We start from the raw sequence: 124,511 nt of genomic DNA on the forward strand, positions 1-124,511 counted from the left end.
GTGTAAATCTATATAAAAATTGAAAAGCAAGAAGATTTTGGAGGAATCTTGAAACCAAAGAGTGGAAAGTACAAACACCTGGTGTACACAATGATGTATGTTTGCATCACTTTTTGGTTTAATTTGTTTTTTTTTTAGATTAGATCCTATGTGTTCCAAAGTGATTCCCATATTAAAAAAATAGAACCAAGCAAAATAACCTCTTTCATTAGGGGTGGGATGATCTACAGCTACATCTCAAAACGTTAAAATATCCTTGGAAAGATTCATTGCACACACAGAGATACGTTTCTGTTAAATGATGTGATTATGGCTTACAGTAAATGAAAACCCTAAAATTCAGTACGCCAAACAAGTAAAACCTGGATTCTTACTACAGAAAAGTTATATTTTTGCCTGCACATTTATGTGCAAGACTTGTGTCTCAAAAGTCATCCAGCACACAGTGATTAACACAAAAGGTTGTTGTTAAAGAAGCTGGCTGTTCACAAAGTAATGTATCTACAAGGATATAAATGGAAAAATGAGTGAAAGGAAAATGTCTGGCAGAACAATATGCACAGGCAACAGGGATAATTGTAGTCTTGCGAGGATCATGAACCGAAGGTCATTCAGGGGTTTTGGGGAGATTCACAAGGCATGAATGACAGCTGGAGTCAGTGCTTCAAGAGCCACCACACACACACAGACGTATGCAGGACATGAACTGCCAGGACAAAACGACAAGCGTTACATTTCTTCTGGTAAGCCACTCTCGAACCAGAGACGGTGCCATAAGCAATGGGGAAGACGGACTGAACTGATCTAAAATCTTCTTTCCCATTGAAAGTAAATTTTGCATTTCATTTGGATCAAGGTGGAGTTGCTTGAGGTACAGGGTATAGTCTCTACAATCAGTGTTGATTTGGGGTTCCATGGTATCTGCTGTTGTTGGTCTATATATACATTGTAGAAGAACATGAGAAGATGAGAGACATCAGACCCAACAATGCAGACCAGGTGCAACCTGGGCTTTTGGGGACATGTCCATGGCTGAGCACCTCTATACCACACTCACACACAATTAAATGCATATACTGTACAGTACATGGGCGTATTTTCCAAGAAGCCCATTTTCCAAGAAGCCCAGACTTCTGTGTTTTTATTGGGAACATGTAATCTTCAAATTCTTAAAAAAAAATTATTCGGGGTTTTTGATGGGTGTAAGCCAAAACCATCAAAATTAACAGAAATTAACCTTTAAAATACATCACTGTGTGTGTAATAATCCATCCATCCATTGTTTGTAACTGCTTGTCCTTGCAGGATCAGGGTGGGGAATGAGGATGGGGGCTGGTGCCTGTCTACAGCAGACACAAGGCAAGATGCATGGTACACCCTAGATTGGTCTATGCTTCATCTCAGTGTGTGTAATCTGTGTGAGTTTTATCTTTTTAATTGAATTATTGAAATTAATTTTTCGATTATACTCCGATTTTTTAGAAAGCATCTGTATTCTATCCTTTTTGTTTTGCATGGATTTCAGTTGTATATAATCATCAGGATGAACTCTATCTGGTTAGGTGGAGGTAAGGGAGAGAAAGCAGGGAAAAAATACAACATCTGTACTTGGTTATCTTTGTTAGTCCTCTGTCTTTTTTGTGCTGTTTAAAATATTTGTATAAAATATGTGTATTTATGTGTGTTTCAGATTTCATAATTGTATCTTCAATCTTTGCGTGTAACTGTTTGCACATTTCTTTGTTTCAGGTGTGAGCGTGGGTTTGTGTCCGTGTTTTGGTTTATTTTAGCTCATGTGAATTTCCTCCTCGTGCTTTCTAAGCTTTTAAACAAAGACATAACAAAGGACGCTGAATCATAAAAGAGGTATTATTTGGTTTCTGCTTCTGAACTCAGTGTCAACATTTTCTCCCTCATCCCTTACCAACCGATCAATCAATCAATCACAACCAAGTGTCTTTGTGATGGTAGAGACAATCAATTTCAAATAGAACAGAGACAAAAAAAAAGATGGGAGAGAGAGAAAGAGAGTGATGGAGGATGGTGGATAAACCTGACTGGACAGGATAGGAGGATAGGTAGGAGAACGGCTCTCAGATTGTATGTGTGTGTGTGTGTGTATGTGAGTGTGGGATCACCTTTAACCTCTGCAGAGTGACCTTTACAGTGGGGGCCGGGGCATTCAGGGCTGTCCCTTTGCTATGAGGCCGATAGGGGTGGGGATCTGACTTGTTAAGTGGACATCTAATCGAAGATGTTGATCAAATGCCTGCAAACATATGGACACGCATTATAATACTTACAGCCATGATGCAGAGAGCCTTTCTTCTGCTGGTTACCTTAGCGATGCAGTCTGTCGATCATGTTGCTCAGTCTTCAGTCAGTGATGAAATGACCGAGTTGTGACTTGGACAAATGATGCAGCGGGTGAAAACCAGTGTGGATAAAAATTGTGTGTTTTCATCAAAATAAATAAAATAAATAAACAATTGGCCAAATGGCATTGCATTTTCTTTTCATGATTTCTTACAGCTGGACTTTGCCGCCACCTAGTGGTTTGGACACATAACGATTAGCTTACATGTTTACCTTTTTAGCATTACATGTTGCTCCCACGGATGCATCTCCTACCATATTAAAATAAATTTTTAAATGAAGAGCACTGTGAAGGTAACAAATTGTCATTAGGTCATTTATGGCAAAAGTTAAGGCAATGTTTAATAATGTAAAGATGTGGCAGGAAATGGCACAAATGGACATTTGCAATAAATAACTTTGAGCTGGAGTTAAAAGAAAAACAAAAACAATGACTACCTCCTAAGATGTGCGATTAAACATTGGACAATACAGCCAACTAAAAAAACAAAATAGCTTTCCCTATTCAGTGGAGTATTATGTGAAATTAAAGCTGAGATTAGATGCAGATTTTTTGGGATGGTAATTTTACTCTGTGTCGTATAAGATATTATTAAACTCAAGGAGGCTTCAAAAATATGGCGAGGTTTGTTAGTTTGCAATGACTTCTGATCCCTATATCAAAGGTCTGGGTCATTGTTTTTTTTTATTTTATATTCTTTAAATGGTATTTGTGACATAATGAATCGGATGTCAATAAAAGATTTAGAAACTATTTTCTATATAATCATTTTTAAATCCAAACTTCTGTCTTTGGGAAGGTCGTACAAAGAATAACTGCAGTTTGATATAAAAAAAGAATTATGGCTACACAGGTAACCAATTAAAAAGGTTGAGACTTAATGAAAGACTGAATGAAAATAATTCAGCCAGATAAAAACAAAGGTTTGCATTTATTTTTATTTGCCGTTTTCAAAAGAGGAATCTTAAACCAAATAAAGAAGAATCCCTGTTGAAATTTAAGCACAGCCTCTTTTATAGACTTTTCGACAGCATATATACAGTACCATGTTTGGCATTCTACAACATAGGGCTTTAAATTTGAGCACAGTTTTGTTTCTACAAGCACACACTTCCCATATTTGGCATCCCTTAGCCTGTGGCTTCAACTGTCTTTAAGTACATTCAAGCGTTTTTGTTGTAACTCTCAGCCTTGACTCTGGCTTAGAAATGTGCTCCAAGCCCAACATGAGGCCTCGAGATCTAATGTGTTATCAGAGACTACATAACATACTAGGTATATGCATGTACTGTATAAAAAGACAATTTTTTTCCCCCCTTTTATTTGACAAAAAACACCTAACATTTAGTAATTGTATTACATCATTGTTTTGGCCCATTTCTACTGACAGAATTGGTGAATCTGGGAATCTGTAAGGTCCATCTGTGCCTGTGTTTTAAATTGCTGGTTGATGTTTTGAGATGTTGCTTGTATATTTCCACAAATAGTTTTTACATCATGACACCAGCAATTTTGTGAAGTGGACCAGTCGCTCATGCAGCAGCACATCCCCACAACATGCTGCCAACTTTGTACTTCACCGTTGGAATGGTGTTCTCAGTCTTGTAAGCTTCCAGCTTTTTCCTTTAAAATGTAACAAAAGGTCATGAAGGCCAAACACATTTTATTTTAATAAGACCAAAGGACACAATCCAAAAAATAGAATCTTTATCCAAATACAACCTCTAATCTGTCTTTTGTGTGTGTTGAGTAAAAAGTTTTTCCTCACAGAGCAGCCTTTCAGTTCATGTCAGTACTGGACTTGTTTCATTGTGGATAACGAGACTCTCTCCCTAGCTTCAGCAGCATCTTCAAAAGGTCTGTTGCTTTAATTCTGGGGTTCAAACATTTTGCACCAAAACATCTGAGACACAGAATTGTCTCCCTCCAAATGGTGTGAAGGTTGGGCATTCTCATGGTGTTTAAACTTGCATATTGAATTTATGTGCCACGATTTTACGACTGTGAAACTGTACCAGTCCAGCCTATGGTATAATTGGCCCTTCATGCTGCTTTGGACCAAACACAAAAAGTAGTATTATTTTAGATCTATTTTCTTTGTCATTAGGTTGTAAACTGTGTGCTTTTTTAAACCAAATCTTTTACAAATACCAACATCCCATAGAAAAAAAAAAAAAAAAAAAGTATCCATCCCCTTTTTGCAAAACTTTGATTTTTGTTTTTGTTATAGTTTCACAGACAGATTTGACCCACATGCAGTAAGCATTCAGGAGACAGATAAGGTTTTAACTAAGATTTTATTTACAGGGAACGTGGTGGTATGGGAGGAACCGGAACCAAGAAACCAACTGCAAGGTAAGTAGAGCTGGTAAGTAAAAGTGAATCTTCGAGTATCTTTTACTAAATAACAAGTCTGTCTTACTAAGTATGAGGAGTGATCCGCCAGGAGGGGCACTGAGGTTCTGGTGGTGGTTCTGCAGTGATGGAGGGTGGACAGGGTTCGCTTGAGGAGGTCCGTGGTTGATCCAGACAGGAAGCTACCAGCCAGTTGTTGGTAGGCGAAGTCAGGTTCAGGTATACAGCCTATGAAGGAGCACATACAAAGTTACATAGAGCAAAGAACAAAGCAAGAATTACTTGTGACTTGAGCTTATACCACTGAGGGCAACACTCGGGCAATGAATTGCTGGCAGCCTCCGTCTTAAATACCCTCCAAGGATGATTAAGGAAATAGGGAACACCTGTCACCTCTCCTCACGGTCTCCAGCGCCACCTAGAGGCTAAGCACAGTGAACAGCAACAGAAAACAGACAGCACTCATGTCCTGACATTTTTCTTTATTTTAAAAACTAAAAATAGAAATTAAATGTTTTTTTTTTTCAAAATTATAACACATTTCTTATAATAGAAAATTATCAAAACTTCTAAGTTGTTTTTTTTTAAAAGGTATTGTACCACATGTACCATTTATGGATTTAAATTATTTTTATCTATCTAGACTGAGGGTGAAAATCAATTCAAAATTTTAGTGATGTCAGATATTTTTGTCTGTACCCTTATCCATTATAGAATAAATGTGAAAATTAAATATAGAAAAATTAAATTGTTCAAAATGAGTGCTTTATCCAAACTGCTGTTGAGTAAATGACCAATATGAGAGGATTGACTGTCAAGCAAAAATGCCTTACAGTCAGTTTAATTCATTGTTGGGTCACTAATAAAATGGAAAACAAGTTGTGTGAAAGGCAGAATACAAAATGATTAAGCATGAACCACATGAAATAGCCCCCAGAAATATTGCTTACGGCCTTCTCTAAACTTTACGGGGAGGATGAAGCACTATAATGTGAGTGTTGGTCTGAAAACAATATCTCAGTGTGATACATTTAGTTTAAATCTGGTGACAATGACAACTTCATCATATGTTCCAACCATTTTCACTTCCAGTGTTCTCTAAATGAGGACATTATCACCCTAGAAATTAACTCGCCCATCAGGGTAGCCCTAACTGGACAAATTCAAATTATTTCATTGTCTACAAGGGAAAGTAGACGCACTCACAGTCTAAGCATTTCTTGTGCGAAAACTTTTAAGTTTATTAAATACATTTTTGAAGGTTGTATATTTAAATGGATTTGACATTTAAAAAAAATCAAATGGCTTTCCAGTGGACTTGTAATTTACTCTTGCACCTTGTTTGTCAGGTTTGGCTCAACCTATTAAGGCAGTATTAATTTTAGATTGAAACAAAATTACTAAAACAACAAAAAACACACCGCATGCTCATATAAACAGCATTTTTCTCTGGTCAGCATTCTAAGCTACACTTTTTATTCTGTTGCTGATTGGACAATAGTACCAGTCCTCTGAACCAATTAGACCTGCCTTGTGCTGACCTGGCTCATCCTACACTGCTCCATTAATCTTCAAATCAGTTGGCACAGCTGGCCCCAAAGGGTGGATTCATGCTGGTGCCTTGGTTCCCACCCCCTCCTCCCTCACATATGTAACAATACACAGAGGTCACGCCACATCATCTTAAGTCCAGATTTGACTAGGCCACTCCAAAAACTTTATTCATTTACTTTTTGTTTTGTTTGAATTATTCAGAGTGTTTCAGGAGAAGATTTGCTGGTGTGCTTTGGGTCATTGTCATGATGCATAACTTAAGCGCTCTTAGAAATACAAACTGAGCTATCAGTTTGTATTACTACAAACTGATAGAAATACAAAGAAGAAGATTCTTCTTCAAGGTTGTCTCGTGGACCCATCATCATCAATTATGATGAGTCTTTCCGGTCCTTTAGCAGCAAATCGGCACTACAGCATCATACTACCTCCACCATGTCTGATTGCATGTATGATGTTCTTTTTCTTAAATGTTGTATTAGTTTTGTATCAGATGTAATGAAACACACACCTTATGGGAAGTTCCACTTTTGTAAACTCAATCCATAGAACGTTTACGCAAAAGTCTTAAGGATCATCAAGAGGTTTTTTCGGATATACAAACAATATGAGACAGGTTTCTATATTCTTTTTGGTCAGCAGTACTTTTCAGTTTTGGAACTCCCACAGACGCCATTTTGGCATATAGCAACCTGATCAGGATGAAATAAGAAGCTTTAAGATGGTAAAATGAGGTTGCTCTGCTGTATAATGATGTTAATGTCAGTTGGTTTCCCTAAAGACTTTAATTCACGCAAGAGAACGACTTTCATCGCTTCAGATAGCAATGACCTTTTAGTTGCTAAGTAGTTAGCACAAGCTAATGTTAGTTCAAGCTAGTTCGTAAAAACTATCCAGTCTTTCCGTTTTCTTTGTTCTTACAGATATGTTTCAGGACTTTTGTTTGGCATAATGCTGGGTTAAACTCAGAACCCAACCCTATTAAATCAATTTTGGCCCAGGACTGGGTTAGCAAAATAACAGGTACCATATTTTTTTAAATAAACTTTAGTGTGTATTTTGACTTTGAATCACAAAAAAATAAGACTAGGGATTCAGTTAGTCACATCATGCTTTTATGACGAAAGAGGAGTTCATTTACAAGACAAACAGTATATAAAACATACACTGAAATAAAAAACAAATCATATCTTCTTTGTAGACATAGTACATTATCATCTTTCCCTTTGAGACCAAAGAGCAGTGGGACTGAACAAAACCTGGGTGATCCCTGGAGGAAAGAAGCGGTAGTTAAATCCTATGTTATTATAACTACACTATTTACAGTTCAACAGTCATTTTCCTCTGTTAGACATGGCAAGGAAGTCTACAGATTTGATGACATGATATGGCTAATTGATCTAATATGTACACGTTCTGTTCCTGTCATCCAAGGATCAAGATATTCTGGCATAAAATGTGCCTTTAAAAAAGTACAGTCAGATGGTGATGTAGCTAAAGAATCTAAATTTGATACTTTATGTATAACAGTCTGTTTAATTTGCCACTCATATCTAATTATGAGTTATTATCAAACATAATTTAATTAGACAATTCAAACTATTCCCTTTTAAGCAGCTCAGCATTTATAGTACCTTGATCTTTTGTAATATTTGTCATTTTACATCCACAAACTTCAACGGATTTTACTAGGATTTTATGTGACTGATCAACACAAAGTAATCCATAAGTGTGAAGGAGAAGGAAAAATATACATTGATTTCAAAATTTCTTACAAATATAAATCAGACAATTGTGAGTGCATTTGCCCTCCTTACGTTGATACATAAAATCTTGGAAACAAAAACTGTTACAGTCTGCAAAAGACTACAGAATGAGTGAAGTTCCACCTTCCTGCAGGACAATGACTATCAACATAAAGCCAGAGCTAACACTCAGTGGTTTTGATCATTATATATTTGTATGTTAGAATGGCCCAGACAAAGTACAGACTAAAATTCAAGCAATAATCTGTAGCAAGATGAAAAAACTGCTGTTTACAAATGCTATCCATCCAATGACTGAGCTTGAGTTATTTTGAAGAAGGAGAATAGGCAACAATGTCACAGACAAACCTCAAAAGACCTGCAGCTGTAATGGCATCAAAAGGTGGTTCTACAAAGTATTGACTGAGGGGCATTCCAAATGTCACACTTTCCAGATTTGTCTTTGTAAAAACATCTGAAAATGTTTGTATTATTTTTTTTTTATTATGCACCACTTTATGTTGGTCTATCACATGAGATTTGTGGTTGTAATAAAACAAAAAATGGTATGAATAGGGTAAAGGGGTATGAATACCTTCGCATTCGCTGTAATTAAAGTCCTGGGCCCTCATTCCTAGGTTTATGAGTTAGGAATGACTGAGAGAAATAAGCATTGCTACAATTACCTAAAAAAGAGAAATCAATGAATGCATGCTTAAAGAGGTTGGCGCTATAAAGAGAATATGGCAGAAAGTCAGAAAACAAAAGGATAGAATGTAAGAAATGTGCTTTCAGGTTGTAGCTATTATGTGCAGTAGAGATCTGGTACAAATATGGCACTAAACCTGTAAAAGGTTCCTCTAAAATGTGGGGAAAATAGATGATTATAAAACATTGGCTCAGGCATAGTATAAAGCAAGTAGAAATCTGGTGCCTTCTTGGACATCAAAAAGAAAATTCTTTCTCAAAGTGCAAACCTGGGAACGAGTGCCAGCCACATCTACATGAGCTTTCCAGGCCTTGTACGAACTCCATAGATCTTTAGGAGACTGACAATATTGAAATAAAATGAATAAAAGTATCCGATGAATAATCTTTTCCCCATACAGCATTGATCAGTCCCACCCACCTGCCTGGAATATCAATTGCTCTATCTACAGTTTGTACGTCAGGGCAGATCATTTGTTTGTGACTAGATATGTGTAAAAGTACAATCAACCCAAGTAAACACTTGTTTCTCCTTTAAGACGCACCTTGCTTTTAAATATCTGTAAATGCATAATTAATCTCCCCTTGCTTCAGTTGGATTGCGCGCATTTTCTCTGTTTATGAGCAGCAACAATGGCACCTCTTGCCGTCGGTCCAGGTGTAGGTTTGAGTTTGGTACTACCAACCACTTTATACAAAAGGCATGCATAGATTCAGCCTGTTGAGACCACAAGCTAGAACACTGCTTGCTCTTCAGGGAATCAATCATTCGCTGATCCGAGACAGAAAAGAGCTGTGAGATTCTTGGGGTCTCTGTCATGGATGTAATATACCGACTGATTTCCCCTGCCTGACCTGCAGCTTGTAATCAAATTAAGCTCACTCCTCATAACTTAAAAAAATAAAATAAAATCAGACCCCACACACCCATTGCTATTGCTAAAATCTAACAGTCAGTTTGGTCTCTTTATGTTTTCAACCTTTCTGTTTATTTTGTCTCCACAAAAAATACTGGTGCATCACCTTAATGTTGCTGTTGCCGATTTTGACCACTTGGTGACAGTGTAATCATATAAAAGGCCGAGATTTCTTACAGCGCCTAGAGTGGCCTACAGGTTAGAAGGAAGCAAATATCTGTCCAAGGTGCTTCGGCAAAGCTCTTTCCAGATAATTCTGAATATCTGCAAGCAGTGACAGTTTGCCTCCAGTAAACCAGGACAGTAGATACAATTTCCATCTGATTCTATGATCTTTTGTTCCAGCTTTTCAGTAACACAGTCTTCTTAGAGGAAATGAAATAAGGCAAATAATCACCCAATCAGATGAACTCACTTCTCTGTCATCCCATTACTGCTCGTCTTAGCTCTAATAAATTCAGCTCCATTCTAATCCAATCAAAACAGCAGCTGTAGGAGTGAGAGATGGTTTTAATCCGAGCTAAAGCAGAATCTGAAATAAAAGAGGTGGGGAGAAATGCTGTAGAAATTAGTGCTTTAAAAGGTAAGACTAAATATCAAAATAATAGCAGCACTGCTTAACATAATCTGGAGCTGCATGGAAACAGTGGAACAAAGCAAAATTGAAATAATTCAGGCTTTGTACCTAATAATTGTGTAATTATAGTGTCTGGCGTTTACTTTGTTTGTGTTAATAAGGAGTTCCCAAAGGGAAAGTGTCTTGTTGTAGGATTTCTGCTCTGCTGCTGTAGAAGATTTGTGCACTGCCTTAGTTCACATAAAATAGCAATAAAATCCAGGTTTTTGCTCTCATGGTGGTAACATATGAAAAAGTTCAAGGTGAATGAATACTTTTGCAGGGAATGCATATAGGAAACAGTTCACTGAGCTGTGGCAAGGATAAACCAAAGGAGGCAACACAGTATTATTTTAGCCTTGTTATAAAACAACCATAGCAGCAGAGATAAATAAATCTGGTCTCAACCAGAGCAAAACAAAACACATCAGACACTGTCAGCCAGAGTAAGGTGAAGGCTTTGCTGTGAAATGTTATGCAAATGTGCCTTTTAAAGAGAAGTATTAAAATAATGACATGCCAGGAATTTTCAATTAAAGTGTTTTACAAATCACTAAAATCTGTAATTATCTCAAGGACATTTCAAGTCAAAAGTACACAATAGATTTTTTTTAATCACATGTTAAAGTGGTTTCTGTAGTCTTCAAGGGCTTTATGAGGATTGAACAGAGAAAATTGCTTCTTTCCAACCCAAACCACTCTCAGAAATGTCACTGTAATAAATGGACCGCCTATATGAGCAGGCAGACAATGAATGTAGGTTTTCACAAAAAACAAATGAACAAAAACTCCTTTCTACATTTGTAAAATAGTGTATGATAACCTATCATCAAGAGAACATACATACAGTACAGTCCGTGGATTCTCATAGCCAAAATACATCCCAGAGTGGCAAGGTGCAGTCTGGTAAAGTTCAAGATGAGGTTTTAAAGAAATGGTCGGGTGTGACATGGGAACCAGTTTTTGTTGTTGTTGTTTTCAGGGAACTTGGGTCACCCCTTTCATCCTAGTCTTCGCTGATTCAATCACTGCTCTGTGTTTGGTGGCATCACGAGTAGCGACGAATCATTACACTACAACACCGACCATACAGAACATGTGTCTACTACCACACAACCATACTCCAGCCTAATACTGTGAACAGGGACGACGGAGGTCGGAAATGCTAAGAAGACGGCAGAAAGAAAAGAGGAAGACGACAGGGGAAAAAGGGGAATAGGTAAGATAGGGAAATTAAATGAAACACTCTCATTACACTTACATTTCTGCATGATGTTTACACAATAATAGTCAACAATCACTACAGACATTCTTACTGTCTTCTAAACCTAATTTTCACTGAGACATACCAGGACATGGAAACATCAGAGGGCTGGTTTGGGGAGGAGTGACATCCCATGGTGGCAACATCCTGTTCTCAAAACCATGGCAGCCAACATGGCTGCAGTTAAGGGGCAGTGTTCAAAATTAGGCCAGTTTTGTCATCAATTCTCATTTGGTCTCATGAATCTTTAAATAGCTGTTTAGTTATTCATCTTGACAAAGAGTGTGTGGTTTCATCATCCCTGACATGGGATAAAAATGGATTTTGCATAAATCATCTTAAAGGAATAAGAGAGTTTCTCCCCCCTCCAGCAAATTATCCCCAAACCATGAATGTGTTCTAAAAAAGTAGGTCTGTCTTTTGATCAGAGTTCTCCAACTTTTTCACTGCATGGCCTCCTTAAATCAGAAACATATGTAACCAATTTACTTTTTGCACGTACAGATGGTTCAAAACCCTTTCATGTCCTTATGTCATTAGAACACAATTTGCAACTCTCAATATAATTTTCTTTTTGCCATATTTATAACCATAGAAAAAACTTGGATTTTTCAAATTTTTTTTGGTAATTTGCATGTAATGTATTAACCAGCTAATCTTAGCAATGCTTCTTAAATCGATTGCATCTGTTATTTAATTACACTGACCAAAATAGATAGAATTTGCCAAAAAAAAGTCACAAAAGTAACATAAAGAGCGGTGAGGCAGGCTCTGATTCTATTTTAAAAACTGCTCTTAGTAGATAGCCACCCTATAAGAAGTGAAAAATATCCTTCCATGTGACGCGTATTTATTACTGCTAACTGGTGATAGGAGTGACGATAAATGCATGTGACTCTTGAGTCGGGGATGTTACTGCTTTTGATTTGTACTTAGAAGTTTCCAGTTGAAAAAGTCAAACAGAATCTCCACCCCAAGTCCTAATTGTGTCTCATTGTGTTGGAGGTCCCTGGCCAACCACTTGTACAATCCTTACATAGCTACCATGTGTAAAAGGGAAAGGGCTCGAATAAAAGCTCTTTGCTACAGTGTTTTATCGTAGAACATATTGAAAGATACCTTGTTTTTGGCTTGTATTGCTAACAGCATTTAGCCAGTTTACCAAAAAGTACAGGAAATTCCACTGGTTTTCCAACTTGCAGCTAGAACATAATTAGGTTGGGTGTGGTGCCATTGTGAGATTTTAATTTTGGTATCTGAGGCTAATCAAACCAGCATTAGCAAATCCTAATGGCTTCCAGACCTGCACTGAGAATGTGCTCAACTCGGGTGTAATATATTCTCGTGCCCTCGTTCTAATTTTCGATGCTATCGCATAGAGCATTAATGCTGACTGTGTGCTTTACACCTGAAGAATAAAGATGCCTATTCATATTGGTATTTTGTCCTGTGTGAAAAAAAAGCTCAGTGGGCACTACCTACCTGAGAATTTTGCTTGTTTGATATTTTGACAATAAGTAAAATGAACGAATATAAAATTTATGGTTTAATTAATAGGTGGTGAACTCGGGTCTTTGAGTGCCAGTGTTCTGCAACTTTAAGATGTTTCCCTGGTCTAACACACCTGAATTAAATGGCTGAATTACATTCTCAGCATGCAGTCAAGTTATACAATGTTCTACTAATGAGATAATTAATGGATTCAGGTCTGCTAAAGCAGAGAGACATCTGACACTTGCAGGCCACAGGCCCTCAAGGACTTAACGCCCCTGGTTTAGTTTTTCTAAGCTATTTTTTATCATCAACATTAACCATTGGTTTATATTGACTGGGGTTTCTGGACATATTTTTTAGCCTTGGTTCAGTAAACAGACTAATGCTCACAGGCTTCATTTAGTTTACTTTACAAGGTGTTGAGAACAGAATAGTCATCCATGGAGGGCGGGGTACTTTAAAACAGTGAACATTCAGTAGATCACAGACAACAACAACTGAACTGAATAAAAATAAGGGACAAACAAATATGCAACGTCACACTTAAAAAAACCTTTTTTGTTATTTTTTGCCATTAAGACCACAGTACTACTCTCCACTATACAATGCACATGGTGTGGGTAGGGTGAACACAACTTCATTTACATTTAAATCCTCGGTCTCCAGCCAGGGACCCTCCCAAAGGAGGACCCAGTGGGGGTGTATGGGGGAGGGGGTGATGGGGGGGATGCACTGGGCAAGGGGGCAGAGACATTTGTGCGGCAGCTGTCTCAGAGACAGAAAGAGAAGTCAGCATCACAATTATAGACATGCGTTGTGCTTGTGTATGCTATGTATGACTGTTGTTCCTACGTGTTTGTGTAATTCTGTACTACAAACCCAGTGACACCAGATGGTCTTGTGAACACCGGGACAGCTTGTAAGATGGCAGTAGTGATAATTACATAACTAAATGCTCAGTCTATAAAAAATTCAACCTACACAAACTATGGCTTTGTTTCTTCACTCACAAATTTCCATTGCCTCTTGGAGACTGAGTGTTGGCTATATGGCTATACATACAGTATTGCGGGAATGTTACATTTAACAAATAAATGTGTTAAACAAAATCTTATTCTGTTGGCTTGTTACGTCACTCTACCTGAGAAAAACTGCTATATGTGATCTACTTCGTGTCATCCCCAGTTTGGAGAAGTGTTTGTCTTGTGAAACTACGTGTCCTGTCTCTGCCTCTGAGTTTAACCAAACTCTCCAGGCTGCTCCCCCCGGGCAGCACCAGGAAGGTTAGGTGGCCATCAATGCAGCAGAGAACCGGTATACAGTGGTTTGTGCAGTGGACCGTAAACACAGGTCAAAAGGCTTATGTATTCTTGCTACTACTACTCAGAATACACCCCTGTGCACATCAACCTGGACCATTTGCTCTCTCTTGCATTGGTGTCTTTGTTTGCTGTGGTAGCCTGTGTCTGGTGTTCCTGATTTTTAATCATCTGACTCACAGGCAGCCACAGCAGCTCTTGGCCGTCGCACTCGTCCCAAACTCACACAGCTCATATTTGGGTGGAATCTCATAAAGAAGTAAACACCAAATGAATATTTATATTGATGGTCTCCATGACGTTCTTTACCTATCTCAGATTTTTTTTTTTCACTGGTAAAGTTACCAAAAAATGCTGTTCATGTTGCACATTTCAGTAATCATTGATGGCTATTTCTTGCTACACCATTATCATCGAGCATGACTGACTGCAAGATGGAGACATTAAACCCATTTCATTTTCATACATAGGCCAAATTAAATCACAACTCTAGTTTTGAAGTGGGCACTCAATTTGGAACAGAGCTATAGACATGAGCTATATGGTGCTTTCAAACTTCTATGTGAGTTAACGGCTGTGTGTGTTTGCGTGTGTCAAACACGTTTTTGGGACGTGCTCATGCCTCCCCTGAGGGACCCCTGGCTGCGTTGTTTCATATCATTTTCATGTTAAACTTCCTGGTCCCTCCTGTAGAGCTCCCTGTGGTTGGTTCAGATTTCCGGAACGAGTACTCCACTGTAAAGTTGTTCCTGCGTTGGCCACGTCCCCGGCTCCACACGAACAACAGCAGGAAGCAGAAGAGAACAACTCCCAGAAAGGTGATGCAACCCATGGCCGTTGAAACCAAAATGGTGGTCAGGTCCAAGGTAAACTTCAGGAAAACCCGTGTGCTATTTAGATTTGTGTCGTTGAAGTACTCCCCGCTGTACAGAGAGCGGTTAATAAAGAAGGCGGAGGCAGAGTCTAGTGACTGACCTCGCACTGTAAGAGTGGCGAAGTAAGTGTCATTGCCACCAGCATTTGTAGCAATGCAGATGTACGTTCCGCTGTCAGTAAGCTGAGCGTAGCGAATCTCCAGAGTACCACTAGGGTGAACAGTGATACGACCTGAACTCTTTGCTGTGATTCGTCTACGCTGTGGTGAGATCCAGATAATAGCAGGTGTAGGATCTCCATCAGCTCGACATACAAAACTCACTGGCTGGCCTTCCCGAGCAACCACCTAGGAGAGTTGGTAGATCACACGATTGAATATACATAGAATATTCTGTATATACAGTAGGAAACATTAACATTTAGAAATTTTAGAGAACATTTGAGCTATTTAAAAAAAACATAAATTGAACTATCCTCATTACCTGCTGCATCTTACGGTTGCGTATCTTAGGTTTCTGGCATGTAAAGTGGTCAAAGAGAGCAGAATCAGTGAAGGCGCTGAGGCTGACCCCTTGCACCTCCACCGGGCCTGCACATACTGGCACCCTGCCGTCAAAGTTGAGGGTCTTGCGTCTTTGCAGGATCCACAACAGACGGCAGTCACACAACAAGGGATTCCCGTCCACTCTGAGGGTCTCCAGACTGTTAACAGAGTGGAAGGACCCCTCTTCCAGAGTCTGCAGGTCGTTGGAGGAGAAGTTGAGTACTCGAATCTGTCTGAGGCCTCCAAGGGCATGAGGCTCTACCGTCAGCAACCCAGTGCTTACCATGATGAGCTCCTTTAACCTCAGCAAGTCCTTAAAGGCCCAAGGTTCTAGTGTGGAGATCGGATTGTAAGACAGATTAAGGTGGGTGAGGTGCACCAGGTTCTTGAAGGAGCCAGAAGGGACAGAGGTGATGTTGGTGTTGGTGATGAAGAGCCAGTGAAGGTCAAGGCCCTGAAAACTAAGTGTTGAGATATACTCAAGGTATGGCCAGTGATCAATATCCAGACCCCGCAAGTTAGTCAATTTACGAAAGTTCTGATCCTCAAGGGCAGTGATGCTAAGGTGTCGAAGGTGAAGAGTGACCAGGCTGTGGAGGTAGGACAATGTCTGGCCAGAGATTGATGTGAGGTTGCAGCGCTCTATTGTGAGATCCTCCAATCCCAGAAGTCCTGAGAATGCCTGGGGTGAGAAACACAGGGTTGGGAGTCATTCTATAACATCCACAAAGGCAAGCATTGTTCTTTTTTATATTTTGGATGGTAAGAGTGTCCAAATACAGAAAGGAGGCACACAAAATGCTACTTTTGTTGTACTGACAGCTGAACTTACCTTGTGGGATATATAAACCAGATCATTGTCTCCAACTTCTAGCTGTTTCAGATTCCTCATATCCTGGAAGGTGTAGTCCAATAAAATCACCATCTTGTTTTCACTTAAATCCAGGCTGGTGAGATTGCCCAGCTTGGCAAATGCCCCCATAGGGACTAACTTCAGCTGGTTTCCCCTTAACTTCAGGACTTTAAGATTCAGAAGTGCGGCAAAGGCATTGGGCTCTAATGTGGCTATGAGGTTTTCACTAAGATCCACTTCCTCCAGCCGAGGGTAGGGTGCCAGATCACCTGCCTGCACCCAACGGAGCCGGTTCTTGCTGAGGTCCAAGATCCGTGTCTCAGTTGGAATGCCTTCTGGGATGTTTGTGAGGCGCCGCCGCTGACATGACACAGACCTCAGCTGAGCTGAACACTCACATCGTGGAGGACAGGCCTGGCTGCTCTCTGGCAAAGTCAAAGCTATGACAGAGACCAGCAAGAAAGCCAGAATCCATTTCCATAACCTTGGCCATGGCACTAAGGCACGACCACCAGGGCCAGGGGAGTCAGTCATGGCGCTGGTCATCTGACTCCTCGCCTGATACAGGCAGGGTCAGTGCACCAGACACCTGCAACACAGAAGAGAGACAGAAAAGTAGGGAAGATTAATGAGAGGAATCCATCAAGGGTAATTGTAAAAGAAGGCCAAAGTAACCTACCACTGTGCCTTGTAAAAGTGCTCAACACCCCTTCAACATTTTTATATTTTGTCATAGTGCAACTACAAACATCCATGTATTTTATAGGAACATTATGGGGCATATAAACACAAAGTAGTGCCTAATTGTAGAGTGAAAGGAAAATATACATGGTTTTCAAAACTTTTGGTTCTAAATTTCTGAAAAATGTAGTGTTCTTATTCATGCATTCAGAAGGCCTTATGCATTCAGACCCTCTGAGTCAATACTTTGTGAAACAACCTTTTGCTTTTATTACAGCTACATGTCTTTTCTGGTATTTCTCTATGGGCTTTGCACATTTAGAGACTACATTTTTTATCCATTCTTCCTTATAAAATAGCTCAAGCTCAATAAAACTGGATGGAGAGCGCATGTGAACATTTTCTAGTCTTGCCTTACATTGTCATTTGGATATATTGTAAGTCTGGACTTTGACTGGGCCATTATAATGCTATGTTTTGATAAAAACTACTCTATTGGAATTCTGGCCACATGTTAAAGGTTGTAGTTAAAGTGGTAAGTGAGGCTCCACCAGAGTCTCAAATCTGTACCAGCACCACAAACAGGTTTACTTCCAGATTTTGCCCTGTATTTAGCATCCATCCATCTTTTTATTAACTCAGATCAGCTTCTCTGTCCTTACAGAAGAAGGCAACCTCTAATGCATAATTCTGCCATGAAAAAGCTTCATAGTAGTAATGGTGTGTTTGAGGGAGAGTTTTAAATTGGTCTCATCTGACAAGAGCACCTTCATCAATGTTTTCTGTGCCCCATACATTGCTTGTGGCAAACCTTGAATGGGCTTTGTACAATTACATAAAGGCCACATTTGTAAAGTGCATGTCCAATAATGGTCATATTTACAGATTGTCCCACGCGAGCTGTGGATATCTGCAGATGTAGCAGCTCCAGGGGTATGGCTTCATCACTTCAGTAACATTTTTCTTCCAGTTTAGGTGGATGGTCATGTCTTGGTAAGTCAACAGTGGTGCAATACTTCTTTTATTTTTGGATTGAACAGCGCTCTTGTGAGATGTTCGCAATTTTGGATGCTGTTTTGTAAGCTAACCCTTATTGGGACCTCTCCACAATTTTATACATGACCTGTCTGCTGTGTTCCCTAGTCTTTATGATGTTGTTTGTTCACTAATTTTCCCTAACAAATCTCTGAGGCTTGCAAAAAGCAACTGTGGACTAATTAGATGACATCTGGAGCAAATGGTTGTGCTAAGTTTTTATTTAGGGGTATCAGTGTAAAGGAACCTTAATACAAATATATGCTACATTTTAGATTTTTTGGCTGTAAAAAGTTTTGAAAACTCATATTTTTCACACATGCTCATTTTCCTTCTATATTATTTTGTGGCTGTAATGTGACAAAATATGAAAAGATTCATCAATACTAGTATCAATACTTTTGCAGGGCACTGTATCTCCCAGAGGAAAGGGTGTAAATAATCTACTTTGTATCAAACATTGTAGAGATGTGAGCTATATAACGACCCACCATTACACCACATCTAGTGAGATCCATCATGGTTACACTTTGAGCTCAAAGATATTTAAGATCATTTGTCTTTTCAGTAATTTATCTGAGGCTTCTGCTGGGAAACTGGGACGTTGAGAGGCAGATTGTTGCTCCAGCTGAAATCCTGCATCTTGCATCTATTCTGTCTTCCTTACAGCACTGAGACCGTCTGCCCCATTTTTCACAAACACAATTAATTTATTATCAACTCACATATGCACATGATGGGTCTCTCGACATACAAGTTGCACCTTCTAGCTCTGTGTGCCAGTGCTTTAATATGAGGGGAGAAAGACATCACTGTAAAATCATGTGTTTGACAAGGTTGATAGATAGTTGCGTAGGTTTGGCAGTTTGCTGGCTAAGAATTAAATCGTTTCAGTCCTCCTAGCACAAAGATAAGATGAATCACTTGTCCTTTAACACTCTTAGGCAACCGTTGATTACTCCCACTTACTGTGCTGTTTCCAACATGAAACTGTCAACGAGCACCAGGCACTGGATCTTTAATATATCTTAGTTAGTAGTCATACTGCTTTCAATTAATAAGTACAGGGTAAAGAAAAAAAATTTGTTTTCCTTCCAAACAAAAACTGCTCCGCTGCAGGCCTACACATTTAACTCCCAACTATTAGCTTGTTAATTTATTTTAAAGAGAGGAAATGAGAGAGAATATTTCATCATAACAAGGGAGGATCATGTTAAAATGCTCTCTGATGCTGGCATTTGAGGGAGGAAGAGCCAAGAAGATGAATAATACATGGGTTAGTTTGTGCTGAATGGGCAGTGCCCAGGAGATAAGTCAGGCAGTTAAAAGAGGCAAAAGTTGCCAGTTACTCCGGATGCTGCAGACTTTGCACCCCTATATTAATTTTCAGAAAACAGCTTCTTGAAACCCCAATTCTATCAATCTGTTTCATTGTGGAGGTATTAATGGCATCAAAGCAGACAAAACAAGATCCAAACTAAATTTAAACAATGGCAGATAAATTGTGTGCACACATCACTCTCATATTTTACAGATTTGGTCTCTGTGTGAGGGGGATGAGACCCTCAGTTTTTTCACAGGCCACTAAAAGAATAACTTTCTGATAGATAACTAGCACAAGCTTTTCTGTCCTTTTGAGACAAAACTCCGACACAGAGAGGCTTCTGTGCAGACTGTTGCACAAACTGACCCACTTCTAATCTGTAACTCAACTTGCGCTGTCAGTCGGCTGCAACTCACCATGACCACAACAACTGAGCAGCAAACCTCATTGTCTCAGAGGAACAGAGCCCAGGAGACAACCATACAGATGTGAAAACTAACAACTGTGTGCAAAAAACCAAACCAAAACAAAACAAAACACAAAAGAATTAGGGCAAGTGGTGTACAAAAAGTCAAGGTATACCAGAGTTTTACAAGTTTTAGCTTAAAAATAAAATATTTTTGTTTGATTGTTCCTACAGTTTAAAATCCTTTTGATGAGATGTCAGTGAATGTGTTGGGGTAACCAGAGATTTCTTAGGTTATATTGGGCACAGAGTAACAGCCTCATCCACCTTCTACATGTTGCTGTCCACTACCGGCCAGTTTGCTGAAAGAAGGCTTATACACATTTGGCTTTTTGAAGTATTTTTCCAAAAAGCAGACAAGCATTAGTTTGTCAACAAATGTTGCACTCAAATAAAGCTAACTTTGGTTTAAGACCACAGCTGGCAAGCTACGAGTGTGTGAAACTGGGCGATCTCCCAGAGCTGAGAGTTTGACTAGTTAACCAGCTAATATAAACTCGGTATAGTCCGAGCCTTGCTCTGTTACGAGTAAAAAGGCAAAATGTGTAAACTGTGCAATAAGTACTTGAAAACTACTACTGAATTGAATGGGTGTTTATTCCTTATTTTGGTTTAGTTTATTTATTTAAATCAAAGTAACAATACAACTATATTTTTATTGTTACTAAATATTACATGTACTAAGTACTAAGCCATGTGTCATGTGTTTTGTGTCATTTAGATTTCTATTTTCCAAGCCTATGTTAACTTTTGTATTCATGTTTTGTATTTTGGTTTGGTTATCTTGAATACTGTTTAATGGTTTCTGTTCTGGCTCAGTCACTTATTGTTTCTGCCTGGTACTAGATTCCTATCGATCAGTAGGTGCACCTGTCCTGTATTTATCATTATCCGGCCTAAACATATAAAGTTGTTGGTTCAGAATTGGTGCTTTGTTGCTTCTCATAGAGTTTAAGTCGTCAGGGTGCATTTCTAGTCTCTTTCTGACTAGTTTGTCCAAATACCACAAGGGTCCTGGATTGACACCCATCTTGCCATTTATCCATCTATTGGCCTGAATTTGCATCTATTTCCTCCCATCCATAATGATGCCTTCATTGTTTTATCAACATAAACAATTGGAGATCTGTGGTTTTGGCTAATCGTGTACTGTAAGTGGAAAAAGCACCAGTAAGTTTAAATACATCAAAATAAAGCAACTTTAAAATATCTGGGGTTTGTAAAGGACTCAAACCTCGATTACTTTGCTTGAAAGGTGTGCATGCTGCTGCATCCATCCAACCTCTTCTAACAAAACTGTTTCTGAACACACATATTTTATTAGATTGTTCTGTGTTTGTTAACATATTTTGTTGTGAGACTGAGTAGCCTGGAAACAAACATGGTAGGTAGAGAATTATATTGTAAATAAAATAAAATGCATTTACTCTCATTGGCTTAGAGGAAATTCCACGATTTAAAAGACTAATTTTAACTCATTCAACAAGAGCAACCAGAGTCTTTCCAGCAGTCACTGGGAGCAAGATGGTATACACCCTGGGCAGTCCGTCACTCAATCACAGGTCTTAAACACTTAAGAAACATGGGAAAACCCCATACCATTTCACTCTTATGGTCAGCTTACAAACATTTTGTTTTTCTATCAACATAACATCCATACCTTTGGACTGTGAACTTAAAGTATGGCATTGAGGACCTGGAAAAAAACCCTGCACATAAAGGAAAATATGTAATGTATAGAAAGGTCTACACTGTTGAAATTAGGTCTTGTCCATGCTTAACGCTTATTATTTGCAAAACAGAACACTTTTGCTGCTTTTGTACCTCTAATCTACATGCAAACAGATTGTGTTCATGGACTGGATATCCCAGTTATTTCTAAACAATAAAGCAGAGACCATCTTTGTGCTTTTTTTTCCTGCACTTTGTCCTGACTCTGTTTCCATCAGGGTTAAATGTCAGTTCAAAGAATTAATAACTTAAAAGAAAGACATTCAAAAACAAAAAAAAGCATCTATTTTATCAGGTTATTTGCTGTAAGGTAAAAGTGTACATGATTACACCATTAAGAACAGAAAAACAATGGCGGTTGCATCAACCTTAGATTTAAATTAAATTGCATTTGTGTTTTTTTAGAAGATAATGTTCCACATGTTTATATGATTTTAAATGTTGTGTCAGAACAATGGGCTTTTTTAAATTTCCCATCACCTCTCTAAAATGAAAAAAAAACACGAAAGAACAACATAGGTCTCTAATCCAGATGTAGTGCTAAAAACATGCTGAATCTAAACACCCACAGATGTTTAGATTCAGGTGTTAACTGATGCACAAATGTTCTATATTGAGCCGCATTTACCACTAAATACATCTTGCATTCATAAATGCACTTTTCGGTAACAAAATTTTTGGGTTAGGGGTTAGGTTTTGGATTAAGGTGTGAATTGAGTTTAGGTTAGGGTTAGGGCTAGGTACGTACTGGTAATGGTTAGGTTTGTGAAGGGTCGGGTTAGGGTTAGGCCATAGAAATATGAGTCCTTGTGCATTCTTACAATGTAAGTATAGTTTATTTGCCTGAAGTTATGTTTGGTTCAGTCATTGACCCGAGTGGTGTTGTTCTCATATGTATATGCTACAGCAGAGCCTGAGACAGCCCTGAACATGCGCTCCAAACTAGCCATTCAATATTTAAGTTATACTTTCAGTCAAATATATGTTATGAATGTAAATGTGATGTGACATTGCTGTTCATTTGACCGTTTCTGGCATTCTGTCATGCAGACGTCCATTGCATTTAATTGATAATTAATGTGTGATGTTAGAGTGCCCCATATGGGATTTTCCATGGTACTTTAGGCCAGCTTCCATTTTGTATCCATGTGCAGTTGTAGTTCCCCTACATGGTTATTAATATACATTCTATCATTGTTTCTGTTCTAGATAACCACACAAATACACACCCATGCCTAGCCACAAACTGCTGCATCTGCATCGGTTTCCTTATCATGTCCCATGTACCTGCTGCTATTTCATTCTGAATAAATACTCTAAACTGCATCTTTGGAGTTGACCTATTCCCTCTGACCGAGGAAAACTCAGCTGACGAGTAATCTGCAATCAGTGCCTGATAGACGCACAGTCTTTTACACCGTTAGAGATTCACGATATATCAGCATAAACATCGGTATCGGTCAATGTTGATCAATATTTAGTATATTGGTATTGGTCAGATAAGTAAAACTGGGTTTATATTAATAATTGATGTTTCTTTCCATCTTGTTGCTGTTTGTGTTTCAGGAGGGAGAGAGGAGGGGGTTAGCCATATGGCGTTTGTTTGGGCATGTGTTTGGGGTGTTTAACTGAAGCAGAGAAGTTATGTTAGAGGTTTGGTTGGTTTTTTCATGGTGTCGAAAGGGTAGGAAAATATATATTTAAAATCAGTAAATAATGTTTTTTGGCCATAACAGCAATATTAATATCGTATATTGATATCGGCTCAATTTGCCATATTGTAGGAATTCTAATAACATTTTTATGTCTGTCTTCAAATCTAAAGATCACAACGTTAACCTTACATCTATTTCCTGCACCTGAGTCACCACATCTGTATTACAAACTGCAAATTACCATGTGCCAGATGTCAAAGCTACATCAGGGGCAAATCTAACAGCCATCCAGACAGAGATGAAGGCACAGACTGCCATGAGCCAGCTGTACGGAGGAGAAGAGGGAGGCATGAGAAATGTAAGGGGAATCATCCCAAAAGCTAAAAATAGCTCCATTTTAGTTAGCTGACCTAATGAGCTGATGTGTGCAGCAAGATTCCTGTCGAATCATGTATACATCAGCAGTCTGCACAGGTTAAAACACTGAGAAGCAGAGCCAGATGTTTTGCACAACAGCTGTTTCACCTGCTACCTTATCTGAATAAAAACATTTAACTCCGAGAAGACACAATGCAAAAAAACAACTATTAGTGGGAACAAATGATATTAATGAATGCGACGTCTTTGCTGAATGTACTGTATATTGGTCATGTATTTCTTTTTTTTTCCCAGCCCTAGTGGCCTTTATGTAGGTTGATATGTAAGGGGTGAAGAGAGGGGGAAGACATACAGCAAATGTGCCTGGACCACGAGTTGAACCAGGTCACAGGTTGCGTTTAAGGACTGAAGCCTCTGTAAACGGGTCGCATGTTCTTAAACCCTGTGCCACTGCTGCACCCATTGGTCATGTAATTAAACTGGTGAACATTACTTCTGCCCAGTAGCACCTCTTCCTCTGTTTTATCTGTGTGTCTTTGATGGTCTCATACCAATACACACATAACCTCAATGAAAACCTCTCATGAAATAGGCTGTTGGTGCAGCGAATAGTCAGCAGGTTATCACAGAAAGCTTCTCATTGTTGCTAATACTCCAGAGAGCAAACTTGACAAGTTTTTTACATTTCACAGAAAAGCTGACAGTCTGTGCTTTCATTGCTAAGTAGCTGTAAGTCATATACCAAATCTGTGCTTAGACACTGCATTTGAGTCCAAGTCAAGTGTAGAATATGGTTTAGCAGCACTGTGTGGGTGGGGATGCAGTGGGGGTGAGGGGCAAGTGAGGACAGAGAATGGGTTCAGAAATGGACACTTTTTTTTTAAAAACAGATGTAATTTTAAAACTAGATATCAGGTTGGCTGATCGGAGTGCACCCCACAATGCAGACGGACAGGCAGTGTAAAAGTAAAAAGGCTTTATTTTAAGAAAAAAACAAAATTCACTGTCAGGAGGAGGCAGGAACAAACAAACAGGCAAAACCGGAACAGATGACAGGAGACAAGTGGTAATGTTTCCGCGATGAGTAAACAGAATGATAGAGTATATATGGAGCATGGTGGAGGTGAAACGAGAAGACTGATTGCACGATGCTGATTGCAGGTTGACAGATGCAGGGAGAACAAAACGTGACTAGGCAAAACAGAAATCCAAAATACAAACTAATCAGGAAGACATACCATACAGAACAATGAACTAGAAAACAATAATAAGAAACTAAAGCACAGCCAAGAAAATAATAAAACAGAAACAAGATCCAACATGCAAAATGGAAATAAGAATAACTAAAACCCAAACAAAACCCCAAAACACCCTCAAATTATGACAAATACACTGTATAAAGTCCCAAGACCTTTTATCTCCCTGTCAGACTCTAAATCAGACTAAAGCCCTATTGTTTCAGGTGAGTTACGATTGCTAAAATTATTTACTAAATGCTAGAATGGTGTGAGAATTTTCATTATTTTCTTCAAATTCAGACATTTACATAGCACGATTATTGCTATGCCTTTAAACAAGTTGGGAAAGCCTAAATGATAATGGCATGGCTTTGTAAACTTCTGATAGGTTAGTTGAAGGCATCTGAATTAAATGGAGGCACATATAAATCCCACGGGAACGTCCAGCTATCAAACAGGTTCTCAGAGATGAATATGTTTTGTTGCAAAACTTGTGAATCAAAGCCCAGAACAGAAGCAAAAGACCTTGTAAAGTTTTGGCTGAAGCTTGTAAGAGAGTGTCATTATTATCCACAGTAAGTACTGACATGGGCTGAAAGGCTGCACAGTAAATAAGAGGCCATTACTCCAAAAGCAAAAGAAAAACCCAGATCAGAGTTTGCAAATATACACATGGATGAAGACTTTACGTCTTGGGGACATGTGCTATTGTTTCATGAAACTAATTGAAGTGTTTAGCCACAATGAACACCATTACATCCTCAAATTTGCCAACTATGAAATATGAAGTTGGCTCCATCGTATTGTTTGGGTGATTTATCGTGGGGCCCTCATAAAAATAGATAGAATTATAAGATTATAAGGAAAGAACATTGTTTGTAAAATTGAAGCAACATCTCAACACATCAGCCAGGATGTTAAAGATCAAAAGTATTGGTTTCTCATATAGACAATGACCCTAGTCACCACATATTTGTTACAAAGTGGCTCAAAGCACAACAAAGCCAATGTCTTGGAGTGGCCATCACAAAGCTCTACTCCTAATCCTATTGAAATTTGTTAGTGTAACTAAGAAGGAGTATGTGAGCAAGCTGGTCTATAAACCTGATTTAGTTACACCAGGACTGTCAGGAGGAATGGGCCAAAACTTGTGGAAGATATTGGACCCAAGATATACGGTTTGAAAGGCAGTTCTACTACCTGATAAGGACATTTATGTAAACCTCTGAAATTGAAGAAAGTTTAAAAAAAACAAAAAACGGTCATTCTTCTGACATTTAGCAAATGTAGCTAATACTTGTAATCCTAAAGGACCTAAAACAGGGAAGGTTTAATCTGATTCAAAGTTGAAAACTGAGAACTGCTTATTTGTCTTTCTATAGAGTTTTATAAAACATCTAGTTTCAACTGTAGATGTAGAGGTTATATAGTGATCTACTAGCCAACAGAAGTAATGTTCTCTTAAGATTGTGAACATTTGATCACTGCCAACCAAAATTGTGCAATCCAAACTTAAACTCTAAATCACAGAAAAAGGAAAGCTGCCACTAGAGAATGAAAAACAATGGAGGCGGCCCCAAAGGAAATCACTGGGGCTGGATCCTTACAGCAACAAAAAAAAAAAAAAAAAATTCCTGAAGGGGTTGACAGCTAATATTCAATTATTACAACTGGGAAAAAAACTAAAGAAAAATTACTAAAAACAAACACACATGTTCCACCTTGCAGCAAGTTCTCGACTACACTGATCTGATCCGTATTTCTGTGGGTCGCAGTTAGCAATATGGGGAACAAAGCTGCTGATTTACATTTCACAGAGAAATGGTGCTCAAGACGAAATTCCACTGTAGCAGCACCCTCTTCCTATTTAATCTGAGTCACTGATGCAGCGAGAGCAGAGTGATTAAGACCGACATACTGCTTTGTTTGACCTTCAGCTGATTAGAACAAAAAAAAAACCCTACAAACATTTTACTTGACTTTAACTGTGAAGTTCTACTGACTGCAAACTGCCAAATGTAACGTCAAGCTATGACTTCTGGAGGGAACAGCTTGTTTGCGTTCACGAATTTGAATAGGGCCCATAGAAAAAAAAGAAAAAGTAGTGTCTTTAGCCCCCCATCCCCATGAATCAGTACTTTGTTGAACCTAATATTATGGCAGTTAAAGCTATCTTTTGTCTATGTGGATCCAGACACTTACATTTTTGCTCATTCTTCTTTGCAAAAAGGTTAACTTGTCATTATCTGTCACTTTGTGTTTTGTATTTGTTTACTTTTTGTCAGTCAGGTGTTTTTTCTGATCCTCCAGTTTCTCAGATTGCTTCAGTTAGTTGTTACTTTCTAGATTCTTGTGTTCATGTGTTTGTTCATATTTATATATATATATATCTGTTTTCCCTTGGTTTTGTTATTTAGTCTAGTTTTTTGCTCAGTTCCTCATGTCCCTGTTTTCCTCCTGCTCATTAGTTTAACAAGACACATTCCCCCAGCCTCCCTGCAGCCTGGTTCACACCTGTTACATGTTTCCCCTGATTACCTGCCTCCCTGTCTCATTGGTCCACACTCCACTTCCCTCAGTTTATAAGCTTGCTGGTTCTGATTGTTCCCATCTAGTTCCTCCTGTAAACTGTTTGGCTAAACCTCCGTTATCTTTCACGAGTTTCCCAGAGTATTCTACCAGTTATCAGTTTCCTGCTTTGCCTTATGGAGCTGGTCTCTGGAGATTGTTTTGTTCTCAGTACTCTGTGAGCCTGTCTGTAAGTCTTGTTCATCTTCTTCATTAAAATTCCTAACAACTCGCTATACTGCTTCCTCATCATAATCTGCACTTTGGTCCTGCCTCAAGTAACCAAACTCTGATATAAGCTCTGTATGGCATTCTTTTTTAAGAGTTGCCACAGATTCTCAATTAGGTTAAAGTGTTGACTTGAACGGGGCCAACTAACACTATACTTCCATTTTAACCAATCCATTGTACCTCTGGCTGTATCATTAGAGTTGTTGAACTGCTGGAAGGTGAACTTGTACCCCATGTCTTTTCCAGCCTCTTAGGTTTTTCCAGTATTTAGTTCCATCTATCTTCCCATCAACTCTGACCAACTTCCTTGTTTCTGCTGAAGAAAAGCATTCACACAGAACGATGCTGCCATTGTCATGTTTCACCATAGGGAATATGCGTTCAGGGTCTCCGTTTTCCACTACACATAGCATTTTATATGTAGGCTCAAAAGTTCAATTTTGGTCTCGTCTTACCAGAGCACATTCTTCTACATATTTGCTGTATTGATGTCATGGCTTGTGGCAAAAAAACATTTACAACAATGGTTTTCTTCTTCTCATTGTTCCAGAAATACCATGCAGTATTTCCAGAGTGAACAACTAATAGCTGTCCTGCCAACAGATTCTCTCGCCCTAACAGTTGAACAAGATAGCCGGTCCTTTTAAACACCCTACAACCAATAATGAACACATTAATAAAGCCTAGTCGGTCATATTAAGAGTTTTGGCATGTACTGTGCACTGCCGCCTGCCCTGGAGGCTATGTGATCCTGTCTTTCAGATCTAGTGACGTCCCTGCTCCCACTCATGATCATACGCTTTAACTCTCACAGCTTGCATGCGCACTTAGTAGACAGGCTGTTGAGCTGAGGATGCAAGCTACCAAATGAACTCTGTCAGTTTCTAAGTTCACATGCAGTGTCAACAAAATGAAACTGCAGTACAGTGAGAGATGAGCAACACACAGTCACACACTTTACTGAACACCTCTTACAGTTTGGTTGAGAGTTACCCCTCTGCTGATCACTTTCACCTCTCCTTGCAAAGGAGAGGATGTCTCACTAAACAGAAGAGGCTTTCTGACTCATAAAGCAACCCACTGTTCTGGTTGCTTTCTAACCAGGTGATCCACAAAATGTCTCGGGTTTCAAGGATTTATCAGTTTGTTCTGATATATGTGTTTGGTATATGTGCATTTTCTGAGTTTATTAGCAAAAACTCCCACAAACTGCAAAGGCCAAAATCTGGCCTCAGCTTATAACTGGATCAAAGTCAGCCAAAATCCAGCTGAAACCAATTATACACAATGCACTAAACACAGTTCTTGAAAGCCACAGTGGAAGAGCAATGCAACACAGCTGAAACAACATGCCATCAAAAAACGGAGGAGACAATAACATAAATAAGAATATATGTGCAGCTTGTTTACCAAATATACTCCTCCAATCCTCATAGAACGTTTTAAACAAACTCTGCACCCCAAAAACCATGAAACCATTTACTGGCACAAAGCTATAAATAATTTAAACCTTGAAAGAGGTTCACACTGTTGTGCCCACACTAAAAATGTCCCTGAATTCAGACAGGAGCTGTCTGGGTCAGTGTGTAGGCAGTAAGCAGGTTAGATGGGGAGATTTGTCCAAAAGGTCGTTTCTTTCCTGTGTGGGTGTGGGAGTCCATAGATATGTGTCAGGTTTTCACTTTGAACTTCGCTGACACTAAAACCTCAGCAAGGGGCTTCAGGCACAGCAGGGAGTCAGATTGGATAATCCTGCGACACTGATAGCTTTAATCTATATCTGTTTCAACTAGTGCAGCAGAAGGTGCTCTCACAGCTAATCCATAAAATATTTTAACTTTAGAGCAATGAATAACCACACCGCAGCATGTGCTACATATTCCACATGTCCAAAAAAGCTTAATGTCAAAGTAAACACTTGGAAGAGCCAAAGTACTTCAAGAGACAAGTTCAGGATCAAAACAAATAAAAGCACAGGGACTGAAAACAGGAAACAAAACATAAGGCAACAAGGCATGAGGTAAATGGAGGATCTGATACCCAATTATGGAGGTGATTAGTGATTGGAAACATATGAGCTGATTGAAAAAATATGGCAGGTGATGAAATGTGGAGCACAAAATGAGGTAACTAAGGAAATCTGTCACAGTGAAATGCTATGAAAAAATATTTGGCTCCATACAGATGTATTCTGTTCATATTCACACAGACTGTATAAAGAGACACATAGTTTTCTTTGCATCTGATGATAAATAAAAATACGCGTTTCCTGTAAGATAGAATTACCTAATTCTTTTCTTTTCTCCAAATGCCAGAAGGTTAAGAGAAATGTTAAGAGAGATTTTCCAGATAATTTACTTAGTTCTTTAAACTCCAGAGTTTAAATACATGTATTACGTTCTTTTGGCCAGACATAAAACACAGATTACAGTTTGCAAATGCACACAGGAACAAAGATCCTAAATTAGGAGACATGTCCTGTGTTCTGATAAAAATAAAATCAGTGTGGCCAACTGTGAAATGGTGCACTTCATCAAGTAGATATCATGATAAGGAAAGAACAATAAGTGGAAATATTGAAACAACATCTCAAGGCATTAAGGCTTGGGCACAAATGGGTCTTCCAAATGGACAACAATGTCAATGTTTTGAAGTGGCCATCACAACGCTCTGATCTCAGTCCCACAGAAAATGAGAAGGCAGAGCTGAGAAAGAGTCGGTAAGTAAGGTGGTGTACAAACCAGTTCTATCAAGAGGAATGGGCCAAAATTTCCAAAAACTATTATTAGAAGCTTGTACGGAAACCAATGATGTCTGAACTTTGTCATACTGTTTAAAATGCAATTCTACCAACACTAAGGAAATATACATAAACCTTTGCATTAAAATGAAAAGTAGAACAAATTTTACTTATCCTAATTGAAGTACAAAAGTAAAACATGAAAAGAAAAAAATAGCTCCTTACCATCTAACTACCACCACCGCGTTGGATTGTTTGTATAATGTTCTTTTTCCAAAATGTTGTGCTAATTTCACGGCAGATTTAAAGGGATGCATGCAAGTCTGCAGAATATTTGCACCAAAGTCTTGGGAATCAGCAACACATTTTTTGGAAAATGTGAGACAGGTCTTTGAGTGTTTCTGGTCAGCCTGAAAATGTCCCATGGTTGCCATTTCTGCCCAGTCTCTTTTTTCTAATTACTGAATCATGAGCACAGACCTTAACCTCAAGTAAGTGATACCCGCAGGGATATAGATGTTGTTATGGGTTCTTTTGTGAGCTCTTGGTTAAGTCATTAACCTGTTGAGCCCTAAGGGTTTTAGAAGCAATTTCCACCTGAAATTACATACCTGAACTACAGGTCCTTCTCAAAAAATTAGCATATTGTGATAAAGTTCATTATTTTCCATAATGTCATGATGAAAATTTAACATTCATATATTTTAGATTCATTGCACACTAACTGAAATATTTCAGGTCTTTTATTGTCTTAATACGGATGATTTTGGCATACAGCTCATGAAAACCCAAAATTCCTATCTCACAAAATTAGCATATCATTAAAAGGGTCTCTAAACGAGCTATGAACCTAATCATCTGAATCAACGAGTTAACTCTAAACACCTGCAAAAGATTCCTGAGGCCTTTAAAACTCCCAGCCTGGTTCATCACTCAAAACCCCAATCATGGGTAAGACTGCCGACCTGACTGCTGTCCAGAAGGCCACTATTGACACCCTCAAGCAAGAGGGTAAGACACAGAAAGAAATTTCTGAACAAACAGGCTGTTCCCAGAGTGCTGTATCAAGGCACCTCAGTGGGAAGTCTGTGGGAAGGAAAAAGTGTGGCAGAAAACGCTGCACAACGATAAGAGGTGACCGGACCCTGAGGAAGATTGTGGAGAAGGGCCGATTCCAGACCTTGGGGGACCTGCGGAAGCAGTGGACTGTGTCTGGAGTAGAAACATCCAGAGCCACCGTGCACAGGCGTGTGCAGGAAATGGGTTACAGGTGCCGCATTCCCCAGGTCAAGCCACTTTTGAACCAGAAACAGCGGCAGAAGCGCCTGACCTGGGCTACAGAGAAGCAGCACTGGACTGTTGCTCAGTGGTCCAAAGTACTTTTTTCGGATGAAAGCAAATTCTGCATGTCATTCGGAAATCAAGGTGCCAGAGTCTGGAGGAAGACTGGGGAGAAGGAAATGCCAAAATGCCAGAAGTCCAGTGTCAAGTACCCACAGTTAGCGATGGTCTGGGGTGCCGTGTCAGCTGCTGGTGTTGGTCCACTGTGTTTTATCAAGGGCAGGGTCAATGCAGCTAGCTATCAGGAGATTTTGGAGCACTTCATGCTTCCATCTGCTGAAAAGCTTTATGGAGATGAAGATTTCATTTTTCAGCACGACCTGGCACCTGCTCACAGTGCCAAAACCACTGGTAAATGGTTTACTGACCATGGTATCACTGTGCTCAATTGGCCTGCCAACTCTCCTGACCTGAACCCCATAGAGAATCTGTGGGATATTGTGAAGAGAACGTTGAGAGACTCAAGACCCAACACTCTGGATGAGCTAAAGGCCGCTATCGAAGCATCCTGGGCCTCCATAAGACCTCAGCAGTGCCACAGGCTGATTGCCTCCATGCCACGCCGCATTGAAGCAGTCATTTCTGCCAAAGGATTCCCGACCAAGTATTGAGTGCATAACTGTACATGATTATTTGAAGGTTGACGTTTTTTGTATTAAAAACACTTTTCTTTTATTGGTCGGATGAAATATGCTAATTTTGTGAGATAGGAATTTTGGGTTTTCATGAGCTGTATGCCAAAATCATCCGTATTAAGACAATAAAAGACTTGAAATATTTCAGTTAGTGTGCAATGAATCTAAAATATATGAATGTTAAATTTTCATCATGACATTATGGAAAATAATTAACTTTATCACAATATGCTAATATTTTGAGAAGGACCTGTAAATCAAGTATAGCTCCACCGTTACAAGGTGTGGAGCAAACATGCAAACGTTTTGTACCTGAGTAAAGGTAAACCATGAACGAATATTTTTCAAATGGAAGCACTATTGCAACTGTTACTAAGTCTGATTTATTCATGATTAAACAAAAACAAAATCAAACATACCACACACACAGCTCAACGGGTTGGTCGGCCTTATTAATGCACACTTAGGGTAATTGTGGTAGGACATCTACGCTTGGAAAGGCTTACCACTGTTCCTTGATTTCTCTATTTGTGAATAATGACTCATTGTGGTTTACTGGATTAATAAAGTCTTAAAGGAAATTACTTTCTTTCTCATTTGCTGTTGAATATCTTTACATTGAGGCATGATGTTGCTTTTTCTTTTAACCTAATTTATTTAGTCAAACTCAGCTTTCCAAAAATGTAGTTAATCACAATTAATTAACGATTTAACAAGAGGGGCCAGTCGTTTTTCATAGCTGTATCCCCTTATTCAATGAAATTACAACTTGAAATTTGCATTTTGTATTTGCACAGCTCATTTTGATAATCTGGAACTTTTAAGAGTGACTAAAAACAAAAACAAGAAATCTGTAAACTAAAGCTTTTTTATTGTACTGTACAGGAGCAGGTTTAACATTTAATGTTGCATAAGAAGGAGCAAATAGACATCAGTCTGAATTGATGTTTCATTCTATGCCACCCTGCTCTTTTCAAAGTATCATTGCTTTCAGTTTTTTTGCTTTCTCTCCATCTTTTAAGGGAACCTTAGGAAACTGTCTCAGTATAATAAAGCGAAACAGGATAACTTTCCAATGGTTTCAAATATATTTGGTGTTGTGTCCTCTGAGTAAGATGGCATCTGTTGGATATTCTGTTGGTTTAACTTATTCTGCACAAATATGTTCCTCAGAACATATCTATCATTAAGATAGATTTTCTTTTGCCTCAAATCTTTGTTGGTTGTTGTTACTTTGTTCTGAGTTTCAGTCCTCCAGCTCATTATTGGCTTTGTTATTTTCTTCTTCAACATAATGAGCAACAAAGCAGTCTGGAACATCAAATCCATTACACACATTAACAAAGTGTGTGTGTGTGTGTGTGTGTGTGTGTGAAGGTAAAAGAGATGCTGTATGGGCATTCTTCAGTATTTTTTATTAGTGGATCAATTTTCTCTACTGTTATTATGTACTCTGCACATTAACTGCAAATAAGACTTGAAAGGCAAACTCTGTAGAGCGTCTGGTTTTCCATAGTCCTTAAAAGCTATTAGGTGTCTGCTGTTTGTGTTGAAACAAAAATCCGAAGATTGTTTAACATGGGCTTAATAAAAACAACAAATATTACACTGCAGCAGTTTAAATAATATGTTGGTTATTGCAGTCATAATACTGTTTTTCATTAAATCTAGTAAGTACATTTTTATATACTGAGACGCTTATGGAAGGTGAAAGAACATAGGTGAGAGCTTTGACACTCTTTAAAATCAGTCCCCAACTCAAAGTAATAATGTACCAGTATCAGTTTTTTTTGTGAAAGATATTTAGAAAGATCCTGAATTAAATTGTACTTCAGTCACAGTTAGCAATATACATTTAAAAACAACATCAGCTCAAATATTAGGTCATTTTTAAAGATTTGTTTGTTTTACAGAAGTACACATTTTTGGATGCAGAAGCAAAATATGCTTCAACCACCCATTGACTTTAATAGAAGTCTTTAAGCTTTTTGCACAGAATATTATTGTTCCGAGCAGTTCCGCTCCTTATAGAATAACACTCGGAGTCTAACAGCTAAAATATAAGCTGGTTAATTAGCTGGGTTATGTGCTCAGTTAGCAAGCCTGCACTGTGCTGCTTGACAACTACTGATTAGGCCTCCTAGCATACCAACTTTATTTTCAAAAAAAGCAGTATCTCAATAATAGTAATAGGTGCACCCCTTTAGTTTCAATCTCTTGACTTCCCAAACACCCAACCTTCTTCCTTGTGAAGAACAGAATTGTGTAGAAGTGACTGAGAGTGTCTCAAAAAAGATAACTCTGTTACAGTGGGAGGAAATTGCTCACTCTGGAAGTTCAGTATGATGGGTATTTGTTTGTGGTTTTGAAACTAACAATTTAAAATTGAGCAATACCTTAAGGCCAGTCAATTTCCACCCCATGCACATGTGTGTGTTTAGAAGGGTGTAACTTTAATACAAAGAGCAAAGGAGAATTGTTAACGCATAACAATGTAGAGACAGAAATGACAGTCTGCTTGTAAATAAGGTGTAAAGCTATTCACCATGAGACAAACTATCAATGAGTCTGCTTAAAACTGAGAAGAAAACATGAAACGTAGGGTGTTATTTTGGCGTCATGTAAAGCTACTGAATTTGTAAACATTCACATGGCATTGATGTTGCAATATTTTAATGAACTATGTGATTTTTACAGGATATTGGCTAATGCATGTTCTGAAATGACATACATTGGTAGCGGTGGTTAAGAAACCTGATCGGGATGTCTCTAGAGGCTATTAGTGGTATAACCAACATGTCCTTGAACTGGTTTTAATCATATCTTTCTGGTCGTACTGTACTAAGATGATCATAATCAAATGCTTACATTCCAATACAGTTCTAGTACCTCATGGCCCTGTCTTGGGCCACATTTTATTCACAGTTTTTATTCCTTCCTCTTGATGATCTGCAAATACAGTGCTCAATTCCATTGCTATGCAGATGACACTCAGATGTATATTTCAACTTTCATAATTCTTCTTCCAACTTCCTTTTGTAATCAAATACACAAAGCCAAATCCTGGCTTTCCATCAATTTCTTGAAACCTTGAAACAGTGGTCTTTCTCATTGACATAAAATGCCTCAACAAATCATGACAGTTTTTAACTCAATACATTTAAAATATTCCAATTTCTGTAACTTTAATCAACTCCACTCATCCCTCACATTAAGCAAAACCACTGTTCTATTAAATGTTTTTTCGATTTTTTTGACAACTGCTATTCTATCCTTGGTCTCTCCCACAAAATATTCTTTGAACTTCAGATTATTCAGACTTCTGCTGTATGTGCACTCCCCTAGAACTCATCATCCAACAGCTCCATTGTCTACAAGTTACATTTCATATTGACTACAAAATTTAGCATCTTACTTTGAAGGCTGTTGTTTACATTGCTTCTCTGTACCTTTGTGATTCCCTGCTCATCAGTGCACCCATCTGCTCGCTTAGGTTTTCTATTTCAATTTACCTTACTGTTCCTATTAACCACCTGATCACCATGAGGGCCAGGGCCTTCAGCCACTCTGCCGTCTTGAATTCCCCTGACACTCAGACTCTTTCCACTTTCAAATCTTGTGTGGTAACATATTTGTTAAAATTAGCCAACGCATTCTGAGAATCTTTTATCCATCTTTTGATACAATTTGTTTGAGAATTTTGTAATTTTTTTATTGCACTTGGTTTAAGATTGTTATTATTGCGTCATAAGGTGACTTATACAATTACAATATAGCTGATAATGTATTAAAAGGTTAGAGCATTACTTGTCAGTTTATAGCAAAGACAATAAAAATAGTTGAAAAAACTCCTATGAGTTCTCAGTGTCTCTGCCAGTATTGAAATCCTCCACTCAAAATATCTTAGGCTGGAAACCTACATACTGGTCCTTCTCAAAATATTAGCATATTGTGATAAAGTTCATTATTTTCCATAATGTTATGATGAAAATTTAACATTCATATATTTTAGATTCATTGCACACTAACTGAAATATTTCAGGTCTTTTATTGTCTTAATACGGATGATTTTGGCATACAGCTCATGAAAACCCAAAATTCCTATCTCACAAAATTAGCATATCATTAAAAGGGTCTCTAAACGAGCTATGAACCTAATCATCTGAATCAATGAGTTAACTCTAAACACCTGCAAAAGATTCCTGAGGCCTTTAAAACTCCCAGCCTGGTTCATCACTCAAAACCCCAATCATGGGTAAGACTGCCGACCTGACTGCTGTCCAGAAGGCCACTATTGACACCCTCAAGCAAGAGGGTAAGACACAGAAAGAAATTTCTGAACAAATAGGCTGTTCCCAGAGTGCTGTATCAAGGCACCTCAGTGGGAAGTCTGTGGGAAGGAGAAAGTGTGGCAGAAAACGCTGCACAACGAGAAGAGGTGACCGGACCCTGAGGAATATTGTGGAGAAGGGCCGATTCCAGACCTTGGGGGACCTGCGGAAGCAGTGGACTGAGTCTGGAGTAGAAACATCCAGAGCCACCGTGCACAAGCATGTGCAGGAAATGGGCTACAGGTGCCGCATTCCCCAGTCCTGGGCTACAGAGAAGCAGCACTGGACTGTTGCTCAGTGGTCCAAAGTACTTTTTTCGGATGAAAGCAAATTCTGCATGTCATTTGGAAATCAAGATGCCAGAGTCTGGAGGAAGACTGGGGAGAAGGAAATGCCAAAATGCCAGAAGTCCAGTGTCAAGTACCCACAGTCAGTGATGGTCTGGGGTGCCGTGTCAGCAGCTGGTGTTGGTCCACTGTGTTTTATCAAGGGCAGGGTCAATGCAGCTAGCTATCAGGAGATTTTGGAGCACTTCATGCTTCCATCTGCTGAAAAGCTTTATGGAGATGAAGATTTCATTTTTCAGCACGACCTGGCACCTGCTCACAGTGCCAAAACCACTGGTAAATGGTTTACTGACCATGGTATCATTGTGCTCAATTGGCCTGCCAACTCTCCTGACCTGAACCCCATAGAGAATCTGTGGGATATTGTGAAGAGAACGTTGAGAGACTCAAGACCCAACACTCTGGATGAGCTAAAGGCCGCTATCGAAGCATCCTGGGCCTCCATAAGACCTCAGCAGTGCCACAGGCTGATTGCCTCCATGCCACGCCGCATTGAAGCAGTCATTTCGGCAAAAGGATTCCCGACCAAGTATTGAGTGCACAACTGTACATGATTATTTGAAGGTTGACGTTTTTTTGTATTAAAAACACTTTTCTTTTATTGGTCGGATGAAATATGCTAATTTTGTGAGATAGGAATTTTGGGTTTTCATGAGCTGTATGCCAAAATCATCCGTATTAAGACAATAAAAGACCTGAAATATTTCAGTTAGTGTGCAATGAATCTAAAATATATGAATGTTAAATTTTCATCATGACATTATGGAAAATAATGAACTTTATCACAATATGCTAATATTTTGAGAAGGACCTGTACAGATACACACTCTTGTTTCCATCTCATTTTCTGACTGTGTTTGTTTCCTCCTCCTCTCTCCGGCTGTGAGCTGACAGCTGAAGACAGTCCTGTCTGACAGTTCTGATAAATATACACAGAAGGATGGTAGAATTAAAAAGAACAATAAAAATAAAACATTATGGCACGCTGTGACTCACTTCAGCTGCTGTCTGTTCTACTTCTGAAGGGAACAAACGATGAATTCATCTATAAACCTGTTGTGTGCCATCTGTCACCTTTCTGAGTGCACAAAGTATTTAGACCTGACCCAAATTTATATAACATTTACAACAAATTAGGTATTTATTATGCTGGGACAAATTTATAGAGTAGACATCCAGAAAGATGATTAAGTTTATGTCATGATAACCCAGTTGGACACATGTCATTTGTAAAGAAAACATCTAGCAAGTTAGTTTATCTCTGACTAGCAGAGATTAACTAACTTTCTGTCTTTTCTAACACAGTGACGGCCGTCAGCCCACCGCAGCAGCTGGAACTTGGAAGAACCAGAGTAGGGGGGGGCACATTACTATTCCCACCTAAAGTTAGATGAACTTACTTTCAATATTACTTTACATGCATGATGGCTGCCTCATGCATGTTGCATCTATTTGGTACATCGGCTATCCATGTTCTTTTTTTAATTAAAATTGATGCACACTGGATAAGATATGTAGGTGGTCGGTTGTGACAGGGCAAAAAATAAATGTGAATGGTTATCATATGTCATCATTCAATGCCTCTGTAATCACCAGATCTTAAGATTGAGTCAACGCAGCCTCAGAGAAAACATTTCACATTAAACTGTATTGTTAGTTATTTCCAAAAAAAAAAAAACAAAGCTAAACAAAGTTAATATATCAAAACCTTGTGGAATTCTCTTTAGTGGCTCAGATTGAGCAAAGATCATCCCACAGACAATAACTTAAGTATTTCCAACTAGTCTTTGCCAAACATTGTCGTATCAGTTATAGAAAAAAAAAAACAACTCTTTGGAGTTGTCAGTCCAAAGCCTTACCAATATAAGCTATACAGTATATCTCCATTCTTAACCTTGACTTTTAAGTTGTTAACTAGGGTTGATACAATTGGTTGATACATATCACTTTCTCCAGTGCTTAGCACAGGTGTAGCCCTATTTCAATCAGTAGGATGTCCTGTTGTGGGAGCATTGGTAACTGATTTAAATGTTTTGCACTTAAAAAAAACTAACCTAGAATGATCAAACAGCAATTGGTATGCCTTTTATCCTTTATCAGATTGATAGGTAGCTACATTTACCTTTATGAGTTTTTTTTTCCTCATGAACAGTGAACTACCAGCTACTGCCTGCTGCTTTCCCTCTTAATTAAAAAAAGAAAAGCACAAAGAATAAAAGTGTTTTCTATTCTGTTTTCTCTAGGTTTTTCTTTCATGAATAATGACATGGTGTAATATCTCATGTACTTATGGTGTCTGCACATTATGTTGAGCCTGATGATTTGTATGCCAAGGATGTGTGTTGACCAGGTATTTTGTTTTGCAACAGGCTGCAGAGGAAGCAATGCAAAGCTGGTACCATACAGTTAATACCGTGACCATAACCTTCAGAAGACTTATGTATTTCACTACTGTCATCAAAATGTTTTAAAAGGCTTTTATAATGACTTCAGATTGAGCAAAGATCATCCCACAGATAATGGACTTCATAGACTTTTGAATCATGCAATGTTTATAAAAGTGTTTTGATCAAGAAATTGTTTGAATGTCCACAAATACACCAGAATTTTCTTAAAATGAATTATCTCATTCGGCTATTTTAGAACACAACAAACTTTTAAAATGATCCAAAACTAATTAAATTTTCAGCTTCATATAATGATTCAGGAAATTAAACTAGGAAATGCACATTTGTCTTTTTGAACCTTACTGCATGTTGGTAACCTTGAGCACTAAGTTGCTTTCGGACAGACGTTTGGTCTTATCAACAAATCTGGTCAACAATTATAAAAAGTGTTTTACTGCTGTAATGCCTGTAAAGATTTTTTCCTTAGGTTATTGCGGGTATAAATCATTATCAACATGCATTTTTGTTATAAAATGTGAAGACAAATTGTTTTAAGTTAATACTATTTTTTTCTTATCTAGTGAGAGAGTCCTGTTTATTTTTTATTGAATGAAAATAATTTTCAATCTAAATCTGCAACCATTTTGGGCTTAACTACACTTCTCAATCCCTCTTTCAAATCTTGAATTTTTTTTAATGAGTTTTTTTATGTATTCACATCCCACAGCAAAATTACACAGAGAAAAGAATAAAAGGCAACCTGAGAGATGACTAAACAATAGATTTGGTAAAAAAAAAAAAGCAACAGGTAAGAAGTTTTTATATTCTCAGGCAATAATATACATTAATATTTAGTATTGTGTTTACCTTTTCCAAATGCAATATAAACTGCAATAAAAATGAAACAATGGATCATGTCTTTTTTTTGTTGTCATCAATTAATGAATTCATTTTCATCATTCAAATAAGCCTCATTCTTAAATCTGAAAATATATATTTTTAACAAATGTTCAAGTCAGCCTGCATTGTAACCGGTTTATTACATTTTTAACGATGAGAAGAAAATTTGATGCTTAGAATCTGTCTAGGAAGAGCAAATATTCATGCTCTGCCTCAGCGGATGGTGCTAGAGTAGCTAGTCAGTCCCACTGGAAACATTAATGCCTTCAAACGTTCAGAAAACAGAGAACATTTTTGTCAGTACGCACTTTCGGTTAACATGGGTCTTTTTGTTTTACTTGAAGCCCTGACAGGTTTAATTAGCTGCAGCCATACTGATGATTCTCGCACCCGCAGTGTTTTGACCTGCTTTTTCTCTGGCTCTAACATGAGCCCATAGTTCTGCATACTGAGTGCACAGACACATGAAATAACAGACACAGCATGCTCTTACGCACATGCAAACACACACACCGGTGGATACGCTCAGTACCGTATTGTGTGGTAAACAAACAACAGAGGGCAGCCCGTGAGTCTGTCTGATTAGGTTGTAACCTTGCCCAGATCCACACAATCTCTACTCAGGTGCTGCATCTTCAGGTTTTCAGTCCACTCAAATTAAGTCAGACATGCTCTCATACTGTAAACTATTTTCATTGTATGACATCAGATTCCCCTCCCTTTCCCCTCTCCAAGTCCTAATGAAGTCACACAAAGTTCAGGACCACAGCGTAATCATAAATCCTGAGGGCAAAGGCCATTTCATCTCCGTCAAGAAGTATTAGCAGCATGCCAGACCTATAAAGGGAGCAGACTGGTTTACACCCTAATCAAAGTCAGTCATGAAAAAATGGTTAAACTTATTGCTGAAGCTTCAGATTTTAATGTCAAATATTGTTAACTCATGCTCTCAAGGAATATATGCATAATACTTTGTTCCAATTGTTCCAGTTTCAACTTGAAAAAGAATTAAGTAATGGAATATTTGACTCATTAAATGACATAACATCATAGTCACCTGAAAACGTGGAGCACTGGGACTAAACAGTCCCCCATTTATAAAAGTGGATGAGCACTCTTGTGTTTCTGCTTCCCCATTTTTTGACAAAAAAATCTGATCATCCCCTGTAGCACTCGTGGATATTGTGCATTTGCATTCAGTCCGAGTGGAGCCATCTTACAGGTGCAAATGTGTCTTACAGCTTTGCACATCTAGGGACTGAAATCTTTACTTGTTATTTTTTATTAAATAGCCCAAACTTAATCAGATTAGATGGTGAGCATCAGTGGATTTTTAAGCCTTTAAATAGATTTTTATTTGGATTTATCTGTGGACCTTGACTAGGCCAGATTTAACTCATTTTGACATTGTTTCAACTATTTGTTTAGGGTCACTGTTCTATACTGGAAGTTAAACCTCCACCCCATTCTCAAATCTTTTGCAGTTTTTTCTTCCTATCTATCCATCTATCTTCAAATCAACTCTGACTAGATTCCCTGTCCCTACTGGAGAATAGTATTCCCAGATTATGATGCTACAATTATTCCACGTGTGCCCTACATGATTTGTGAACATTCCTATTTTGTCTTCCTGTCACTCTTCTTGATTGTATCTGGGGTTATCACAATAAAAGGGCCTGAAGACAAATACAGGCCGCAGTTATTAAACTTTTATTTTTTATTGGAAAATCATGGATTCTAGGGCAACAGTGTTAGGGGTTCTTTATGTAACTGGTGGGTTGCCAGTTTAAACCCCCGCTCCATTCGTCTCAGTTGTTGTGTCTTTAGGCAAGACACTTCACCCGGCTTGCCTGCTGATGGTGGTCAGAGGGCTCAGTGGCGCCAATTATATGGCAGCCTCACTTTGGTATGTCTGCCCCAGGGCAGCTGTGGCTAAAATGCTAGCTTACCACTGTCAATGTGTGAATGGGTGGATGACTGATTGTAGTTTAAAGCGCTTTGGGGTCTCTGGGGACTTGATAAAGTGCTATACAAGTGCAGGCCATTTACCGTTTACCATTCATTTCCTTCCACTTAACAATTATGTACAATTTTGTGTTGGTCTATAATAATAACTCACTTTAGAATGAATGAATACATACAATATACAAATTGTGAAAAGTTTAATGAATGTAAATATGTAAATACATTTCACGTGCTTTGTGCTTTTTATGTAGTTCAATCTCTGTATCCAGCAGTTTTGTCACAAAAGTCTCCTCATTTGCGACACAGAGCTCATCTTCTTCCGCTGACAGATGCATGAATTCACCTGTTTTGACTGTTATCAGACCCGAGCAGGATTGCTGTGATGTGCTGAATAGGTGCATGTGCCAGTCTGTGTAATACTGAGCTGCATGTGAACCACTGCGGGTCTGGGTTTTTTATTTTCCAGGACGGATGAAGAGCTCACTCTGCAGTTCAGAGGTTTGGCCACATGCCAGATAGAAGTCATTAAGTCTGGTATGTGCACTGCTAAAGCTACAGAGGGCTGCACAATTTATGGCTGTTAAGCCAGTGTTTACTGAGTGTTTTCAAGTGTATTGAAAAAAAGGATTTAGTGAGGCAATTGTTTCTTCTGGGATGTAATTAATTAGCAAATTTAGAGATTATGACACTATTAGCAAAAGAGCAACTTCAGGATAAAAACTTTAGAATAACAGAGATAAAATCAGTTATTCAAACGTGACCTTACATATATAGGCACTAATCATTCTGAGTGACACCCATTGTGACAACTGTCCAAACTGCTTTGCATTAGCCACGGCCTCTGGGGATTTGTGGCCTTATTAGTGCTGTGCATTGAAATGAGTCATTAATTATCTCAAACAAGCTCCAAATGAGCTCTGTCACCACCATCAACCTCATATGAGGTTTTCCTTCAATTTAAACACAATGTCTGGCTTTAAAGGTAACCTATGGTGCTTTGCAAAAGTATTTACATTCTGTCACATTACAACCACAAGCTTCTGAGTACCTTTTTTTCAAATAGAAATCTGAAAAATGTATGCATTTGTTTTCAGCCCTCTTTGCTCTTACCCCTTAAATAAAATCCAATGCAACCATCTGCCTTCAGAAGTCAACTAAATCATAGTCCTTCTGCATGCAATTTCATCCCAATATAAATCTAGCTGTTTTGAGAAGGCCTCAGAGGTTTGTTAGAGATTATTAGTGAGCAAAGAGCATCATAAAGACCAAGGAACGCAGCAGACAGGACAGAGGTAAAGTTGACGGAGAAATTTAAAGCATTGTTAGGTTATAAAACAATATCCAAAGCTCCACATCTCCTGGAGGACTGTTCAAAATGTCTGAAAAAGAATGGCACAATTGCGAACCTACTAAGATATGGCTGTCCACCTAAACTGAGAGACAGGAGAGCTTTAATCAGAGAGGCAGCCAAGAGGTTCTTGGGAACACTTGAGGAGCTGCAGAGATTCACAGCTCAGGTGGGATAATCTGCCAACAGGCCACCCATTAGACATGCACTCCACTATTCTGGCCTTTACTGAATAGGATGAAGCAAGCTGAAACTAAATATGTCAGATTAGACCAAAATTAAGCTTTTTTGCCTATATGCAAAGCACTCAGTGGAGGAAAACTAACATTGCAAATCACCCTGAACACACCATCCCCACAGGGCAGAAGTTCACCTTACAAGACTAGTGATGATTCTTTTGAATGACTCCTTACCTTGAACGATAGGACTCGAGTCTTAGTGAAACTGTTCTTTGTTTTTTACTACTCTCCTTGCTTATAATGCTACTTTTTTAAATTAATTTAATTTAAACATTATGTTATATTACCTAGGCAATTCAATACGAAAACCGAAAGCGGGTAGGTTCCAGCATGTAGCGCACATGCACATTGCTCACTGTTTGTCTTCGTCACATGTCATGGCAGCAAGGTGTTCGACCTGGCTGTGACACCCACACATGCACTGGGAGAGAGGGGTAGGACGGACAATGTGCTCGTTGCTCGAGGACGAAACAATGAGTGGCACAACAAAACTTTTGCAAACTTCATTTGGTCAATGTTTACATTTAAGTGTTGTTTACCATTAGTGCGTTGCCTTAAAAGTTTTATTTAATGGTGCAGGAGGTGATTTTTATTTCTGCCAAATCAACTTTAGTGCACTTTTTTCTCTTCTCTTCTATTTTGTTTTATTTTGCTTGGTTAATTTTGTTTCTATATTACATATAGCATTAAAATACTATTAATGCACACAAAACTGGTAAAGAACTACATGGGTATTTGATGTTTATATTTTATACATTGTCGTATTTTTCAGCCCGTTCAGTTTTCTCTATCATCTGTTATGTTTTTCCAAGTGTTACTTCACAGTATTTGCAGAACAGCTAAATAAGGTCATGGACTTCTGGCGGACCAATTTCGCGTATCCACCATTTTTATTTCTTGCTGCGATTTTGTAGTCTGTTGCACCTGATCTTCTATATTTGAACATATTTGTGTTAAAATGTAGAAGATCGTCACGGCAGAACATGTGACCCATATAAGGAGGCCTCAGTCCTCAACGCAGCTATCCCAGGTTCAAGTCCCGAACCAAGGGACCTATGCTGCATATCTTCCCCTTCTTTCCACCCCCCTTCTTGTCTGCCTACTTTGAAAAACTAACAAAAATTAAGGCCACTAGTTTCCTTTCTCCTCATTATGTTTTAATTGTGTGTGCTGGTCTATAGCACAAAAATCCCCCAAAATAAATTGAAGTTTGTGTTTCATGTAAACAAATTCAAAAGATTGTCTGCTGAAAAATTTAATCATACTGTTTGCAAAGGGAAACCTCTACCATGCAAACTGGAGACTCTGTCATCAGAGCTCTGATTACTGCAGTCTGGATGGGGGATGGAAAGGAGTTAATTCCTGCTGTCATTTCCTTCAAAAAGGGTAATGAGCTTTCTGATAAGAAAACGGTGGGGTTATCCTGTGAATTGGTCATGGGGAAATGAAATCACGTCTTTCTCTCTGCAACAGTGGAGCAGTTACAGATTGAGATGATAACCAAGTGACCTAAAGCATTTCCCTGGAGACGTTTCACCTGAAATGCACAACACGGTTTGTGCGAGGACCCGTTTTAGCGTGTCTGTGCCTTTGGTATGGAATAAAAATAATTAATTCAGTTCTCAGGCTTTTTAAATAGGCAGACAGAGAATTTAGCATTAAGACAGCTAATACCTTAAAATGCTTCTGCAAATGTGATAAGCGCACAAAGAGGTCACTGATTCAGACTGAAGGAGATTGAACTACTGGAGATAAGTGTAGAGCTGCGTAACTGGTGCAGACTGAGAAGATAAGGAGGCAGAGTTGGACATCAGAGGAAGGAGATGACAGACATGGAGAACAGGAAAGAGGTGAATGTGATGAATGAAAGAGGAGGAAAGGAGATGGAGGGAGGGAGGTAAGAGGGACACTGTCTCTCTGTGTCATTAAGGATGAAGGAAGGTCAATGCTTCTCCACAGCTGAGAGAATCTAATGATGCAAATTAAGGCTGATGCTGCGCTGAATGCCACAAGAGAGGCCCAACATTCAACACGTTACGCCAATACACGCACAGCAGTTTAGCATATTAAACAACTCAATGTCAAGCAAAAATGGCCATAAACATTAATAGAGGAAATGACCCAGATAGCGTGACTGAATGGTACGTGATAAAAGTAAATGCTAGTCTATGTGGCAGGCAAATAAACAAATTGGAAGGAGAAAGATGGGGGAGGGGAGCAGTGTCACAGTTTCCCTTCTGCAGCCTTTGAACAGAAGCATAACGCTGGATTCACATAAAGAAAATATATGATGTGAATATTTGTGGCTTTGAACTGAATGCATAAACTGATTGGAAAGGGTCGAATTGTCGAATTGCCGACACATCTTGTTGTTCTTAACATGTCAAAATATCAATGACATGAGAGCTCCCAACATAAAAAATTGACCTTCCCCTTTTACTCAAGGTGTCGTAAATAAACCATGCATCCAAAGATGATGTTCATGCACTGTGCAAGAGTGCATGAATGTGGAAAGCATTGCATATGCATACATAGCAGGGATGCAGACAGCAGAGTAATTGCACGGCTTCATGGATAACAGTGACCCTGTTAGCCCAAAAGCTTATTGGCTGCCTGTTTCCTCTGATTCGGCTGCCGCAACCAATGGGAGCTGTCACCACCGTTTTAGATGTGGGAATGAAAGAACAGAACTATGCGGGCGAGAAGGACGGTGAAATAGAGGTGAAGGTTAAAAAAAAGACAAGGTTGGATGATGTTGGGGAGTGAGGAGAAAAAAATGGAGAGTGACAAGTATGGAGATGTGGAATGAAAGAAAGCAGGCGATGTGGAGGAGAGAGCTGAATCCTCTTCTCTGAGGGAACAAAGACGGCAATCCCTGAGCACTGGCAAAGCTGTTTGGCTTGTGGTTGCACACCAACAAAGCACATGTGTGTGTTTGTGCAGAAGAGCTGTCTGTATGTGTGAAGACACAGTGCTTCACAAAAACAGTAGGTGATAATCACACTTTCTGGCCCCTCTTCTCACTCGAGATCCCACAGGAAATGTACAATAGTCTCCAACACACACATCTGTATACACACATCTGTCTGTGAGGGCTTTGTAAATGCTGCATAGCAAGGTGGTGTAAGAAACAGATCATTGCCAGGAGTAGAAGGGGAATCGCAGGGGAGGAAGTGTCTGGAAAGGTCAGGGAAGTGGCTGAACAAATTATGGATGCTAAAGGGGCGGGTATGAAGAAGGTTCTGAAGCTTGGCAAGAGTTTAAGGTGTCTCAGATTCTGATTATGTGTTCACCACTGTATCTGCAAGCATATACACTCACAAACATAACTTGAAAATCAACAAGATTGTAATCTGGATCCCATTTCTACAGTTTAGGTCAAGCATGCAACTCCTAATAACCATGCAATGAACAGTATAAATTGCTAAGATCCAAAAATGTATCATTACACACACACACACACACACACTCTTGTTTTGCTATATGTAGTGAGGACCATCTGTTGACTCCCATTGACTTCCATTGATTTTCAGTCATTTTCAACCCTTTCTATGCCCTAACCCTGACAATAACCCTAAACCTAACTATTACCAGTGCATGCCTAACCCTAACCTTAACCTAAACTCAATTCACACCTTAGTCCTAAACCTAACCGTTAGCAAAATAGGTCGTGAGGACTAGCAATTTGTCCTCACTTTGGTACAAACGGTCCTCAATTTGATGGTGAAATCGGGAAAATGGTTCGCACTGTGATGCCAAGACAGGAACACACACACACACACACACACACACATATATATATATATATACAGTACAGACCAAAAGTTTGGACACACCTCATTCAAAGAGTTGTCTTTATTTTCATGACTATGAATATTGTAGCTTCACACTGAAGGCATCAAAACTATGAATTAACACATGTGGAATTATATACTGAACAAAAAAGTGTGAAACAACTGAAAATATGTCTTATATTCTAGGTTCTTCAAAGTAGCCACCTTTTGCTTTGATTACTGCTCCGCACACTCTTGGTATTCTGTTGATGAGCTTCAAGAGGTAGTCACCTGAAATGGTTTTCCAACAGTCTAGAAGGAGTTGCCAGAGATGCTTAGCACTTGTTGGCCCTTTTGCCTTCACTCTGCGGTCCAGCTCACCCCAAACCATCTTGATTGGGTTCAGGTCCAGTGACTGTGGAGGCCAGATCATCTGGCGCAGCACCCCATCATTCTCCTTTTTGGTCAAATAGCTCTTACACAGCCTGGAGGTGTGTTTAGTGTCATTGTCCTGTTGAAAAATAAATGATGGTCCAACTAAACGCAAACCGGATGGAATAGCATGCCGCTGCAAGATGCTGTGCTAGCCATGCTGGTTCAGTATGCCTTCAATTTTGAATAAATCCCCAACAGTGTCACCAGCAAAGCACCCCCACACCATCACACCTCCTCCTCCATGCTTCACAGTGGGAACCAGGCATGTAGAGTCCATCCGTTCACCTCTTCTGCGCCGGTCAAAGACACAATGGTTGGAATCTGGTCAAAGCTCTCCTGGAGGTGGGAGTTGAATACGTCCCTGGCCGAGGGCTCTGCCAGACGTTCCCAGCAGACCCTCACTTTGCGCTTGGACCTGCCAAGTCTGTCCGGCTTTCTCCTCTTCCAGTGGATCCAACTCACCACCAGGTGGTGATCAGTGGACAGCTCAACCCCTCTCTTCACCTGAGTGTCCCAAAACATGCGGCCGAAGGTCTGACGATACGACAACAAAGTCGATCATCGACCTCCTGCCTAGGGCGTCCTGGTGCCAAGTGCACTGATGGACACCCATATGCTTGAACATTGTGTTCATTATGGACAATCCGTGACTAGCACAGAAGTCCAATAACGAAACACCACTCAGATTCAGATTGGGGAGGCCATTCCTCCCAATCACGCCTCTCCAGGTGTCCCTGTCGTTTCCCACGTGAAGTCCCCCAGCAAAATAATGGAGTCCCCGGGAGGGGCACTATCCAGCACCCCCAACAGGGACACCAAGCAGGCTGGGTACTCTGCACTACCGCCTGGCCCGTAGGCCGAAACGACAGTCAGAGACCTGTCCCCAACCCGAAGGCGCAGAGAAGCGACTCTCATCCACTGGTGTAAACCCCAACACGAGACGACTGAGCTTGGGGGCAACAAGGAAACCCACCCTAGCCCGCCGCCTATCCCCGTGGGCCACTCCAGAGTAGAAGAGAGTCCATCCCCTCTTGAGGAGATGGGATCCAGAGCCCACGCTGTGCGTGGAGGCAAGCCCGACTATTTCTAGTTGAAATCTCTCGACCTCCCGTACAAGCTTAGGCTCCTTCCCCCCCAGTGAGGTGACATTCCACGTCCCTAGAACCAGCCTAAGCATCCGGGGATTGGGCTGCCGAGGTCTCCACTTTTGTCTGCCGCCCAATCCTCTTTGCACTGGTCATATATCTTTGACATTCAACTCTACTGGGAAGGCTGTCCACAAGACTTAGGAGCGTGTTCATAGGAAATTTTGACCATTCTTCCAGAGGCACATTTGTGAGGTCATAGACTGATATTGGCCAAGAAGGCCTGGCTCTCAGCCCTCCTTTTACTGGAACTAAGGGTTCAAATCCATCTCCTGAAAAACAACGCCACAGCATAATGTTCCCTCCACCAAAGGTTACAATTGTCACAATACAGTCACACAAGTACCGTTCAACTGGCAACCGGCAAACCCAGACTTGTCCATCATATTTCCAGATGGAGAAGCGCAATTTGCCACCACAGAGAATGCGCCTCCATTGCTCTAGAGTCCTGTGGCGGCATGTTTTACACCACTGCATAAGACGCTTTGCATTGCACTTGGTGATGTATGACTTGGATGCAGCTGCTTGGCAATGGAACCCCATGCCATTCTACGCACTGTTCTTGAACTAACCTGAAGGCCACATGAAGTTTGGACTCTGAAGAAAGACAGCGACCTCTACACATCACCTGTCCTCCTTCAGTTTACGGGGCCTACCACTTTGTGGATGAGTTGCTGTTGTTACCAATCATTTCCCCTTTTTTATAATGCTGACAGTTGACGGTGGTATATTTAGGAGCGAGGAAATTTCATGACTGGCCTTGTTGCACAGTTGGCATCCTATCCCAGTACCACACTAGAATTTACTGAGCTCCTAGAGCGACCCATTCTTTCACAAATGTTTGTACAAACCGTTTGCTTGCCCAGGTGCTTGATGTCATACACCTGTGGCCATGGAAGTTATTGGATCACCTGACTTCAATTATTTTGATGTGTGAGTGAATACTTTTAGCAATAAAGAGTAGTTATCCCCGACAGAATTTGTTTCCCCTGTGTTGGGAGCGCAAAACAGGAAGAGCAGATCCAGTTGATTGTGCCGCCTCAGTTCCCACCAATTAGATGTGCAAGTAGTCATATTTTACTTTTGTGAAAAAGTGAAAGATGAGTGTCATTACTTCATCATTCAGTTAGCGTGTTACAACAGAAAATGACACATTTATTGTTCTCATGTATCTAGTGTGATTATTTAAACAAAATGAGAATGTTTGCCTAATAAGAGGATAATCACGTCCGTGTAAACTCGATTCATATAAACATATTGCTCAATATACCACATTCTCAACCAGTAAACAGCTTTGAGATCATTTCCGTATGTCCTACAAAAATACTATTTGTTCTGATTGTTGCACATCAGCAAAGGTTATGTCTGCTGGACACTGGAAACAGTTGTCTCCTTTATTCTTGTAAAATGCGTTTTTTTATTAGGTAATCCACATAAATGGATCATATAAAACAGATACCAAACGTAATAAAATAAAACACTGGATAAAGGACATTCATAACTCTGGTCTAGACAGAAAGTGATTTTCATTCAATCAAGAAGTAAATATGATAATATAAGAGTTTTTATTTGCATTGTGGGTGTGACAGGTGTATGTGATGGTCTGCATGGAAAGCCCAACTGTAGGACTTTTATCTATTAGACAATAAAATAAGGAATGAGGTCTGAATATCTTTCATACCCATTTTAGTTTTTTTCCATATACCTATCTAGACCTAGAAATTAATAAAAGTAAATTCCATAATTTTTCTAGACTTTGCAAGACTGTGTGATGACATAACAGAAGCCAATGCTATAAAACTGGGAAAATAAATGAATCCAACAAATTTTATGCTTGAAATGTGTCAGCTTTATTCATAGCAATAAAATCACTAATAGCAAAACCTTGCCTAGCTAAGGAATAGGATGCAGTGAATTAAAGCTTCACCTTAGTCACCCATCCAAAACATACAAGGTCAGTGCGCTTCTTACAAGAAGCAGGAGGCAAGATGCCTCAGGTGTAGCAATCAGAGAACATTCGAGGGGTTCGCTTCCCTTCCCCGGAAACACTTAACATGTGAACAGTTATGCAGTAAGACAGTGATGCTCCCTCACTGTCTGGGTCTACATTTTTCCTGTCAGTAAGGGACAGAAACTGCTGACTTTTTTGCAGAAAAATACTGCTTGAATCCAAAGGCCAACATGATAGAATGTTTTAACTCATGTTTGCTAAGAGAGACACATGGGCCACTTGCCCTCTGACAGATGAAGATTTCTCAACAAGGTAAAGGTAAAGGTTTTCTCAATTCATTGATTGTGCGGTGCTGTATTTCTGAAATATTTAAAGAAAACCTCCTGATGTATTTATAAACCCTTTTATAAATACATCAGGAGAAGCCTCTGTTAAAGGAAATTTCATATAAAAACTTACACTACTGGAAGGCTGGTGTTGTTGAAATCCTGATCACATTACTGATAGCTGATAGTGACATTGACCCTCTGGAAAAGTTGGTTACTGCTGGAGGAAAGCCATTATCCTCAGCTGAAAACAGATAAAAGAAATCATTTTCTGCTAATTAATCAAATGATTTCTCTCTCAAAATAAAGAGAGAATCCATCTGGACAGAATACTGAAGTCATCAGGACCCTGGGGCTCCTAGAGGAAGCAGAGAAGACACAAAGAAATCATTGGAGTCCTCCCCAGGGAGCATCCAGTTAAAATTCAAGGACTCTTTTCATCTCCCACATTAGCTGCCTCAAATGCTGATCTCACTCTCTCCTCGCCTCTTACTGAGGTCACGGTTGAAAAGTCTCAGTGATACTCCAGGAGACTGGGAATTATCCAAGTGTATGATCGACCTCATGTACATATAAAGCCACGTGTTTGTCAATGTTTAGATCATTTATGGATTTGGAGGTGCTTGAATGCCTAATTACCTCTGTCCTGAGGCAAATGAAGGAGGTCAACAAAGTTAAGTCATTTTAGCCTCTGCCCATGTGAATTCCTCACATAGTCATAGAAGTCAGAGAACGAGCTAATGGGAGTCATTTCTGGGCGTTCAAGAACTGCCACCTTAAGCGGCAAACATTTCAAACTGCGGCACGGCAAGATCTTCGTAATGAGATCAGTGGCGCTGTCTGACGGTGACAGCTTGGGGAATAAACTGTCTGTTGCATTTGACGCCATTAAAGCAGTGCAGCAGAAATCTGTAAAACAGCATGCGCGATCATTATTATCACCGTAACAAACAGCCCTCAGGATTAATACTTGAGGAAACACAAGCTTTGTAAAAACAAAAACCAGCAACACTTCCATCCTAAAACTGTCCTTCCAAAGGACAAAGGAGACAGAGACAAATCTGCTCTATCTTTATGTGATACTGAGTGAAATGACGGGAGGGCTGACAGGTAGCAAGAAGAGAAAGATAAGAAATCACAAGCCCCAAAGAAGAAGTGCTGACAGCTCGCCGCTATAAACCAGCCTGATACTTTAGCTTCAAAATAGTTTTTTTTTTTAAAACCCTCATCCTAATTTCAACCACAATGCCTGAATTATTCATTCTAGAGCAATGGCAAGCAGAATGAGGGATGAAAAGTCATTGGTCTATTTTCTATTCACATAATAAATGAATGATTGGATGTTCAAAAGTAGAAAGAAACAGTGACAGAAAACAGAAATGAAGCCAGTCGGTCGGTCATTTTCTACCGCTTATTCCATAGTGGGTCGCGGGGGAGATGGTGCCTATCTTCAGCAGTCTATGGGCAAAAGGCGGGGCACGCCCTGGACAGGTCGCCAGTCCATTGCAGGGCAATACACATACAACCATGCACACACTCATTCATACACCTAAGGGCAATTTAGATTGACCAGTTAACCTAATAGGCATGTCTTTGGACTGTGGGAAGAAGCCAGAGTACCTGGTGAGAACCCACACATGCACAGGGAGAACATGCAAACTCCATGCAGAAAGACCCCCAGCTGGGAATTGAACCCAGGACATTCTTGCTGCAAGGCAACAGTGCTACCAACTGCACCACCGTGCAGCCCCAGAAATTAAGCAAAGAGAAAAAATGACGATGTAAAATTCAGTGTAAAATCCATTAAGATGATGACATCACAGGAGGGGGGACAGAATCAAATTTTTAACAGTAGCATAAATATTAAAAATATTCCTGCTTGTGTTGATTTTACAAGGATACTCAATGACTGGATTTTTATAGCATCACTATTTTATATAAAATTCTGCTTCAGAGAGTTAGTGGTATGCACTGTTGCTGCTGCACAAGTTCAACATTATAATACTGTCAATGCATGGCTGTTGGAGGCTGGTGTCTACGTCCCTCTAAGAGGCAACAGTGCTAACGACTGTGCCACCATGCAGTCCTCTCTAGAGCATACAGAGCTGTTTTGAAGTTATATGTTTTCCTTGTTTCTCTCTTTTTCATTCAATATAATTAAACCCCCAAAATACAGGAAATGTGGGTTTAGCTACTAAATCCTCAGGTTCTTTAAGCCTCAGGCCACTGTCTGCCATCAATAACTCCCAAGATATGTTAAAATGCACATGTGCAAAAAAACTTTAAATTGTCCTCGTATCGTCAACTCCCATTTTTTATGTAGTTTGCAGTACAGGTATTTTTACAGGTATTAAAAGGCATGGTAGCATTTCTCCAGTTTTGGTAGGTTCCTGACTGCATGCATGCTTTTGTATTTATTTTAAGATTATTTTACTTTAAAGTATCAAAAGTTCTGTAAACGTGCATTTAACTGAGGTGCTCAACTTCTACAGCCCCCCAAGAACACTTAGACCATCCAGCTTGGTGCTCTTAGTACAGCCGAGGTCCAAATAAAATACTAAAACGACTCGAATTTCTCAATGTAGACTTTTTGCAGACTTTTTATCCTGTCGGAAATCTCATATTCTACTGTGACCCTTATTTCAAGTTCAGCTACCGATCAGGCCTTATATGTCAGTGTGCATTATTGATTTAGCTTGTTTTATAAACACTATATTGCCAACCTTCAACCTTCTTGAACATCTTTGGAATGAATGAGAGCTGAGGCTGCAATTCTGGTTTTCTCCTCTGACTATGAACACACGCCTAATTCTAAACCTGGAAGATGTTTACAGAATAGTTAAAGCTGCTGTTGCTGGCAATGGTGGGTTCATCAATAAATTGGACCTTAGTATTGCAATTGAGGTAGGGAACCCAACAATCGCACATACCTCCAAACATAACAACATTTGACTAGAATGAAAAATTCTAACAAAGTATTAAATATCTGGAGCAAAGGTTACATGAAGGAAACACTGTATTTACTAGAGGAAAAGCTGCATTTTTTGAATCGCAATTGTAATGATGTTTGGACTCTTTGGATGCAATATTCAATAGAATATTACATTTCATGTGACATGCATACAAATTATGCATGTCAGTACTTCATTTACCCTGTTAGATAGACTTTACAGCCCTCGATGCCCACAATTGATGGAAATTTTTTTAGTAGGCAAAATGCAAGAGTTCACAAAAGGTGGAGAGGAGATTGGTATGGACAAAAGCTAAGAAATAAGCAAGAAAAGGTGGGTTAATCATAATCAATGTCAGCATAGCAACATTTCTCAATAGTATTAGAATAACATGTTTTTCTGATATCACGCAACTTCAAATAAGTTTAAGGCAATTAAGAACTCATGTTTTCAATTTTCTTCTACCTACAATGACACAACACTGAAGTAAGATTATAAATTATTATAGGTTAGATGAAAACTTAATTTACAATCAACTTGCACATGCACTCTCAGGTTCTCAGGTAGTCCATTGCAAAGGCAATGAACATCATAAATCAAGGCCTTGCTGTATGCACTTTAGGGGTAGTCAAAAACCTGTTTTCAGTAGACCTTAGGGTTCTGCAGAGAAATAATACTTATTCTGCTAAATGAGTAGAAAAACGCATTGAGAACTTTATAAACAAATCAAAGGATCATAAAATCAATCTTGAATGCAGCAGGTAGCCAGTGTAGAGCCTTCCCTTCCTTGTATTTTACGATATAAAGCGGGAAATTGTTAACACAAATCTCGTGATTTAGGAAAGGTATTACTTGTACTACAACAGTGGATTCATTGAGCTATAAAACTAACATGGTGTGTTACCCTGATTAACAGAAATAGAAACTTGAATTCACAGACTTTAATTTGCCCAAACACCATGAGGCATGTCAGGTCTGGAAGCGAGTTCAGATGTTGTAATGATGACTTCAAAAAGAAAAAAGGCTCAGCAGAGGAGACTGACAGGTGCATTAAAGTGCTCTGCATCACTTTTTAATGTTTAATGGGTTTGAGAAAATTGGGAAGCTCTCCCAGCAAATATTATTTTGCTAAAATAACTTGGTTACTAGAAAATTATTTTGAACATTGATCTACAGAAGAGAGTAGAAAGGAAGGTATATGATCATGTAAAGATAAAAAGGAGCATCAACTGTAGGCTTATGTACCAAACGACTAAACGACCAGACAAGTAAAGAAATTTGATCATCCATTTTCATTGTTATAACAAAAGGGATACTACTATGAGACAACACTTCAGTATTCCCTTTAGGTCTGGACCTTATTGTTCTTTACTGAAGCAGCCATTCTTGCCTGCTATTTATTCTTCAAATGCTGAAAAAGACCCTGGCTGCTTCGCTACAAGGAAACAATTTAAAGCTGGGGAAAAACACAAATAGTTCAACGTGCAATGGAGCGCATGATTCAAGGTGGGTTTTATTGTCTGGTTCTGAGCAGGGGCCAAGCAGAGCGGCTTTTCAATTTAAGAAAGCAGCTAACGTTTAGATCTACAAGAAGAAAAAAGACAAACAGCATATAAATTTATTCACTTACTTAACTGCTGGCTTTTCTGTCATACGTGACACGTATTAAGGACAAAGCGACACATATGTGCTGGCGTTCCCAAGTGATTCCCACATGCCTCCGTTCCTGCAGGGATGGAGACTGCATGAATTTATAGTGTGTGTGTGTGCAGATCTGATGGTGAAAAGTCCTCCGGCTTTTGCAGGCCTGTTTGTGTAGCGGTGAGGCGGAAGTAATGTCTGAATCTGTGCTTCCTCAAAGCGAAATGCATGCGTGTTTGTGTCTGCGTGCATGCATGCATATCTGTGTGTGTGTATGTATGAAAAACAGGGTGTCACTGCTAAAGGACGGTACAGAGAGTCTGTTTGACTACATTCACCTAGAAACTTTTGCATATGTTCATTTTTAACTTCAATTTTAATGATCTCCTTTGCCTAAGGAAATAAAAACATGATGACACTGCAGCTATTGCTATGATAAAAACTTCCCTTATTTGGACCAAAAAATCAAAAATAAATCAGCTAGGTGTGTTTTTAAATACACATGCTGTTTTGTTGGGTTTTGTCTGTTCTTTATGAAAAACAAAGACTCTTAAACATTATATTTTAACCAGGTTTGGAAAGCGCATATGCTTTTGTCCTATATGTGAACTCTGACCTGAGACAATCTGTCTCCCCACAAACAGCCATAGACATTGTAGGACACGAGGAGTATAGAAAACCTAAGGGCAGACATGAGCAAGCAGGCAGGACTAGATTTAGTGGTTTATTAAAGTGCAAATTTTGCTTACAGGCAGGAAGACGGCAAACGGAAACAACCAAGAACTGCACACCAGGAGCAGGACAACAGAAGGCACAAACCTATTACAGGCTGACAGAAAGAAATGAAGGCTTGATGGAAGGTATAAGTACACAGCGACTGATTCAGGACAGGTGTGAGTCATGTGTGAATGCTTGTGGAGGCTGGGCAGTCGGTGTGAGAGGGGACTGAAGGAAAACCAAACAAAGTGGAGACAAGTGTGACACATGCAGAGGGATTAAAGCTGTCCTATCTCAGAACTGTCTGGGACCTGTCATACATCTATATTCATATTACTTGAACCTGGTGAGCTCTTGCAATGTTGCACCAATTCCTGCTGGGTAATGGTGTGCTTTAATCAATGTTAAATATTTAATATTTGCCCTTACTTTGACCAAAAGAAGCATGACCCCTGTACAACCTTTGAATGTGTTCTCTATTATACACTATGACTGACTCACATTTCGTAATCTTGCTTTAGTTCATAGATTTTGAAAATCCCCTTGATCCTCTATTGGCAGCAACCAGTGATAGTAATAAATATATTACGATTAAAAGTTGAACCCCCCGTTAAGGTGAATATACATCAATTATCACAAGTTTCTTCTTAAACAGACTCAAATGTTTGTTTTCCTGACAATAAAAATGCAACAGCTTGTAACAAACCTTAGCCCAAAACATTTCAAACACTTATGAGAGTTGTTCTGCTGCTTTATAAGCAAATCTTCTTTGATCGTTATAATTCATACTAATGTGTTATAGCAGCTGCTGCACTAAGCTCAGGTCTCTCCCATAAGCCTGTTAGTTAGGCCTCTGCTAATGGTGCCCTATTCATAAGGTGTAGAAAAGGTAAGGATTAATTTGCTGGATCTAGATTGGAGTCCAGAAATAAAAAAATATATATTTAAAGCAGTTCTGTCCTGCCCTGCAATATTAGGCGCATAGTTTGTCTATATGAAGAACCATGATTCATAAACCAGACCATCATTTCACATTGCAACATGGTTCTGATTAAAAGCTCACATGACTCATTGTGTGTGCTATTCTCTGACCAGTTGCTTCCTTATGCAGCAGGCTCTATGCTGTGTAACCTTGTATAAAAGCCACTGTAAGGTATTCAGCAGCTATAGTGGCTGTTCAAGAAGATGGTCCCACAAATACAAGTTTGTCAAGTCATATCAATCACAGTTTGGCCCTTGTTTATTAGATCAGTGAATGCATGTGTGTTGATCTCAACAGTTTGTTAGTTTGCGCTTAAAAGAAAAGAAAATATATTTTGCACAGGTTGAATGGAGCGCCTTTTAACTTCTTTAAAAAATGTTTAAATATTGCTGTGCCCCATTTACCCCCTGTCCTGCTTTAACCATTTAACCCTAGTTCTTAGTTAGGTCACATAGGAAATGCACATGCTTTGAGAGTTAAAATATTAAATTGCCACAACAACCTTCATCAGCTGTGCTTTGATGTGCAGTATTTAGTGTTGCTTTCACTTATTCCTGACAGGCCTCAAACTAACATTTTAGTTTTCCGCTTAAAAATCTTTATTGGCTCAACAACCATAACAAAATGTGGTTGAAAATATTCTGACATTTAGCCTGTAATGTACAAAGTTTTGGTGTCATTGGCAATTAATTGTTACTTCAAATGACCACAAAAGTAGGGTCAAAGGGAAACTTAAAATCTCTCCCGTTAGATCAACACTAGTTTCATAATATTAAAAACCCAGTTCCTCCTCTTTCTGTCAAGGCAGAGGACAGTTTAATGTTTCAGCAGCCAAACCATGTTTCAAATAGCTGTGTCTATTCCTGGTATGAATTCTCCATTATATTGGATCACAAGACCTCTTCAGTGGAAGGTGAGAACAGCTGAGAAGATCACTGGAGTCTCAATCACAGCAGACATTCGTCATTCAAGATCCACTTGAAAAGCAACCAATATCGTGCAGGAATCTGCTTATCCGTCACAGAACCTATTTACTCTGATGGTAAACAGTAAAGCACACCCATCCCCCCTTCCTCAAGGCCATCACTTCCCTACTCTGCAACAATTTCTGCCTCAAACCTTTAGACTTTTAAATAAAATAAACCACACAGAGTCAATAAATGTTTCAGTACTTTAAAATATTTGAACACTTGGACTTGATGGCTTTTGCACATCTTGAATTTTTGCACCTCCACTACGTGAGGACTGTGCAGGAGTTTGTCAGTGAACTTTGTAATACTTGTATTGTCTGGACCATGTTGTGTCATCGTACTGTCTTGCAAATTGTGCAGTATTACACAGTAATTTGCATATGTTATGTATGTGCATGTCTCCTTTTGATAATCTTCATTATTATCAGATACTGTATGTTACAAAAATATTGGTACTATGTGAACTTTTCCACAAACCTCTGTGTATTTTATTGGGATTTTATGGCCTGGATCAACACCACAACACCAAGTTGTGTATAGTTTTGAAGTGGAATGAAAATGATTAATGGCATTCCTCTTCTTTTTCTTATACAAGAAAAAAACTGAAAAGTGTGGCCTACATTTCAATTTAGCCTCCTAAGATTATATCTTTTTTAAACGGTCCTCATTCTATTTTCCGAAACAGGAGAAACTCAGGAAGATTGGATTAGAGCATGTGTGAGCAATAATTTTCAGGTCCTGGCACAGATTCTCAATTTGATATATGTTTGAACATTGACTAGGCCATTTAAACTCATGGATGTGCTTAGACATTAACTATTCCATTGTAGCCATGGCTGTATTTAAGGGTTTTATTGTTATGCTTTAAGGTGAGTCTCTGCCTTAGGTTTTTCTTATTTTGGGGGAGATTGCCATGTATTTAGCTCGATCCGCCTTTCTATCGTAGGAATGATGAGCCTGCCCATTCCTGATGAGAAAAAAAACCTCAAAGCATGTTGCTCCCACTACCATGTTTCATGGTGAGGAGGACAGTGTTTTCAGGGAGATGTAAAGGCTTTGTTTCTGCCAGTTTGTGATTGTAAAATGGCAAAATGTTCATGGGGTATGAATAATTATACAATGGGATGTATGTAGAAGACTGGTTCTAAAGTAACATAGTCATGCTTGACTCTTTAGTGCACCAAGAATAGATGAAGTTTGAATCTTGAAGTCTATGGGAAGGGATAGGCTAAACCTAAGAAAAAGCAATCAGTCTACCTCCTAGCCATTTCTGTAGGAAGCTCTGTGCAGTGCTCAATACTTGATACCTGAGTCATTAGAATCCAATTTTGTGCAACCGTAGCACAACACTCCATCACAGCTATCGGCTGAGTCGCTTTTCTAAACAGGAAAATGTAGTTTGGATTGTGCCTGGACAAACTGAGGGGATCAATAGCAACACAGCGTTCTTTAAGAGAGTTCTTATGGATCAGACAGCCGCTGAGTCACTGATGAAACAATAAATGGCTGCAGTGAGGAAATAAGAAAACAGGAATGAGAAAAGTGAAGCATACAAGTGAGACTCCTTAGCCTGTGAGTACAGTACAACCTCCATATACCAACACAAATGCACACATATAACAAGACGCATCTGCACAGTGCTCGGGCCCTAAAATCATGCTGTTGAAGCTAATGAATAAGGAAACCAAAGCCAATTACTTAAATCAAAATTTATTTAATATGAAAATCTGAAAAAATAAAGGACTCCTTATTGTCTTAATCTTTCTGTATCTGCACCTACTTTATCTTTCTCTCTCAGACACATGTTCACAAACACGAGAGGATGGAGAAAGGTGAAGAGAACACAGGGGGCCTCCTACATCTTGCAGCTGCTCATTAACTAACCTGCATAATTAAAAGGTAAAGTGATACTATTTAACCTGCATTAGCATCAAAATAACCACAATACAAACTGTTGCATAGATGCATTAAGTAAATCTCCTCAACTAAACTTAGGGATGTACGGGAAGCACGGGTGAACTGAAGCCCAAACTTTATAGCACCTAATAAACATTTAATGAAATGTAAGAAACACAATGCCCTCATTCGAGCAGGGCACACAATACACACATTACTGTTAGTGGCTTTTCGTCTAATTGCAGCAGGGAGTGAAAGAATTTGTCAACATTCAAATTTTGTTATTCAGCCAATTCAAACTTCAGTATCAACTTTTCTTTACTAACTCTGACCAGCCTTTATTTTAGATTGCAAATCTGATTAAAATAGGGCCATAAAAATATGTAATTAACTATTAACTATAAATCCAGTTTAGGAATTTCTCCTAGCAGGCAGGGCTTGTTAATTCGTCTCACAGACTTATTTTTGTGTCACTAGTTGATCTGCCGTTCTATTTTTATCAGTTTTTTAAAAGGGCTAATCCAAATTTTAAAGCTTTAAAGTTTTAAAAATAGTTGCTTTAATGACAGTCATGCTATGGAGGTCCAAACGTCCCAACAATCAATGGATAATAAAAACAAATTATGAATACATTTCAGAATGTGATTTACCACAAATGCAATTTAAGGCCAAACTATTAAATAAATAATTTACTTTTAAATATACCGACAAGAAATTATTTTTAGAAAGTATGGGAGAGTCTAACAGATGAATGTAAGCAAAGTAATGAAAACTGAATCAACTTAAAAGAATGCAGGTGTTTAATCCAGGACAGTAATGGTACTATAAAAATATAGTAACGCTGTTGCTATATTGCTCTTTTTTTGCTTTGTTGTTTTTTGTTCTGCAAGGAAAACCTAATGTTGTTTGAAGCTGAAAGTAGTGTCAAAACAAATAAATAGTTTGCAAACTTGTTGTTAAAAATGATTTTGTGTCACCAAACAAATGAAACAATAAAACACGTTGTATATACAGTTTATTTATATGCATTATTGCCCCAAAACAACAACATAATAAAGAAGAAGTCCTGGAACATGGAAAAACGAGTTAAAGTCTTATTGTGTAACTAATTCATTTGTTGTAACAACTGAGCTTATGCATCAAATAGTCACAAAAATCCAGAGTCTTATCATATATAGTGTGAAAATATTGACTGTTGGCAGAGTGTGACATTCATAACTGTGATGTAACCTTGTGGCAAATGGTTGTTAGAATCAAGCACTTTATTTTTCTGCTTTCTGCACTCAAACTAGTAACCTCTTGGGGAGGAGAGAGAATGGTGTGTGACTGAAGCATGGAGCTGTCTTCTGAATGAGATACTGGCTGCTACAGTAATGCTGAGTGGAACACCTCCCAGGAGAAAGGCGTTCTGTAATTAGAAAGGAAGATTTAATGATCGATAAATTCAATTTGAGCATTTTCTTTTAAATACATTAAGAATCACTTTGCAGATATTTGTGTCAGACCAAATAACGACACAGAGCTCAATGCTCAAAGCTCAATGCAAATTCATTAAAAGTGCAAGACAGCAGGTGACCTTCAAACTTTCCCCAGTTGAGATTGAAAGAGACAGAGCAATGAAGTGCAGAAGACAGACAAACAGACAGACAGAAACCGAGAGCAGAGCGGAACAGCAGAATTTGAAGCCCCGAGGTCACTTCTGAAGAAAAAAAACAAAGACTGCAGTGGGAAAGTAAATTAAAGTAAGCGAAATAGAAAGTGGAAGGGCTGCGTTAGAGGAAAGGCTGTATGCGAGAAAATTATTTTTCATAAAGGAGGCAATGAAAAACAGAGAAGCAGAAGAAGGAAGAGGAGGTCCTGAGGCCAGGAGGCTGTAATAGAGTGAAGGAGGCGAAAGCTGCAGGGAAGTATAGCTCCCACCTCCGTGTGAGTTGACCTGAGGAAAAAGCCGGCTTCTTTATTACAGACTGGGATCATACCCTTTATTTTATACCATACATTTTACACCAAAGCATTATAACCTCAATGGACTCAGAAATAAACACAATCACAAGCACACTCACCCAAGGTGAGTGATACTAAAAAACAGGACCATTCAATTCATGCTCGCCTCAGAAGGAACACAACTCTGCAATGTAATTCCTCACTTTATTATTGCCTTGTGTTTTTTTGTATGTTTTTTGCCTGTGTGGATTATTATGAAGTGTGTGAGTGTGGTTAGTTGCAGATCTCTGGGTTAGGAGACTTTGTCCTTGTCCATGAAATCACCTCAATCACGCTCCAGCAACCTAATGGGAGCAATCCCCCATGCAGGACATCTTAGGACCCACGTTGCATTGCTCAAGGTTGGTTGGTCATCATCCTTAGTTACACACCCTCACACACACAGCGCACTGGCTGAGATCAAAAGCTCCTTCAACAACCCCCTATTCACCTTTCTAGTCATACCTTCTTAGTAATGCCTACCTTGGATTGTTTTTCATTTTCTCACACCCCCTCAAGTAAAAACGATTATTACTTTTTCCTTCTCTAGCCCCTAACCTGCTGTGTTCACTGTATCATCTTCCCATGTTGGCTTTAAAGCCTGCAGTGAGATGTCATACAACCTGAATATAATTTTCTTAGCTTTCCCAATATACTGCATTCCTCCTGAAACAATGCTCACAAATTTATATCATGAGTCCTGATACGTGTAAAGTGTAGGTTTACTTCACAAAGGATGAGTTGCTGTAAATGCAGTACAGACCAAAAGTTTGGACACACCTTCTCATTCAAAGAGTTGTCTTTTTTTTTCATGACTATGAATATTGTAGCTTCACACTGAAGGCATCAAAACTATGAATTAACACATGTGGAATTATATACTGAACAAAAAAGTGTGAAACAACTGAGAATATGTCTTATATTCTAGGTTCTTCAAAGTAGCCACCTTTTGCTTTGATTACTGCTCTGCACACTCTTGGCATTCTGTTGATGAGCTTCAAGAGGTAGTCACCTGAAACGGTTTTCAATTCACAGGTGTGCCCTGTCAGGTTTAATAAGTGGGATTTCAAGCCTTATAAATGGGGTTGGGACCATCAGTTGTGTTGTGCAGGAGGTGGATATAGTACACAGCTGATAGTCCTACTGAATAGACTGTTAGAATTTGTATTATGTCAAGAAAAAAGCAGCTAAGTACAGAAAAACTAGTGGCCATCATTACTTTAAAAAATGAAGGTCAGTCAGTCCGAACAATTGGGAAAACTTTGAAAGTGTCCCCAAGTGCAGTCGCAAAAACCATCAAGCGTTAAAAGAAACTGGCTCACATGAGGACCGTCCCAGGAAAGGAAGACCAAGAGTCACCTCTGCTGCGGACAATAAGTTCATCCGAGTCACCAGCCTCAGAAATCGCAGGTTAACAGCAGCTCAGATTAGAGAACAGGTCAATGCCACAGAGTTCTAGCAGCAGACACATCTCTAGAACAACTGTTAAGAGGAGACTGTGTGAATCAGGCCTTCATGGTAAAATAGCTGCTAGGAAACCACTGCTGAGGACAGGCAACAAGCAGAAGAGACTTGTTTGGGCTAAAGAACACAAGGAATGGACATTAGACCAGTGGAAATCTGTGCTTTGGTCTGATGAGTCTAAGTTTGAGATCTTTGGTTCCAAACACCGTGTCTTTGTGCGCCACAGAAGAGGTGAACGGATGGACTCTACATGCCTGGTTCACACCGTGAAGCATGGAGGAGGAGGTGTGATGGTGTGGGGGTGCTTTGCTGGTGAAACTGTTGGGGATTTAATCAAAATTGAAGGCATACTGAACCAGCATGGCTACCACAGCATCTTGCAGCGGCATGCTATTCCATCCGGTTTGCGTTTAGTTGGACCATCATTTATTTTTCAACAGGACAATGACCCCAAACACACCTCCAGGCTGTGTAAGGGCTATTTGACCAAGAAGGAGAGTGATGGGGTGCTGTGCCAGATGACCTAGCCTCCACAGTCACTGGACCTGAACCCAATCAAGATGGTTTGGGGTGAGCTGGACCACAGAGTGAAGGCAAAAGGGCCAACAAGTGCTAAGCATCTCTGGGAACTCCTTCAAGACTGTTGGAAAACCATTTCAGGAGACTAGCTCTTGAAGCTCATCAACAGAATGCCAAGAGTGTGCGGAGCAGTAATCAAAGCAAAAGGTGGCTACTTTGAAGAACCTAGAATATAAGACATATTCTCAGTTGTTTCACACTTTTTTGTTCAGTATTTAATTCCACATGTGTTAATTCATAGTTTTGATGCCTTCAGTGTGAAGCTACAATATTCCTAGTCATGAAAATAAAGAAAACTCTTTGAATGAGAAGGTGTGTCCAAACCTTTGGTCTGTACTGTATTTGATTCGACTGGTGAAGTAAGTCCAAGCTAATATCATGAGCCACAGATGTGATGCTGAGTCCTTTATTAAATTGGATCTTTATCTCAGGTTACGTTCACACAAAATGGAAAGGCGGCCCAAATCTGATTTTTTCATGGCAGTCTGAATGGCCCAATTCCGATTTATTCACCTTCAAAACAATCTGAATTGTGCCACTTTCATATGTATTACTAAATCGGATACACGGCCAATATTTTTAAAAGCTTCTGCAGTCAGAATAGTCACGTTGTATTTCATCCAACTTTCACATCATTGTACTGGATCTGACTACGCATCCACACAGTGCTCTCTACAGCAGTAAAGAGCAGTTTTTCGTACCTTACTAGGTCTTGTTATGATGTGTTCATAATATGGTCGGCTCCCATTGCTCAACAGGTCAATAATAACAGACATCCATTATTATTTCTGTTAACAGTGTTGTGCTATGTGATGACTACATTCACCATCTACACATGTATCGCGTTGGGGTCGTGAACTATTAAGTAAAGTCTGATGGCGGTCGCATTTAGTTAGTAGTTTGAACGACCAGAAAGAAAAAATAGGAAAATAGGATATCCGCAAAAAATCGGAATTGGGCATCAAGTCCTGCAGTGTGATTGTAGCCAAACTGTTTGAGACTTTTATTTTGAAGTAAGAAAGGCAGTAGCTGTTGAGTTGCCATGTTGTGTTGAATGTTTTGGCTAATTGTGTAGCTCTTGTGTGGTTAACAAACTCAGTTACAAATGCATTCTAGAAGCCTAAATTATTTTATGTGGCAGCATTTTAGATACAAGGCAGAGAAAAACAAAGTTGCGACCAATTTGTGAGCACTGTGAGAATAAAATGACTGGCTCACTGTTCCCTACTAAAAACATTAAAGTTTGAATCTCCTTCAGAGCTTTCCATCCCAATGGCTGATTCACTTTTTTTATGAAGCTGCATGGTATGAGCTGGCCCAAAGGCCGCATGCATAGATAAATAAATAAATCTCAAACATTTATTTTAATCTCAATTAAGTTTTTCATCTAGTAGATAGGTATGCTGTAATGCAAGGAGAGCCTGAAAGTTTTAAACCCAACAAAGACTAAATAGAAACCAAGGAATTTGAAACGGCACGGTTACATAGTCATGTGGAAAAATTTGGAAACCCTACAATAGCCTGCATGTTTTTCTAACATGTTTTATTAATGTTTAATTTCATATTCAGCTCAATTTTAAAATCCAAATTTCAAGTGACAAAAGATATTAAAACCTGAAGAAAAGAAATTTTAACATTTTCCGTAATATGCAACAAAAATGCTGTTTCTAATATAGAGTAAATTAGGACCTCTTCACTTTTAATTCCCATTTAAAATGGCTACAATAACTCACACCAGAGGCACATGATACAGAGAACATCATTATTGCATTTTTACAGGGCTTTGCTTTGTTTAATTCTTCAATAGTTAGCTTGGGTTGCTCCTGACTACTGAAGTGATATTAAACACCACAGAGCTGTCTGAGGCCTTAAGAATGAAAGTTGCAGCAACCTTTGAGTCAAAGAAGAGATTTTAAGAGGTCTCAAAACAATTTAAAATCAACCATTTCACTATAAGGAGAATTGTCTACAAGTGGAGAACGTTCAGAACAGTCTCTAGACACGTGAACATATCATTATGGGACCCAAAGGACGTTTTTGCGACTATAAACATGACAGTACATGCCTGTACAATCAGAAAGAGAATGCACAACTTTAGCTACCATCGAAGGTGTCATGGGATGAAACCTTTTCTCTCTAGTAAAAACATGAAGGCCAGACTAAGGTTTGCCAGAGAGAATACAGACACTGATAAATACTTTTGGAATACTGCTTTCAGGGCAAAGGAGTTTAAAATATAAATGTTTGGGCACCTGAAAAGAGAATAGGTTTAGCATGAACCAAATACAGCATTCCAGGAAAAGAACCTCATTACAGGTTTGAAGCATAGAACTGGAAGTGTCATGGTTAGAGGATGCTTTTCTGGAGCAATACCTGGCCAGGTCACCATCATAGACTCCCCCATAAATTCTGCTGTGTACCAGAGGGTAACTGAGTAAAATGTAGGACCAACTATAAAAATTTTATGAAGAAGTAGAAGTTGACCCTGGAACATAGCAATGACTCATAACATACCAGTAAATCCAAAAAAAGACTGTGAAAACTAACTGTGTGATAACAAGCAGCAGCTGAATTTGTATTTGCAAAAAAAAGGCATTTGCTCAGCAAATCATAATTTCCAATCAGAGGGGCCACACTCTTTAGAGTAGCAGAGCTAATAACCCTTTTGAAGTTAACCCACCAAGACACCAATAGTGCTTATAGGAGAGATTATGCTGCAGTGACAAGTTGACTCTGGGACATTGTACAAACAGAAAGTTGAATTTTCATTTGCTGAAGAAAATTACATCAATTGAAAATGTGCCATAAATTCTGACTATCTGAGACTAATACTGAAGCTGTGTTTTCTTGTGAAGCTTGGTTGCAGCAGTTTTGTGGACAAAAATGCAATGTTGATGTCAGAGGTCATGCAGAATAACATATTTGCACACTCATGTGAGACCTAGAGGCAGATGGGCATCAGAAAACCACACCAGGTGCTACACCTCTTTGCAAAGAACGGGAAACCGAGGTTACAATGTGCACAGGCTCAATAAAATTGCACAAGAACACATTAGAAAAATGTCCCCTGGCCCAACGAGACTCAAATTTAGCCACAGCATCCAGAGGGTAGAGCCAGAATTTGGCATAAACAGCATGAAAGAATGGATCTATCTTGCCTTGTATCAACTGTTTAGGTTGGCCGTGGTGATGTAAAGGTGTGGGGGTTAAATTATGGGCACGCTTTGGGCCTCTTAGTACCAAGTGAGCATCATTTAAACACCACAGCCTGCCCAAGATTTGTTGCTGACCATCTCCATCCCTTTATGTCCACAGTGTTCCTGTCTTCTACTTCCAGGAAGTTAATGCACTAGGACACAAAGCTCAGATCATCTCAGATTGTATTTTTGTGGTGACCTCCTCACTCACCAGATCTCGATCCAACACAGCACCTTTGGGATGTGGTGGAATGGGAGATTCATGTCATGGATGTCCAGCTGACAAATCTGCAGCAGCTGTGTGATGTTATCATGTAAAAAAGAATCAGAATCTCTGAGGAATGTTTCTGACATCTTGTTGAATACATGGCACTAAGGTCAAAGACAGTTTGGAAGGCAAAATGAATATTTTAACATGTTGTATTACAAAGGAAGTTTATAAAAACCTCTATAACAATAGAGGTAAAGAGAATTGAAAAGAACCTCCTTGAAGAGGTTTCAGCTCTCTGACAAATCTTTAGTGAATGAAGTAAAGTTTGCTTTGTTTCAGTTTGCTGTCAGGAAGACAATACTGTGAACAAAGATAAAGTCAGAAACCCAAACAAGTCAATGATGAGAAGGAGAAATGGAGTCTGGATCATTACAGGCTCAGTTTGTCTGCACAGTAAAATTTGCCACAAGTACTAGGTAATTTGTGGAGATTATACATGGCAACAGCATTTTTCCTCATTCTTTTTGCTGAAATTCATGGAACTCTAAAATACGGCCCTGCATTCCTCTCTCATCCTTTACTTTCATTGTTGAATGAAAAGAGAGGAAACTAGTCAGGCATGGTGTTGAAAGCGAAAGATTCAGGTGTAGGTAATTGCTTAGAAAGATAATGCAACAGGAGATAGGATCAGGGGGAAAGGTGACAGTCTGTAATTGGAAATGGTGAAAGAAGGAAGATTGTAAAAAAGAACTGGTGAAAGAGAGAAAGCGGGACTCAGTGCAATGCTGAAACACCCCATGCAGCATTCTTGGTGTTACAGGCCAGTATGTAAGTAGCCACTAAGCACTAGGTCACATTAAGTGAGGTTGTTCATGTCATGTTACCACATGTGGCATCCTGCAGGGCAGAATAGAAGCCCAGCTTTAGTCAGTTTTCTATTTGCCACAGTCCATTGCTACACACTGTGTACTGAATACATAACTCAGGCAAAAAGTTAATGTAATGAGCCAGAAAAAGATTTTTGCCCAGAGACATGAAACATGACAACATTGCAACAGTGGAGGCTTTTTTACATGTATCACTCAAAGACATGTTGAAAAATTTCCCCCTGGTTGCAAAAATAAAGATTTAGAAAGAGGAAGCATGACCTCTCCTCCCTGTCATCTTCTTCCCTTTCCTGCGAGTATCTGAGGGCGAGTAGGGGGTCTTGTCAGTCCTGGTAGTCGTCAGCGCAAATCAGCAAACACGCAGTTTTGTTTCACGTGTCTCTGCGCTCTATTTGTAAAAACACTCCAACCAATGAGGGTCAAAAATTCATGCCCAACTGTGTGTGAGTGCGCCTGTGTGTGTGAGTAAACATACCCAGGACTGAAGAGTGGTCTCTGATGCCTCCTCATCTGTCCAGCTGTGTGCGTATGTAGATCTAATTTCCTCTCCACTTGGCCCACAAGTGGCCGTAGCCGGTCCAGAAGCTCACCGATGTGATCTTCTGATCTTTCCTTCAGTCGGTCTCACTCCTCGGCGTTCCAAACATATCTCTGCCTCCTCTCCTCTTCTCCTGCATGCCCTCCCTCCTGCCGACAGGCTTATGTGTACACTTCACACCTCCTTTTACTCCTTTTGGTGATCGTGACCCCAGAAAAGATAAAAGCCTTTTACATTAGGGGAGCTAACATGAAACCTTCCTCCTGTTTAACCGGTGCTCTTCAGTAGGTCAAGGATCCCTCCGTCTCCTAACGACATAGATATGGAATTAAGGGAAAGGAGAGGATGGCTGGGGAAGGAGCGAGCTGTTTCCTCTGCCTCCTTCAGTATGAGCGCCTCTCTCCCACTTAGCATTCTTTTCATCTCTCTCTCTCTCTCTGCTCACTCACTCTTTATCTTGCACCACCCCCCCCCTCCCTTGTTTCCTCAGTCACTATGTGCTTCAGCTCTGGATGTCGTTGACCGTGTGTTGAAATGAGTCTCTCTAAACAACCAGACAAGAAAAGAAATGAAGACAATAGGAAAAGGAAAGATAGAAAATTCCAAAATAAAAATGTACAGAAGGAAGAAAAATACAAGAAAAATGGTAAGATAAAAAAATAAAAACATACAAGTGGTGCCTTGTAAAGGCATTCACAACACTTGAATTTTTTCCATTTTTAGTTATGTCTTTTTTAATGCATTTTAATAGGATTTTATGCGATTAACCAACACAAAGCAACAGATAATGGTGAAAAGGAGTGAAAATGACATGATCTGGAAATTTGTTAACTCATAGAAATGAACAGTTTATTTTGAACTACTGTATATAAAAACTAAATTAAACATATGTTGTTCATATCTTACACATTGAATGCTGTACAGGGTAAAAAGAAACTAACAGAAATATATATTTATACCCAATCTATACAGTAAATATAAATACATATGTGTTATGTTTATCACTTACATAACCTTTATAAGGATGACTGACTGCCGAAATACATTACTTATCCGCTACTTTTAATAAGTGACCAAGAACAGACACCAATATCATTACGCTGACATGGCACATACAGTGGTATGCTGTAGTAACAAAAAGTAGTACCCATTACTTATCATAACACATTGATGTCGGGGTTGGAGTTCTCGTTTTTGGTGGCCCTCTCTGCACCAGGACGTCAGGGAATGGGTTCTCGCCTGCACGGTTTGTTCTAGGAGTATGTCATCATCATATATCAATACATTTTATCATATATTCTAATAATTTATCAATTATAGAATATATAATATAACATAACATATATGTATATGTTTTTATTGTGCAATTTGTATTTTATAATCATATTAGCTTATTGGTGTTGATGCTAATTGATGAAGCCCTAAGCTCTGCATTAGAAGAACAAGGTTTTGGTAAATTTGCTGCCAGATTAGGTGTGTTGTGTGAATTTGTATTCTATCCTTCCTGTTTATGCTGTAATGGTACACATATTCAAAAATATCTGGTACAGCCCCGTCGGTTTGGTACACACATGTACCAAAAAAATATTGCGTTATTTTATACCTGAATACATGTAAAGTTCTGAAGCACAACTTTAAAAAGTGAAACCAAAACAAAACCAGAGAGGACTTCCAGCTATCCCTAAACTCTGCTATTTGGGAATATTAAGGGTTGGTATTAAGCTACAATGACATGGGGAAAGAAAGGTGGATTAAACACAAGCTTTAGGTCAGCATTTTTCAACAACATGAAGGATGTACAGCAGCTCGCTCTACGCTGAACTTAATTACTCACCTGAAGCACCTCAAATATCACAGACACCTGAAAAAAATCACCTGACGTCAAAATCCGGCTATACGTAGGATTCAATTACCCCAAACTCTGCACACATTTTATGAAATGAAAGTCGGAGGAATCTCTATTGATGAGAGCAGATTTTCCCAACAGCTCCACATGCTGCATTCAAGTACAGCTGGTACACTAGGTTGCCTGAATTTCAAAACAAGGTGACTTAATTTTATTGTATTGTCATATATGAGCACAGTCATATTCAGAAATTCCTAAACATCAACATTGATTGTTTTCAAGTGGTTATATTGTTGTAAAATCGATCTATCTATGTTATGATTTGGGTTTGTTTGGTTTTTTGGTTTCAGGTTTTTTCTTTATGTTTTTCACAGTTAAGGTTTTGAATCGTTCTTCTGTTTATTATTATTATTATTGTTAGATTTTTGAATCATGTTTCTGTTTGTTTTTTCTGGTCATGCTTTAGTTTTTTCGTCTCGTTCATGTTTTGTCAAGTTTGGTTTTTGGATCTGGTTATGCTTTTGTTTCATGTTTTTCTAGTTTCTGTTAGTTTGTGTTCAAGAGTCTGTTTTGCTCAAGCCACGTTTTGTTCTTCTGTCAGTTAAGTTTATTCGGATCACTTGCACCTATTAATCTGTCTTCTTGTTTCACCTGGTCACACTCCATAAATACACACCTGTTCAGTTATTCATCGCAGAATTATTTTCAAATCATTCTCATGCCTTCCTCTCAGATCATGCTGATTTCTTGTTTTGTGGATCATGCCAAGCCTGGCCTGCCTGTCCGTTTATTGTTTTGTTCCTACCTCTTCTGAGAATGAGTTTTTTTTTTTTTTTTATTAAATCATTTTGCACTTACCGTCATGCTGCCTACTAGTCTGCATTCCGGGGTCCTCTATCTCGCAAGCCCTAACAAACAATTTTTGCAGGCTTTGGCTATGCCTGCTTATACTACATTGTTCATTGTAAAAACTCCAACCAAATCTCTAATCACTGCACTTTCTGCTTTTTTAAGTTTTAGAACATTTTAAATTAAATCAATTTTACAAACTGAAAAATGATTTTTTGTTTACTGCTAACCAAAGTAAAAGAAAAAAAATAATACATTTTTAGTTATTTCTCTTGATTGGAGCATACTAAAATGTACCGAACCATGACTTTAAACTGGGATGCATACCTAATTGTGGTTTTGGTCTACAATTACACCCTTTGTATTTAGGTCTGATAATGGAATCACAGCTTAATTTAAAACACATCAAAACTGTTGAAAATATGATTACATTTGAAATTTAGACATATAAAGAAAAATGTAAATACTGAGACTTCATAGATGTATGTGAATGGAATGATTTTGCACATGAATTACACTGTGAGCAGTTACACACAAACAGGAAGCAGTACACTACACTCAATGGAAAGGGTTGTGCAACAATAAGTTTGGTATGGCCATGAACAACTATTATTAACGGTGGATTCACACCAGGAAAGTCCGTTGGTCCGGACCAAAATTTATTTATTTATTTTTTTTGATTAGTGCGGTTTGTTTTCACACTGTACTTTTTGCAAGTGAACTATTACTTGTAAACAAAGCCACACGGGTGACAATCATTGCTCCCAATCGACAGAAATGACGGGGGCGGGACAGAGCACAGACCCGGAAATTTAGGAAAACAACTGTAGACGTGCTGCGTGCAGCAACTCTGTTCTGCTTATTTATGCCGTTATTACAGCTGCAATATTATTGTGAGAGTCAAGAGCAGCTCATTCAACACAGATTTTGCAAAGTTCTATTTATAATTTTGGAACGACATCGGAGAATGCGTGTGCCCTGTCCCACAACATGCCAGTAGTGTTGCTAAGCAACACACAGGTATGATTTCAGTACAACGTACATCTTTGCTACCGAGTATGGTGGCTTGTTAAGTCCAAAGAGACGTACGTTTTCTGTAGTTGGTTCAGATCGCGGTCGTTTCGTATTCAGACTATAAGCGAACCGCACCAGAGTCCGTTTGGAAGCGGACCGAGACCACCTCAAAAAGTGGGTCTCGGTCCGGTTGTTTGGTCCGGACCAGGGTTCGCTTGAGCGTATTTACACCTGCCCAAAAGGTCCGGACCAAGGGGGGAAACGAACTCTGGTCTGTTTAAAGTGGACCAAAAGTAGCAGGTGGGAATACACCCTAAGTGCCAGGGGCAATTATTAATAAAGTTGGTAATTTTAATCAAGATTAACAAGCGGGAGCACCACCTGATTATCAAGAATCAATAGTCAAACAGGCCTTAATCCCTGTCAGTTACTGCTTTGTTAATCCCTGCCCAGTAAATTGTGGTTCTATTGAACAACAGATGAAGTAGTGAATTCTCCCACTACTTCATCTGGAAGGCAGGCGTGAACATGTCACATCTGGGATTAGCGGCTCAGCAAGCAACAAAGAAAATAGCGGCTGCAAAAAACAAGCCCAAATCAAAACTCCTCCACCACCATGCTTCATTATAGGTGTAAATGTTTCTGCTGATCCTCACCCCTTCACCAAATATGGCTTTCTGTATCATCTCTACTATGGTCTCATGTGTCCATAGAACATTGTTCCAGAAGTCTCTTGATTTATTCAGAACGGATTTATTGCGAACCCAAATCATGCTCCCAAATTGTTTTTAGAGGTCAGAAACCTTCTCCTGGCAGCCCTTTAAAACAAGCCATATGTACTCAGGCTTTTTCCAATTTAACATGCTAAGTGAGGCCTGTAAAGCATGAAATTAGGCTCTAGTGGTTTTTTTTTTGCTACTTTTTTGAGGATTCTGACTCACCAGGCCGATATTCATAATACAAAAACTGACAGACTGAGGGCTGTTTTGTTATTATTTATCAGGTATTTCCCCAACTTGGTAACTTGATCAAAATTACTAACTTTGTTAACAATTGCCTTTGGTACCTGTTATTCATAGCCAAACCAAACCTATTGTTACACAACAGGGTAAAACAATTAGCCCTATACTGAGAAGCCTCTGACCCCAAGAAGTAGTTTAGGGTCCCTGTAGTTAGTTAATTATTTTTTTGCAACTTTGAAAGAAAAACACATTTTCTGATCACAAGTTTAATGCTGCCATGCCAAGGACTCAAAGGAAGAAGATATTCTGTATCTAAATAGGACAGAAATATTTTTACCAATCATTTAAATATGCATAAAACCAGTTGTAAATTTCTTTTCATAATGGTAGCTGAACTAACATATCAGGACTTCATGTTGGATAATTTTGCTTACATCAGTGATATTTTTTATAATTGTACTTTTTATTGGATGTGCATAATTTTTGGTATACAATGCAATTTTTGACTATGATAAAGGAAAACAGATACAACTAGTAGAGGTTCAAAACTAAAATCTAAAAAAAAGTTAAAATTAAATTTTGGAAAAAAAAGTTTAAAACCTCTGAATTCAATATCCCACTGTCCTTTCTGTGTGTTCATAAAGAATACTACAATTCAGCTTGTCAAACAGTAAGACCTTTAAACATGACATTTAAGTCTTGAAAACCAGTCTTGTGTCGTTTTGTTTGCAATAGATCTGACCCACATACAGAGAACACGCTGGAGAACAGAATATGTAAAGGACGTTTATTGTGACAAAGATTATCAGGAACATAACGGATGATTCTCCAACTGTATGGGAAGAAGGGGAAAGAACTGGTGAAAACAAGGAACTGAATGATGTCGAACTAAGAACAAGGAATTAATGCAATCAAGAGAACATCTTACTAAATAGGTGTGGTCAGGTCGCCAGGGGAAGAGGCATTCTGGATCCAGGTTTGTAGAAGATTCTTTAGGTGCCGTTCGGTGTGAGCTCGGAGCAAGCAGGAATGAGTTCGGTGTGCAGATGTTTACATTGGAGGGTGGACAGGGTATGCTTATGGCTAGGTCCAGGAGGCGAAGGTAACAGGAAGCTGCCGGCTTGATGTGAATCCAAACGAATACAGGAGGTAGGAAACGAAGTCCTCAGAACATAAATAATCTTGGTTGTCCAGAAACGTCCGGACACATAGTCAGTGCTTAGCAAAGTAAATCCAAAGTTCAGGGTTTCAATCTGCAAAGGAGCATTAAAAAGTTACATGAGGCCAGCCGAGAGACATAGTCCCTAGCATAGTCACAGAGCACTGTTCACTAAAACCAGCCGCCACAGAAACAGTTTCTTCCCCCAGGCTGTTTCTCTGTTGAACATTTGATAGAGTACAAAACAACAGCATACAGATGTTGCAAATGCACCTTTTTATTATATATGTGTATATTGTACATTGTAAATATGTATATTCTGTAATACAAAAACAAAACCAAAGAACAAAGTGTACCGGAATCAAATTCCTTGTTTGTATGTACAAACTTGGCAATAAAGCTGATTCTGATTCTGATATAGTTCTCCATAGACTTTTGCTCTGGAGAGGAGACGTTACAAAGTCTGCTAGTGGGCAGAGGCGCACCGGGAAAAAGGTTGATCGCGCAATCATAGGGTCTGTGAGGTGGTAGGGACAGGGCCTTATTTTTACTGAAGACTCCCTTAAGATCATGGTATTCAAGGGGCACATGAGTAAGATCAATTACCTTGTCCTCTTTCTAGGCCTGTTGAGGTTGACTAGGGGACAAGGCAGATTGGAGACAAGATGAGTGACAATTAGTGGACCAGGACTCAATACGACATGTAGACCAATCTAAATGCGGATTATGTTCTTGCAACCAGGGGAAACCTTAGACTAATGAGCCTTGAGATACAGGAAACACACAAAAAAGATGTCTTCTCTCTATGTTTGCCTGACAATAAAAGTTCACTGGTTTGGTTCATTGAGTTATTTGCTGCAACTTCTTACCTTGAAGCTAGAACAGAACGTGGGGATTCAAGTAATTCAACATCTATACCTGCCTGATTCACCAACTCTGAATCTATTAAATTCTGTTCGCAGCCAGAATCTATCAATGCCGATAAGGTCATGGTATGCTGGTTCACTATGATAGAAGCAGGTAAGCTAAATCTGGGGGCTTTACAAATCTGAGCGTGGTCCACCAACCCCCCCTTCAAAGCCGGTGGACCCTGTCTTTTAATGGCCCGGGGCAGACAGGACAAGTTGCTACAAAATGATCTGAAGATCCACAGTAAAAACACTGTTTGGATAATCTGCGTCCCTGTCTCTCTTCTGAAGATAGATGACTACGTCCCACCAGCAAGGGTTCAGTTTCAGGAACTGGTTGCCGAGGTGGACACGGAACATAGGGTGGAAAATTACTCTTTAGCTGAGGTTTGTAGTTGGACCTTTCTGCTCTGGCTCTCCTTCTTTGTCTGATTCTGTTGTCAACTCTGGTAGCTAAGGAAATAACTTCGTCCAAGGTAGGGGGTTTATCAATCATGGCTAACTCATCCTTCAGTGAATCATCTAATGCGTGCAAAAAGGTATTTTTCAAAGCCTCATTATTCCAGCCCCAGGTAGCTGCTAACGTATGGAATTTGATAGAAAACTCAGTAATTGGTCTGTGACGGGGTTTTAAGGCCCTCAACTGTTGGCCAGCACTAGACTTGTTTAACACAAGGAAAAAAGTCCTTTTAAACTCTTTAACAAAATCTTCAAAAGAACAACCAAATCCTCTACAATCAGGAAACCGGGCCTCAGCCCACTGCAAAGCCTTGCCTGTCAATAATCCAATAACAAAATAAATCTTTACGTCATCATGGGGAAAAGAACGGGGGGCATCGGTTGAAAACCAGGGAGCACTGGAGCAAAAACCCCCCACAATTCCCCACTACCAGAAAACTTTTCAGGGGTAGGGGAAGTGACGTCACAAGAATGAAGTAGCTGTTGGGATACCGGTAATGCAGTAGCGCCATCTATAGGTGTGGTGGACTGAGTACCTAAGGTTTGTTGCAACATGGAGGTAATCGGCTCTAGCTGTTGGTTAGTCTGGTGTTGTTGCTCTGAAAGGGAACGGAGAGAAGAATCATGAAAGTGGATTTGATTTGCATGTTCAGAGAGAGTTATACGGAATGCTTTTGCTGGGACTTGTTGGCCAGAGTGTTCTGTCATTTTGTTTGCAATAGGTCTGACCCACATACAGAGAACACTCCAGAGAACAGAATATGTAAAGGATGTTTATTGTAATAAAGATTATCAGGAACGTAACGGATGATTCTCCAACTGCATGGGGAAAAGGGAAGAGAACTGGTGAAAATAGGGAACTGAATGATGTCGAACTAAGAACAAGGAATTAATGCAATCAAGAGAACAGCTTATTAAATAGGTGTGGTCAGGTCGACAGGGGAAGAGGCATTCTGGATCCAGGTTTGTAGAAGGTTCTTTAGATGCTGTTCAGTGTGAGCTCGGAGCAAACAGGAATGAGTTCGGTGTGCAGATGCTTACGTTGGAGGGTGGACAGGGTATGCTTACAGCTAGGTCCAGGAGGCGAAGGTAGCAGGAAACTGCCAGCTAGATGCGAATCCAAATGAAGACAGTAGATAGGAAATCCGAACATAGATAACCTTGGTCATCCAGAAAGACCTCCGGACACATAGTCTGTATTCAGTGACATAAATCCAGGGTTCAGGTTACTTAGCCTGCGAAGGAGCATAAACAAAGTTACGCGAGGTCGAAGAACAAAGCATAGATTTAGTGTTTGGCTTGAGCTTGTTACCACTGTGGGCAAAACACTCTGGCATCGAAGTGCTGGCAGCCTCCTGCTTAAGTACTCCTCAAAGTAATCAGTAGAATAAGTCGCACCTGTCACCCAGCACACCTGAGAACTCCAGCACCATCTGAAAACACTGTACACATGTAGCAAGCACAAAACACAAACACAAACATAAACACAAACACAACCCAGATCCTGACATCTTGCATTTAAAGGTATCCAGTCCAGGGACATTACACTTTAAGGTTAAAGGTCTATCAGTTCCAACCTTTTGAGCCAAATGATACCAAACTCTCATTGATCACAGAACTTATATGAAAAAAAACATGTTAGAAGAAAATGTAAGGTGAAAAATGGATCTTTGATCATGTTTCCTTCCATTGTTTTTTCTCTTTAACCATCTCCACTGTTTTGCTCGAAGCTTAAAGAGAGAAGGAAGGAATAAGAGTGAAGGAAAATAGACATTTTTATTGTTCGGTCCTGTTGCCTTGTCAGGGTAGATCAGATCAAAAGCTGCGGAAGTTTAAACAGACACAAACCCACACACACACACGCGCACACACACACACACACACACACACACACACACACACACACACACACACACACACACACACTGAGACACACTCCTCTGGCCTGACTGACTGCTCCTAAGGTCAGTAACAGATCAATGCAGGAGAGGATAAGTCTGTCCTGTGAACCCGAGGCCAAAAGTCAAACTCATAATGCCGGCTCGTCCACTGAACACCTGCCATTCCTCACTCTAAGCCACGCTCGATTATGTCAGTCAATTTCACAATGTCTGTTTTGTTTAAGCCAATTAAATCCTTTATTTTCCTAGAGTCATGTTTAAATTTATGAAATATCCACTTTTTAAAAAAAAGTGCCATCTTAATGAGAAGATGTTGCTTTTATCCTGACCATGACTGTTGCTTATGCTGATAAAGCACTGTGACTGTCAGCCATAAAGTGTCGTTACTGTTTTATCTTGAAAATCAGTTTTGACTCACTGGATTGCATTCAAAAATAACCAAATGTGCACACGAGCAACTGAGCTGTCAATTAGAGGCAATTCATCAAAAGATGAACCCACTGCAGCAGCAAGTGACAGATTAAAGTCGCTCTTATCTGATGACAGTTAAAAATTGGGCCTTTAATTATTGCTGGGTGCTCTTCCCATTTACCATGGTGCTTGGGATTCATCGGGCTACTAATCATTATGTTGAGTTAAAAATATATCTAGCAGAGGTAATTTATAACCCCTGCAGGTATCACAGTCTGAGGTTGTTTTGGACCAAAATGCAAACAGTCGCTTGGGCTCAGCATATTGAAAACAGATCTTCTGTTATTAAGGCTCGGAAATCAGCACTAACAAGGTTGTAGGAGATTCAGAGAAGAGAATTCACAAGAAGCATAATCCAAAAAGTTCGGGGAGAGATGTGGCAAACATGGTATACATGAAAAGAGGAACCAGCGAAGAATATTTAGAGGAACCAGGTATATAAGCAGGGAGAGAAGGAGAGTGGACCAATGAGAGAGAAGCTAGGTTAATCAGAAGAAAAGTGGAAGCAGGTGTGGGAACTGGCTGTGGAGACTGAGGGAATGAATGGTTACTATGGCGACAAGAACTAGGAAACACAGGGACACGAGGGAACAAAACTATAAGAAAACCAAAGGGAAACTAGAATTAAAGGATAACATTATCTGATAAGGAAGAGCAGGGAAGCGAAGACCTAGAATTACTATGAACTAAAATGTAAACAATAAGTGGAACTAAGCCTAGTGAGGAAACAAATAACTATAAACTATAACCTGTTGGAAGGAACTTAAACAGTAGAGACTAATACGGAGAACTATACTAGAAATAAGGCTGGGAAGAATTACTAAAATAAAAGGGAAACTGAGTAAATAATAACTGAAGGGGATCTAAGGACAAGAGGAGGAACGACTAGGGGAACAGCAAAGAGGAAAGGCAGAACAAAGTAAACAGAAGGAATCAATAAACACAGCTATTAAACCAATAGAAACATTAAACATAAACTAAACATAAATAGTAACTCTAGAGAGAACTAAATCTAAGGACATGTAAACAAGCACAAGAATCTAAGCAAATATGAACTAAACCAAGTAAACTACTAATCAAAGGAACAGGGAAAATCTTTAATGGCAAAGTAAACAAAAACAAAGAACAAAATGGCAGATCCTGACAGCAAGTCCTCTTTTGGTTTATTGTATACACGTGGCATCATGAAATACCAGGATATTTTGAAGAAATATCCTAATTGTGTCCTTCAGCAGGACAATGATCCAAGACCTATGATGAAATTGATTTAGAAATAGTTCACCAGACACAAAATCAATTGAATACTATTGGTGTCTTAGTAAAGGGGACACTTATGGGATTTGTTAGGATGAGCAAATATCAGCATATTTGTTACTAGGAAAAAGTAAATGAAGATGGCAGCTGCGTCATGTGAAATGCTTCAACAACTGCTACTTGGCTATTTAAGTGTACAGATCCCTCTATCTGCAACTGGTTGGTTGAATGATCCCTCATTTGAATCGTCAGAGCCAATAGAACAAGGCTATACTTACCAACGTGAGATTAGCAGTAGTATCAATCAGAGGAAGCACGTTGGAGGTGAAGACAGAAGACCTAACAGGAAATAAAGTTGTTGACCGACAAATATATCTTTTGTTATAAAAAACAGCAAAGGTAGGACAAAATTTGATTTGAAGTAATTTCTGTTTTTATTTGATAGCTCCCTTTTTCCTAAAACTTAATATGGAGTGTTATCACACATATTGTTGAAATCTGTGGAGGCTCAGCTTTCATTTGATGTGTATATTTTGTCTGTTCAGCATTAGGTTTCTTAGCAGTAGAGCAAGAGATGCAGTGAGTTGGTTGACTTGGAGATGATTTATGAAGTTTGATATGTAATCATCCATGAAATTGTTATATGAGTTGTGTTTGGGGCATGTAAAAATGAATTAAAGGTTTTTTTTAGTCCAGATCATAGATATAGAGACAGGGATTGGACAGCTAATGACAGTGCTGAAGTTCGTGATGTGTATGTCCGGGTGCAATTTTGATGTGTTTATAGATAGCCTTATTCCACACATTTAAGGCTGAAATCTTAATCTTTTTAAAGCCTGAGTTCTCAGTAACTTTTAAAGTTATTGCAACAATCTTTGCACAGTGAAAAATCTGGTTTAAGATTATGATAAATACCAATGTTTTCACCTGTCCAGGTTGTACCCTGCCTCTCGCCATAGACTGCTGGAGATAGGCACCAGCTTCCCCACCACCCACTATGGAATAAGCGGTAGAAAATGACTGACTGACTGACTGACTGACCAATGTTTTCATTAATTATCATGATACAATTTAAATAATAATACATTCAAAACACTACATAGCTGGGCTTATAGATAGCTTGGATAAAGGGCCCTCTGAGAACCCTTTAAATTTGATATAATCTGCCTGAACAGGACAGCAACACATTTACGTGAAGTCTGAGAGGTGTTGAAGAACAACCAGTCTGAGGGGAGAAGTTCTGAAAACAGAGTTAAGTCACCAGCTCGGTCAGTAACATAAAATCCAGCTCTCGTGAAGTAAAAGAGTGATTTAGAATAAAGGTCTTGTTAGCTAGAGATCAAGCATTACCAAGACCTGAGTTGATGATCACCTCCTCCTTGGCCGTGGACGAGGCCCGACTCAGAGGTTGGAGGATGGTGAGCTCTACACCACGCTTGAGCTGCCCGCACCTGCGGAGAGGCGGGGCTCCCTCCGGCAGGTGCACTTGGTCCACCGCTGCTCAAAGGAACCACAGGCAGGAAACCAGAATGGAAGAAGAACAACTTCCAGTAGGTCGGGGATCTCCTCCAAGTGACCTCTGGACAGTCTTAATCCAGACCATAACACCACTTCTCCCTGCCACCATGGTGGAAAAACAGAAAGGTAAGCTAGTATATCAATATGGGTTAGTTATAGTTAAAGGTCGTCAATTATAGGCATTTTCCTTGGATTTCCACCTGAAAAAAAAAACAACAAAAACAGACATAAGCATGTACCCTATGCAGCATCTACTGAGCTCGACATTAACACATGTCCAGCTGATTCTAACCATTTTTCACAGAATGTTCAATATAAACAGGAAAGTTACTTATAGAAAGTGATTCCCTGCTGTTTTGTAAATTTGTTCCGATAGTTTAAGCAGTTTATGGCCACGCATTGTTGTCCTCGTCTCTCTTCTCACATCCTATTATTTGGCCATTCTTGACAAACCAAATCAACACATCAGAATGGCGCCTACAATGTGATCTCTGTCTCTATATGTGTGGTCCAGATTCTCCTGTTGAATTTGATGTGCAACAGCACTATGCTGTTTGGGGATTAGTGGATTGTTTCACCTTATTTGTTGAGTGCTTCTAAATGTCCCCCAGTTGTGGGACTCTATAGAGTTGAAGGGGTTGAAATAAACTCCACCAGTGAGTTTTAATAAAGTCATTGTTAGTTAATGTTTTAACTCATGGAATGTTTTTCCCCACGGACTGCGTGTACTCACATGGAAGCCTGGATTTTTCTTACAATTTCAGTGTGAAATGGCAACAATAAAATATAACTGCTCTACAAGGCAGTATATTATGTAATTTTCAACAGGGGTGCAAACAAATTTGTCTTTTTCTAACAACTGATTTCAACACCCCACGGCCCAAAAGTCTGAGATTGAGTTGAAATTTAGACTTATTTGTGATAAACACATTTTCTCTTAATTGACAATATGTGTTTTCATTTCTTTGTAGCCACTTTAGCAACATCAGCAAGCTGGTAAAAGCATTTTAATTGCTCTTCACTCTACGAGATAAATTGATGAAATGTCTTACTCCTAATAGGTTTTTATCAAAATGTTGGCACTTACATTTTGGTTGAAACACCTCAAGTGCTTGCTTTTTGACATTATTAGCCACCTTTTAGCAATAACAAAAATACATAGAACTAAAGCGAATAAAAAGTGTTTCATTTGCAAACTCCATTAATCGGATAAAAAAGTTTATTTGCCCTCCCTATTGTTCAATCAGGCTGATTAATTTGTTTGTACTGTCACATTTCAGCTGCTAATTCATGCAAGGCAGCAGAAATATCACCTTTTCAGAATTTAATGAAAATCTTCTGTAACACCTCCTAAAAATTTGCAGATGCCTCTATGTAGATGTAGAGTGACTAAGCATGTGTCTTCACACCAGGTAGAGAGTGTCAAGATTAAACTTTCAAATGTAAGAACCACAGGTGACAGAAAATGACAGTTGCCTTTTTTCAGCCTCTATTTTTTGACTGAGGAAGGAAGACTTTCAATTGAAGTGACATTTAGGACAGAATGGGATGGCATTTAGATTCCGAGTATATGTGGGTATGTATGTGTCAGACATTACAATTTTTCTTATGCCTCGTCATCAGCTCTTCGTTTGTCATTCCTTATATTTAAATACTCTAATACTTTAGATCACCTCGAACTTTTAACATGTTAAAAAACCTTTATAACCTACATTCTAAGGAAGTAATCAGACTCTCCAGCCACCATTTTTGTATTGAAAAAGTACTGGATATAGAGCCAGCCAATGACTGGGACGAAAGCCCTGACTTGAAAAGGAAAGACACACATAGATACTGCTACAGGACACAACACATATGTCGCACTTTGAATGAAAAAGTTCTTAACTTTTGTTCAAAATAAAAAAATAAAAAAAAGATGGAGTTCTAAAAAGGAAATCTCAACTAAAAATATTGACGTCAATGGATCTTAATTGCAGCAGCCTTACTTACAATGTCAAATAATAAAACATTATCTGTTTAAGAAATTCCAATTGCAGCTGATTTTACCCATGTGTTACTCTCTGATACAATTTAGTCTTTACTTTGTAGATGTAAAACAAAATGTCGTTCATTATTATTTATTGTAAGCACAATTAAACATGTTATAAGTTATTCTTGGATTCCAACATCTACAAGAAGATCATGTAAGTTTTGCATTTACAGAGACCCAGTGTTATTAGTGGTTGATTGAGTCACCTTTTATGTGTCTGAGCCAAACACTTTATCTGTGCGTGACAACAATAACCTGTCCGTCCCAAGGATCAGCCTCTGATTCAGAGAGGGCAGCTTGCTTTGCACTCTCCAAATTGAGTCGGTCAAAACATGTCAGGTAACAACTCTGTTTTCTGTGCACACCAACCAAAGGGAACGTTTTGTCCTCTCTGTTTCATCCTCTTCTTTCTTTCTTGTGGACTTGCTGCTCCTGTTTCACTTTGAGAGGCAGATTGCTGATTACACATTCATTAACAACAATAAGAGAGAAGAGAGGGAAAGCCGTTGTGATAACTACAGTAGGATGGCAATGCAAAAATGTGTGTGTGTATCCCAGTATACTTGTGCAAGTGTGGTTCTTATCAGCGAAAACAGACCTGGACGTGAGACCTGGACGTGAGATGGCGAACAGAGGGAGGATATGGGAGACTGGGTGTGGGTGGGGGCGGGGGAAGGGGGTGAGGGGGGCTGTTCAGGCGGGTTAGAAGGAAGACAACAGTGAAAATGAAGGATAAGAATATGAATGGGAGACTTTAACCAGACTAAGTTAGCGAGTTGAGTGATAGATGAAAATATGGGATATTGTGTTAAGAATGTGTGGAATAAAAGACAAAAAAGTGCAATAAAGTCCAAAACGGTCCAGTAAAGAACTAATCAGTGCAAAATAATTCAGTCTAAATTTGTCTAGCAAATATAATGTGGTTTTTATGTTCTTCTAATTCTAAGGTGTTTCCCAAAAAAGGCATTAAAAAAGCTCCTTTTTGTGTTTTCACCAATAGAATAAAGGCTTCAAAAATGACAAACACAGGAACTAAAGGCAACAGCTCCAAATCTAAACAATACAGAGACTTGAAGTTGACAGCTAAATGAAAACAATGTGCTACACCTCCTGACAGGTGGCTTCTTCAATGATTTTGTAACCAAATGTCATTGGCCAGTCTGAGAAGAAGTCTTTATTAGATCATTCCATGTTTGACTTCAAATTAGGAGTCTGTAAAATGGATACATCACGATTATAAGTTGAAAAAACCTTCACATCTGGACCTCATAATGATTGCAAACATCCGCTTAACTAGAAAACGTAACATGTTGTACCAGTTTAAAAAGACAAATTGGTGTTGAATTAGCATTAGATCTCGTATCACAAGATCTAGTTACATTCCTAGGAATAACTGATGGCTTTGATCACTAGATCACTAGAGGCAATTGCAACAACATATTTTCCCCTAGTACATGTAAATAAATGTATTTTTTCAGCCGACCAACAACAAGATTGCCTTTCAGTGATACCAACTCCACAATGAATTCCGTAGCTTTTTACCAGCAAATTGTGTTCACATCTTTATGGTTTCAGTTCGCAGCAGGGAGAGCAAAGGAGCAGTTTCTGTGGGGTAATTTAGAGTACATCTTAAGGATAACAAACATCAGGAGCCGTGCAGTGCATCTTATTAACTGATGTGTGTTAGCTGATGTCTAACACACATTGGAGATGCTATGGTTGCAGTCCTCTGAGTCAGCAGAGTCTGCCGGAGTTCAGCCGTGGATAATTTTATCAGAAGTGTTGACGCTTCTCAATAGAAAGGTTCCAAAAGGACTGCTTGGCACCACACCTTGAACATGTGTGGGTGTTTTGATAGAAATGTATAGGGTTGTATTTTTAGAACCATCATTAGCCGCCAATGTCTTACCCTTAGATGTTGTTTAACACCAAATTTAGTTGGCTCTACAAATTTAGTTTTTGTATCATTGAATGTTAAGGGGTTTGCTGTGGTCTGGGCAACAGTTTATTGTCCTTTCTATGGTAAAGGCTTACAATGCTGTCATACCAGGCATTATAGAGAAAAAACTTACATATTGAGCAAAAAACAAAACAATTGACCCTTAAAATAGTCATCAGCTCTAATTAAAAGGGAGTTACAGAAGGGTGGAGAATAAACTAACTGTTTGTGAAACAGTGAAAGAAAAAAAAGCATAATGTGTTGCTACATCCAACCAGAACAAACAGTTGCTCTGTTTTCACCTCTGCTGTTTAGTTGTTCTTTGTGGTAAATGACAGATGTTGACACTTGGAGATCAGGGAACAGACAGACAACTCTAATTACTGATTCTGATTATTGCCCTGCAAAACGGTGCTGTGCTGCATTCAGTAAGCTGATTGACAATATTAGGTTTGCAAAGGATCCAAATGCAGAGCTTGGCTGAGGTAAAAAAAAGAGTTCTTTAACATTGAAAATAAATAAGGACTTAAAGGAGCTACACAGGAAGAACAGGACATCGAGCATGGGCAGAGTGACAGGCAGCAATGGGCCTGAAAACAGAAGAATCCAATAGTGAACAAACACTAACAGGGAGCTTTGAAGGGAAAAGGTGCACAAACTGATGTGGTGAAGGTGAGCAGAATCAACCTGATTGCAAGGTGGCTATGGCTGAGGGTGGAGGAGTCCGTTCACAAAGCAGGTCTTAATGCTCAGTTTCGATTTATGCTTAAATCCGATTTGTTTTTATTTGCGTCGTGGTTCATGCTACTGTTTAATTGTGACCACCACCAGACTTCAGTCTGAACGGTTCACAGCCCATAAGCAACACGCATGCGCAGAAGGTGATCATTGACGTCACACAGCAGCACATGGTTTATGGGAAGCAAAAATGGATGTCGATGTCTGTGTATAATTTTTTAAGTCGTTGCGCAATGGGAGCCGGCAATGTTATGACCACATAATAAGAAGAAGAAAGATGAGAAAGTAGAGAGCATAAGTAATTACAATGTTATTTTGTGGAGCAGTGACTGCTACCTCTGTAGAGAGGGCAGAACAGAAACGGAAATACAAAGAAACCCAAGGAAATTATCTAACAGAGAACAAACACAGAAGAATGAACAAATAAAGAAAATACCTCACAATAAGTATAGGTAAATAAACTTAAGAAAGCAAGACTCAAAGAACAAAGTGAACAATGAGGAAATGTTCAAAATACACACAAAAAGAAAATCATAACTCAAATACTTCAGGATCGTGACGACTATTGTTTATATCTGAGCAGCCTTTAATTTTTACTTAACCATATTTCTATGTCTACCTATGTTATGTCTATGTAGCTTTCTTTATTTACTACATTTACTTAAAACTGTGCTATACAAAAAAATATTGTTGTTGGTTGTTAGTTTATATTTTGAACTGATATGGCTTTTTTGGATTTGTTCTATTCATTTTCTATGCAGATCTTCACTGAATCTGAATCACTGCATCTTATTTTTGCTCCATGTAATGTCAGAAGAAGAGATGAGGACATGTGACTTATTAAAATGTTTATTTTTATACAAAGCTTCTTGTTAACCAAAAACGTGATAGAAGATTAAAGTTACCTTTTAACATTATGGATTAAAACCATTATAACTGAAATGTCTTCATTTACAGCATGACTATGAAACACATTTGCATCCCACAGATATGACAAATTTGAAATTAACGCAGCTTCTGAAAATTGTATAGACAAAAGCTCTTTTTGCTCACTCTTGACCATTGGCACAATATGACAAAGTCATGCTCACGCTCTGAGTTTCTGCCCAGTCTGCTTGGTTACCAGGGTGACCGACTGTGCATAAGGTGTTGGTGACAACACCACCTCTTCCTGGCAATGAAGAGTCGTCTGAGAAGAAGATAAATTTGTTTCTATTGTCATTTTTATCTATCTGTCTTCCCGGCAATCCATATCTTACACTCAAATCTAAACCTTAATGAAAAAAAATAAAGTAAATAAAAAACAAATAAACTAAAGATATCTTGTACTTTTTCTGCTCATCCATCAGTTACCTTATGCTACATTTAAGTCTGTTCTTTCTTTATTGAGCAAGATTAGAGTGAGAACAATGTTGCATATGCAAAAACATAAGAAACAGTGAATCTAATATTAGACAAAGATGGTTTTAGTTACACTTATCAGATATATATACTTGTGCTCCACTCTGCGCTGCAAAGTTACAGTATGTTCTCTTGTTCAGACAAAGACTGTATGTCAGAGTTGGCAATTAGAGGTTGCTTTTCTAGTGCTATTTTTTCCGCTGGACGCTGGCAAAGTGAAAAGACACAGCGGGGGACCTGTCACTACTGCTGGTACTTGACTTCAGTTTATTGTATGAAAGCCCATAAAGAAGGAGAGCTGAAACACAGGGTTTCAGCATAAAGTAAGGAAATAAACTATGTTTTAGATACAGTTCTCAGCCTTTAAATGTCTTAAAACTCTGCAATGGGGCAGCGTCCACTATCATTAAACAGACTGATAAATATCAGCACAGAAAATTATGAAAAGCAGCCATAAAAAATAGTGCTTTTCCATGTGTCAGAGGTCGTCAGTTCTTAGTACTGCCTGTCAGCCAGTGAGAATTATATTACAAACCAGTACAACAAGTTGCAATTGTGAAGCCACCAGCTCCTCTGGACACTGTTTTCATAAATTATTTCTGAACTATAGCTTTCCAAACTCCATCTCTTGTATTGATGCTCAAAAATGCTAAAGTAAAGGTTTTACTATACAGACTCTGGCTTCAACCTAGCTACAGTGAAGTCATGATTCTAGATAAATGCATTGTGGATTTTCTTTTAATCCATGCTTGGTCAAAAGCCTATATGCATATAGGTTTACATATGTAGATACAACCCTACTAGTATTGAATTAAATGCCTCCTAACAACCTGTGCTTTAATTACAGATTCTGGTATATTTCTGGCTGGATATTTAACCACTCTTCCTGACAAGGTCATTATGTTTGCAATAGATCTGACCCACATACAGAGAACACTCCAAAGAACAGAATAAGTAAAAGATGTTTATTGAAACAATAATAATCAGGAACGTAACGGATGATTCTCCAACTGTACGGGAAGAGAACTGGTAAAAACAAGGATCTGAATGATACGAACTAAGAACAGGAAATTAATGCAATCAATAGAGTAGCTTACTAAATAGGTGTGGTCAGGTCGCCAGGGGAAGAAGGACTCAGGAACCAGGTTTGTCGACATAGAGTTTGTGGAAGGTTCTCTAGGTGCTGTTCTGTGTGAGCTCGGAGCAAACAGGAATGAGTTCGGTGTGCAGATGCTTACGTTGGAGGGTGGACAGGGTACGCTTACGGCTTGGTCCAGGAGACGAAGGTAACAGGAAGCTGCCGGCTTGATGCGAATCCAAACGAATACAGGAGGTAGGAAACGAAGTCCTCAGAACATAAATAATCTTGGTTGTCCAGAAACCTCCGGACATGTAGTCAGTGCTTAGCAAAGTAAATCCAAAGTTCAGGGTTTCAATCTGCAAAGGAGCATAAAAAAGTTACATGAGGCCAGCCGAGAGACATAGTCCCTCCAGCTTGTCCTGGGCCGTCCCCTGGGCCTCCTCCCGGTGGGACGTGCCTGGAACACCTCCCGAGGAAGGTGTCCAGGAGGCATCCGGTATAGATGCCTGAGCCACCTCAACTGGCTCCTCTTGATTTGGAGGAGCAGCGGCTCTACTCCGAGCCCCTCCCGGATGGCCGTGCTCCTCACCCTATCTCTAAGTGAGTGCCCGGCCACCCTACGGAGGAAGCTCATTTCAGCCGCTTGTATCCGGGATCTCGTTCTTTTGGTCCTGACCCAAAGTTCATGGCCATAGGTGAGGGTAGGAACGTAGACCGACCGGTAAATCGAGAGCTTCGCTTTTCGGCTCAGCTCTCTCTTCACCACAATGGACCGGCACAGCGCCCCCATTACTGTGGCAGCCGCACCGATCCATCTGTCGATCTCCTGCTCCATTCTTCCCTCACCCGTGAACAAGACCCCGAGATACTTAAACTCCTCCACTTGAGGCAGGAACTTCCTTCCAACCTGAAGAGGACAAGCCACCCTTTTCCGGTCGAGAACCATGGCCTCAGACTTGGAGGAGCTGATTTTCATCCCTGCCGCTTCACACTCGGCTGCGAACCGCTCCAGTGCGTGCTGTAGGTCTTGGCTAGAGGGGGCCAGCAGGACCACGTCATCTGCAAAGAAATAAAGAATAAAGAAAACTTTATTTAAAGGGTGATTTTAAACACAGAAGATTGATCATAATGTGCCGTCCGCACTTATGCATTATAACCCTTTTATTAATGGTATTTTAAAGGTGTGTGTTGATTCTGGTGCTAAGCTATCAGCTTCTTTTGTTAGCTTTAAGTGCTAACAGGTAAGAACACGTGCATGCTACTAAAGAATATATACCCAGAAAGGTTGTTAGTTTTCAATCCAGTAAAGAATAGTTCCCTAAACATTATTTTACTAAACTTGATAACTCAGTAAACACCATTAAGCCCTATTTCTTCAGAAAGATTTGGCTCTTTTCCAAAACAATTCCTTAAATATTTTACCATTTCCTTAATAATATTTCTTTAAATATTATTTTAATAAATAAAGGCAGCTAATGAGACACCGTTGAGAATTGGTCATCCAGAAGGTTGGTTTTATTCAGCAGATCATTCTTTAAAACATTATTTTATTAAAATAATATTTTATCTGAACTTGCATTGTGGATGGTTGTCTAAAGGTATGCTGATTACTGCCTAAGTTAGTTCCAAGACTAACTTAACTTCACTTCCAGATTCTTCAAGATAATCCTTGGTTCTCAAACATAAACATTGCATGGTAATGTTGCATCACTCTTTTGGTCATAATTTCCAATCATCTTTAATCAACTTGTTTATATTGTATATAGCCCATTAGTCATCCCTATTCTTTAATTCTGCTTGGTAGTTTAGTTGGATTGTTTTAGCATAGTAAAGAGTTTGTTGATTGAAATATGTTTGACTTTGAGTTGTCTTATTTTTGTTAATAAATTCTTGTATTTTAAGAAATTGTATGAATTCATTCCATGTGTGTGCAGAGTTTTTGCTGTTCAATAATGTCAGAGCTTGGCACACCCTTTTCGATTTTGTCCTAATACCACCGCCTTACTAGGATGGTATTCAAAGGACAACCCTTAACAGAGAGAAATATTATTTGATAAAATATTAAAGTATTAATATCAAATATTAAATAATATATTCAGATTCACAGTCACAACAAAAACAAACAGTCGCAAAACGGGGCTAAGTGAAGTGGAGCCGGTGGAAAAGGGGACTCTACTTTGGTTCCATCCAGAAGGTTCCATCTGGGGGGGACCAAAGCGGGCCATTTTCTAAAGACTGCACCCAACACTGAGTCTCCTCCCAAGCCTTCATCAGCGAGTCTACACAGATGACCCATCTTCACAACCAATCCATCTAGCCCATCAAGCCCTTCCATTAATAAACCTTTAAACTCATATCTTTGGTCCTTGCTAGTAAAATTTCTTCGTCTGCTACTGATCTCATTTACGGTTTTCTTTATTTGCGGTGTGTATGGTGCCACCCTTTCACTGCCTCAGTCACTGTTAGCACACACAAAATCATCTTAATCAGCAGTGTTGTTTGGGAGTTTCTAACTTGAGTAATTTAACACAATGAAGCAAACCAGCTGAGTCCACAGTCTTCCTGTGAGTCCGCTAATTCACCTTGTATGTTTAGCAGCATCCAACATCAAGGCTTATATCATCTGAGTCCTGATTCAGAATGATATTGGATTTAGTAACCTGGGAGTTTCAGGAAGCTACCAGTTCTAGCTGGAACACAAGTGTCAATTTTTACAGTGAGTGGATTGTAACAATACCGTGGACTGAGAGGTTGCTGATGAAGATCTTAATATCACTATAGACTGAGAGGTTGCTGATGACAATTTTAATATCACTATGGACAACCCAGGGTTCAGACCAGGAAGCAGGGTCGTAGTTTAAGACTCCTCTCTGCAGCTTCTGTACTGCTACCCACCCATTACCCTATTAAGACAGTGTCTCGCCCACGGCCAAAATTGAATAGATTAAAAAATAATCTAAAAGGAGGAAATCAGAAAATCTCATAAAAATAAACACAACTCAGACCGAAAAGAAAAATAAAACAATTAAATGTAGCTTACTGAACATAAGATCTCTCTCTTCAAAGACATTGCTAGTTAGTGACCTGATTTGTGACAATCAGATTGATTTATTTTGCCTCACAGAAACCTGGCTGCAGCAAGAGGATTATGTTACTATAAATGAGTCAACTCCTACTAATTATTAAAATTTTTACATTCCTCAAAATACTGGGCGAGGAGGAGGAGTAGCAACCATCTTTCAGTCCAATTTATTGATTAGTCCCAGACCAATCAATAGCTACAGCTCTTTTGAATATTTAATCCTTAGTTTTTCTCATCCAAATTGCAAAGCACTGAAACCACTTCTGTTTGTTGTTTTGTACCGTCCACCAGGCCCTTACTCTCAATTTTTAGATCAGTTTTCAGACCTTTTATCTGATTTAGTGTTAAATACAGATAAAGTTATTATAGTGGGGGATTTTAATATTCATGTTGACACTGAAAGTGATAGCCTAAATATAGCGTTTAATGCTATCTTAGACTCAATTGGCTTTGCTCAAAACATTAACAAACCTACCCACCTTTGTCTTCATTCTCTGGACCTTGTGCTGACCTATGGCATTGAGTGTAAAGACATAACAATATTTTCTCATAACCCTGTCCTGTCTGACCATTTCTTAATAACCTTTGAGTTTAATTTAACCGAGTACTCCACACCTGAAAGAACATTTCATTATAGTAGATCATTATCAGGCGATGCTGTAACAACCTTTAAAGAATCTGTTCCACTTTTAATTTCCTCATTATCACTGAAAATCACAGTGGAGGGCAATAATTCTGTTTCTGCCCCTTCACAAATTGATTCTTTTGTTCATAGTGTTTCTTCATCATTGCACTAGGTATTGTGTGTGCAGGCATGGACAGGTTGCAGTTGTAACAGATGACATTTTTATGCTTTAACTAAAACAAGATTTTTACCTTTATTTACTTAACCACTTAGTTTGTAGCAGATCTGTAGTAAACTGACAGGCCACACGTGTGTCTCTGCACAAGCAGACTACTGACATTTCTATACTGATATAGCTCACAACAAAGGTAAACCAGAACTAACTATGGATTCATATGTGACCTCTCTGTAGTCCCTCTGTATTTTGCATCCACAGTAACAACTCCGTCATACCAGGCAGCAGCAAACACTTAAAGGCTAAATACAAATCTGCAGTGCATGGCTCCGATACACCGTATGTGTTTCTTACTGATACTATCGTAAAAGGACATTTTCAGCAGTTTGCTCTAAAATCATTCTGCAGATGTATGCAGCGCCCTGAGGGCAGCGCAAACACACATTGCCTCGCTCAGGAGACACAGCAGGCAGAGACAGAGAGAATGACTTCAAAAAGGAAAGTCACAGCAAAAGCAGCTATGGTATAAAACAAACACAGGAGATGAAAAAGGGTGTCAAGTAAATTTCAGATGTGACTGGGACACAGCTTAGCGGGGTAGAGGTACTATTTGTTTTAGAGGATGAAAGGGTTGAAAAAAAGATTTATAATAATCATATCATCATTTGGAAATACAGAGTGTGTAAGCATGTCTAAGTTGCTGGAGACACAGCATTAATAGAGGAGGAGGGAGAATGGAAAATACAACTTTGCAAGGTGCAAGAGAGATGGAGTGCCTGTGAATTAAAAGATATGGAGATATGACAAGGGAGGCTTTGCGAGAATCAATACGACTCCAACTTGTGGGAGATAAAGTGGATCACGAGAACTGGGGCAGGGGAGGGGAATGGTGACAATAAACCTAGGAGAAGGGTAAAGGAGGGAAATGGTCGAAACAGAGAAGGAGAGAGTGATAAGAGAACAGGGTCTGATGAATATAAAATGAGAGATGATATGAGAGGAGCTGTTGTTTGTCCTTAGGCTGCTCTCTTCGAGGAAGGACAAGAATGTGGGGGTGGTTAGCAACATTTCCTGACACAAACTGCGAGTCAACGTTGTGTGTGTGTGTGTGTGTGTGTGTGTGTGTGTGTGTGTGTGTAGGTGTGTGTGTGTGTGTGTGTGTGTGTGTGTGTGTGTGTGTGTGTGTGTGTGTGTGTGTGTGTGTCCGTTCCTCAGAGCAACCAGTCACCAATAATATTATATAAGAATGATCAAAACACATGAAACCATGGCAACTGCATTTCAAAAGTAGCAGTCCGTCACTGCTCATAGTTGGAAAGAACAGAGGATGTCAGGTGTGGTGGTGAGATTACAGATTTGTTTTTTAAATAATAACTTAAGAAAAGAATCTGCTCACAGAAATCCATACCACGTCACGCCACGCGAATGTTATTTTTACCATTAGGGGGTAGAAAGAGCTTGGAGCCCTGAGCAGAGATGTTTCTGTTATCGTGCCACAGCAGGCTCTTAGTCAGAAAATTCCTGAAGGGAGCGCAGACAGTGAGGGCGTAGCTTTTGGGAGATGAGCGTATTTTAGGCCCCAAACCCAACTGTGATGGACACAAGATCAGAGCATGTGGGTCACTGTTTCAAATGACTCCCTCGCTTCGAAATAACAGGCACGAGCCGCCGCCGATGACTGTCTGGATTTTCAGTTTAGGTCGGGATAAGAGGGAGTTACTGAGAATCCAGCCTCGCTTGCTGGAGCTTGGAAGCTCAGTTATATCTGTTTCATGCCCACAAACGGCTAAACCCGGCCTTGAATGGCCTGAATACCAGCTACTCACCTGTTTTTATTTTTTGACCAATGAGATTATTGGACTTGGTCTAAAACAAGACCTGTAGCTATTTACTACAGGGTTATGTATACTTTAAAGCTCTGCATTTATCTCTACCTTGTCCATGGGAATCAACTGAATGACTAAATATTTGATCCTTATTTAAGAGATTTTTCAGAATTAGCATGCAGAATTTTAAAGCAACCCATAAGAAGTTGGTAATAAAAGTTTGCTGCCAGTTTGGTTGGGCTTTGCATACTGAGGCAGATCAGACAACAGCTGCTGCAATCACCTTCATAAAATAAATCTGGATTAAAACAAAAAAACACCTGATAGAACAGTATCTTCTATTTGGTGTTTGAAAAGATGACAAAATTAACATATTTGTATAGTACATTAGCTTAACACAAAGCCCTGGAACACTGTTATCTCCTAAATATAGACAATAACATGAGTTCCAAGAGTGACTGAACTTGTAACATTCACAAATTGTGGCATACATGCAGAGAGAGTTTTACTTAAATGTTTCAGATCATCGAACCCATTTTAATATCATACAAATATAACCAGAGTAAATACAAAATTCAGTTTTCAAATAATTTTTTCACTTAAGGGAAATGCTTTCCAAATCAACCTGAACTTATGCGACAAAATAATTGTCCCTAAATCTAATTAAGTGCTTGTACCACCCTTGGTATTATAACTGTCAACAGCAAGCAACACCTGGTAATGAATATCTTACATCACTGTGGAGAAATTTTGGTCCGCTCGGCTTTACAGAATTGTTGTATTGAGTCACATCAGAGGGTTTTTTTGGCATGACTGCCTGTTTAATCCCTTCAAGGTCTGCGTCCTGTTGGGGGAGCTGACCTTCATGCTGGTGCCTTGGTGCCCACCCATTTCCTTCTTCCGTACATAAGTAATATCACAAAGCAGTAGGGTCTTGGGGTGAGGGCCTTGTAGGAATGGGGGGAGCACCATGCAGTGCCCCCTCTCTGCTATATTTTGCCCTGTCCTGCACCTCAATTGTAATGCACCAGAGACACTAAGGGCTTTGGGGCTGATGTGAGGGACACTCTGCTGTCAACAAGCAGTGGGGTCTTGTACACTCAAGCTACAACCTCAATTTAATGCAAAAACCAAAGCGCTGACAAACACTGGGCAGCAGCATGATGAAGTAAAGGTTCTTCTTTTAATGAAAAGGTTTCCAAAAACGTAGATGGGTTGACAACGCGCATAATCAGAAGGGAACAGCAAGGTTAACGGAAGGAAACAGCAAGTGACGCTCAGAATCAGTGAGTTTTTAAACAGAGGAAAGTGCAATGTGGAACCAATGAGAAAGGGAGGCAGGTAATCAGGTGAATACTGAACAGGTGTGCGGAGCAAGATGCAGGGAACTGAGGGGGAATGTATCTGAAGAAAACAAATTAACAGGGAAACCAAAACTAGAAAACAAAACTCAGCGAACAGATCTAGGGAAACTATTAACAAACATAAAGTATAGGAATCAGGAAAATAACAACTAACAAAAGTAACCTGAGGACATGAGGGAACCTAACTGAGAAAAGTACACAAACACAAAACACTAAGTGACAGACTGCAACTAATGACCTAACAGAAAGGAAATAAACATGAGAGATTGAAACAAAAGAGAACTGAACTGAAATAACAAAACCTGGGAAAAGTAGATCTAAATGGAAACACAAGAACACAAGAATCTAGGTAGTGATAACTAAACATTAGTAAACAACTAATCTAGAAGAAACAGAAAAACACCGGACAGAGAAAAAGTAAATCAAAAAACTCAAAATGGCAGATCCTGACAAGTATGTTTGAAGAGTTCAGAGTTTATCAAAAACAGCCACAGTATTTAAGCCTGAATGTAAGATTAGCAACATAAAAATAGTTTGTTGTAGGAGTTGGCAATCTGTATGTTTTATAACGCCACATAACCGTCCTGCAAAGAATTTAAAATCGCACATTTATGTACATAAAAATAAATTATTTTCCAATGATTGTACTGAATTCATTTTGTTTGTTTTGCCAACATTTTAATGACATACAACGTGTTTAAATGTTTCAGTTGTTGTTTGGTGACACAAAATCATTTTCCACTGTATAAACCCTCCCCTGGCATATATTGACATGAAAAAATTTAATCAAACTGATCCAACTACAATTGCTCTGCCATCTACATGCCTCCTCACCACAGTGACAGCAGACATTTTTACGTCCCAGTTAGAACCTGCATTTTAAAATCTAAACACCAAATCTAGATGCAAAAACAACGCCCGCAATTCCTTTCAGGTTTAATGTATCGCATTGCGGGTGGTAAGGGATTACATTCAATTCAAATTCAATTCAAAAATACTTTATTAATCTCAAAGGGAAATTAAATGTTGTTGTAGCTCATTATGAAGGTTTCTTCAAAGAGCCGTTGTAGATGCTGATGGCTGTGGGCAGGAAGGATCTCCTGTAGCGGTCTGTCTTACAGCAGATCTGAAGAAGCCTCTGACTGAAGACACTCTGTTGTTGTACAACAGTCTCATGAAGAGGATGCTCAGGGTTCACCATAATGTTCTTCATTTTATGAACAATCCGTCTTTGCGCAATGATCTCCAGAGGTTCCAGAAGAGTCCCCAGAACAGAGCCAGGCTTCTTTATCAGTTTGTTTAGCTTTTTTAAGTCCCTGGCTCTGATGCTGCTTCCCCAGCAGATGATGGTAGAAGAGATCACACTTTCCACAGCAGAGCAGACTTATAGAAGATATGCAGCATCTTGCTGCAAACACCAAAGGACCTAAGCTTCCTCAAAAAGTACAGTCTGCTCTGTCCCTTCTTGTAGATGGCTTCACAGTTGCATCTCCACTCCAGCCTGTTGTCCAGGTGAACACAGAGGTATTTATACTCCTCCACCATCTCCACCTCTTCTCCCATGATGGAAATAATTTTTGAATTTTTCCTTTTTCTCTTAAAATCTACAATCATCTCCTTTGTTTTAGTCACGTTCAAGATGAGGTGATTGTTTCCACACCATGCCACAAAGTGGTCCACCACCTTCCTGTACTCATCTTCTTCTCCATCTCTGATCCACCCCACGACTGCAGAATCATCCAAGTATTTCTGCAGATGACAGGAGTCTGTCATGTACTGGAAGTTTGAGGTGTACAGAGTGAAAAGGAATGGTGAAAGTACCGTCCCCTGTGGTGCTCCTGTGCTACTCACTACCTGGTTAGACTCATAACCCTTCAGTCTCACAAACTGTGGTCTGTTTGTCAGGTAGTCTTTGATCCAGGAGATTGTTGAGGCCTCCACTTGGGTCTTCTGGAGTTTCTGTTGTTACTTCACAATAACATGTCCTGGATTACACCATCTGTTGTTCACAAGTACTGCCAATCCACCTCCTTTACATTCTTTAAATCTCTGTCTGCTCATATGGTTAAAAAGTCCAGCAGAGAGACGCTGGAGTCGGGGATATGATCCTGCTGCCATGTCTCAGTTAAACACATACTACTGCATTCACAGTACTCTGGCTGGGTCCTTTGTAGGGCTTGGAGTTCATCCAACTTGTTTCCCAACGATCTCACATTGCCCATCAAATTCGATGGAAGAGATGGTTTGAACTTCCTCCTTCTCTCTCTTCACCTAGCTCCTGCTCTGCATCCACGGCGTCTCCTTTTCAACTCATCAGGGATTTGGGGTTGTAGTTGAAGTATTATTTGAGCTTTTGAGATCTTAATCAGCTGCTCCCGGTTGTAAGAAAACAACCCCGTTGCCATGGCAACGTATCATGACAAATGTCCAATAGTAGAAAAGTATTAGGAAAAATCCTCCAAGCTGCACAGCATCCAACACTGGAGAGGACAGTCGTCCAAAAAAAAAAAAAAATCAACTGTATCCACCACAAGAGGAAGAGTTCCCAAAAAAGGATCAATCAGAAACAAAAGTAACAGAGCTACTCCAACCTGCTGCCACCTTGAGCTGCACAATTCTAGAATTTGTATTTACATTTGCAAATATCCCTCCCATAAATTTGCTCGTTTGAGTCATTATCATATGTTTTGCATATTCAGGCAAACCCGCTAAAAACTTTGCGCCCACTATTCCGCTGATTTTACGCACCCAATCCGATTACCACCTGGTTTGTAAATCAGCTTTGTGGACGCAAATAGGTTTGCGTGTAGTTTTGTACACGCAAACCTTTTGAAGATCAGGCCTTCAGTGTACAGACCAGCCCTTATATATAATGCTCATGCAGTTCATAACTCTCTTTCCTTTATTCTATATTAATTATAGAAGATTATAGTGAATCAAGTCATTTTCTTATCTCTCTTTTGAATTATTATTATTATGTTTATTATTATTACTTTTCCTGTAGAAAACTGAGGTGCCATTTGTTTCTTACCTTAGTGAGGAGGATAGCTAAAAAAAAAACATCTTATACATATAAAAAAAATATAGGTTTAAACAATTATTTATAAAGTATAATAAAACCTTTTAAACAACACTGGCTGAGAATCACAATATATCTTGCCACACAAGTGAAGAGAGGTTAAAAGAGGTTAAAAAAAAAAACAATCTGGTGAGATTACTGTTATAGATGTGCAGGAAATATTTCCAAGTGAAATTTTACTACTGCAATAACAATTAATTCGTTTTAAGGTTATTTCATTATCATTAGGGATGCCAATAGTTGTGGAGGGTAATAATGCTTGAAACTGCAATCATTGCAGGAAGACTTCTGAACTACAATGGACTCAAATTAGACAAACCTCAGCTTCTGCCAAGAATTCATTTCAATGTACTAAATGCCCAGCCTCTGATAATTTTGCTGGTAGTGCTTTAGATGCTAATTTGATAAGTGACTGAATATTAGTCCTTGCAGAGGTATATCTGGAGGTGTTACTTGCTTGACTGCCTGCTCTGATTTGACTGACAAGACATTTGCACGAGGCAGGCAAGGGGGTTCAATTCACTGGCATTCAATTTGCATTCACATTGTGTTCAGCCTTTTGTTGTATAATGGCTTAAATTTTCCATACATTCATTCTCCACAGGTGGATTTACTGTGTTAGCTTTTTTAGTCCATTTATTGTTCATTGTAACAAGAAATTCTTCTTTGGTGCTTATTCAGTTCCAATATAAAATTACCAGCTAAATGAGAATCTATCCAGCCTCCTTGTCATCATCATCCCTCCCAACTTGATGTACAATAACCACTTAGGTACACCGTTTTAGTACTGGGTTGGACCCTTTTTTGCCTTCTGAAATGCCTTAAATGTTCATTTTATAGATTCAGCAATGTCACATACATTCTTCAGAGTTCACACAGATGGGGCAGATTTATTGACTGCATGGCCATGAAACAAATCTGCTCTTCTACCACATCCCAAAAGTACTCTATTGAATTGAGATTTGGTGAGTGTGGAGGCTGTTGGAGTACAGTGAAATCACTGTCATGTTCAAGAAACCATTTTGAGATGATATGTGCTTTATAACATGGTGCTTGAACTAGCCATCAAAAGATGGGTACACTGTTATTATAAAGAGATGGGCAAGGTCAGCAGCAACACTCAGGAAGGCAGTAGTGTTTAAGAAATGATCAGGTGGTACTAAGTGGTCCAAAGTCTGCTAAACAAATATCCCACACACCATTAGACCACCAAGTCAAGATTCATCGACCCAGGTGATGTTTTTTCAATCTGGCATTGTCCAATATTCGTAAGCCTCGTGAGTTGTGTGAATTGTAGCCTCAGTTTCTGATCATAGCTGGCAGGAGTTGCACCCATTATGGCCTTCTGCTGCTGTAGCTCATCTGTTTCAATGCTAAACATGTTGCGCTTTCATAAATGGCATTTTGCATATAACAAAGTTGTGGTGAGTGGTTATTTGAGCTATTATTTTACTTTCTGTCAATGAGTGGTTTCTGGAGTGGACAGGCAGGAGGCAGCAGAAAATTGTGAGTGAAAAAAGTTTTAATACAAGCAAAAATAAAACTCATAGCAGGCTGGAGGTAGCAGATGCAGGCAAGAACATGGAACTTGGCTTGGCTTGACAAAAGCAGGATTATGACCAGGCTTGAACAGAGCAAAATAATCCAGCAACCAGTAAGCAGAACAGTGGAGTATATAGGGGGATAGCAAAGGTGACACAATGAAACTGATTGGCAAAGTGCAGGTGGACTGAATGAAGCTGATTGCACGCAGACTGTGGCAGGGAGTGGAAACATTAACATGAATAGGCTGAACAGAGAAGCAATAAAACAATCTATTTAAAGGAAGTTCTTGCAGAACATAAACAAAAATGCACTACAGAATACAAGGATCATAAGAAACAAAACCTAAGGAAAGAACTGAAGCACCACCTGGAAAACATAATGATCAGAAGCAAGACCCGAAACACAACTTGGAGAACATTATCATAATCGGAGAATAACCCAAAACAAAAACTCAAACACCCTCGAATCATGATACTTTCTATTATTTTAAACCAGTCTGCCCATCTTCTTCTGACCTCTGAGATCAAGAAGGCATTTTTGTTCACACAACTGCAACCCATAGAGTATTTTCTGTTTTTCCAACTGTGCATTGTATGCAAAATAAGGTTTTGTCCTTATGTTATTTAAGCTGAACTCATCACTCACTTATCAACTGATTACCTGAATTTTATCTTTGTCTTCGTAATACAACTTTTGTTCGCAGTTTTACATGTGTCTGGGTCACTCACAACAGGTAGCCGTGTCTGTCTACCATCCAACATAGGCCAGTTCAAGAAACCAAGGTAAAAATATATCTAAAACGGGGCCAGTGTATACTGACTGAGCTGAGATTACCTATTTTAATTTGTGATAATTTAACATTATTTAAAGGTGTGTGTTAGTGTGTGCCTTTTGACCACTTAGTAAGTGCTTTATTGGCCTGTAAGAACATGTTTTAAAGTCCATCACTTGTCATTTTTTAATCAATGTCACCATCTGTATGTATTGATTTTGTATTTCATTCATCTGAAAAATCAATGTTTTATGTTTTTTTTGTACTTAATTTATACCTGCCTTGCATGCTGCCCCTTGGCCAGGTAGTCATTGTAAATGAAAATTAGTTATCAACTGACCAACCTGGAAAAATAAAGGTTAAAGAGAAGAAAAAAAAAATATCGGCCAGTGACTAATCAAAGGTGTGAACGGCGGAGAATATGTATATGGCCATTTTCAAGAGGTGAGCATAGGGTTCACCCAATTCTTATACTGCAGCTTAGAGGACACAAAGTTAAGTCAGTTGGGTCTTGAAGCAAGGACAGAAATCTGTATCTGAGAATTTTCATTTAGTGTGTATATTGTAAGTTATAATTTAGTGAAATTGTTTGTCAGTTCACTTTGACATGACAGAGGATGTTGGAGAAAAAAAGCATTTAGCTCCTGAAAGAGAAATTTGGTCATTGTGTGAATCTGGACTGAGCGTGTTTAATTGCTGACCATTTAATTAGAACATTCAATACCATAAGAGCATGACTAGCTTGAAAGGTGGTTTAAACAGCCTGCAGCTCAAGACCTATCCTTTATAATTTTGCACAGGAGGGGAGGGCTTTTTATATCAAAACTTTTTATGCAGAAAATGCATGGCTACTATGTCTATTTTGTCTTCTTAGGTATGCCATGATGTATTGATACAACAAATCAAGAAGGGCACATATAGGAGAGAAATCTGGTGCTTCAACAGAGCATGTGATCTTCACACTTGGTTAACAGACAGCAATGCCTTCTCAGCATGAAAAAAGCATGCATTTGGACATGTGGCACTTTTTGGTAGGTAGTTAAGGAGGATAGGTTTGCCTTGGATCAGCTGGAAGAACTCTGTTGTACATGTTGAAATATGTTTATGACATTATTTTTCCTCTGTGCAGTTCTGCACAATATTGCGATGCACAGACGGGTTTACTTTGGTGATGTGTGCCGTGATATTATCCAGCACTTCTGGAATGTGAGTAATAAATACTTATATTTGGGAAGTAGGCTATACAACTATAGACATAAAAACATAAACAATACTACTAAAATGTGTCATCCTCTGCTGTGATGCAAAGAGCTGCAGGACACCCATACTTTGCCTGATGATCAACCTTTGTGGTAGAGCCGAGCTCTCTGTGGTCTCTCCATACAACTCTCAGTGTTTGCTGAATGTTCTCTGGGAAAAGTTGTTTGTCTCAGCCTACCCTCACGTTCTCTGTCTCTTCAGGTTTAAGTCACCATTGGCTTCCAAGCCAACTCTAGACCCCTTCTTCAAACCTTTCCATTTAATTCGTAACCTCATCCATGCCTTGGTCGCCCGCTGCAGCTCCATCACCTCCTGCTCTCATTTCATTTTCTGTTTGGATCTCAAATCCATCCGCGGCTCCACTATCAATGTTAACCCTCCTGGAACACAGTGCTCCATCATTACATCTTCTTCCAGCCGACCACCAGGATCATCATTTCTCCCTCACCGTCTGCCTCCTCTCCAGAGAAAGTAAGGCAACCTCATACACCTTCTTCTGCTCATATTAATTAGGCCCGAGCAGGAAAACTGCAAGGGCCTATTGTAATCGCAAGAATTCTTATTCTTTGTTTATTTGTTTGTTTGTTTGTTTTTTCAGTTGCGTCTTTGCGGAGCAATTTGGGGACTTTGCCGTGCACCAAAACGCATAAGATTTTAATAATGTCGTTGTCAATGGGCGTGGCCAAGCCACTTAGCCACGCCCCCAAACGTGAGATACGCCGAACCGTAAGTTGTAGAGATCTGAAATTTGGCACACTCTAGAGCTCCTCAAACCAAGAAAAAAATTATCTTGGGGGTATGCCCTAAAACACACAGGCAGTCAGCCATTTTGGGTCAAAGGCCAATTTTTGGCCGTTTTTCACTTTTACTCATCTCCAACTTTAACGAATTCCTCCTGGAATTTTGAGCTATCGGCTTCATATTTGGTCAATATGCAGTCAAGGCAAGGGGGATTAAAAGTTATCAAAATCCTGAGTTTTCGGCCATGTTTAGGGGGCGTGGCCAGGGCACGAACTTGGCGTTCGCGCCGAAAGTGAAAAATTGCAATAACTTTCCCAAATCAACCCCACATCTCACCAACGTTGGCATGAAGAAGGACCCTCAGGTTCCCAACGATCCTATGGGGTCATATGCTGACATCATCAAAGCCACGCCCCCTGAGAACAGGAAGTCACTTTTTTCACTTGGAAAGGTGCCTCTCTGACCCTCTTAACCCAATCAACTTGAAAGTGTGTCAGAAGACAGATAACTAGTGGGTCTAACTTCGTTTGAGGCACAGTAACTTTTCATAAAAGGGCGTGGCCGTGGTGGCGCAGCGAAGTTGGACGTCACGCCATGGCCATATGTTTGGCTTTAATTTACACTTACATCATCTGATCTGCACCAAATTCCATGTGATTGAACCTAGTCCAGTTCCCAACAGAGATCTGATGACATATTTGATGGGCATGGCCTAATTCATCTACAGCGCCCCCTAGAATATTTTAAAAAATCAGCCCCAGGCCATACTTTGACCGAGGAATTTGAAATTTGGATCACATATGTAACTTGTCAGGACCTACAAAAAGGTCTCTGGGAGCGTTGGTCCAAACCCCACAGGAAGTCGGCCATTTTGGATTGAAGTTGCCATTTTGATCCCATTTTTGCTGTTTCTAGCCCGCATAGCTGAGCGAACTCCTCCTACAGTTTTTGACTTACAGACTTCGAAATCAATGAGTTTACTCTTAAGGCGTTGGGGATTAAAAGTTATCAAAAGCTTTTTGCTACATGAAAGCGTGTGGGCGTGGCTAAGCCTCAAAATATGACTTCTCTCCATGAAAGACATAATTGTTATAGCTCCTTCAAGGAAAGTCACAGAGACTTGAAACCTGCTGAGATTGATCTGCCTCCGGCCCTGAACAATATTCACTGATCAGATGCTGACATCATTGAAGCCCTGCCCCCTGAGAACAGGAAGTGTCATGTTTTCCTTTAGAAAGTACATTTTTGATGTTCTTCACCTAATCAATGTGAAACTGTCCCAAGTAACAGATACCATGATGGTCTAAGACAGTCACCAGTACTGACTGCTTAAGCTGGAGGTTGTGGCTATGGTGGCGTGGCGAATTCTGATGTCACGCCACGGCCATACGTTTGGCTCTAAATTACACATGCATGGTCCGATTCACTCCAAACTGAATATGGTTGGTCTTTGTCAGCCCCCAATCAGCTGTATTGGATTACATTGAAATTTGGATCAACAGCGCCCCCTAGGACACTTAAAGGGCTTTATCTCCGTCATACATCTTCGGATCCACTTGAAATGTAGTATACATCATCAGGGATCAATGCTGAACATGTTGCCACAGTAAGTTCATGACATTATTTGAGCTCCGCCCACTAATAAAAAACTTAGTGCAGCTTCCATCTGGAAGGTTGGATTTCTCCCAAATTTTAAATGCTTCTCGCCAGATGAGAACTCTGCATTACCGAAGATCATATAACATGTTGCTCACAGTCCCTCCTAGTGGCGATGTGTGGAACTTAATGGCTGCCTCGTCGGCGATGCCGGGCTCCTGCGGTCGCTGCACAGGCCGAGTTGCGCTGAGGTGCGAGGGCCTTCAAGGCTGCTTGCAGCTTTAATTGCTGTTGTTATCCTTCGCCCCATCCAAAACCTCCTCTCTGTTTCCATACGCTGCACAGTAAGAAACCCTTCTCTGTTGTGTGTATATATTTGTGATCATTGTAAGTAGACCCTTTGACCTTTTACATTCTGCCCTCTTTGTATGACTTTGCATCTGGGTCAGGAGAATTCCTCGAAACATGACAGTATCACCCAGTCATTTCAACCCCCTACCTTGATGAGAATAGTAAAGACAAGACAAAGTATGTGGCACAAGGCTCTTGTGGTATTTTGACAAATGCAAATTTGATATATTTTAATAAAATCTCACAACAACTTGAAAAAATACTTTGTACTCTCTTTAATGAAAAAAGAAATCTGGATTTATTTATTCGAGATGCAATTGGCAATCTTTTAACGTAGCTTAAATGAGCAAAACATCAGGAATGATGGTTTTCATGTACAAACTATACAGTTTTATCTCCTTCTGAGGACATGATGTCAGGTGAATTTGAAAAGATAGACTGGCTCATAATACCGTGATCTACAATGTAGAGTATCAGTGTACACTGATAATAAAAATGTATTTCTCTGAACATCTAATGTTTATCACAAACTGCTACAGAAACCCCAATATTACACTGTGTGAATAACGCTGTGATTATGCTGCAACTAGAGTGAAGATGAATGACCTAATGCACTGGTATGAGAGGACTCTTTGGTTCATTTAGATCAGTTTGCCTCTAACACAATCAAAGTTTAAAACCTCTGTTAGTTCCGGACGCGAAGAGAAAGACTGGGCAGCATCCCAGCTTTAATGTTGGCTGTAATGGTCAGGTCTCCTGCAGGGAACCAAGAGCCGTCTGACTGAGATAAGAAAACAGCAGATTGAAAACTTAAACAGCTCCTATATCCACTGAAGGTTTTTATGGCATAATTAAAACTTGGCTATCAAACCAATAACTCTCTTGAGGCCACAGCAGGAAGGGCTGTTATCTAATATGTGTGTAGATTTCATTGGTGAAATGGTGGAGCCAAAGAGAAAATAGTGTTTGCATCATGTTTCACCTCCCAAGTGAGTGTGAAAACCAAGCTGTAAAGCTGTGACTGTCTGCCTAAAACTACTTTCTTATACATCATCTGCATAAATGAACAGCAGGACTGTCGCAGTTTCTTGTGCAGTATTCCATAAATGCTGTGGAGCATATGAAAGACAGAAGCCTCTGAGGTTCTGACAAAGATTCTGGTACCATAGTGTTGTACCTCAAAATTTAATTAAAGTATAATTAGCAGCAAGCAGTCCCCTAATAAAACAAACAATGCAAATTAATGGCAAATCACATAATTAATTAAACATCCTTTATAACTATTTTAAAAAAGACACCAAATGTATGAAATTTTCTTTTTGCATTTGTGGTCATTTACAAAACACCTTACCACATCTCACCGTCAGTTAAGCCAAACAGTAGCATGAGGGAGCAGATTAGAGAGGCCAGCTCCCTCATAAATAAAGAAGAGGATTTCATCACTCTAGAAAATGCAGTAGGAAATAATTCATCAGTGTAGGAAGAACATTCTTTAAAATTTTAATCTCAGTGTAAAATTAGATCCTGGACTCCTTACAAGCCAAAAATGGAAACTCAGCTGCTTGGCAATCCCAAAATAAGCCATTACAATACCTTGCCAAAAATATAAAATAATAAAATCCATCGTCATTTAGTCTAAAACCCATAACTATTATTCGGTGCATCCTATTGCCTTTAGAAATCATGTATTTAGTGAATACAGTCCACCTGTATCTGATATAATCTAAGAATAAACACAGTTCTCAATAAAACAGCCTATATAAAAACATGAAATACTTATGAATCAATAGAATGCATGAATTATCTCTTTATTCACTTTGTATATTTCCAAAATGGAACTGAACTGCTAGAAACTCTGAGAAAACACAACCCAGGTTAGCAATAATGAACAAAAAATATTGTTAAAACATAGTCACAGGTAGTCTAAAACTCTTTTTTAACAAAGCCTAATTTTATGTCACAAAATGGATACATTTTGGATAATATTATACATCCATCCATCCATTGTCTATACCCCCTTGTCCAGTCAGGGTCGGAGGGGAAAACTGGTGCCTGTCTCTAACAGTCACTGGGCGCAAGACGGGGTACACCCTGAAGAGGTTGGCAGTCCATCACAGGGCAACAAAGGGACACACAGGACAAACAATTATGCACACACACACCTAAAGCTAGGTTTATACTTGGCACCAACAGTGACACAATCGAGCGATCCCTGCCCTTGCGCAAGGGCTCTGTGCGTTGTCACGCTCCATTCAGGCAATTTCACACAATTAAATCACTTCTTCATGAACAGAAGGAACAGAGTAACATTAAAGAAAAACAGCAAACAAATAAAGGTAAGAGAAACATAAATGCGAGTTACAATTTTATACATTAACAATGTTTAAAGTTTTTATAGCTTTTTTATTGTTAAGAGTACGTAATTGTATCCAGGTACAGTTTTAGATACTTTACAGAGAGTTCAAAAAGCAGTTTCCTCTTCATTGTTTTACTCTTATGAATCTGAAACTTTGCATGAAACAGAATCAAGTTGATAAGAAATGTTTTCAACAGTGCAGGCCGCCATTTCTGTTTAGTGAAGTCAAGCATTTCTTCTCTCTTTCACCACATTTTTACTGGTTACGTAGCATACTGCCCTCTGTGTTTACAGAGAATACTGCACCAACGTCAGCGTCAAGTACAAACGCTTACAGCGCTTGTTGAGGTTCGCGCGCCATCAGCAGAGTCCTGCGCGACACCCTGAACAGCAACTATAACTGAGCCTTAAGGGCAATTTAAAGTAACCCATTACCCTAACAGTCATGTTTTTGGGCTGTGGGTGTACCTGGAGAGAACCCACACATGCAAAGGGAGAACATGCAAGCTCCATGCAGAAAGAATCCAGGCCAGGATTCATATCCAGGTTCACCTACTGGTATAGTGCCTTGCGAAAGTATTCGGCCCCCTTGAACTGGTCAACCTCTTGCCACATTTCAGGCTTCAAACATAAAGACATAAAATTGTAATGTTTTGTGAAGAATCTACAACAAGTGGGACACAATCATGAAGAGGAATGAAATGTATTGGATGTGTCAAACTTTTTTAACAAATAAAAAACTGAAAAGTGGGGCGTGTAATATTATTCGGCCCCTTTACTTTTAGTGCAGCAAACTCACTCCAGAAGTTCAATGAGGATCTCGGAATGATCCAATGTTGTCCGAAATGACTGATGATGATAAATAGAATCCACCTGTGTGTAATCAAGTCTCCGTATAAATGCACCTGCTCTGTGATAGTCTCAGGGTTCTGTTCAAAGCGCAGAGAGCATAATAAAGACCAAGGAACACACCAGGCAGGTCCGAGATACTGTTGTGGAGACGTTTAAAGCCGGATTTGGATACAAAAAGATTTCCCAAGCTTTAAACATCCCAAGGAGCACTGTGCAAGCAATCATATTGAAATGGAAGGAGTATCAGACCACTGCAAATCTACCAAGACCGGGCCGTCCCTCTAAACTTTAATCTGGAACAAGGAGAAGACTGATCAGAGATGCAGCCAAGAGGCCCATGATCACTCTGGATGAACTGCAGAGATCTACAGCTGAGGTGGGAGAGTCTGTCCATAGGACAACAATCAGTCGTACACTGCACAAATCTGGCCTTTATGGAAGAGTGGCAAGAAGAAAGCCATTTCTCAAAGATATCCATTAAAAGTCTCATTTAAAGTTTGCCACAAGCCACCTGGGAGACACACCAAACATGTGGAAGAAGGTGCTCTGGTCAGATGAACCAAAATTTAACTGTTTGGCCACAATGCAAAACGATATGTTTGGCGTAAAAGCAACACAGCTCATCACCCTGAACACACCATCCCCACTGTCAAACATGGTGGTGGCAGCATCATGGTTTGGGCCTGCTTTTCATCAGCAGGGACAGGGAAGATGGTCAAAATTGATGGGAAGATGGATGGGGCCAAATACAGGACCATTCTGGAAGAAAACCTGTTGGAGTCTGCAAGAGACCTGAGACTGGGACGGAGATTTATCTTCCAACAAGACAATGATCCAAAACATAAAGCCACATCTACAATGGAATGGTTCACAAATAACCGTATCCAGGTGTTGGAATGGCCTAGTCAAAGTCCAGACCTGAATCCAATCGAGAATCTGTGGAAAGAGCTGAAGACTGCTGTTCACGAACGCTCTCCATCCAACCTCACTGAGCTCCAGCTGTTTTGCAAGGAAGAATGGGCAAGAATTTCAGTCTCTCGATGTGCAAAACTGATAGAGACAAACCCCAAGCGACTTGCAGCTGTAATTGCAGCAAAGGGTGGCGCTACAAAGTATTAACGCAAGTGGGCCGAATAATATTACACGCCCCACTTTTCAGTTTTTTATTTGTTAAACAAGTTTGACTTCATGATTGTGTCCCACTTGTTGTTGATTCTTCACAAAAAATTAGAATTTTATATCTTTATGTTTGAAGCCAGAAATGTGGCAAGATAATGACCAGTTCAAGGAGGTCGAGTACTTTCGCAAGGCAAGGATTTATGATGCGCTCATATTTCCTTAGTTGGTCTGATAAATCCTGTAGTGTGTGATCCCTCAGCAGGTGCTTGTTCAGTGTGAGATACCCTGGAGATTGTTTTGGGCTAATCAGGAGACGAATTTAGAGAAGTGGATTCTCTAGGACAGACAATAGATAGTTCTCACTCAATATTATTATTAGTCAGTTTCTCAGCTAGTATCTCTTATGTTCCCTTCTTAGGAAGATGCTCAGTTCCTGCTCGCCGTCCGCCTCTTAAGCATCCACCAGCTCTGTCCTGTGGACTCCCATGATGTTCCTTGCTTGGATATCCTCTGTGAAGTTCCCTTTCGTCATCTCAGGGAATTCCTGCATGCAACCAGCCTATCACTCCTCTCTCCGCTCTTGGGTCTGCCACCTGGGCCACTCCGGCATCTCCTGCTCCTCACGTGTTTGTCCACCCTTCGACGAAGTCCGCTGTTAACCCCCTTCCCCTTCTGGAGTTGTGCTGGAAGTCAGTTAAATGCAATTTATATTGAAAGTTCCAGAAAAGTTTGTACCGCATCTTTCATGTTGTATCCATGGCCATGGTCCCAACAACATCTTCAATGATTGCAGCAGCAACATCGATCATTTTTCCACTAAATAATATTATTTCAATGTTGAGATAATTTTAATGTTTAATGTGAGATTTTGCTACAGTAATATTAAATTTGTTCATTTTACGGCTTTTTAAACATCTTTAACACTAGCACCAGTAACTGTTGAGGGTACTGTAAAAATAGGTCAGTTATCTATTGCAATCATTATTTTTGCATTGAGCATAAATTACCCATTCTTACAAAAAAAGGAACGGATGACCATAAACAACAGAACACTGGTTCATCCATGAATTTACATAAGTCCCACTCTTACATTATTCTCATTATTCTTTTCAAAGCAGGTCTGATTGTGCTGTGAGGGTGGCCAGGTGCACCAAGCACCTATTGTGCTGAATTTTATTTATAATTATCATCACACCGCAAAGACAATGGAGCACCTGTAAACCAGTCACCTGCTCTTTGCTCCTACAAGGCCCAGTCTTGTATATCATTTGACCAACTTTGCTGGGTAAAAAGCTGCCGGCACATACACAGCTCAGCTTTCAGTGTTGTCTTGTATTTGTGAAAAACACATAAGAGGAACAGTGAAACATGCACATGATCATCCTCATTACTTTCCTTTCTCTGTTCTTGTTGTGTCCCCAATAGATGGGAGCAAGGCCTGCAGACCAATCTGTGTTCACTGGCTCAAAGATTAAATGAAGGAAAGATGAGTCCATTAATGGGAAGGAACAAGAAGAATGTCTTTTGACATGTGGAATGAAGTGTGAGGATTACATATTGTCACTGCAGATGCACAAATAAATAAACAGTCATTATGGCTGTGCATCTCTTGCAGTTTGTTATATATTTGGTAGCTTGGGGTGCATCTATGTGTGTTTTTTGCCTTGTGTCTGATGATGTTTGAAAATGGTTTGTGACATGTGAAAGCCCACAGGACAAAATACTGAATCATATTGGTTGCTCCTTTTATTAGATGTTCTTATTTAATTTTTTACCACATGATAAGAGAAATACATTGGGCTGTTCTCACCTTCCCTCTTCTTTGTAGTTTCATTTTCTCTCAGCATTGATCTGATTTGGACAGCTGATGTGTGGGGAAAAAACAAGAGAATGAAAAGGGCAGAGTTGTTCATTTTCTTGGAGCCTGTGACTGTGGAAGCATTATCTGCTTTTTAGATGGCGTTGTTCAGAAACAGCCGGCTGGAGAGCTTTGCCTGCTGTACCTAATCAAAACTGAGTGTGTGATGCCCTGATTAAGAAGCCAATAAAAGCTCTCTAACACAGCTGTATACACATACATGTGTGCTCTGACAAAGACCATTTCTCCTCAAGTTTCACATAATTTCTGTGCTTCGACCTATCATATACAAAAAGCATTTGATATTCTAAGTGGACCCCAAAAAATGTTGACTAGAAATAAATGCTGAATGAATAAGAGGTGCATATTTAAGGGTATATCTCCATCACATTATTGCATATAAGAGGAATAGAGGAGTAATGTGGCTAACAGTAAGTTGCTGATAAACACAACTTATGGTGTTAATCTTCAACACTTTACTGTTATAGAAGTCAGAGCTTTACTGACCTTTTAAAATATCTCTAAATATCAGCATGTTGGACTGCAGTTTTGAGCACTTTTGCATTCCTGCAAGAAGGTCCTAGATTTGATTCTCAGTCTTGGGTCTTGCAGTTTGTATGTTCTCCCTGGTCGTGTGGGGATTCTCTGTGAGTTCCTCCCATGACCAATTAACCATGTTAGGTTAATTGGCTTTTCTAAATTGCCCTCAGAAGTAAGAGTTTGCGTGCATCCCTGTTTGTCCAATGTATCTCTGTTGCCACACGATGGAGTGGCAACCTGTCTAGGCCCAATTTTTCAGTGTGGATTATATCAAAACACTAATTATTTTGACAACCCTATCAACTGCAAGACTGATTTTAGGAATATTCATTGACTGGTAGCCTGGAAAACGGAGTCATTGTTTGGCTGACATTTATGGGTGACATTTAGTGCCAAATGAATCATTTTAATCAATATTTTTAACTAAGTCATAAAATGTTTTTAATTTTGGGAGAAGAGTTTCTGGTTTCAGTTTATTCTGTGTTTTTACTCTGAGCAAATTTGCATAGATTTCCAAAACTTGGCCAAAAAAAAGAAGGTACCGGTTCTAGATTGCCCTGCCCTCATTAAGAAACTACCCTAATATAGAATGTGTGGAGGGTCAACACCCCTGAAGACACATTCGCTGAAAGAAGAGGACAACGTCACTGTTAAAACTTTGTTTTTGGTATACCTAGTGCTAGAATGTGCTAAAATGCTATTGAATGTTTTGAAAATGAGTAAAGTGTATTTTTTTTTTTTTCCATTACAGCTGGTCTTGCAGCACTAAAATGCAAGACTAGCTGTGTATTAACAAATAATGCACACCAAATAAAACATAAAATCCATACAGGTCGCAATAAAGTTTTGATATTATAAAAAAAACAAATTGTCTGCTGGTATTTATTTTTCCTTGGGATTAATCAAGTATTTTTGAATCGCATTAAATTGGTACCATTTAGAGTAACATGGTCTGGTGAAGGTCTGGTTGCTGGTTGATTGCACGGAAATAACCTTGTTCCAATAAACTAGCCACAGTTGAAGTTTTGTGGTTTAAAAAACCTTTTGTTTGTTTTTTGTCTCATTACAAATATGGCCCATTTGTTTTAGGATTTTAATGTTTCAAGCTACTTCAAAACCAAAATGCAACACTTTTTGCCCATACCTCATCAAAAGCAACGTTTTAAACCTGGCCATAAAACCTGCCTGCTTTTTATGTTCTTTCCCCTCCAAGCAGTGTTCAGTGTTGGACTTCTTCCCTCCTTCTCTTCTGGTTGCTGGTTCAGATCAGATGGAGGTTCTACGGTTATTAACCTGCCTGCATGCACTTGCAGCCAGAGACGGAGATGCTGTGCTGCAGTTGACTGATCACATTACTTTGTCTGCATACCAGGGATAATTTCATTTGCCACAAAGGATTCAGAGGCTGTATGAGCTCATAATTCATTTATTTTGATTGAAAATCAAGATGAATTGCTTGAAAACATAGTAATGTCTTTGTAATAACTATGTCTAACATTGAAGCAAAATTATCTACAATCTTTTTTTTAACATGTAGCGACAGCTTGTGCGTGCTATGTATAAGCAAAGACACTCATGACTACATAAAATATAGCTTTTTCAGGGCCGGACAATGTCGTTCATAGTGTTTTTCTCAGTTCTCTTTCTGTGCTTAACTTCCTATGCTCTGCTCCCCTCTCAGCTTGCTGTCTTTCAACTGTGTGGTCACAAGCACAGAGTTGAAACAAAATACAAAGAAGAGGAGAGATCATTTTAATTAATTTCCATATCTATACAGTATCTCTCTGCATCCACCTGCTCCTTGATCCAAGTAGACAGAATGTAACCTGGAGTCAAACAAGCTTTCATTACAGGATAGATCCAATTACTTCCTCAGTGGCCTTATCACGCTGTAAAGCCACATGCATCCATTCAGTCTGCTCTTTTTTTAGTCTTTTCCTGAAATAGATGTCTGGGCACACTTGATGTTTTCAGTCAAATTCTCAAATTCCACAAAGAAATCGGTTCACTACTCAGTTTATGTAACCTTGGTTGACTTTTCGTCTTATTTTTATAGTTACAAAAGCTGTAATCTTCATGATTGGAAGCAAACCTTTACATGCTACATTTATCTGGCATTTAATGAAATTAACCTTTTAATGAAGAGTATTTCTGGGTTATGGAGTGGTTGGTCCCTTTGTCATAATCTCATGTTAAGAATAAACTAATATAAAAATCAACAACTGTGACAAAACAGAATTAATTGTTTATAGAGTGAATGCATTCAATGGGCCTTAATCCTTCAGAACCTGTGAACAATGCCACGGCTCAAGTGTCATTCAAGTGTGAACCGAATGAACTCATTTATTCTCAACAAATCTATTTGGAAAACAGTTGTGGATTAGTGTTGCCACTTTTGGGTTACCAATTACAATCCAGACAGAAATTGACTCTGTCAGTGGCAGATGCTGGTCTTTCAAGGAGGGGAAGCTCAATTTCAAGATCGCTGATTCGCTCATTTCGCTGTCAATCAAAAAGGGATTCAACCTCAGACAGATCATCCAATCATCATTCAAAAGCTGAGCGTCCGGGCCACCCGAGGCCAGCCCACTGCCCCATAGACCCCCAGAGACGCTGAGCGTCCGATGGGCAGGACAAAGCTCAGCATTTTTGCTTCGCTATTGAACTCACTATTTAAAGCACTGTGAATCTGCGGGAATGAGTGAGAGGAAAGCCGTGTCATTACCAGTGATAAGAAGCTGATTCTGAACAAAAGTTGAGCGTGTTGTAGCGCATATTTAGTTAATGACATGTACACACAACAATATATATTTGATCACTTATTTTTTGACATTTTAGGGGAAGCTGAGCTTCCCTTGCAGTCTTAGAGCAATCGCCACTGGACTCTGTTATGCATAAAGATGTCAAGAAAAGGGCACAAGACAAGAAGAAAACATAAAAATGTTTCCCAGGAAGACATAATTTTTGTGTCCAACACATCGATTAATATTTTAAACAGTGCCTGGCAAAGTATTCATACTGCTTGAATTTTGTTCAACATTTTGTCACTTTACAGCCATAAACTTCAAGGTATTTTTGGGGTGTTTTATATGATAGACTATCACAAACTTGTGCATAATTGTGAAGTGTCAAGAAAATTATCATCATTTCAAATTTTTTCACAAATAAAAACTGAAGCGTAGAATACATCTATTAGTTTGCCATTTTAATCTAATAGCCCTACATAAAATGTTGTCCAAGTAGTTACCTTCAGATGTCATCAAATTAGTAATAAGAGTCCGTTTGTAACTTATTCTCAGCATAAATCCAGCTGTTCAAAGTAGGCCTCAGAGGTTTCTTAGATAACATTAGTGAACAAACAACATCATGAAGGGCAAGGACTACAGTAGACAGTTCAGACATAAGTTGTGAAGCAGTTTAAAGCAAAGTTATGTCTTAAAACAATATTCCAAGCTAGTCAGACACAGATAAAACCAAGCCTGAACTTTTTGGCCTACATGCAAAAATTTCAGCCACAATGCGTGGCTGTGAACTTGAGAAGCACAATATATCAAATCGCAGTTGCCATCACAGTATCAATGTTTGCAATGCTACGGTCGCAACCCATTGCCTCGATGCGCTTTTATCATCTGCACTAAGTTAAGTACGAATGAATCACTGTCTGTGTATCCGGTATTCATTCATGAACGGGGGTAATTAATTGTACAAGCACTGCTTGACTTTTCTTTCTGAGGTCTACAGAAGCAAACTGTGTTCCAGAGAGTTCCCAGCAGAGACCTGTCTCTACAACGCCGAGTGGAGCAGTTTTTCCGGTGTGAAGGAAGGACAACGGGACCGCATCACCGTGGTTACAGCAGTAACGTGCAGTTTGGCCAGCCAGGCAGAGCGAGCCACCCCTCCCCACAGCTACGGAGGTTAGCAAGTTAACCCTTTGTTCACCGTGGATGCTTTCTTCAACTTCGTCACCCTGGACAACGTTTCCTCAGCACGGTTCATGTAAGAGGTTGAGTTTTGGGCAGAGAGTAGTAGTTTAGAATGAAATAATATAAACATTTTTCATTTTATGATGTTTGGTTTTGTTTGTTTTGAAATCTCAGCCATTTTAGTGCTAGCAGATTATCTGTTCAGCACATGTGCTCCGTTTGTGTGTTCTGTGTTTGTTTTTGTTTTTTTAAATTAAGACAAACTTTATTTAAAGGGTGATTTTAAACACAGAATATTGATCATAACGCGCCATCCACACCTAGGCATTTTAACCCTTTTATTAATGGTATTTTAAATGTATGTGTTTGATTCTGATGATAAGCTATAAGCTTCTTTTGTTAGCTTCAACCGCTAACAACTAAGAACACGTGCTTACCTGCTAAAGATCATTTACCCAAAAAGGTTGTTAGTGTTCAATCTAGAAAATAATATTTCCTTAAATATTATTTTACTAAACTTGAAAACTGAATAAACACCATTAAGCCCCATTTCTCCAGAAAGATTTGGTTCTTATTCAAAATAATATTTCTTTAAATATTATTTTAATAAATAAAGGCAGCTAATTAAACACCATTGAGAATTGGTCATCCAGAGATGACATCCAGAGAGTTGGTTTTATTCAGCAGATTATTCTTTAAAACATTATTTTAATAAAATAATATTTTATCTGATCTTGCATTGTGAATGGTTGTCTAAACGTTTGCTGATTATTGTCTAAGTTGGTTCCAAGACTAACTGAACTTCACTTCCAGATTCTTCAAGATAATCCTTGGTTCTCAAACATAAACATTGCATAGTAATGTTGCATCACTCTTTTGGTCATGGTTTTCAATCATCTTGAATCCACTTGTTTATATTGTACATAGTCTATTAGTCTTCGTTATTCTTTAATTCTGCTTGGTAGTTTAGTTGGATTGTTTTAGCCTAGTGAAGAGTTTGTTGATTGAAATATGTTTGACTTGAGTTGACTTATTTTTGTTAATACATTTTTGTATTTTCAGACATTGTGTGAATTCATTCTATGTGTGTGCAGAGTTTTGCTGTTCAGTAATGTCAGAGCTTGGCTCACACCTTTCTATTTTGTCCTAATACCATCGCCTTACTAGGCTGGTATTCACAGGACAATCCTTAACAGACCAAAATTTTATTTGATAAAATATTAAAGTATTAATATTAAATATTAAATATCATATTCATATTCATAATTATAACAAAGGATAAAGCTAAATACAGGGCAATCCATGATGGCAAGCTGTTCAAGGCTGCAAAGACCCTAAGACTGAGGTGGTGGTTTATCATTCAGCTGGACAACGACCCCAGTCATGCAGCCAGAGCTACAATTGAATAGTTTGGATCAAAGCATAATCATGTGTTAGAACGGCCCAGTCAAAGTACAGATCTTCATGTAATATAGAATGTGACAAGACTTTGCATTTTTTAGCTTAAATTTTCAAAAAAGAATAACGAAGCATTTAAATGTGTAAAACATACCCCAATAGACTAGCAGCTTTATTTTCAGTACTACTTTGTGTTACTCTATTGCATAAAATCCCAATAAAATACTTTGAGGTCTGTAGCTGCAACATAACCAAATGTGAAAATCTAGTCTGAAGTTAACATATGTCCCAATAATTTCTTATTCAAAGAATTTCAAAAATATGTTGGAACTCGATCTCTGTGGAGCTTTAAATTGCCACTTGAAAACACTATTTAAAGAGTGAAATTTAGAGTTATTATCATTTAAGGAGACATAAAATGCATTTCTTAGGCTTTCCCAGGATAATCAACCTTGCTTTATTCTTTATGAATGTGGTTGTGTGTTGTGCTTGTGATCTGCTGGACCTCTGGATTTTTACAATGATGCCCTTGCTTTGTTGTGATAAAGTTAAAAAAGTGAGGTGCAGGAAAGATTTATCAGTGATAGACCCTCACCATCCTTATCTAAAATTAGCAGAAATAAATCTGCTATATCTTACTATCGGCTTTTTGCTGTCCCACTTCCCACAGCCCCATAATCAATACCACTCACAACCAGCCAGAGAGTCTCTGAAATGCAAACAAAAATGGGAGTACTAAACCTCAAACACCCTGAAGCTCTGCCAGCCCTCTGATAAGCACTACAGTTCTTTGCTATTCGAGTACTTGTGGCAAGTCTCAGGGTTTACTGAACGAAGGCTTAGAGGCAAGTTCAAATGGGTTAGGAAGAAGGACAGGGAGGGATGATGAGACAAAAAAGGAGGTGATCTGGAAGAGGAGGAAAGTAGAAAAAAACATAAATCGGTACAGCAGAGGAAGAGATTAACTGGTCTGAAAGAGGGAGGGCTAAATAGGAACATATAAAGTGAGAAATAGAAGAGGACTGACAAGTGAGGGGGTTGAACTGATGGGAAAATGGAGGCTTTGTGCGACATACAGTAAGAAATTGGTTGTGGAACAGAGCGAAGGTAGAAAAATAATGTTTGTAAAGAAGTGTGCAGAGAGGACAAGGGCACAATGGGAAACAAAGGATTTTTTATGTTTACCATTTTTTTCTTAAGTTTCAATAATATTTATCCCTGTTTTCAACTCATGGGTGTTCTCATTGTTTGGGGCTTTTTCTTTATATTTCTCTAGGGATACTCCGGTTTTAGCTCTTGACACCATCATAAAGTGGCACCACTCTTTATCTCTGTGTCTTTGACTAACCCCTCTCCTCTCTCTTTAGCTGTAGTGAAATCAGGCCTGAAAAATAGGGAGATTATTCCAGCACAGTGCAGTTTATTATACCAGAGCCACGCTCTGCTGCAGATACTTATGATGAATGGTTCATTCAGTGCACTTCACAGGCCCTCAACACTTGTCCTCCTGTTTGGTAATGATTTTATTTAAAGATTTTAGAGAAGAAAACTAATCCTGCTGTACAATGCTGGGGCACTCGGCCAATTGTAGAGCCAGGAAGCCTACCGGCTGCGTGCTTTTCTATAAATGTATGTACTTTATTCAGATGTCATTATTCTTGTTTCTTTGCTCTTCAACTCCTGCAGCACAGTGTAGCTGCATAACATACACAAAAATACAGAAATGGCCCAACAGGCCAGCAATTATACTGTTGTGGGGAAACACAACGTGGTATATGTCTGACCCACAACAGGAAGAATGAGCTGACTGAGCAGCCTACTGCCCAGGTGCCCAGGTCACGTGTTAATGTTGGCTATTATGTGAGATGAGATGTTGGTGTTGAGCAGAGAAATTAAATTCCCCTGTGACTTTATGTTTTGGGACTTAATTATTCCTCTACTATTGAATTATTATTTACCTATAAATACTGATGCATGCTTGTGTAAAAACAGCAGTGGCTTTTACTGCATGCTCCTAAAATATGGCAGGGATGAGCATTTTCATCATCTAGTTCAAAATGCATTGTTAGTGGAGGTGTATCTCAGTGCATACGTGTAAATTTGAGGTTCTGTGTATATTATTGAGCCTGTGTGGATTACAGAAAATCTACTTTAAATTTAAACTTGTTAAATTTCTGTTTTAAAAATTCATTAAGGTTGAACATGACTGTACGTAAACCTCTGACTAGCACTGTATTTGCTGAACCCACATTAAGGTTCCTCTGAAGAAATGCATGTAATTAGTTTAAGCCTCAGTGGGGACAGCAAGCATGGCTGCGGGCATTACAGTTGTCTGTCCCAGACGTTTTAGTTTGAGATCTCAGAAACTCCTTGAGGGAATTTGCTCAAATTAAGCAAATACGTCCACATGAATGCAAGGATGAATGGATTCAAAAGGTTTTTGTCCAAGTTCAAAGGTCATTACTGTTGTAATTTTCCAAGATTTGTTGTATGTTTATGAGCTTATTTTAATGTGCTTTCAGATTTTTTTGGTCCTTTTTAACAAAGGTTAGTTGTGTAATCTCTCAGTTTGTTGTTTTTTACGTTATTTACTTAATATGCATATTAAACCAACTTGTATTATCCCCTCATTTACAGTACAAATAAAGAATAGGGTACTAAAGCATTTTAATCAACAAAGTATGGTGCTGTGTTTAGAACACCCCTAATTGGACTGTGAGTCAGAATGAGATCTTCCTGCATTACTGAATGTCTTCCCTAAATCTCGCAGTCCATCAACATATACATTTAGACTTGTGCTGTAGGGAATTTAAAAAGTGTAACCAAATGTGGTTGTCGCGTTTAATCTTAAAAACAAATTATCAATTATTTATTTATTTTTTTTGTTTATTTATAATGTGTCACTGCATTTCTACAAAGATAAATAACCTGTTGCTTATAGGCTTCATATTCCGGAAATTATGTAACTATAAAATGTAACTATAAAACGTGTTACATCTTACCCTTATATACTTGCCTCCTAATCTTAAATCAAACAGAAAAGAAACACTAGCAGTCTCAAACATTCCTCCAATAAGCATGTTCTTTAAAAACAAGGGAGGAATGATGGACCGTCTTGTCTGATCGCCTTTTATGCTGTTTACCACATGATATTTTCTGAGCTTTAAAACAAGCTTTATCAAATTACAAAGAAAGTGAAATATTGAAAAAAAATAAATGTATACTTTATGCCAAATACCTTTATTAAATAAACAGTGAGAAAACACATTTTTCAGTATAGTCATAGAAGTTTTTTTGTTAGGTGTTTGTAAGGAGGACCTAAAAGCAAATAGGCAGGAGGCTGTCCTGACGCAAAAATAACCATACTTCATAGAGAAATGTAAAAAAGAAAATCATAGTACAAAAATATAAAAAAGAAACAAAGGGTAGGGAACCGGGTCAACATTTTAAAAACCAGTACAATGAAGGGGAGAATGAACCAAAGGGGACTATATGCTGAGGAGAGGTTATCAGTGAAACAAGGCACATGGGGTAGGCTAATTAACCAGAGTGAGAGCAGCTGAGAGAGAAAATCTGAGAACAGAGACTGAGTGAGTCTAATGTAGTCAGTGGCAGAACAGAAACTAAACACACAGAGACCAGAAACTAGCAAACAGAACAAACACAAAACACAACACAACTAACCAATTATGACTAAAACGCAAAAGCAGACAAAAATCTCAAAGTAGAGGGAAAAAAACCAGGAAGTAAAGATAATGACCAAACAAACCAAAATAAAACAAGGAAACTACATATGGAAAGTCAGTGGTGATGTGGTGGCTGATGGACTTAACTTTAGCAGGCCACAAAGAAAATTCTGCAAAGTAAAACTTAATTTATGTATTATCTTTCAATATATAAAAATAACAAAGTGCTTCACAATAAACTAATACAACCGCCCGAAGAATCAACAATGCAATAAAATCATGATAAATTAATAAAAAGCAGATTTGACTGGCCTGTTTTTGATTGGCTTTTAAAAGAGACCACAGTGTTCACCAATCTCAACTCCAAAGAAAAAGAGTTCAAGAGTATTGGGGCCACTGACCACAAGGTTCTGTCTCATTTTGTTTTCAGACTGGTGCACCATCAGCAGGCCATGATCACAGGACCTTGGGGACCTGGCAGAGTCATATGGGCGCAGAAGTCCTCTGAGATAACCTAGTGCCTGTCTGTGAGGAGGTCTTCAAAGAATCTTAAACAACACTCTGAAATAAACCGTAGAAACCAGTCTTCGAAGTTTGATCAAGAGAAGAGCTCAAATCAGATCACATTAGATAGATGGTGAGCCCCAACAGCCAATACAGTCTATGTGTCACACTCTTTCATTGTCAGTAGCTGCATTTCCATTGACCATCAAATTGCACAAATTGTCTTCAACTACGTTTTGCGCACATTTGTAAAGGCAACACAGCTAGTGTTAATGGGATAGTTAGATTGGCTTGTAGTATGAACTGCACACAAAAAAGGTTCTGAGGTGTGAGGAGTTGAGTTAATTCTGGGACTCTGATAGTGATTAGTTCAAAATTGCTTGATCAGGACCCCGATCCAATATTTCAGATTAGGACATTGTTAATTGTCCAGAAAAATACCAAAAATAATGCAGTTTAACAGAGACATATAAGTGTTTTAGTACCAACAACAGGATTCCCAAATATGTATCAGCTGAAAGCTTGGCATACAGCAGCTACTAATAATAATATTAATAATACATTTTATTTGAGGTGCCTTTCAAAACACTGAAGGACACTGTACAAAAAAGAAATTAGATAAAATACACAAAGAAAATAAAAACAACACACAATATTAAAATATACACCAAACAGCAATCAATGGAAGTAACCATTCTTGAATAGATGGGTTTTGAGTTTCGACTTAAACAGAGGAAGAGTGTTAGTATTACGAATGTCTGGAGGGAGTGCATTCTTGAGTTTGGGAGCAGAGCGGGAGAAAGCTCTGCTCCCCATGGTTCTGAGATGGGCAGAAAGCTCAATAAAGTGGATGGAAGGGGAAGCTCTAAGAATGCGAGAGGGAGAAACAATGTGAGTTCTGAAAGATTTGGGGGGGCAAGATTGTGGATGACCTTGAATGTATACAGAAGGATTTTGAAATGTATTCTGAATTTAACAGAGAGCCAGTGGAGCTGCTGTAATACTGCTAACTGCTGATGTGATGAAATGAGGGAGTTTTGGTAATAATATGAGCAGCTGAATTTTGAACCATTTGAAGCTTATGGAGAGATTTCTGAGGAAGACCAAAGAGAAGAGAGGTGAAGTAATCAACATCAAAATCATCTGAAGAATGGTGCACTTCCCTGGAATTGTTTGTTTTCAATTTCTGGTCTTTTTTGAGAACACTAATTTCAGAAACATTGGATTTTTAATGAATGTAACTTCTTTTGTGTTCACTTGGTCAATAGTTGAGCTGTTATTTGTGTCACTTGTATAGCAAGGTAAAATGACCACTTGGGAAAAAAGACAACAGAATATTTTCGTTGTGTTTCATTCTTTCAATTTTGAGACCACCCACTGGTTAAAGAGTGTCCTTTTTAAGATTAAGGCTCAGCTGGCCATTTTGTTATTGTTTTGTGAGCAATGTAAAGGGTCTGTACAAGAAACTAAAGACTGCATACAAATCAAAAGGGTTACTTATCTGTGATATAGTGCAGCCCAACTGAGAATATTGCATAACCTTAGGTTGTATTATAATTCAGAAGGGCCATTTAATAAATAAATCAAACTACTGTACAACTGCAGCCAAAACATGATAAGCAAATGGCAGAACCCAGGAAATAATATCATTATGACATAATATATTGTCAGGGTACCTACTGTAGCTATGACAGTACACTAGTATTGGATACAGGCATTGTTTCATTCAATATTTGTGAGATTTAAGTGGGGCTTTTTCCTGTGTGTGTAGCCTAACTAGAATACCATCGCTAACAGGGATAAAGAAAAGGTTTTATTCTTTGGAGTTTCTAGATTTAGATGGTTTTTTTTATTCAGTGTGTGGCTTTATGGGGAATAAACAGCATATGCAATGATACATTGCTACTTCGCCCTCTGTGCAGGACATGTGATGACAAGCCAATAACTGGGCATGATGGGGTGGGATGAACGATGAGAGCTGTTTCTATGTGGAGAGTGATACTGAAAGGGATAGATGATGTGTGCTGATGCTTTCTGCCTGGCTTGGCCACCGAACACCTGAGCCCAGAGCCAAGGCAGCACAGCCAATCACAGCTCAGGCAAGCATCCCTGTTATCAACAGTGAAAGATTGTCTCAGGACAAGTGCTACGTAAAGTAATGATAAAAAAAGACAGTGTGTAATTTGTAATATCTGCAGAAAGACTGATAGTTGAGACATAATTTGTGGTAATTTTAGCCCCTATTTCAGTTTAAGTACCAATTATGTCATGATGTATCACATGCATAAATCACTTGGCCGTGTTCAACGACATGCCATGATTTTGGAGACAAAAACACAGACAGATGAGCCTCATGTTTGCACTAATTACTAAACCCCAACTGTACTGAGAAAATAAATGGGACTCCACTTGGTAGTTGGTGCTGAACTCCTACCTACAGCTGATTTAGAAACTGTTTTGGATCATTATCATGTTGCATGCATTTATTACCTTCTTAGTTGCCACAAGCTGCATGTGGACA

General features: G+C 39.2%; 1 protein-coding gene across 2 annotated transcripts; it reads right to left on the reverse strand.

Moving 5' to 3' along the window:
- Positions 1-7,379: 7,379 nt before the first annotated feature.
- LOC124870511 (leucine-rich repeat and immunoglobulin-like domain-containing nogo receptor-interacting protein 3) lies at positions 7,380-70,167 on the reverse strand. Of its 2 annotated transcripts, none has more exons than XM_047369243.1 (4): positions 69,747-70,167; positions 16,602-17,211; positions 15,708-16,451; positions 7,380-15,571 (listed from the first exon to the last, which is right to left on the reverse strand). In XM_047369243.1, the coding sequence occupies exons 2-4, from the start codon at positions 17,166-17,168 to the stop codon at positions 15,002-15,004; spliced, it is 1,881 nt and encodes a 626-aa protein (XP_047225199.1). In that variant the 5' UTR covers positions 17,169-17,211; positions 69,747-70,167; the 3' UTR covers positions 7,380-15,001. The 2 variants fall into 2 exon arrangements, with proteins under 2 accessions (XP_047225199.1, XP_047225200.1); XM_047369244.1 differs by lacking the exon at positions 69,747-70,167 and adding an exon at positions 56,374-56,458.
- Positions 70,168-124,511: the final 54,344 nt, after the last annotated feature.

This window comes from Girardinichthys multiradiatus, chromosome 6 (genome assembly GCF_021462225.1).
Source record: "Girardinichthys multiradiatus isolate DD_20200921_A chromosome 6, DD_fGirMul_XY1, whole genome shotgun sequence".
Lineage (NCBI taxonomy): Eukaryota > Metazoa > Chordata > Actinopteri > Cyprinodontiformes > Goodeidae > Girardinichthys > Girardinichthys multiradiatus.

What these genes read in the sequence shown, in the direction of transcription:
- LOC124870511 (XM_047369243.1), bottom strand. Translation starts at nt 17,168, where the DNA reads ATGACCAGCGCCATGACTGACTCCCCTGGCCCTGGTGGTCGTGCCTTA. An exon ending in TGGTTTATATATCCCACAAG is followed by an intron (nt 16,452 to 16,601) that starts GTAAGTTCAGCT and finishes TTCTCACCCCAG; the next exon opens with GCATTCTCAGGACTTCTGGG. An exon ending in GCAACCGTAAGATGCAGCAG is followed by an intron (nt 15,572 to 15,707) that starts GTAATGAGGATA and finishes CAACTCTCCTAG; the next exon opens with GTGGTTGCTCGGGAAGGCCA.